We start from the raw sequence: 144,179 nt of genomic DNA, 5'->3' as shown, positions 1-144,179 counted from the left end.
AAGGGTATGCTTTTTCTTACATTTGGTTCTTTCACCAGGTATCCCTAGGGTAGCAGTATAATTTTTTTTTCCCTATGTCTTAGCTCAAAGATATTAGTTACCACAGGGAAAAATAATTTTATTGGATAAACAACAAACAACTAAAGTGATTTTCTGTGTCTGGACCTGCCTACTTGCCTTCCTTAAATTAACAGCTTCTCAACTGAAATCCCAATACTTCCTAGTGTAAAAACCATCTATCCTGTTTATTTACATCTAGCAGGGTGAATAGTTCACTTAGTAGGCTCAAAAGGAAACAACTGTAAGTATCATCCGCAGCTGGAGAAAGGTTGCCCCAGGGCTCCCTGAAAGTCTTTCCTGTCTCTGTCCTTCTGAGTCACACAACGTGCCCGAGGCAGCTGGAAGGTGTCTGGCAGTGGCAGAGCAGACAGGGCAGTGTTCCCTGAGCCAGGAGAGTCAGGCTGCAATTCACTTGTTGTGTGGCCCTGGTCAAAGCACCTCTCACCCTACCTTATCCGTGGGTTGTCTACTGGTGGGACACAATGTTTGTGGGTAGGGGCTGGATGCAGCAGAATGAGAAAGGATGCTTCCTGAAACCAGGTCTGCCTTACCTGTCAGAGCTAGAGGTGGCTTCTCCATATCTTGGAGGTGTTCACTAACCAAACACTGGTTCATGAAGTGAGACTGGGGAGAGCTTTCAATGTGCTCTAGTCATTAAAGAGCACTGATCCCAAAACTGAGTAAAAAAATTAAAATAGTTTCTCAGAACTGCACAGAACACAGACAATTAACTAATTCTTTTCTGGCAATCTTGACACTACTCACTTTAAGGCAGTCTTTCTAAGCTCTGTACTAAGCTACCTTATGGTAAAGGTCTGGAAATGAATGCTAACAGAAGATTCAACTTTCATGTTCTTCACTGTAAGCTCAGTTGATAAAATAGACCTGCTCTGGTATGCACAAGTAGTCAGTTCCATTTTGGCTGGATTTGTTAATGTTTTTACTGCATCTCATCTAGGCTGTCCTGTTTACATGTAAGTAGGAAAGTCTGGGATAATACCCTGTTCAGAGAAAATAACACTTATCCTTGGTGTAACCTGCAATTATTTCTATTAGGCAACCTGTGAGAAACTTGGACAAGAGAACATACCTTTGTCCAGATATTCTTCTAATTTTTTTGAGATAAATAACAAAAAAATCACAGAAGGGGCATTACATTGTAAATCCCCATTTTTTGTGCTTTGGAGTATCTTTTAAAAGAGAATGTCTGATGCAAATTTCATTTTAAAATGCGTAACTGAATACCTACTGGAGCTGATAAGCTAAGCACAGAACTGTTAGAAATTCTAGGGTCTCTGATCATGATTTTTCTCTCCTTAATCAGGTGCATTAGGTTACAATTTTTTATTTTATATGAGTATTGGGAGAGTTCAATAGCCCCAACCAGAGTCCTTTCTTTGCAAATAAAAATCCAAACTTTCCATAAATATTGAAAGAAAATTTTTATAAAAACAAGCAAAGAGCAGGCCTACTTCTCAACTCCAAGTAGATGAAGCATATCTGCATGGGTATGATAGCCACAAATTGTGGCAAAGCAATGTAATTCCTTTCTTCAAGAGGGGCCCTTCTATCTAAGGGAGAAGAGGTAGAAACCATACATCTTTGCAAAGCTCTGATGCCAACTTTCCACAATATTTCCGTAAGTAATCTAAGAAAATGTGGCCCAAATTAGACGGCTTGAAGGTGAATCAGAACTCACTGAAAACTGTTAGAGACATGGTTCACCATCAAAATGCAGTAAAAGACACTTGGTATAATTCCATATTTTCACCAGCAAAGAGGTCAGAGTTAATACACTGTGAAGTGTTCTGCACACTCTTGATATTACATGCACAGTCCTTGTGCAGTATTAACTTGGCAATCCAAAACCGTACTAGGATACTGTTATATAATCTCCTCTAATTTAAAGATATTTGAGTAGGTTCCAAACCCCTAAGTTTAGGGAATCCAGTTACATAAAATATTAGCTGTTTTTGAAGCCACAGGGAGAAAAGTTAGGTTAATTTTTTTTTCCATTTTATCAGTAAGCTACTTGTGAGGCTTTGCAATCATTGACCTGACCTAATCATCTAATTGCTCTAATCACTCCTGACATCTGATACACACATTTTCTTGTATTGAAAGAAAAGTATAAAATAATGGCCTTAGAATTATTTCTGAAATACAAGTCTGTCCTGTTTGAGCAACTGCTACCTTTACTCTCTGCAAGACAGAAAGCCTCATGATGCTCTTTCCAGAGAACTTGGGGTGAGGGAACCACAGCTCGATCCCTCCCAATGCTTCTGGCCTCAGGTCATGTCTGCTTCTGCCACACACTCCGCAGAAATATCCTGTGACACCTGTAGCACTCCTCCCAGAGCTTGCCCTACACTGCAGAGCTCCTGATTGTGACTGGCACACAGCAAAGACAGTTTGGGAACCCCTGGTGTAAAATTAAGAAGTCCAGAGTAACAGCCTGTAACACTGATGATGCTCAATAACACTTCTCACTTATGATTTTGCCTACAGTAAACTATGACACACTGCGAACATGGGACTAAGTTTTAATGAACAAGTGCCAAAAACTCCCCCGTCCCACGTGTTAAAACTGGAAAGCTGAAGCGATCAGCAATGACTATACAGTTGCTGGGGCTCAGGGAAACAACATTGAATGTCTTTCCCAAGGACTGTCACAGGAGCTTGAATCCTTCTTGTTTGACTTAACATTCGTCATCTGCTGATTTCATTACCCATGAACAAAACCTGGAACTGTGTCTTGTTGGAGTAGTTATATAAGGGGACTTTATAGCACAGAACAAATAATGCTGAACTGCAAGTATTTTTACAAAGAACTTTTTAGACCAAGAGCCAAAGCTGAGAAAACTTGCTTGAAACCAGGTACTGATGGCAGATTGACCCAGCACACCAGTGTTGTGAGTGTCTGTGCCTGACACAATTTCCAAAGCTGTGGTACCTTGGAGTGTCTCACACTACAGTGTCAGCCTTTCAGCCCCTAAATTACCCACACAGTGTGTATGTGTGCACACACTTCTGTACTTCTTGACAATGCTCAAAAGCTACCTATTTTGGTTTTTTATTACTCCAGGGTAACACCAAAGACAACAAAATTACCTTAGCTCTTGTTCTGCAGCAGGTTACATACAGGTTGCTCCAGGAGCAATACCTTCACATCCCTCTAAGTGGGTCACCTGCACCCTTTTTCTGTATGTGGAAGAATGTCCCTACTGTTACTCAATGTATGGCTGTGCCATACAGCTTTGTGATGAAAATTTTTTTTAAAACTTTCAGGCTGAAGGTTTTGCAGGTTCAAGTCCCGTTATCCCCAGATTGCATGTGACCCTCGCTGCTAATCAGTGCACTGTAGGCACTGTTCCCAGCCAGAAAGGAGGATCCTTCTTTCTCTTCTCAAATACTGTGGTGGCATTTGTCATCAGGAAACCTGACATGAGGAAGTGTATAAACATCAAAATCAAGTTCCAGCTTTCCTTAGCCACTTGCAAGATTACATCAATAAGTATATTGATGATTGATGTACACATGAATCTAATGGTTTCATGCCCACCAAGCTATTAATTTTAGGCCTAAGCTGGGACAGAATGGAAACATGCAGGAAAGACTGTTTCAAAGCAGTAAATCTGTCTTTTGGATGAAGGGTATGCATCTATTACACTATGAGAAGTCAGAAAGCAGTCACTGAAATACACAGTAGTGTCAGATACCTTAAAATGAAACTATTAATAATTGAGTCAGAGTTCATAAAACTTAGGTAGCTTTTTTAAAATGAAGGATGCCTTAGAAGAAGACAATGAAATATTTTTGTTCTTTTCACTACTGCTGCTATCAATTATTAAGTAGTATCCATATGCCATCTTGCCTTACTTTGTTACCAGCTTGGGAAGGTGTTTAGCTGAAAGGGATATAGGTGTTTACATAGGTGTAATAGAAAGCCATTTATTAGAAATGAAAAATGTCTTTTCCCTGTAAAATTGGAAGAATGAGTAAACGGGAAAATCAGTAAGGCTTTCCTGGCTCAGTGAAAACATGATATTATGTGAGTGAAGATGGGTGAAGATGGTTTAGTGCTTAAGGTCTTGGAGAGCTTTGATCAGGAACCTTTTTCACAGAAACATCCCAGCTTTAGGAGCACAGGCCTTATTCTGCACTGTACTTTGTGTAGGTGTTAAAATGTTCCACTCAACCCATGAAACTCTGATACAAGGTTTACACAGAACAAAGTAAGATAGTAACATCCATCTGAACATGAAAATTTGATATTAGATGGGACAATACTCTAAGCAATATATGCTGTACTGTTCCTGGACATAAGAAACATCCTAAGTGAAACACATTAAAGAGATGGTTCCCAGATAAGCAAATTATTTCATAATTATCAATTAATAGAATTCAGTCACTCTTCTCTAAGGCACCTTGCACTGGTTACTACCAGACACAGATCTGATACACCATTTATCTGTATTCCAGTATTGTATTCTTCTCTCCCCATAAAGATAAAATAAAGTCCTAGCTGTTTATTCTGGATTTTTTTTTTTTAGGGGGGTGAGTATATAAAATGAGACAAGGAGTTGGAGAATTTATGGTTTTGAAGTTTTTGTTTCAAGAACTTCCTACCACCTGTTAACTTCAAATGCCTTACAATTATAATAGAAATAGTTTAACTACACTTCAGGGAATTAAAAAAAATTATCACCACATGCAAAAAATTTCCACCATTAAAGGCGTTGGAAACTGGATTTTAAGTAGAGCAGAAGAAAATGGTGGTAACATTTTCCTGTGCAAGTCTTGACATTCTTCAAAATACAGAAAGGCATTATTTTAAGAGAGACTGACATGACAACAGATTTTGAAGCCAGACATGCGTCTGTTGGAGCTGGATGGGATCATCATGCCCAGGATGCCTTTATACAGCTTAATTGAGTAACAACAGAAGCAAAGCTATGACAGGCACCAGCACTAACTGCACAAGCCTGCCAGAAAACTTTAATATTAACTCTTGCATCTAGGGCATGCCGCAATATTTATACTGAAATTGTCATTCAGTCTCACTTGGCTGAGTGGGAAGGGGGCTGCTACAGTGACCATAGTCACAGAACTGATAGCAGACCTAGGAATCAGTGAACTGCAGCCCTTTAAGCATGATTCCATCATGTCCAGTAGTGAATGAAAGAAAAAACAAAGCACAGACAAAATGTAAATCAGCTTTTTTTCACCTTTCAATAACTAGCTGAAGAACAATTCACAAAGAAGTGGTGGTTCTGGAAGATCAGAGGCCTGAGATGTCCCGTCTGTTGGAGCATCACCTAATTTCCAGAAGCCAGGCTACTCTAGGGTCAACATTTTTCTCCCTTTCTTTTATTGCAACTGTATTAAATCTTAATATTTGTATAGAATATTTGAACAGTCACAGTGCAATAGCCTGGCCTTTTAGGCAACCTAGCAGGTGAAATACCAGGTTTTCATGCCCCATTCATGGGGAAGTAAGTTGTCTGTATATGAAAAATGGGTCATCAGCAATATACTCCCTGAGAGAACAAAGAAATAAATTTGAACACTTGGGGTACAGGTGCAACGTGAAGCTAGACCTCTTTCAAGAACCATAAATTACAACCATAGGAACTATAAACCACTATCAAGGCTAGCAGTAAGAAGTTTGGTATTTTTTATTACTTACTTGTGACCATTTGGTCAACATCTGATTTTTATAACTAAGACAATTTAAATTTTTTTTTTTTTTCCTTGTCAGTGTACTGTTCTGTTAAGCTTGCATTATCTGAGAAGATAATTAAGGGAAAAAGTAAGTATCAAGCCCTAGATCACTGTGACACCAGGAGTTGGCTCTGAGCAGGGGCAGGATCAGGAAGAGCATTCCCACTCAGAAGGAGGCGTGTGGGCGGAGCATAAACACAGCAGCGGAAGTCCCCAAGTGGGGCATGAAGCTGGTGGGGCTGAAGGCTACGAATGACAAATGCGGGCAGCAGAACACAAATTAGAGGCGGGAATATGACATTTCAGTCTGGCATAGCAGCCTCCTAGTTCATACAGGGAGAGATATAGAAAGCATTGGGACCATGTTGAGAATAGAGCTGGACTAGAGGGCTGCTGCAGACATGGTCTGTAGTTGGTAAGGCCAGGAAAGGTTTGAAATGTTGGCACAAGTATGTTGGCACAAGTTGAAGAAGAGATGGCACACCTACCGATTGGAACAAACTGGAATTGAAGCAGTCAGCTGCTGCTGTTTCATCACAGCAGAAAAAAGGTGTCTCCGGCTGACATCACAGAAAAAATATTATTGATCAGTAAATGAGACCTTCAAACTTGTAGTTCCAAGTTGCCTGGGTTAACCATAGACAATCTAGCACTCACCACCACAACTCAGCTGCCTCTATATGAATGCATATTTGAAGATCCAGTTACTTAATGGAATATCCGTAAGGAAGAGAGAAGCAGCAGTTTCCTTCTGAAGTGTTTATCTGAGGAGCGGAGAACACAAATGAGTAACTAAGAGATGAAATTACCACTCTCCCCTTGTGAGTTCCATTTTGTATTTATCAGAGCCAAGCTGCTCTCTGAAGGGTGAAAGTACCCTTGTATGTTTTTCTCTAGACTCGGATAATTTTCCCCATGAAAATACTCAGTTGAGCCACTTGAGATTGATGAGATGTCTGAGTCTTGTCAGGAAGAGATGTAGCTGCTGTAATTGGTGAACAGAAATTGCAGGGTCTTACTTTGATAAGCAAAGACAGTCCAGGCTGTTGGGGAGAAAAATAATTTCTATAGCTCATTGGCTTTGAATTTTCCTTGTGTCACATTCAGAAGAGGTGTCCTGACAAGGCCTAGGGATGTTTCACCAGTCCCTGTCTTTGCCACAACATTTGCACTAGTATAATGATTAGCACAGGGCCACTTGGCTGTTTCAAATTCTGATCCTTGCAGACATGACCTTTAATTTCAGTGTCTTAGAAGCATTTTCCTCTTCTCTCTCCACAACCCTACACTCACAACCTTTTCTAGCATTCCTACCCACATCCCATATTCAGTATGTCTGCTAGAAGTGGAGTTTGATTTAATTTCTCTCAGGTGGATCAGTTTGTTGGCTTGAATGATTCCCTACCAAAGAGGACCACAAGTCACTCCAGAGAAACACCATTATGATGCAAATGCAAAGCACTTAAAACACTTTATCCAAGTGTGGATGTAACTCATTACTGCCCATGGTTAAATTCAATTCCTCACTCCCTGAGAGGAGTGAGGTAAAGTGGTAAAGACCCAATATTCTCAGAATTCTGAGATTCATTTATCAAGATAATACCTAGTGGCAACAAAAGAGAAATGTCTTAAAAGCCCCAGAGAACCAGCTGCACTGTGGTGCTTTTTAAAGCAGGTGCTAGTCTAAACACACTTGCAAGAAGCAGAATATCTGCAAATAAACTTAAAGCTTTGTGACATATTCTCAGAATATTAGAACTATTATAAATCAAAGCTGTTTTTAAAAAATGTGTAGTTGAAGTCATGCTGCATTAGGGATAATTGTGTACAAAAAGTGTGTGATTATACACTTAATGGCCAGATGCCATTCTTTTAATACTCTTTCGGTATTGGAAACCGTATTTGAACTTGCTATTATATTTTTGCTGCAAGTGGAATTGTTCGACTTCGTGCTATATTGCTAGAGCTGGAGCAAAGTTACCTCCAATTGCTCGAGCAAAAGGTGAGTGCCAGATGACTGTGACATGCATAGTGATGAGCACAAAGTTCTGGGTGCACACGGATTTGTAAAACAGCTAAGTGACACTGTCATCACTTTTCCTACTACAGATACTTCTGTTACTTCTACCTTCAGGAGTTGAAATTATAAAGTAATTTTAAGTAGTTTTGCCATCAAACTTGTCTGCTACCAAATCATTAAGAGGTAAAGAATTCTCAAAGTTGGGAAGAGAGATACATAGCAGTAAAACCAGTGGATGAGTGAAAAAAAAGATTATGCACAGTGAACATATTAAAATTTGTTTATAGCTGATATAAAGTACACATATACATGCAAGAGACATAATCATGCAATTTTCAAATGCAGTTTAGCTGAATATGTCTCTGAGACGTATCTCAATTATTCCTCTTGCACAGTCTGGTGTATGAGCTTATACTGGAGACTTCAGTTCAGCCTCATTTCCTACAATATGAGAAACCTTACATAGTGCTGCTGTTTAATCTATTTAGTATTATTCTCTTAAGATTTGGCTACCATCCCAGGAAAAGCACATAGATAAGGGGAAAATTTGCAAAATAAGGGTGAAGCCTTGGAGGAGTTAGTTCAAATAAGCTAAACGGGATTGTTTTCTGCAGAAATCTTAGAAAATCCAGTTGCATAAATCCAAGGAATTTTAACATATAGAAATTGTTTTTACTGTAGGTATGATAGTACCACTTGTAAATAAATCCACTGCTAGTTGTTAAATTAGCTGTCTGGATAATAATAGCAATGAAAACACAACCCATAAACACATTATCAGATTGCCTGTATATAGGGCAGTTGCATAGACAGAATCCCTAGGCAATTTGTGTTCTGGTTCTTGGCTCACAATAAAACCCAGACTGACAGACCTTTACTCTGATGTTTTCCCTACTGCAGTCATTCCTGAAGCTTCTTACCCAAACATACTCCAGATCTCCTCAGTGTTGTTCCTTTTACAGTGACTTTCATCTGGAGGGCAAGGAAAGAAAATCCATATTTTTGAACTTTGTGCATATAGACTTGAAAAGATGTGCACTCCAAAATGGCACAGACATTAAATGGCAACTCCAAAGAAAAGTGCTAAACTTCTGTCTAAGGCAAAAGACTTGAGGTAAAATCCCATAACAACAAAACAACTTTTTCTTGTAGCTGTTCCCAGAGAAGACAGAATGAAGTATTCTGTATTTTCTGCAAATAAAGAATGGAAAGGAGAAACATGTTTCCTTGTTCTTTTTGAGGTCATATGTCCCATCAGAAATTCCATTTAAACAGGCTACAAGAACCCTGGTGTAATAATCAGGGTAAAATGGAACCTTCAATCATCTTCTTTTCAATCAAACATTTTAATTTGGAAGCAGAAGACTGAAGTATAGGAATATATGGAAACTCATTCTGCTCCTGGATATCAGATAACTAATTCATAAGGGTGCCACATCTGCTATATGCAGGGGGAAGAGGGAGTGTCATAAAGGCAGAGGAAATTAAGTAGCAAATTTCCATAAGTGTCCTCAGATTTCTATCAATCTACATATGTAGTCTTCCTCTGAGCACAGCTTCTGACGTTCAGATCAAAAATAATGGTCAAGAAATGTAAATGAGACTACTTGCATTTATTTTCATCAGCAACAAGTGGTTTTAAATTATCATAGTGTCACTGATGTGCTATGAAAACCTCTGAGACAATCAGGAAGTAACAGGAAGTAATCAGTAAAATGTGGGAGTCTAAAAAGTAAAAAAGAGGACAATTCTAGCAGGGAGTGTGTGAAAATTGACATGAAGCACAATTCTCCCCTCAGATGCTCTCAGTATTGGTATTAAAAATATCTTATCAAAAGTTTGTTTAATCTACTTGACTACCCCTCAGAGTAGGAATAAGGCTTTCAGGCATGATTAGAGTAACCATACCAACTAGAAAACATACAAACCAAACAAAAAAAATCCAAAATCTGCCTCACTATTTCATTTGGACTTTGTTAATAAGCAGTGAGAGAAATCAGTCACCCAATAAATGTCAGAAGTAACACTTTGAATAGAAAAAAAATGGCAGAACTTGGGATTATTGCATTGGAAGACTTAGATTCTTAGAACCCAAAGACTGAAAAAACCTCCAACAAAAGAAGTTGCCGACTAAAGGAATGTAAGTTAGAATGCAAACAAATGAAGAGTACAAAAACCATAGCGTAGCTTCTTCTGTTCTCTTCCATTCTCAGTGCACTGGCCTGTCCGCGGATCTAATCTTTTGGACAGACTTTCAATTCTGACTCTTCAGTTGACTGGAATTTATGAAGACCCAGCATCTGGAAGGCTGGATACTAAACCTGAGGTCTGAACATACCAAAAGGAGTAAAAAGGCAGAGCATGAATCTTCAAACCTATAGCTTCCCAGAAGCTCCTCTAGTCTCCTTGGCACCGACATGAAGGAAGGGCAATATCAGGCATTGAGAAGCCAGTGTCATGTACTCAAAGCTTTTAACATCAAACGAGCCTGATGCTCAGGGTAAAGCACAACACATTCCTAGCAGAGCCCTTGGTGGTTCGTATTGATTGCACTGGAAATGAGGAACAGGGAGAGAAAAATGAAAATCAAATATTAAGTTCGAGGGTACTGACAGCCAATGAGTAAAGAACAAGATTCACACTGACATTTTCATGCGTTTGTCCTGTTTCAGCTTGGTAAGTGCTTACCAGGCCTGCTATATTATCAGTCCATCATGCCACAGTGTGCTACAGTCAGGATTAAAATGGTGCTTTTTTTTTTTCAGCTAACACAGCAGAGTTCTTCACCACCCCAGCTATTTAGTAAAATAGGTCACATGGAATTTTAGGCCCTTGAACAAACTCTCTTTTGGTTAAAAAAAAGCCCAAAAAAGCAGCTGGAAGCATCCTTAACAGACCTTTCCCCCACCAGTTTGTTTAATTTCCCTTTCAAATAATTTGAATTTTTTGCCACTCACGAATTGGTAAACTTTTCAGGACCATACTATCATTTTTGTAAGATATAACCTAAAGAAAGCAGATCATGACCCTGTGACTGAGACACTAACCTGGGGTGTAGGAGCCTACTCTTTAGAAGAACAAAAACTAGGTCTGATCATTTGTTTCCAACAGGAATTTCAATCTGAATACTTGTCTGTTTACACAAAGCCAATGCCAGCATTTTCCTGCAGGATTTATCTGATACTAAGCAAAGCAGGAGGAGAGTAAATCCAGTTACAAAAAAGCTGTAAAACATAACCCCCAGGTTATGCTCTGAGAACATTATCATTTACTTCCCATGTGGGACACGAGTTCTCCCCTCACTCACCACTGACAGTGTTTGTCAGGAGCACAAACTCAGACACAAGAATAGCTTCGGAAAAAATAGAACTGAAGACATAAAAATCATCTTACTTACAGCAATGGAGTTTCAGTGAACAGAAGCATCTGCCTTTGGGCAGACAGCACACATGGAGCTTGTGCGTGGGTGCGATGCCTCACATCAGAAGGGATGAGTGTCTCGATCAGCTGTTTGCTGAGACCATGGGAGCACTTAGACCAGCTTCTTACACACCCCAAAAAGGTGTTGGGAAGAAGCCCCAGCGTGTTTCCTAAAGTCGGCTGGATTGTAGTGTTAAGCAGGTGGTCAGTTTGGTCAGTGTTACCTGAAAAAAGACTTAATCCACACACGGTAACATCACTGCCTTTTACTGAACAGAAAAATATCAGTATCTTAATTTTTAAATAACTTACAAACCATCTCTGGGCAAGAAAATAAATGGATTGCCTGCTATTAATATTCTCATAGCTTCTTGTTTGCGGGAGACAAATTTGGTGATGATAATGCTTCTATAGCATCAGATTTTATACTTATGGCTTTCAGTATGCTGCACCAATCTTTCTAAAAGCTGCTTGATAACTTAACATTTCTCAATGAGAAGATTTTATCAAAGGAATAGGTAATTCAAGAAATAGTGGAAAAATCACTTTGAAATATTTGTATCTCATAAAATGTGAGTTTTGAGTGATACATTATCGCACTTGCCTATCTTTGTGAAATGTTGGCCTAATCTCTGATACTAAGCTTATGTACCAATTCCCAGTCTCTGCATAAAACAAATAGCTGTTAAAGCAGAGTAAGATGATGGAATACAACATGTAAAATTCAGTCTAAAAGATTCATAGAGCTGCATATATTAGTCATACTGGTATTCATTTCCTCACAGGTCTTTTTAATGTAAATGTTCTTCTGCATTGTTCTCCTACTACTATTCTAAATTCTGCAAGAATCAGAAATGTGGGCGCTCCAGAAAGCTTTGGAGAGAGCAGGACATTATTTTAATGGGAAAGGGCTGGCCTAATATTTAGGCCCCACAGTGGCAAAGGCCAAATAATTCTTTGGTGTAAATCTGCTAGTTTACCCACACCTCAGAAGTCTGTCTGCTTCACCCTTAAACAGTTCACACCATTTACTAAAGCTGGAAAGGAACGTGGTAGTTTGCATCTGATTGCAACAAACCTGTTGCCTTTCTGGGCATTCATCAGAAGAGTAGAAAACTTTTAAAGGTATGATATGGTTGTAATGTATAAACATATATTTTGCTTTTACAACAAATATTCTGTTATGGGATCCATATTGCTTTTAGCACAGATACATTGCTAAAGTAAATTTACTTCACTTGTGTATTTGAGCTTGTGTACCTGAGCACTTTAGTAACATGGGAAAAGTGTTTGGGATAACTGTAGAGGCTTATTGGTTTGGTTACAAATCCTTAATGTCAAGTGCTAAAGAGAAAAGCTTCACACACACTTTTTAGTGAAAATTATGTTTTTCAGGAGAGGCCAATTGCTTTTAACACTATCTGCCTGAAGAATGAAATTCAGCAGCATTATTTTATATCAGATAGCACAGTTACTCATGTAGACATCAATTTTAAAAAGTCTACTTCATTTTTACATTATTATTGTACTGCTCTAACTAAACACAGTCTTAAAAGTGCATTTTTTTCCTTTTATTTGCCTTTATTTGTCATTCTTTTCCCCACTTCAATCTTTTTTAATGCTTTCAGTGGAGATAAATGGGTTTCAATATTTATCTGTTCTGTTCCTTTTTTTCTACACAAGGTAATTTGGTCATTCTGCTGGACACCGTGGCACTTGAGTGAGACATGTGAGTCTTACTTCTGTTGTACCTGCACAGGAGGGAATAGCTGCCTTCCTGAGCACCCAGTGGAGCTCATGCTGAAGGACTGGCTTTTCTCAGTCGTGCCCTCTGCTCCTTGCTTTTCCTCTTCTTTCCAGTCATGGTATAAGCAAGACTCACACTTATTTTCATGTTTCAGACCTGCAAATAGTCCTGACTTTTTATTTTCCTGTGTTACGTGCCTTGGAAGCATTTAGGGATCTCAGATTTGAAATTTTTTAATGGCTTTTCCTTGGATTTTTTTTTTTTTTTAACCTTTGTAATCAACCTTTTGTCAAACTATTACAATAACAACCAGGATGAGGACATGTATTTGATCTGTACAGCATAATAGCATATCTTTATACAGTCTAACTTCTTTTTTTTTTTTCACCTGCTTTACACCTTGTGCAATGTCATCATTCAGCTGCTTTTGGAGATACAGGCAATAGTTTCTTTACTTGCCTCTATAAATATCATTCATCTCATGCAATTTAATGTTTTTCCATTTAAAACAATATACTCAAGTGGTTTGTGGTGTTACCTTTTTTAATACCAGTGTTTCTGGAGTGCCTCAGAGTTTTCTCCTGTTCTATGAATGTGAAACCCTTGCAGCCCTCATGGGATGGGCTGGCCATGCCTTGGAACCCTCCAGGTGTGAAAGGGCCCCAGCTCTGTGTGCAGAGAGGGAAGCATGTGGTGGCTGTGTTCCTGTCAAAGGAGGCATTTGGGGTGGCATGGGCACATTCCCCTCTTTCTGTGGAGCTGTGGTGTAAGGGGCTGGTTGAAATGGGCTGGTGTTGGAAACATAGCTGCTGTTTTAGGGTGACCAATGGAACTTGGCTGAAAATAACGCTATTTTCAAGTTCAAGCACCTAAATTATCTTGATATTTTGGAAATTTTGAGCAGAACCTAGTCTGTTTAAGATATTCAAGTCCTTTTCTTCCCTTCAGAAGAATACTCTGTTCCTGTAATAATACCTCAAACACTTTAATTATCATGCATTCTACTGCTGCAGTTTACCATGACAATAGGATTACCATGCATTTGCTTACGCATTTCTTAAAACCCAGCCCTAAAAATTCCCACTTCAGCATGCCATCAGAAAGGAGCATGCCATCAGTGCTTCTCTTTTTAAAGTCCCAATGTGCATCCAGTCTTTGACATCCAGTGTCACTTCCCAGTGGTAGTAAGAAGATGGGGAGTATGTTAAGTCAAATCTTATCACTTTCCTTTCTGTGGTCCTGTTCTACATTGTCTCTGGTGTTTGCTATTATTATTAACTGATATTTGCTTCCAGAGGCCCCATTTAGCTCTGTGCTGGAAATTGCTTGCTGCAGTTATTGCTGTTGCCAAACAGTTGTGATACAACTCCTCTCATGAGCCCATTCAAAGTTTATCAAAATCAAGAGATTGATGGCTTTACTGTACTGACCTATTTCATACAAAGCTGATTTTGTATATTTAATGTGTAATTCTCCAGGGTTCAGAGAGGGAGCAGCATAACTTCCTTCCTGCAAGCCTTAGCTCAGGCCAGCTTTCCTGCAAGAAGGATTTGCTTAGACCATAAGCCAAGATGCCTTAAACTGGTGAATAATTAACTCCCTCACATTCAGCACAATCATTATAAATCCACAAGGTTTGTTTTAGGGATTGAAGCAAGGAAGCTTCTATCATCTGCTGGTCATACGGCTCTATTCCTGCTGTCCTTAAGGAGATCAGTGTTTGAAAAAGATAATCAACAGCCTGACACATCAAGGCAAGAATGTTCTTGAAAAACCTTTTTGTCACACACATAAAAATACTTGTTCTGTGTTTCAGTACTTGTAGCCAGTCAGGTTAAATATGTCTAGCATCATTCTGCTTCAAATAGGATTTGATGTATGAACTTCAATTAAAATAATATTTATGGAAAAATATTCCATGCTGATGTTTGACTTTTTCTTTTAATGGATTTTAACCAGTAGAACAGAAATACATGCTGTGTTTTACATATGTGTGTTGGGGGCTAGGATTTTTCCTTTTGTTTCTTTCTCTCATGGAATTTTGTCCCATCTGTTGCTAAGAAACAATAACTAACTACATGTAAGAGAACAAAAGATGTGGCTGGAAGGAGGAGGGGGAAAGGTGCAGCTGGATACTCTCTTACCTTGGGGGGTTTTCTCTTTGGAAGGGCAAAGATACCTCGAAAGTTTGGCCGGGTGGTGAGGGGCTTGGCTCAGCTCCTCTCCCTCTCTTGCTCTTGGCATTGGAGCAGGCACAGCCAGTCTGCGGTCACTGCCTGGAGGATTCGCTGCTGCTACAGAGCTTTTGTCCTCCCATTGCTTCTCCTACTGTGGGTGAGCCTTTGCTCGTTAGCGCAGCTGTTGCACTGGGACCTTAGTAACACCTGATCCGATGGGAAGGGACCCTCACCATCTATTCAGGTGCCTCAGGGGAAAAACTTGGGACCTCAACCCTCTCCCTCTTCCTGGAGGGCGCCTCTGCCTGGCTGCGTGCAGCAGCTGCTACGGAGGAGCCCGGCTACCGCTGCCAAGCACCGCTGCTTTCTGCCACTGACTCAGGCTTCTTTGCTACACTCTAACCCACAACCCCGGCCTGCCCGGCACCCTGAGCTCCTGCTACAGCTGCGGAGTTTCTGATACGTTTCCTCTGCTACTCTGGGGTCGGCTCGTTCCTGCTCCCCCAGCTGCCGGCTGCAGCCCGTCCCGCCACCCACTCGCCTGCCCCTGCCACCTGAGGGAGACGCGGCCGAGCTCGCGCCACAGCGCCCCCTGCAGGCGCGGGGGAATCATCGCCCCCTGCCCAGCCGGGAGCCAGCAGCGCCCCTGCCGGCTGTGAGCGGAACTGCACCGACGGGGGAGGGGCCCGCGGCCGAGAGGGGCTGGTGCTGGGTTCTGGTTCTGTTTGCTGCTGCTGCCGTTGTTGTTGTTTGTTTGCCTTGTTGTACATACTAGTAAAGAACTGTTATTCCTTTTCCTATATCTTTGCCTGAAAGCTCCTTAATTTCAAAGTTATAATAATTCGGAGGGAAGGGGGTCATATTTTTTCCATTCCAAGGGAGGTTCCTGCCTTCCTTGGCAGACACCTGTCTTTCAAACCAAGGCAATGTGTAAAAATCAACCCAAGTCCTTCCATGTATTGCCAAAGTACTTTTGTATTTTTCAGACTGAATTCTTCCAGGTGATCTTTCTAATAGTTTCATCTATTTCTGTTGCTCTGGGAACACAACTATTTTATAATACGCAATTGTAAAAGGACAGAGTGGAGTTTTATGTTGGAGACTTGACAAATAAAGATTTTCTTTTGTTTATTTTAAATTCTAACCACTTTTCCATCAACTAATCAATTGTGCAAATTCCCTTGGGATCTAAAAGCTAAATCTTTTTTGGCTCATATCTGACAGCCTGGAATAAAAGTATTGCAATTGCAGCTTACTGTCAGTTACACTTGATGAAACTAACACGAAATGAGTGTAAAATTGATTGGGAATCAGCATCCAGACAACAGTATGTACAGACCAATAGTTTAGTTTCAAACAGGAAGAAGGTATCGACTGGGTTTTACAAAGCTTGCCCTGGGCCAGTATTTTTATTACTAACTTGGATGATGGAATACAGAAGATTATTTTAGGTCTGAAGATGATCCCAGGCAGTCAGGTGTGGCAAAGATGCTGAAGGACTAGGATTCAAACCAATAGGGATATGGGAAAGAGATCTGAAAAAACCAGAAGCAATTCAATAACAAACCATGAAAGATGGTACATCGGAATAATCACCTGCATAACTGGAGGCACTTAACAGTTTTGAAAAAAAGAATCTGGCATTGATATCATATGAAAAACTGAAGATGAATCAACAGTGTTTTAAAACAGCAAGCACCAGCCCAGAAACAGGAACAGGATAGGTTGGTAAGATGAGGAAAATAATTGTGCTGCTCCATGCTCTATTAACAATATATTTTCTGTGTCACTGTATCTCATTCTGAGCACCTTACTTGAAAGGAACAGAAAAGTGGACCAAGGGATGAAGCACAATCTTGAGCATGGTAGAGCAATGGTAGAAAATGTCACATAAGGAAGGGGACATTTCTAGCCTGAGATAGCAAAGACTAAGATGAGATATTGTAAAAAATACCTTCCTTTCAAAAAGGAAGGGAATATTCTGTTCTCTGTATTCAGCAGGGCTCAAATGCAAAGAATGTGCCTCAGCTGTAGCAAGGGAGAGTTAAATTAAGCATCTGGGAAAATGCTTAAAATTAAGATGCTCTGCAATAGGTTGCCTGGGACAACTGTGAAATCTCTAGTGCTGGAAATTCATTAGACGCACTACAAAGTTCTCCATTTTCTTATCATCATGGGTTTGTGGATTCTAACTCTGGTATTGCACAGACCTATTACATGGTGCCAAACAAGGATGAAATCTTCTGCACATAGGGTCAAACATTTCTGTCGTTTTGGTGGTTCATACACAGGGCCTTAAAGCCTCAGGCATTCAAAGAAGGTAAAAGAGTGAAGGGCAGGGATAGAGCTGTGAATAAGGAAGTTAAAATCCTGGCAGATTAAAGGGATTGTTTTTTTAGAGATGCTAAAATATCACAACACTTGCTGTTTACCCTTTGGATCTATGCTGCAATCTGAGGAGGTGTAAGCTCTGTTTGACACCTTCTCAGCTGATGGGGCATTCAGAACTCTCTGTGTGCTTCACTTGCTTTTCCTCCTGACTTGCTCTGTGTGGTATATATACCATGGTATATTTGGCTAACAGAAGAATTTGATGAACTAAGAAAAAAATAAATGGAAAGAAATAAAGAGAGAGAAGGGTCTTACAGGTGTGGACTGAGAGCAGAAAGCTGAGGGAAAGAACAAGCTGGCACAAGCAATCAGCACAGAGCAAAATCTACCCTTGCAAAACTGAAGGAAGTTTCATGGAAAATGTGTTAGACTTTTTTCAGCTCAGGAAATGAATGACTATGAAACAATTCTTACCGATAATAATCTGGGTACCTTCAATTTTAAATTGGTCTTCCTTAGAAGTAGATATTATTTTGTAGACCAAAAAATGGTTCCTGGGCAATAACTTAGTGCAGAGCACAGCACTGCATGAATAGAATTAGCATTTGCACAGTTGGTGGTAAAGGCAAAGCAAAAAGCTAGTCATATTTCTATGGATTATTTTGTAAAGTGAAATTAATTCTTGTGGAAAAATGTTAGATAAAGAATCCAGAAGCAAAGTCTCCATTGATTTCAGTAGAGCAGAATCCATTCCTGAGCGAGAACCCAGCCAAATCCAATGTGTAGAGCCAAAGTGCAATGGGTTGCCTGCCGAAAGAGTAATACCCCTGCCTAGGAGCCTAGGGCAGACAGACTGACTGACCTTTTCAGTCCTTGCCATCTCAAATAAGACTGCCAACAATAATGATACCCAGAGATCAAAATACTCATCTGCTTTGTATGAGGGTGAGAAAAGCAGCTGTCTGCATGCTATTTACAAAGAAATGTGTTTAACTTAGAGCTAAGTATTTGCCCAAATGCAGTAGTTCAGAGGAAGGGCTGTCACTTTCTCTCGGTAGAGGTGTTGAATTCATTATTTCATGCAAGAAGGGCACTGTCAGTGTACTGTGAACAGAGAGCTGAAGAACCTTCACCCAGCAAATTACAGATATATTCACTGAGATGGGCCAGAAACTAGTAAGGCCTGATTTGGAATGGCATCCAGAGGCATCTTCCATAGAAAATTATTCTTTGAATCTCTGAACAGCATTCTCTCTGTCTACTTCTGGCCCTGGGCACTAAATGCAGACCACAGGACACCCAGAGGTTAATGGCCAGCAATTGCTGCTACTGCAGGACTAAGGACTCTTCTGGGCACTACTCAGTGTCTCCCTGACCATTGCAGAAACGAGACAATGGTGATTGCAGCCTTTTGAATGCTAACAAACTTAGCACAGCACCCACTGCTCAGACCTCAGCTCATTGCTGCATTTAAACAGATGAACAACTACAGCTTTAGAGTTCTTTATTTGAACTGTGGCTACTCACTAATAAGACCAAACCTCTTTGATGAGCTGGAGAAATTAGTCGATGTAAACTTGAGTTAGGGTAAAGAGGAGAATTTCAGCAGCTCCAAGCAGTACATGTCAAGGTTATGTAAGGTCATTTTCATTTTTTCTCATATGCATCTTTTTTTTTAAAGACATCAAAAAGCAAGGTTAAGTTTTCTCAGATAAGACAATCAGAAAACACTGACAGTGTTCTATGGCCTTAAAAGAGGGAATAGCTTTGAAAAACATTTCAAAAGATAACATGTGAAAACTAAGCCATCTTGTCTCTTTGGGAGCTTCTGCATGTACCTAACAGGAAACCCATTTGAGTCCAGAAACTGCACCCTTGCTTGGAAACAGTCGATTCTGCCTTTCATCATACTCCCCCTTTATAGAAAGCTAGGCAGCCTGTGGAAAATAATATTTAATTTAAAATGTATCTCATTATTATGCCTCTCAAAATCTTTGCAAATTTATATTTATTCTATTATCACAAATAATTTCAAACAATGAAAATGGAAGGCACATATTAGAGTTAAACTATAGAAAAACAAAATATAACATAGTGTATCTATTCCACAAGGTTGTTCTTAGACTAACTTATGCTCTTAAAAGTCTGCAGTGATGTGGTTTTTGTCTGGTTTGACATAAAACAGGTCTATAAACACAGGCTATATCAAAAAGCTTCTGCCTACTTGGACCTGAAGTGTCATTCTTTGTGTTTAAAGTTTCTCTTTAATCTAATAAAAAAATAAAAGACTGTGTTGGTCCACCTTGATGAGCAATGGCTTTAATTTTCCTGGTGAAACGTGACCTTTTAAGCAATAAGTAGAGTATTTTGTAGAGATTGTTGCCAACAGATGTTTGGAAGATAAGGAGTAGGGAAGGGATTGTATTCTTATTTCCTGGATTAAGCAAAAAACTACTGTGAACATTCTCAACCAGACACATTGTACTTGTGTATTTGGCAGTATTTTCTGCCCAGGGGAAATAAAACACTCGGTGATTCTCCACAGCTTGTACATGAAATTGGACGAAATAACTACTACTTCTTGAAGAATCTAGGAAATGACTGTATAAGCACAGTGTTAGTAACCTAGATCAAAACAACAGAAGATGCCAACTGTATTGCTTGGAAATGCTGACCCTTCTCTCAGCTAAGGCTCTCTGAGCTTCTGTTCCCAGCGTGGGGACATCGGCGGGTCACACAAACAGTTCCACTTCCACAGCTGTTGGAGAGGACTCATCCAAAAATTTAATACCCTTCACCTCCAGAGAAACTTTATTCAAATATAATGTTAATCAAGAAGCTCTTTTCCCAAGCTGGCCTTTTTCTCTAGATTAATTCAGTCAGAGAAATGGAGCTGGTTTGTCTTTCATGCCTAGTCCAACCTTCCCTTTGTTCTTCAATTTGTAAATGTGTCAAATATAATTAAAACTGACAGAGTCCAAGGTTAAATCAAACAAAATCTAAACATTGTTTGTGTTATTTGGTTGATGCAAAGCTTTTACCATAAAAGGCTTTTAGATAAATGAATTTGGCTATTAGAGTGCTGCAGCACTGAAACTTTGCTCCAACTGTTTGAACTTTTCAGGGACACTGTCAGGTCAGCTTAGATTCAAAACTTAATACATGGCTGGGGTTCTGAAATTGCCTAAGGGAATTAGGTACCTGACTTCTATCATAAGTCATTCTGTGGTGGAAGTTAATTGACTTACAGCAGGAATTAAATGCCTTTGAAGAATCTGTTCATGTCCTTGCAAAAAGATGCCCATGTCCTTCATGGAGATAAATGAGTGTAACTGCTTTCACACCTACATACCAGCAAAGCATCTGGTGGACACATTTTACAAAACCTAAACTATCAATAAAACCCTAAGACTTACCTCTACTTATTTGATTGTATTTTGATTAGCACCAGATATTTTCTTTCAATGTGCAATGATTATACTGTCCAATAATGATATTATTAAGTTGTGGCATAACTATAAGACTAAATTTCAGCAGATTACTCCATTAAGGGCTTTCAGTTTCAGCCTACCAGGCTGCAACCTGCAGTTTTACCCACTAATTTTAAAGTGACCTTTTAAAGTGCAGATTCAGAATCTCAATGCATCCAAGGTTTTCCCCCAAGCATTTTTGCCTTAAAAACCCCATCCCCATATCTCAACAGCCACCATGAAAATTCATGGCAGGCAATAGAGAAGCTCAGTACTTTTGAAAAGAGGTTTCTGTCTTGTTGACTGAGATTATAGTGTTAAGCAATATAACATAAAAATTTACACAGCTTTGAAAATAGATCTTTGACTATCTTATTTAATTCTTCATTGCTGCTTAAAAAAGCAATGCAAGAAATGTGATATCATCTGTACTTTTATTGCAACTTACTTTTCACACAGGGTGGGCATTTGTCACTCCTATGTTAAATTCTCCTCTTTTTTTGGTACGTGTAAGTTTGTATCTCCACTTGTTTTGAGAATTTAATAACTTGATACTACATTATGAACAGAGCTTTTGGGGATTTCTCTCTTCAATGCCTTTAGAAAAAACAACTGTAGTAGTACTATGGGACTGTAGTCAGAAATTTCTCTCTGATCTTAAAAGTCTTATTTATTTATCCACAGATATTCTCTAACTATTCTACTGGTCTCCTTGGCAAAGCTACCTCATTCAGTGTTGAGCATGGCTGCCATAAGGGGAACTCAGTGACAAAGTCAGAGGTCTCTTAGGGACAGGATGACATCATGGTACAAGATGGCACAGGGACAGAATATGCCCGTCCTTCATCTCTGGCAATTGACATCTGAATAGAGATGATTAGTGCAGCTATTTCCTCATTATCTTCAGTGGACATGAAATCCAACCACAAGTGCAGAGATCTTGCACCTGGCAGGCTTGGCTCATGAGGAAGGCAGTGCTTGAGCGAGCAGAAGGTCAGGGCCGATCAGTGAAAACAGAGCTAATGTGCACCGAAGATCCCTCGCAGCCTTGTCAAGTCTCTTTGAAAAAGACTATTTATTAGTCCCTTGCTTTCATAACCACAGATGTTTTCAGATCTACTGAAAATAGCTGACAAAGATTCCTCCGTGGTGATGAGAAACCAAGGCTGGTTACCAGAAAGAATGGAACAGAGCAACACCACTGTATCATGTCTTCAAATCGTCTGAAAACCCTCCTAATGATTGCTGAAGCAATGGGTTAAGTCCTATAGTATTTCTGCTAGTGGGCAGAGGAATGCATTGGTAACAATGAGATCTTAGGGGATCTTAATGAGGTCTTACAGGCAGTGAACTGAGGTGTTTCTGAATGAATTTGGAAAGAAGGCTTCAGAGCAGTACTTTTCTCTTTTTATAGCCAAGTATTTTAATTCAGTGAGATTGAGACAAAGAAGGCCTTGGGATAAAAAAAAAAAGAAGAATATAAAAAAAATATAAAAAGAGAATATAAAAAAGAATATAAAAAGAATATATATAAAAAAAGAAAATAACAATGTAATGGATCTTGGGTATTATAATTTCATCTAAAATAACTCAGTGGCAATTTTTGCTAATACACAACCCCCCCAAAAAACCAAATAAGACCACTTTTCTCTCGGACGCTGGGGTTTGGAAGCTGATTCAGATTTTACATGGATGCAAATATGAAGGGATGCTGTTAAGACTATTCCATTTCTGCACAGCTGAGTTGATGGATATCAAAATTTGGACTAATGACTTCAGCTTGAAACTTTTCTTGTAAGTAAGGGCAGCAGGATTTGACTTTAAATCAGGATTTTTACCCCTAATAATGTCAAAAGAGATTGCAATTTTTTCTCTAGTTAAGTACATTTGTTGAATATCTGGGGTTAGCTTATTATATGAAAAGATTCCAAGCTTGTGTTTTCAAATTCAAATATTGATAAAATGAGTATCAAAGTATTATTCTACAGTATTATAAACCTAGGTAAAAGAATTTTTGGCCAGAATGAAGAAAATGGCTATGATATTAATTCCTAATACAAATTAAACTGAAGAGGCTATCTGCCTTGTTCTGTATGAGAGAACTCCATAATGGTGTTCTAAATTCCTTAAAATTGCAGTATTCTGAAAGGCTTTCCGACTGTGAGAAAACATTTAGTCCTGATGCATACACTATTCTTTTCAGGGGATCAGGTCCTTGGTGACCAATTTTGCTTATTTACACTCTTATATATTGTTTAGCTTTAATGCATTGCATATTTAAAGAAGAATCAGGAATTCAGTCCCGTCTTCCTTAAATTCTTGCTAGACTTTATATTAATTTAATCCTTTATTTCTCCAGCTACCTAATACAAAGGATGATGTCGCTGTTATTAAAGAGCACTTCTTTTCCTGTTTTCATATTCTTCTAACTTGTTGTTATTCTTCTCATTGAAATTTCCTTTCTAGTCATAATGAACACTCAGAGCATTTCATTGAGAAAAACGGGCAGTTAAAGCATTCTCTCTTTCCCTAATCAAGACTCTGTCATTATTATCACTGAAAGCCAGAGAAACAAGTGAAGAATGACAGAGTGAAAGCCAGAGAAACAAGTGAAGAATGACAGAGTTACATGAAAGAGAAAAAGGACACTGCCAAAGTGATTCGGTGGTCACAGTCATTTACAATAACACTCTCGATGCTGGTATGGCAATCTAATTGCATACTAAAACCTGTTGTGTAAACTCAGTTACTAGTTGCATTTCACAATGCTGATGCTTCAGTCACAATTGAGGCGAATATGAACAGAAATTTTGAAAGTCTTTGATTGCTATTGTGGAAAAACTCATACCACTCATCAGTATGTCAATTTTCAATTTAATTTGACTTTTTTGAAACAGAAAGACACAGTGATTCAATTCTAGAAGAAGAAGTGTCCTTGAAAAAAAATCACGTTTTGCAAATGAAGAAAATAAAACAAAAGTAGGATAAACATTTATTCTATCACTTTTGACAGTATCCTCTTATAGGAAAGACTAAATAAATTCTAAAGGCAAAATTCTCTCCTCATTCACAATATAATAGCTCCAGAATATACCTACCACCTTTCATACTATTTTCTATCAAATTAGATCTGCAATATCACAAAGGCTGATTCATCTTTTGGACTCAGATAAGTTACTTCCAGGAAACAGGCATGATGAGAGTAAGACAGAAAGCTCCAAACACTCTCTGAATTAAGAATATTTTCATTAGACACACTTGGTTTCTTCCCATCCCACAGATTTCTTATCCTGACATCTGTATTTCACATAAATGGAGAAGAAAAGAACAGGACATGGAAATTTTATCTGAAGACTAAATTAAAATCCTCCTGCAGTAACCTGCGTGAGGAGCAGAATGATGGGGAAGAAGGAAGGCTGGGACTGGTGCAATGCAAAAGCATTAAGTGACAGCCCCCAAAAAAGTCAAGAGGTCTTCCATCAGGAGGTATGCTCTTCACATGATCCCACCCTCTGGTGGCACTCTCTCCCTAGCTATTTCACTTGAATCATGTTGTTTCAATATGTGTTGAAATGGTTCATACTGTTTCACTGTTATTACTGTTATTATTTTACCTATCCACACTTGTCTCTGCCAGTCTGTTATTCATAATTGCTAGAGCTCCAACCCCACCAGAGAATCCATTTTGCTTTGAATTAGAGCTCATTTGCCTTGGATACCCATTAGCAGTTTCTGACAGCTGTTTCTGCATGATGGCCAGTGAGACCTTATTGGAGGCCAGGAAGTCTTTCATGGAGATCATCTCTCCTGACAGACGGCGTCCGTCCGTGTCACTCTCATTGACAACGTCAGTCTCAATGGAGATGTTTCTCCGGCTGCGCACATTTCCTGGCATTACTACATTCCTCCGTGAATGAAATAATCTTCTTTGGCATCTGTGGCAGCACTTGCAGGCCAACTTCTTTAATATCCAGTTTATGGACTGCTTGATGACAATAGAGATCACATTAAATAAGGAATAGATGCAGCATACCCCCATGAGTATGAAGACAAAGTTGCCAAAGCGGTAAAGACCTTGGCTCTCATACCTGATGTTCTGGCTACTGACCAGATCACCAAAACCAATGGTGCTGAAGGCCACAAAGCAGAAGTAAAGTGAGTCAAAGTAACTCCACCCTTCAATCGGTGTGTACATTGCAGAGGCACAGCAGGAAATGATGAGGGATGCTACACATAAAATCAGCATAACATAGTACACAGAGGGCTTCCAGCCCGCCAGGCTGTCCACCTCAGAGGTCCCTGAGCCCCTCCGGCCGTTGTGAGGGAGAACCCCTTTCCTCCTCAGCTGTCTTTCATGGCAGGACTTCATGACGTAAGCTATGACAGTGATCAAGCGCTCCAGGAACAGGTTAAAGAACAAAATGGTCCCTGCACATCCTATAAGGCCGTAAAATATCAGAAAAATTTTGCCTCCAACGGTGGCGGGGGTGGTCATACCAAACCCTGGAAGACAAAACAGAACAGTTGAAAAAATAAACCTGTAGGTAACATGTTAGGACTTTCATCACATGCAAGACTGATGAACTGGTAGCAAATCCCTGTGGTACAGCTCAAAAACGTGTTTTTTTGAGAAAAAAACATTCTCCCCAGCTGTTACCCATTTGTGCTTGACTATGTCTGAGCTGTAAGGGGAAGGAAAGCGTGCCAGCATTTCCTCCAGAATCAGAATGAAACAAAAAAGCAAAATAAAACACACGGGAAGGAAAAGAGTTTAGAGGAGGTCTGAAGTTTGGTCTGGTTGCTAGGTTCACACTTTCCCTCTTTGTGCTTTGGATCACTTCCAGGCTTTGGGGTTATCACAGCCGCTTTGTTCTCTCTGATGCTGTTCTGCACCATGGATCTGTCCCAGGGGTGGCTCTTGCCTTCCAGAGATGCATCTGCACCCAGCCTTTGGAACACAAGGTGAAATTTCTCTGAGGCTCACTTGACTCCTGCTGTTAGTGCAGGTTGCATATCACCCAGCACTCAGCCCTCACTGTAGCCTGACAATGGAAACCCAGGCTGGGAGCACACACCAGATGATGTAGCCCCTGACAGGATCAACAGCCCCTCATGAGAGTCCCAGTAGGAGTTAAATATGCCCTGCGTCTGACCCTGCTGTCTGTCACCCACTGTCAACTCCTTTTAAAATCAGCATTGCTTAAGTTTTTCTTTTTCTCTCTGTCCCACTCCACAGTTCAAGTCTGCACATGGATCTTATCAAAAGTCCTCTCTGGTCTGATTCCCTGTTATGGGATTTCTCAGGCCAAAGGTGCTTCAGTCTAGTCTCAAATATTTCCCATCCTAAAGCCTGAAAATAGTAATTTTGTTTTGGTTAAAGCTGTTGATAAGACAATCTTGCTTTAGTAAAATATTACTAAAGAATAAAAAGATGTCCAGAACATCGTTGAGAAAATTGGAGTAACACTCATGACAAAACTTTGCTGTTGTTTTATTAGGATTATTAAATGATTACGTAACTGACCAACTGAACAAAAACAGGGTTTTTTTGAGGAGACAGAAAAATCACAAGAAACACTGGGGTTTTTTTTCTTACACTTTGTAACTATGACATGCCAATTATGAAATAAAAATGTTGGGCTCTGAGAAGTAAAGGAAAATGTAATCAGTATGATACACTTGTACTTCAAAGACAAGACAAGAGCAGTGTGAAAAGACCATGTTTCCAACAGTGCTGAACTGCACCCCTCTTCCCTTCACTGGCAACCTGCTTCCAGCACAGATTCCTCTCTAGCCCTGGTCCTGCCTCACACTGTGAAGTGACAGCCCTCACCCTCACCCTTCCAGCTCGACCCCCACTAACAGCTCCAAGTGTGGGCTCTCCAAGGTCACTGCACTTTTGTCTGCATCCACAATCAGACACCAAGTGGTCCTAGAGGAGGCTCCAGCCTTCTCCTTAAATTTCTGTGCTAGAGAGAGCTGGACTGCGGCTCTGTGGTGTGCCAAACAACACAAGTGAAAACCCACACAGACAAAACCTTCTTTGTGACAAGAACTTTTTCCTGCTGTTGCCTTTGGCACACAAATATTTTCTCTTGCTTTCCACCCTCCTTTTCTGGTACATGACCTGATCCCCCTATAATTCTAGATTTAATGCTTATTTTCTGTGCAGGCTGGCTTATATGCAAGTCATGACCTCCACCCTGTGGACAGACACATAAAAATCAAGGGACAAGAGGAATCTCTCAGCAGCTGGTGAGATCTGCCCAAAGCAGCTGTGGGGATGGAAGTGAGGGGCTGCTGTGTCTCTGGGCTGCTACGTCCCTTGAAGAAGAGAAGCAGCTGCAGGCTAGGCAGAGATGGAAAGGTGGGGAGTCCCTAGCCCAGGGTGAACAGCATTAGGGACTGGCAGGCATCTCCCACAGCATAAAGCAAATTCTATGGGAAGAGAAATGCAGTTAAGGCTCACACTCCCAGGGTGATTTTATGCCTTTGCGTTGCTTCCCACAGATCCCTCTCAGGATCCTACCACTGGCATCATGGCCAGAGCCTGAAGTCCTCAGGCTCATTTTTTTAGTTGACAGGATTTTGTTGCTAGGTCTGTTCTATAACCCACTAGCAAAGGCTTTACAAAGGTGCTCAATAGGCATTCCAGGGAATTATGGTGAACCATGAGTAAATGACTTAGCGATCAATTAGGGCACCAATATGACTCATAGAGCACAACAGCGACAGAGCAAGAAGTTACACTGCAGACTGGGAAACAAATACGGAATGAAATGATGAAATCATATAAAAGAGGAAGTAAAAGCAGTGGCTGACACTTGGAGAGTATTTGAGAATACAAAATTGCTTCTTGTGAAGAAGAAAAAAAACAGGACACAACTGCAGGAAAAAAAAGGCAGATGTTTTTATGGTATGAGAGAATGCTGATTAAGTTCAGTGAAGATTATTTTACAAGTTGGGTGACATTTCTTGAAAGCACTGTTTCAAGTAGCAATTGAGATTATAGTTAATCAAGTGGAAATCAGATCATTCTGAGTTGGGAAAATAGAATGTTTTTAAGGTACTAAAAGGTGTTTCAATCAATTTGTTAGACATGTCTGCAGATACAGCATTGGATTATCACCACTGATACAAATGCATGACAAATCCTAGCTTTACCAGCCCAGCAATGAAGGCAGCATTCTTATTAAAAATTTCAGGATCCTATTTTGAAATCAGTATAATACTGATTTGCCTGTGTCCCATGATCCATTGACTACTATAAACTAGTGTGATCTTTCCTAATATTCAGCTGAACTGGTCAAGAACATTCCTTATAACTTCAATTTTCCTCCAAATATTGTGGGTTTGGGTTTTTTTGGATTAATATTCTTATTAGTTCTGAATTTCTCTGTAGCAGATGTACTTTTTCAGAGGTTGGAGGAAATTTAAACTCCAAGTAGAGTCAGTAAAAGTTTTCTACACACTGCACATCTCCTATGGGGAAAAAAATTTTTAGGCTTTGTTTTGGCAGCAAAATTTCTATTATGAAGTCTGTTACTGCAAAGCACTCTAAAATTCACCTGTGTGTTTCGGTTATATTGTGTAGATATTCCAAAAGGATACAGTTATGTAAAAAAACAACTAAAAAGTGAAATCACATTGACAGCATAATATAATCATGCTTCATTTTTTCTTGAAGTAAGTACTGGGTATTAACGGAAAAAGCAAGCAGCTGCAATTCTTATCAATAGGCAGTTTGATAAGAAGGACTGAGGTCCAACAGGAAGTTCTCCTAAAGCAGAATCATCCAACAGACAGCAAACAGTGAATAACATCAAACAAATATTAATCTCAATCTAACAGTAAAAAGATTATCTTGAAATCTAACAAGAGGAAACAGGCATCAACTGCTTATTCCAGGCCAATATTAGGTCATTTCATCTCTTCTGTTGTGAACTACTCCAGTGCTACCAACTTCTGTAAGTGTTTCTCCTGGATCATTACCCACACTCATCTCCCTCTGCCTGGTGACACATGGTTTGGCATTTTATGTTTTAATTCTGGATGTCCTGACATTCACAGGTTACATGAATTAAGACTTCAGTTTACATTTCCAGGTGCACCTGGTGCCATCAAAAAGAGTGAGAAATAGTTCATCAGTCCTAATGCCTCATGAATGAAGCCTGGGGTGCCCCATATAGCGTGTGTGTAGGGAGACTGGGACAGACGTATTGATTTCACAGTTAATTTTAGATTGGATCTTCCTATTGTTCTGCAAAACATCTCTCTTTTCTGAGAGGTCTCATTTCCTTTTTGAATGTGTGCAGTTCACTCTTCCTGCCCTTCCCACAAAGAGGAAGTAGGTAGAAAGAGGGGGCAACACTATAGCAACAGTGATGAGTCATTGTGATGTTAGAAATATATATATTAACACAAAACAGCGTTCCAGTTTAGCCTACAGTCAGAGCTCTTTGTGATGTTGTGTCTGTATTCCTAATGTATTTTAGGTTTATTTCTTTTTCTCTGTCAGTTCTGTTTAGACACTCACTGGGGAAATGATGAATTTTCAGTGAAATAGACACTGGATAATAATTGAAGTTCATGATAGGTGTGAATCAAGCTAAATAGGACAAACAATTTCAACCGCAATGAAAAAAATCAAGAAAATAGTAATTAGTAAAGAGAAATAGAGGAAGTCTTAGATACCTGCAGACATGACCCTTCTTTTCTCAAACACATTCTGTACTGAACAATCTACATAAGGATGTTTTGTGCTTCTAAAAGAGACAGAAGAAACAACTCTAACAGAAGCTGTATTTCAAAGACTTCATTGAGAAAATGTCCTGTACTTTGCACTTTTCCAACAGTGTGCAGACACCAATAATTTGGCAAAATTCACTTCTGCCCTGATAACCTACTCTGGTGCTCTCTGATCAGGATAAGTAGTCCTAATAAAACTACTTCTGCTGGAGTAATTCTTACCTGTAGGGACTCTTGTAGGAACAGCTAAAGAACTCTCAAATCTTGTAACATCACTGCAAGCTTGTAAAATTGTCCTGTTCCAGAAAGGAAGGAGGACATTAAGTCCTTCTTTCCAGAAAGAAAAGAAAAAGACAAATTTCTTCCACTGTATGAGAGGAGATGTCCATGGAAGCAGGCATGGGGCTGTCACAGCTACCTGACAGCAACAAACCTGCACTTAGGTCCAATTTCTGATATGAAGAAATAGAAACACACACCCACACACACATGCACGCAGACACCTCTGATTTCCCATCAGTGGAAGAGCAGTATCTGAACTGGCTGGTTAGACATACATCCATGCATGTTGTCTAAAACATTAATTTCAACATCTTGATCTTCTCTCTTATGAGGAAGGGAGAATGAGCTAGCCATGAAGCTTTCTTTTAATTAAACAATTCTTTGACAGAAGAATATTTCACCAGGACAGTCTGGGGTGTGGCATCATTTATTTAATTGCCAGTGCTATTTTCTTGTGTGGATGGCTATGTGGTGGGGAAAGGCTCAGCCTGCCCAGGGAGGCAGAGATACATGGCTATAACAACATTCCTGTGTGCTCTATGCTCTTCTGTTTCCAGATTTGTCTGCCCAAGCAACCTCTGCACCTCCTGCACTCCAGAGCCGTAAAACCTGGAAAAATGTCTCCAGGGCTATCTGAGCTGAGTCATAACTGCAGACAGACTGCTACGATGAGTGCTCAGCTGCTTGGTGACCTGGGACCTGCCCTGAGTGCTACTGCTGTACCTGCTATGTCATGCACAGGCAGGCTGAGAGAGATGTAACCTTCTGCAGACCTCCTGGCAGGATTCAGTCCCTTCCAAAGGGACAAACACTGATGCTGGAACTCATGGTGTAAGATGTCTTGATGAAAAAATATATATATGAGATTTTTTCCTTCTCTAACTTGTTTGGAGACTCGTCACACGTGACAGACAGCCCTCTTGACACTGTTTCAATGAGGCTGAAGAGCTGGTTGGAGATAATACTTTGAGGACTACATGGATGCTGTGCTCTGTCTGTGCCACCATGGGGACAGAAGACTTGTGTAAGAGACTGGGCATAACATTTGTTGCCCTCTGAGAAAAGGCTTCTGTAAATGCAACCCTGTAACACAGATGTAGGTTAGTGTCACACCAAGTGTGTGAATGGGACTTCAAGGTTAGAAATGGCAAAACCTTGGGCTTTCACTGATTTGTTCTGGAAGGCATAAGAAAAACTCGTTTTGTGTTAATGTGTGAGGCAGTGTCTCTGTTTAATACAAAAAAGTTCAGCTCACTGAGAGTCACTGTTAAACTCTGTCTGGAGAGCTGGATGCGTGTTACTACCCTTCTCTCATTTCACATATAGAAACTGCATGTTCTGCCTTCAACAGAAACCTACCTTAAGAAAAGCTTCCAATGTTAAGGAATCTAAAAGACATAAGAAGAAGGAATACTAAAGGGACAACATTAAATGAACAATGTCATCAAAAAATCAGTTTTAATAGACACCTTGAGGGGTCTGTTGACACCTCTGTTATCATGTCTATGTAGTCCTTAAAGAATACATGACTGTAATTTTCATTATTGCAAGATTTTCACATCAGATAATTTATGGAAACCTTGCCATTCTGTTTTATATAATTAGGTTATATTTTTAACTTAAGGTTCACTCCAGGTCTTCTGTAAGAAATGTACACAGCCTTGTTACAGCTGCTGTGTGATCATAAATTCAATGTATAAATGCTTTATGCCTACCTTCAGGTTTCTGTTTATAATTTTTATGTAGTTTTTGATGCTGGAGGTGCTGGGTCTAGTGCCTTTCCATCATCCCTAGATAGATTCGTACCTGTGTACAGCTTTTGTGTTACTATAGGGATAGAACAGGGCTCAGTTCTGAAATACCTTATTACTATTTTCAAACTTTGTAACTTGTTGAACAGTCATTTAAAGGTTTTTATTTAGCCTTAAAACATATAAATATTTATCTAATTTAATAACATGTATTTAATTAATATTTGTATTTAATATTCAATCACATTTTTGTTTTAATATGATGTATGAAAAGGCACTTGTGCCTGTATGTGCCTGGCCCCAAGACAACCTGAAATCCTTGCTCAAATGTGCTTAACAGCTTCTGCCTTGGTATGGGTACAGTAATACTGACAAGTGTTAGTTCTGTGGACAAGATTCGCATATATATATATGCAAAATGGAAAAATATACAAAATTACATCTGAGTCAGATATATATACATACATAGAAACCGGTTTTTTTTGTTGAATATAAACATTTCTTTTCTGTTGAATAGTCTGCCTTACTAACAAATAGCAGTAACTTCAAGCCATAATTCACCTTGGCAGGATAATAGTTTATCTGAATCATGAATGTAATGAACACTGTTTCAAGGGTTTGTTTGCAGTCATTCAGTCTGTGTAAACACGATAACCCCAACTACCACGGAATAGGAGCATAATGCTGTGGGTTCATTAAGCTATGGGTACGCCTACTCTAAAATTTTCCTTTTTAAATCACACAAAGCTGCCCATATCTCAAGAATTTTCAAAGGTTAGTTTAAATTTTCTTACTATTACTTTTATTGTTGGCATGTACAGCTTTTCTCTGGAGTAAATCTTTAGCATGTCTTCTCATTTAGGGGTAAAACTACGGGAAATAAGGCAGGCTTTTTGACTCCCCTCAGGGGAAAAAACCAAGTGGTGCCTACTTGAATCCTCTTGGTGACCTGAGCTTGGGGGCATACTGTTAGTGGAGGTGATTTTGTAAAATTAAAGCTCTTCTCTGGCTTTAAATACCAACAATTTTAAGCAACAATGTCACTTGTGATTCAACTAAAGTAAAAATATTTCAGCTGTGAGTATTAAAAAATAAAGAAAATAAAAAAGTCTGCAGTATTACAGGCTGTAAGGAAGCTGGACACAGATAAGAACTTATTTTTGGTAAGCTGAAAAAACAGTGTATGTGCAGGTGTGTTTGTGTGTGATAACCAATTTCAAGCCTTATCTTGATGTCAGAGAGGAAGTTTGGTAGCCACCGCTACCAGAACCACCACGTGCCAAGGACTTCAGCATCGCTACCTCCCAGGAAACAAAAACCTCACCCAGAAAATTAGGTTGGCCTGATGCTTGCATACATCAAACTAAAAGACAAATCAAAGGAGCATAGCATAAAAGACAGTACAGATACTGCTTTAGTTTCTCTGAGACTGACAGAGAGCCCCAAATAACTAAGAATAAAGGAAAAAAAATCATAGTACCCATGCAGGTGCTTCAGGGCCTACAAATATAAAGCAAAGCCCATGAGCTCACACCATATAGGAAAGGCTGTTGGTATTGTGTGTAGTAATGATTTTTAAATATTCCATATAAAAGCAGAAGCAGATATTAATATTGTAATTAAAATTTTAAAAACTGGCAGAGGATGACAGACAACATTATCAGAGATTTCAGTGAATATTCATCACTGGAGAGCTGGTGATGGAGAAATGACAAATCTGAGAGTGGTTGCAATGAGCATATGATGATTAACTTCAACTTTGGTTTTATTAACTCTGAATTCCTTATCCATTAATCTTTGTCTCAAAAGCTAGGAGGTATGAAGGGGGCAAAGGCTATTTCTCACTTTTTTGACACTTTGAAAGCAAAAAACTTATTCTGGGGTGGGGGGTGATAGATGGACACTTGGGGAAAAAATCTGAGTTTGTCAAGTAATCATAGAATTACAGAATGGTCTGGGTTGGAAGGGGCCTTCAAAGATCATCTCATCCAATCTCCCTGTTATGGGCAGGGACATCTTCTGCTAGATCAGGTTGCTCAACCTGAATAATGTCAGGCTTCTCCAAAGACTATACCACCTACAAAAAAAGCATTTTTGGCACCAGGTACAAAAATGTCAAGACAAACTTAAGATACCATAATGAAGAAAAAATCAAAGAAAGGTAACAACAGTAGAAAGCACAGTGAATTTTGGCTCAGAGAAAAGAGTAAGTCATTGCTGAAACCTTGTGCTGGCTTCTATCCACACAACAGCAAGGTGTGTACCTTCGTTTTTGAAATGTCTGGCATTTTCAAAACATAAAAGCACTTGCTAAGTCCCTGGCTCATGGATGTCCTAAATGTAATGCATATATCCCTTCCTGTGAAGCCAGAGACGCTCTTTTAGTGACAGCTCTAGTGGCAAATGTCTGTAAGACAAACATAAATTCAGTGACCAAGTCTACTCACATGATTTTAATGGGTCCAAACATTTATGTAAAATGGGACCTACATGTAAAGTATGACAGGGAGGTTCAACACTGTGCTACTCCAAATCCTCCTAAGCAACTCTGGTTTGCTGTCAAAGTGTTGTGCCATTGCAAATGTAAAAACACCCACAACACAATACCTATTTCAAGGGCTGAATCTCTTCTCACCTATCTGGGTGATGATCAGTCCTGCTCTCTGTGCATCAGACATATTCAAGATCTCAGCATTTCCTTACCCACGCAAACAGTTAAACAAGGACAAGACAGGCATGCAGAGGCAGGGAGAACTGAATGAGATTATAGCAAGATGTTAAGGAGTAGTTAAAAGCTACAGAGCTAGGCATTTTCTGATATAACTGAACAAGTGATGTAGTAAGGGCATTCCAAAATCAGAGAGTGGCTAAGTTGGAAGGGACCTCTGGAGACTGGCCAGTCCAGCCCCCTTGCTCAGCAGGGCCTCCTTTGCACCTGGTAGGTGCCCAGTTGGATGGGAATTCATCTAGAGGATAAAAGGCATCTCTGGCTTTCCAGTCAGATATTTATAGATTTGTGGAAATAAAATCATACTTCAATGATGTCTGGAAACTGAGATGTTCATATATACAAAGATAAAACTGCAGTGAATCCTTTCAGAGGCAAAATTGTGAAACTGTTTCTGAAACACTTACGATTAAAGGTTAAATGGCCCATAGTAGCTTTTGACATCTTTATTTAAAGATCTTTATTAAAATTATTCATTTATTTTAATAAGTCTTTACTTACTTTCTCTCTACTTTATGAGCTTTTTCTCTGCAAGTGGGTTAACTGAATTAACAGCTTTTGTTTGTGAGCAATTACTGCACTGCTGTTGGAAGTGTCAGCCATTCTAGAGGAGCTCTCCTATCCACCCAGAGGTATCTGCACTACCTGACCCAAAAAGGGAGATTTCCAACAGAGCTTTTGAGAAGACTTCATCTTCTCTGATGACAATTCCTGAATGGAAATGATAAGGCTGAAAAATACAAGAGTAAAAACTTTGTGGGTGAAATGCCTGGCTGAACTTTGAAGAGGTTACATGAACTCTGGAGGGCAATGTAGCATGCTACTCATTTTCTTGAAGCCTGAAGGTCATGTCCCGGCCTTCATGCTAAGGAACAGGGATTTCAGAAAGGCCCATCTTTTCAAACATTAGTGTTTAGAGAAGGAAACACATTTTAAAAAGCAGAAAGAGAAATTTATCACAAGATTCATCCTAGAGATTTCAGATTATTTTGGAAGATAGCTTTTCCCAGTCTTGTGGAAGCTGTTAAGCCTGGAAGAAGGAAGGTTCAGCAATTGGCAGCTTATGTACAACACTCAGCTTTGCAAATACCTTTTTCACAGATGTGGCATGTTTTACTTGCTACTGTTAATGATGATCAGTTAAATAACTACATTTAATTAAACTTTTTTTTTCTATCTGCTTATGAAAATGGTGAAGCTGAGAAAGCTTTTACTAAATATGTTTATCCAAAACCACAGTAGTATTGTCTATTTAATTCATTAAATATTCTTCCAGAGGAAGAAAAAATGCCCAATTTACTCCAAATACAATCTACTTGTAAATTTCAAAACCCTTGAAAAAATGACAAAGTAAAGTCCTGGGTCTTTCTAGAAGTTTTGAAGATGCCACCTGTACCAGTAATAGGTTTAAGGTTTAAGGGCTTCTAACCTCATCATTCACAGCACTGAACAGCACATTTTGCTTTGGAAAAGATGCACATAATTAAATAATAGGATTTCTTAGGACTCTAAGTGTTCAGTGGCTAACTGTGTGAAAAGAAATCTGAAAGTTTTGAGGCCATTTATCAAGTCCTATGTGCACTAAAAGGACTCTGTGCCATCTTTTGTCTCTCTATAATGGCTTCCTAGAAGCCAAGTCCAAAACAGTTTGCCGTATATGAAAAGGCAATAGTGCTTTGATACAGCATACCACGTACATGCTGAAAAATAGGTACAAAATCCTGTGCCACAAAGGACTCTTTTCTAAAATAAAAAGCCTGTTAGTGAAGTACTTGAAGAGACTGAGTCTATCAGACTTGTGAAAGAAAGGTTTTTGAACTACACAGAAAAAAATCACCCAGCCAGGAGCTGAACAAATTAATGCTTTCAAAGTCACAGCAACTTCTTTAACAAGTAGAAAAGTAAGTCACATTCTCCAAAGGAGTTTTAAATGAAGAGGAAAAGATTATGCTTTTACGGAGTGTTTTCAAAAAATTCTCAACACGTATGATAAAGAATGATGTAGACAGATAAAAATTAACCCGGTTTCAGCAGCATAGGCAGACCACAGCTGCCAAACTCCCACAAGTGCAAAATATAGAAAAAAGCCCTCAAAACAAAACCACACCAGACTGTGCTGTGTGTTGTCAGGAGTATAATATGACTTAAATATATATTAACATTAGAATGTTGAATGACCATATTAGCTGGTCCAGTGCAAAAATATTTTTTGAAATAACGAAAGGACCAAAGAACTGGCTAGTAATTATTCCAAATAACTCGGCTTCATCAAGGCTATTAGAGCTCCTGGGGTGCTGATACTTTAATGAAAACTGTTGTTGACCTGGTGATGCCACATTTTGCTGTGTGCTAAATGTTGCTGCTTTCCAGGATCTTTGGGAACATGTGAAAATCTGTATCACACATACTGGATTTGACAAAACTCACCACTGTCCTTTCCTTTCTGGCCTCCTATAAAATGAAAATTGGCTAAAGTACTTTTTGTTCAGTATATTTATAAGTGTGTGTATATATATGTGTATATATATACATATTTTTAAATACATATTTAAATATGTGATTTTAAAGTTTGACTTTGAATAACGTTTTGCATTTTAAGTGCCACAATGGATGTTTTCTAAGAAATGGTTAAAGAAAAACTAGCAAAAAAAATAAAACCAGCCACCAGCTGTCTTGCAGTCCCAAGAGTGATGTTTTGCTTACCAACATGACAATAGCATTCTTTACCAGATTATGTCTGGGCTTGCTAAAACATGTTTTTCTATAATCTTGACATGTTTTTGGCTTTATGATTTATCTTTTTCAAAATGCACTGCTAATAGTTCTCCTAACAGAAGAACTGGAATGACAAGCTTTAGGAAATTCAAAAGACCACTTCAGAGGTGGGTCTGTGCAAACCTCATGAAGTTCAGCAAGGCCCAGTGCAAGGTCCTGCACACAGGTCAAGGGGATCCCAAGCACAAATACAGGCTGGGCAGAGAATGGATGGAGATTAGCCTGGGGAGAAAGACCTGGCAGTGTTTGTGGATGAAAAGCTCAACATGGCCTGGCAATGCATGCTTGCAGTCCAGAAAGGCAACCAGATCCTGGGCTGCATCAAAAGATGCGTGACCAGCAGATTGAGGGAGGTGCTTTTGCCTCTCTGCTCTTGTGAGACCCCATATTGAGTGCTGTGTCCAGCATTGTGGCCCCCACACAAGAAAGATGGACCTGATGGAACGAGCCCAGAGGAGAGCTGTTAAGTTGATCACAGGGCTGGAGCACCTCTCCTGGGAAGACAGGCTGAGAATGCTGGGGTGGTTCAGCCTGGAGAAGAGAAGGTTCTGAGGAGACCTTACCTCCCAGTACCTAAAGGGGGCTTACAAGAAAGATGGAAAGAGACTTTTCAAAAGGGAATATAGGGATAGGACATGGGGGAATGGCCTTAAAGTGAAGGAGGGCAGGTGTATATTAGATACTAGGAAGAAATGCTTTACTCTACTAAGAGTGGTGAGACACTGGACAAGTTGCCCAGAGAAGTTGTGGACTCCCCATTCCTGGAAGTGTTCAGGGCCAGTCTGGATGGAGCTTTGAGCAACCTGGTCTAGTGAAAACTGTCCCTGCCCATGTCTGGGGGGTTGGAACTAGATGATCTCTAAGGTCATTTCCAACACAAACCATTCAGTGATTCTATGAAATGATAAATCCTTCTAGTTAAGAAATAAAGCTTCCAGTGCTGTCCATGCTAAAAAGCATTGAAAGTACCTAGTGCAAAATCAAACATAAAATCTATCCTTATTTCAACATTTAATAAATATTCTGGAAGAGCATGCATGGTTCAGGGAAAGAGGAATGAAGATGTCTTGCTGAGTGAATAGCAAATTAAACCCCATTGATCTCTGTGAATGTGCACTTACAGATGAGCCCAAAGACATTAAGACACCCTGCCACCCCAAAAAGTTTTCTTTTGTATAAGATCTGTTATTGCCCATGTAACACTGATGTTAAGGTGTCACAAGACAGAAGATCTGAATACTTGAACAACCTTTGGCTACCAACGGCAGCTGTTTCATATGCATGTTTTAGCCAATTCATGTTCTCTTCCTTCTATCCTCTGAACAGCAGTTTTCAACATCAGGACCTTTTCAACATTCATTTACAAGACCCACAACTGACAACATAATGATTAAAGCGGAAGATATCTTAGCAGACCTTCTACTGAAGACATCACTAACAAATACCCTGACACCTTGCTTCAAGAAGTACCTCAGGAATTGTACTGCCAGTAATTGGTCCAGCTGCGTGACCATCTGTGAGTCATTACCACACACCCCACGCAGTATTTGGCAGTGCAGAAGGCCTAGCAATACCTTCACGTCCTTCCCAAAACCTGGTATGGGTGCAGCCTGTAAATTACCATGTTTGCTTAGATCTTCACTGAGCAGTTGAGCTTATTGAAAGTCATATTAATTTCCATTTCCATGTCTAGTAAACTTGTCTTGAAAAAGATCTGCTGTTGGACAAAGGGTCCACAAGCAGAGAAGATAGCTTCTAACATCCACATCCAATGATTGTGTATGCTGAGGGAGTACAAGGGGAATGGACGGATGACTTTGACGTGGTGTGCATCCCCAAATGGCATCATCTCCTGCTGCTTTTGGAATGACACAGGACTAAGGGGACTATTGATCTGGCTTTGCTGGGAATTTTTCTTGTTTTTATAGGAGCTCTGCTTCCCTGCTTGCTCAGTCAGGATTTGCATGTTATTCCAACTCTGCTGCACATTCTATCCTTCCTGCCTTCCATCTTCTCCTTTCATTTTTGGTTAGATGTTATACTTTTTTTGTGTTTCTTAGCAAAAAAATTAATTCAAGCTCAGAAAATCCTTTTAACATTGCTTCATTACTTAATAAAGCATGTATATTAGAAAATAGCTACTATGAAACATCTTAGAAGCCTCTAATTAATCAGCTTCCAGCATTTCATAGAGATTAAACATGACATACTTACTGACACAATAAAAAACAGAGATGAGGGAGGCTGGGCTAACTGACGTCATGCACATGATTGAATTTTGGATACTTCCTACCAAACAAATTTTGATGTGAGAACCAATGTATTCTCATAAAATCATTAAGGGATATTAGCAAACCAGATTTACTTTACTGGATGTCAATTTAAATTTGAGAACAAGATTCTGTGGCTAAAAATACATAGTTTGAATGGCAAATTACTGTAATGTCTCCATACATTATTAGGGTACATGTTTCCCTTCAACACAGAATAATCATGACTACACGTATTTTAGTTTTTGTTCACAACTCAATTATGAAAACACACAGTGCTCTGTAGATTACCTCCTACATGTCTTGCCACAGCTGAGGCCTTGGAGCTTGTGGGGAAGAGGATGTGCAGTTCTTCCACTCTTGTCTTTCTACAAAACATTCACAATTTCAGTTGAAGACTTTGCCATTTTTACCTTGGAACAATTGTGTCTGAGGAGATCTCTGAAGCTTCAGGCAAAGACACCATTTGCTTTGCAGCCCATTCAGCACATGGGATGGTTTTTTTTCAGGGACGTTGCTCACATCAGATTTACTGAAAACATCAATGCTTATGGAATATTACTTTTGGTACATTTGAAAATGCACCTTCAAAAAACCCCAAACTTCCACCTTTTATATATCACCATTAAAAGCATCCTTTTAAGGAGACTGTACAGTTATGCTTCTTATAGTACAATTTAATATTGCTTTATTTGTTCTACTCGGTTAGTAAATTCTGAGGTTTTATTACGGTATCCTCCAATTAATTTTCTTTTAAATAGGCTGAAGTGACTGTTTTTAAACTCAGCAGTGTGAGGGCAGGCAATTCAGCATACTTACAACTTAGGGATGTGAGCAGGTGTGAGGAAATGACAGATTTATTCCAGTGCTGTACAAGTAAGCACATGTCAACATAGTCTGCCCAAGGATCAGGTCTTCCACAACACAGTGATACCAACTGATAGAGCACAGATTTCTTTAAAAATGAAACATGCTTTACTGCTTTGGCTTGTAAAATGCTAACACATAATTTTAAAACTTCTGCATCCCCCATTTTACACAACCTTTTGTTGCAGCAGTGCTCTCTTTGGAGTGAGCCAAAGCATACAGTGCTGCCTGTACTGATCCCCGAGAGCTGGGTCAGGCACACAAACAATTTGACAGGCTGAAAAAATTTAAAACCTTGGCTTGACTGCTTTGAGTAGGAAGGTATCTGTGAGTAAACTTTTCTACCCACTGCACTGGCTAAGGAAAATCTGGGTTCCCACTACTGTTTCCATAAGCTTCTCTTCCATGATTTACACACCTGCTGTGTATTTTCCAAGTCTCTCTAAACCCCATGTTCTACATGACCAATAGAAATTCACTTTCAGTTTGAGAAGCTATAATGTACTTCTATTTTACCATGTTTATTAGAGATCTGCCAAACACACTTCTTTTCTAATTTGTGTTTGAACTTGAGAACAGCAATAGCTGTAAGAACAGTGATAATATAACTCCCACCTATTAAGATAAATTAAGGGCAATGAACACCAAATAAGAAAATGAAGGCATTATTACCATTGGTGGGGGGCAGGCTTGAGGATTTTGAAGCCTCAATCCCCAGTTTTGAGCTGCACCACTATTGTGAGTAACAACATGCCAACTTCAGCTGTTCTTGATCAGAGACCTCGCCATGTCCAGCCTTGTTAATTGCTGTTGCAGTTCTGCTATTTGGTCAAATGGAATTTGTGTAATCTGGTGGGTCAAAAACTACAGAACTATGGTTTCACAAGAACTGGCATATGCCAGGGATGAAGGAAGAAAAGAAAGAGAATGCAGAAGGAGCTTGGAGTGAGGATAAATGACCTGATGTAGAGTGCAGATCTGAGTCGAAACATCCCAACAGTTGAAAGACACTAGGACTTGAATCTCCAGGAACAGACTTGACAGATGCTGGCTCTGTATCCGCACTGGGCACTTTATATCAAATCCTTTATACTTTCAGGTGATAGCAAATTTGAGTGCAGGACTCCAGTGGATCACTGTAAGTGGATCTCACCTACCAAGTTCTGCTTGAGCCTGGTTGCTGCAGTTATGCCAGCATCGCCACATAAATATAGAATTTTTCAGCTACACTGATTAAAAAATGTAGCTTTCTCAATTTACACTGATATTTGATAAGAATTTATCTCAGTGGTAATGGCAGCAGAGGCAGCTCTTACCCACTTGACCCTGGCACTGTCTTTCTTGTGCCAGTGCAGCTGTCTGTAGCCTCACATTGATCCAAAGGAGAGGTTAAAAATCATAAAATCATAAAATGACTTGGGCTGGAAGGGACCTTAGAGACCATCTCATTCCAATCCCCCTGCCATGGGCAGGGACACCTTTCACTAGACTGGGTTAGTCAGACCCTCATCCAACCTGGCCTTGAGCACTTCCTGGGATGGGCCATCCACAACGTCTGGGCAACCTGTTCCAGTGCCTCACCATCCTCACAGTAAAGGATTTCTCCCTAATACCTAATCTAAACCTACTCTCTTTCAATTTAAAAATGAACCTTTTGTCAGAGTATTTTTAACCAGTTCAGTCTTGATCCAGCTAATTGCACAATCCCACAAGAAGCAGGCAGGTGTGAGAGAGGAGGTGGTTCTGGGAGTGGAAGGGGTTTGGGAAAATGGGGTGCAGCACTGACTCTAAAGAACATCAGGGATGGGGTTTCCACCAGACCAGCTCCTAGTAGGTAAGTGATTCATCAGATGCTTTTGGTGTTGGATATGCTGCCCTCTCATTCCTGGAAACTGCTGTTTTCTGGAGGTATGTTTCCTTCAGTCCTGCTCACTAGGGGAGGCTCAGAGAGCTGAGCTCTGCCAGTGCTGCTGCTGGCACTGGCAGAGCTCCCGTGCACCAGGGGTCTTTTCAAATGGGTGTTGCTACGGGCAACTGTATATAGGAGAACATAGGCAGAGGCTGAGAAACCCAGAGGGATGGAGCAGAGAAGAAACAACAGCCCAGCAGGAATGGCTCTCAGAGCAGGTTGTAAATGCTGATAAAACAAAAAACTACAGCCAATGTGTCAACAGTCTAAAAGTTATTTTATTGCTCCCAGAAGTACATGTGAGTTTTCACCCTTCATAAAATGAAGGTGCTGAGGATGGGGAGCAGACAGAGAGGTACAGAAGCACAGCAAAGCAGTCAGCTCTGCACCTTCCTCTGCTGTCTTCTCTCCTCTCGTGAAAGATAAGGAGGAGCTGGCATCTGCAGAGGGAGATTTCTCCATCATGATCAATTTACTACCTTCCTCACATCTAACAGGGCACCTTTGTTTTTGCTGTTGTTGTTATTTTGTACCCATCAGGGGAATTCACATTTAGGTTCTTTTAGAGAAATTTAGTTTCTCTTGCAGAGCATGTGACAGGCATTTGTACAAGCCAGTTTAACCTGAGCAGTTCAGCTTTCCAGGAAAAGAGCAGGTTACCCTTCTGTGTGATCCTTCATTGAAGAAAAATTTTCATTCTTTCCATTACCACAAAAAGTAGCAGAAATAGCTATTATACATCTGAGTTTAAAAGCTGACTTTTACCTCCCATTCTTTTGCAACTGTACTGAGAAATGTAAGATGGACAGCTCCATGCATGCCACCAAGCCTCAGCTTTGTAACCTTTCCATGACTATAGCAATGAGCCAGAAAGCACTGTAAAAGTAAGATAACAGGCATGTATGCCAATGCTACTGCTGGCAACCTGTAGCAGTGTTCTTCCTGTGTCCTCCAGTTTGCCTTTTCCTGCTGTCCTGGTCTCTCCTGTGGATACTGATGCAGGGGAACCAGGAAGACAATACTGCTGCTTCCCTCTCAAAGGCCACCTGGTAAATCAAATAATTGATTTTTCTTATTTTAATACTCCATCCCCATTGCTGTTTCCTTTCTTTTCCCAGATCCAAGATACCACATTAGCTTGCTTGCCTGTTTTATTTTTCCTTAGGCACTTTGCTGACAGAAGTCCAGGCAGTTCAGGAGGAGGGGGAGGAACTAGGACATTACACAAATAGTCTCCTTTGCAACACACTTGTTCAGATTAGACTCCATCCACCTCTGTTTTATATGACGGCAATTCAGCTAAATCAATCCTTTTTTCAAGTACGGCAAATTACTCACAAATCCAAGTAAGACTAAAGTCTCCTGGGATCTTATTCAGCCAAACATTATTCATGTGCAGCTTTGAGTTTCATGCTTTATTTATTTATTTCTAAGGCAAGAAAATGACTGCAAAAATAAACAAGAATTTGTCCCAAAATTTGCAAGGAGGGCTTTAATAACTTCTCATATCATACCACTTAATTTATTCTTCTATTTGCCAGAGGATAGAAGAAAGCTCTCTGAAGAAGTCATAGTAAACAGTCATTGACAGTTTATATTTCATTTTTTCAGTAAAGGATAACTTTTTCCAAGCCAAACTTCAGTAAGTTGAACTAAATCACCTCAGAACTGTCACATCTTCAGGTCTCCAAATATTTCCCATCATCTTTAAACAGATACAGTAAAAGTCTACTAGCAGCTCATAGAAACCTGAAATGGCTTCTAAGTAGATGTGATTCTACCTAAAGACAACATTCAGCTCTCCTGCTCCTGGTTTTTCTCTTCTCTCAATACAAATCGAAACCAACTCAAGCATTTATTTTTCTTCATTGTTAATTCAGCTCTCCTCCTGTTTTTTCTCTTCTCTCACTTGATACAGGCATAATTTGATAGAAATCAACAATCTTACATTCTTCACATTTTAAGATTCTCCCCCCTACTATTTATGTGCAGGTAAACTAACTGGAACATTGCAAGGGAGAATTACAGCTTTGTACACAAAACACAGAAGAGAACAAGATTTCACTTCAAAGCAGATGCACAGCACACGTGCATCCACAGATGGAACACTGTGTTTTAGCACACTGGATAAAATGCAATATTGACACCAAGAATTAAGAAGTAGTTGCTAACATTTCCCACTGTAGAACAAGCGAACAGTTCCATCAATACAAGCTTGGTCTTGCCAATTTAAAGTAACAAGATGCAGGAAATTGCCACATTTACTCTTCACAGAAAGTTAACTGTCTCTTCATGGGTGATGGATACTTTTGAGTTCTTTTCACACACTCTAAAATTTCTCCTTTTCTGACAAAACTTTCTCCTGCCTTCCAGGATGAATCCCACTGAGTGTCAACAAGCAATATTGTACTGCTATGAAGGGATGCTTCGTTTGAGCTTGACAGATAGAAATTAGAGCCTTTCAAGGGAATATGCACAGATGGTGTGTGGCTTATGCCTTGAAAAAGTGAAGTGAAGACAGGAAACATGAACTTCAACTCTTTTAGAAAGAAATGCAGTTGTTGATGGCATGTGCAGATAAGAAGCGAGTGTGCAATGTGTGCAGTAAGGCTGAGTCTCAAAGACTTCCCCTTGAGCTTCTGACCAAAATGTGAATGACTGAAAATACTGTCACTACTTCCAAAAACTGGCATATTTGCTTAGTTTATCCTATGGTGAGAAATTGTGGGCTTGAAGCTATGACAAATTGCAGTGCATGTCTTTGCTTCGAGAAATGAATAAACGTATGGATGGCCATTCAATCCCACTGATGATTCTTCATTGCACTTTCAATTGCAATGGATGGATCTGAAATTTTCTTTCTGTGATACAGAAGCCTGACCTTCTGTGCTTTTTATTTTTTTAATATATTTTATATATTTTATATTTTTTAATGGTCTAAACTGATCCTGATATAACTGGTTCTCTCAGTCTACAATACAAATCGAAACCAACTCAAGCATTTATTTTTCTTCTTCATTGTTAATTACACAGTCATAGACTACTGAAAGTGAGAAGAACAACAAGAAAGCATTTCAGCAATAGCCATCTGTGGGTCTTCAGAGGGTTTTTTTAGTTAGTTTGCAGTTAGTGAAAACAAATGAGTTCTGCTTTTACATCTGGGCAGATTCCTGGGCAGCAATATACAATGCCATAATATTTTGGCTGCAAACACTACAGAAAAGTGATGATTTAAAAATATTTCCATTAAATAATCACCATGTCTGCTACAATAATGTGTTTATCAGCATATGGAGTGGTAATAAAAGGCTAGAGTAAAACATTAGACTAACATTCTTTCTATTATTTAGAGTTCTATTTTAGAAGCTGGAGACAAATATCTTCCACAGAGCATCTTCTCATGTAGTTTGATGCCTAGAATGCAGAGAAATATGGAAGGAGTCACATTTCCTCTATGTAGCACATGAAGTTCAGAAAACCTGACACATAAAAACAGAAGAAACTGTTCGTGTCCGAAAGGGAGCACATTATGTAAGATAGGAGATTATGTTTAAAGCAACAAAACTGTTTAGATTAAGAAAAGAAATAGTTGTTTACTTGGAATTATATCAATATTCTTGCTGTCAATACTTATTGACATGGGAAAGTAATGAAATTCTCAGCAGGAAAAAAAACCCCTTCTTCCTAAATTCTAAAGGAATGAATCTCTGTCAATGCTGATGGACAAATTCTGCCCTAACTCCAACAGCTAAAATGAAAGAAACACTGAAAGTCCAAGCTGGTCAAATGATACAAACCCAACTGCTAGACTGGCTGTATCTAAAATCACTTTTCTGTTTCTCATGCAGTCACAAAAGCATCACAGACCCCTCCTTTTTCCTAAATTAGAATGATCTCTAGACTTTTCTTAGAAAAAAAAAATCTCATGATACCCTATTATTTTCATGACTTTTTCCTAAAAGCTCTATCTTCTTTCTCTACTCTTTGTATGTAGCTTGAAGCAAGAAAGACAAAGCATAAACTTGACCAAGGGAGAGAAACCTGGTCTTTTTAATATATTTCAGGTGTTCTATTAAAGAAAAAAAAAGACAAAGTGAAAAAAAACAAGCAATGAAGCAGGATATTAAAGACAGACTGTCAGAACAAATGATTCGGTCCCCCCATATTACTTACTTTCAAACCAGGTGAGGCACAAAATTTACAAAATATTTCCTAATAATTTTAAACCTGTATGGGGTAACTAAAAAACCCCATTCCATTGGGTGAAGTATACAAAATCCCGTGCATTTGGAGTAAAATCTTGGCTTGGCTGAACTCAATGGCAAAGAATCACTCTGAAAACTGCAGAAGCTAATGAAATGATGATTCACAAGGCTTTCACACTGGTATTTGCTTGTACTTTTCACAACTCATAAACTCAAATATTATATTCCATTATGTATTCCATTGGAATGGAAATAGAATGTACATTCTACTGTCATTAAACTGAATCTCGCTGCAGTTGTATTAGATAATTAAGCATTTTGCCTAATTTGGCAGATATTTAAAACCAAGACATAGGAGAAGCAAAGTCTATCAGCTAGTGGCAAATCTTTGACTCCCTTTTCTTTTAAGAACTTACAGCACTAATTCCTTGGCTAAGCAGACATACCACGAGTATAAAACAAGTGCTTATCAAGAAAGCATATTAAAGTAGTAAATGCAGCAAAAACACACTGGAACTCATAGCATCTAACAAATTAATCCCATTGGCAAAAGGCATCTGCACGGCTGACCTCTGACTGACTTCCCATGCACAAGTTACTCTACATTTGACTGCACGTACACTTCCACAGCTGAAGCTGCCGTACGCTGTTGCTGCGGGGGCAGAAAGGATGTACTGCAAAAGACCGTGAACAGCAATGGCCTTACATTCCTGGCCTTTCCCACATTTCCAGCCTCCTTAACAAGGCAGCATGTTAACCCTGCAGCCAAGTCTGGGTTTGCTGGCTGGTTTCAGTGGCTGCCCCCACCGTTGTGTGCTGTTGCCCATGTTAGCACCACCTAAGTACTTCAGCACTTCTAAGAGAGCCAGGCACTGACAGTCAGTCACTGCCTGCTACACAGTACAAGGCAATATGCTCAGCATGGGAGCCCCATGTCACAAGGTGGAAAAGATTGTAAATGGCATGAAATAAAGGCAAAAGCATGCTTTTGGAATTACGTTCACTTCACCACTCCTGTGCTACTGTTTGGTTTCCCAGGGAATATAGATACGGCATTATGGTGTTTGCCTGCCCAACATGGTGTTTCCCACCTCTGAAAATAACCAGGTAACTAGTCTTTGTAAAGGGAAGGACTGCTGCCAATTTCCTACAAGAAAATATGTCTATATCAATTAGACAGGACTTTAGTCCCCAAAGCATAATTATTTACACAGCTTATAAAATAATTAACTCTATTAGTGTATATTCTCATCTGCCATGCACGGATGTTCGCAGAGGAAAATTTTACACTAGCCAAAGGGTTTGGTCTATGTTACATCACTTCTTTCTTATGCCTTTGTAACTCCACTACAAAAAATCTGTTTATGCTGGGGAAACACAACGATGAGTCAGACACCAAGATAGAAAATTCAGTGACTTATAAATGTGCTGTCAATGACAGATGTAAAACTTTGCACAAATCTAGAAAAATGCACTATCTAGAAAACAGAATAAATACTAATTCATAAGGTTGAAAAAAATTAGGGGAAAACACCAAAATCTCCAAATCATTTCAATAGCTTAGCTGAGTAATAAGCTACATAATACTTCAGCTACATTACTTTTATATTACACAGAAAAAAATATGAAAATATTCTGAAAGCTACATGTTGGACATAGCTTTTCTGTTAAAATAAAGTTACATGGTATTCCTGAATTTTAAGGAGGATTCTTATTATATCAAGATTTCTAATTCATTGAATAATTATTAAATTGGGTAAAATATATCATGCAGTACGATCTGCGTAACTCCTAGCGAAATATCACTCATTGACTCATAACATAATCAAAAATCTTTTTCTGTGCAAGAACCACATCTTACCAGAAGAGGTGTTACATAGATCCCTCTTCTGCTTATGACTGAGCATGTCAGTTCCCTCAGCATCTCCAACTGTAGTCCATCTCACACTCTGCTTGACACAATTAAAATCTTGGATGGAAGGAAATAATAAGAAAATATTCACAAAAATTTTAATTGACTTAAAGATAACAGACAATCCATGTAGCTAGAACACTTAACAGTAAGCAATTTGTAGACCACTGCTGATTGAAACCCACAATCTGATAGCTAATGATTATAAAATTTCATTTTTTCTCCCTGATATTTATCTTACACTTTTTCTTGCTTAATGTTAGCCCCTTACTATTAATCATGGTTTTTTCATGTTAAGTAAATCCACTCCTCCCATAATGTTACATTTTCAAATACCTGCAGATTGTCACCAGTTTCTCCTACAATATCAAATATTTACAGGCTGTTTCATAACTAACTCTTACCATGCAATTAGTATTTGCCTTTTTTTAATCCTCTGTCATTTATTCACACCTCAACCTGCTGGAAATAAGTGTAGCTCTTCCTTTAGCTCCCTTTATTTGGTAACAGGTTTTTTTACAATAGAAAAAAAATAGTCAAAAATCTCTGTGTGTTTACCCAGATGGAGTCTTGAGAAAGCACTTCAGGGCCCCAAAAGCCTCCTCCACTTTGGCCAGTTGTGTGAGGGACTGATTGGGACTGGTTGAGGTGGGGAGCTGCCCCAGCTCATTGCCCACCCTCTGGTACCATTTGTCACTCCTCTGCCTGGCTGTGGACAGGGATGGTGGCAGATGATCTGTTTGCTCCACTGCCAAACCCTGTGCAGCCCTCTGGGATCCAAATGAGCTTCTAGGAGGCTTCAAGAAGCATCAGCCTGAGGGTTTTCTAGAGAGGCTCTGTGCTACAGAGGCAATACAAGAGCTGGCACTACCCTGCCACCTAAACGAGGGAGGCAGAGCTCCCAACTGCAGACGTCTGCAGAGCAAGGACAAGGACAGCTTTCCTCTAGTTCCTTGTCACCTTTGCAAAACTCAGTGAACTGACTAAGCAATAACTGAGTTTTCTGGTTTCTAGAAGTACAGTGGAAATACATAACCTGACTTGCAAAAGACAATTGTATTTTCCTTGCCCCTAAAGCATTTATTGTGAAGACATGCCATTAGAGCTTTTAGTGTTTGTGACTCAGAGGGGGAAGGAAACTGCTGGGTTCCATTCTAAAGAAAATACTTTCTTAGAAAAGTGTGGGTTTATTTTAAAAAGTCTGTAAAAGTCACTTTGATTCCTCAGAGTTCTTTCAAAATTACTGGAATGTGTGATGTATTCATACCTACAACAATCACATGAAGATATTTGTTAGGGAAACTCATGCTGTCTGCAGCCTAATAATGTTATTTGCTCTAAAACTCAATTTCCATTGACCTTCATGTTCTGAACAATGATCTATTAGAGTTAACTCAGGGCAGCTCTAATGAGGACTTAGGAGAAAAGTCTGTATGTAGGTCCCTGTTAAAGCTTGTGGTGACTCTCCAAAATCCGGAGTTTCAGTGGTAAACAGTTAACAGTAATTTTATCCCTCCAAGTAGCCTGTGTCATAGATTAAATTGATTTTTTTCAGGGTTTTTTTTTCTGATGAAGACAGACTGAATTAAAACTTTATTTCTAAGCATCGATTTCAAACCACCATTCATATTTACGTGCTACGATGACTATCAAGGGCTACTTAGACTGTAGCCTTTCTGATTTCATTATATATTCTGGCCATGGGCAAAATTAAAAGGCATACCAAGTGCTAAAATGGCAATAATACAAAGTATAGAGAGGCTGAGTTAATTTTATCACTAGCAATTTTGCTGTTACTATGGCAAGTGTGAAAGTATTCCCATTATTTAAGGCAGGATTTTGCAGTGCTACAAGTCCTCATCTCAGAGATACTTAAACCCTTTTTTCATATACAAATTACTTCTACTAAACATCCTTGACTTTTGCCTTGTGAAAAAATGTTGTCAGCCCATGGTCTCACACATCAGTTGCAGCTTTCAAGACAGTTTCAACACAGCATTTGGATCTGATTCTGTCTAAAACTGCATAAAAGAACTGGCTCTCCTCCTGATTTTATCCTCGGCCAGGGAGACCACAATTGGACCTTGAATTTTGCCAAGGGAATAGTTCAGTGAAGTCTCCCTAAGAAACAAAAATCATCAGACTGTGGGGGAAAAAAAGGAAAATAAATATGGAAGAAGCAGCATAAACTATAATAAAAAACTACTTTAATGCATTAGTGTATGTATGTCTCTTAACTAGTGAATTCTTCATCAAACCATGCCCAGCTGTTCCCTGAGAATTTAAGTCAAACTCCATGCTTCATCTTCCAGGAGAACAATTACAAAATACTTTCTCCCTAATTTTCTGCTGTGCCTCTAAACTTCTGCCTGCTCTTTTTCAATGGATAACTTCACACTTTTTGTCTTTCTACTGCCTTTAGTTTCCAAGTGAATAAGTGGTTAATCCCTACAAAGCAAGCAGCAAAGCTGTCACAACAGGTAAGGAGCAAACCTCCGAATGCTCCAATTTGTCTTCCTACCTGTTGTTTAAGGGCATACTTGAAACAAAATGGTTCATCCTTGCATGGGAAGATGTGGGACGACAACCTCATGAGGGCTAGCACTTTTCTCCCGATTTCTTTTTACCTTGGCAGAATATCACAAATGATTTCTATTTGGTTAGAGAGCTTCTTAGGAAAGCAGGGAAAGGTAACACCAGCAGACCATTAATCCTACCACGGTAAAGGCCGGGGGCCCAAATCAACAGCGTTTATGCATGTTGCAAAACATGAAGAATGTGTGTATAACACCTACGTGTTCACCCCTCACAAATACATCATAAACACTGTATACACAGACATATGTATACTATCTCATGTATCTCTCATATACTATTCCTTAAAATCATACAAGCATTTTACTCCTGGTACATTTCTATAAGGCCAGAAGGCAGTAAGTGCTTCTCCTCATGCTGAGACATTAAGCCAGTGTTTCTTCCATTCATGCATGGTTGTGGTGGAGGTGGGATGTAAAGATCCCACAGCATTTAAAAGGTGTGGGGAAGTCCTGCAGTCCTACCCATATCCCCACCTTCCTGTCTGCCAAGGCACTCATCGCTTTCACTCTGAGAAGGGCCCCAGATAGTGCTGTAGCATGAGATCAAATTTGGAAATACAGGAAGATCTGCAGGAAAACATCACTTCAGAGATAACTAAACACTAATTTTCAGTAGCTGGCAAATCATCCCTGACTTATATAAATGGGAATTCTAAGGTGACTGAAACTCAGATGATAGCATAGTCCACTTAAATTTTCATGTTCAAAACCATCTGCAACAAATTGACAGAAAATCTTGGCTGGCTTAAGTGTGAGAATTAATTTTAGGGTCTAGTCTCTTGCACTAAGATAATCAAGCCCATATAGTCCAAAAGAGCAATTTTATTCTGACTTTCTACTTAAAATACCTAGTTAAGGGAGGCATCTTTGCAAGATGACACTGTTTGCAGTATCGTAAAGACCTCAATCAAGTCACACCTTTGAGCAATATCTGGCTAGTGTAGCTTGCTGATTTCTTGGCATACTTCCCATTCCAAAGCACTGAGCCAATCTTAAAGATATTTCAAGACTAAATACAAATCACCACAACTAACATAACTGGATGCATCAGCATGAAAATATTAAATTACCCATTCCTTAAATACATTCCTTACCTTCCAGATACATGTTTATTTTTAAGAACAAAGCATCACTTCTCAAGGAATATATCCAGTAATACAGAGTTTGGAATAAAGAAAAAAATACATAATCCAAACTCATGTAGGCAAGAAACTGAGATATTTCCTTTTTTTCTTCCCTATTATAAACTGACTACCAAGAAATAAGTGTTGCTGAGTTCTCAAATTCAGGACTTTCTAGGTTTAGGTAATTACCATCAGGCTCTAATCTAAGAAAATAGAATTGTGACTAGAAAGACACTCAGTTGCCAGCAGCAATCACTGGCACTGCCTCTATAACAGAGGAACTAAAATCACCATTAACAGCAAATTTCATATCCCAATGTGCTAAGCAAAAACATTACCATTGTAAAAGGTGAAATCACCATTTTTTCCCTAATCGCAGAGCAACTAATTTCATTGCAATATGGCTCCTGAAGTGGACAGAAGTCTTAGGATGATTTGCATTTCAACATGGAAACAAGAACCTGAGAGCTGCAAACTCAGCTTCATACAGTCATATTATTAGCACTGCATTAGCAGTGATCTTTTCCTAGCAACTGACAAAATTACAAGGACAGCAGGCCTTTTTGCCTGTGCCTGTGACACTGTTCTTTCTAGCTGATATTTTTTGTTGGTTCTAAATGGTGGTTCCATATGGTGAATCGGTGTACTTTTTTCATTCTTTACATTTCAGGGTTTATTATTTGTCCTGGATTTTTCCTACTAGGTACTGAAAGCTCTGATAATTTATGAGCCCCAGGTTTATACTGGGGGATGGAAGAGTGAAAAATCTCCCCCACAGAATTTCTTTTAACTGACTCAAAGGCTGCTTTCTCCAGTAACTTTTTTCTTACAACTGCTGAGGAAGTTCCATTGTGGTCTTGATTTTCATTATATGTGATCATGAGCAATGTGTAAGAGTGAAAGATGATTCCATGACAGATTTTATGGGGGAGAGAAACACAGCTGTTCCATTTTTACACAGCAAGTTTTTTCATAGTCCCATAACAATGAGGAGAAATGGATTATTTCAGCAGAAAAAACAATGAAGGTAACAAGGATGCCATATACTAGTTTCTAAAAATAAAAGAAAAGTTTCATCTCAATCATTTTCATAAAAGATTTCAGTTTTATCTTATCCATTTTCATTTCCAGCTCAGAAGTTGCTCAAGTTTTAATCCAAATATGTGTGAATACCCAGTCTATATCCTTGCTTCTTATCCTTCATATTCTAGTGTATTTAGATGAATATTATTTACAAAGCAAAAACATTTTTAGACAAAGATCATGGTTTCCCTGCCTAATTCTGTCATGAGAAGTCCTCTACAATTCTGTTGAACCTATGTGTGTATATTTACATACAACATGTGAATGCAAAACTATTCTTTTCATGCCTAGCTTGGTATTAGCACCAAGTAATTACACCCACAAATATGTTGTGAAGCTCAAAGCTTTCAGAAATCTAAAGAAATTTTTGGCATAGCAAAATCCAGTACTGATGGCATTTAAAAAAAAAAAAAAAAAAAGAGGCATATCTGTAGTATTAATTGAGCTTTACAATAAAATGGAGCTTAGATGCCCACTTGCCCCCATCTCTCTGATTATCTGTCAGTCATACTCTGCTTCAGTAATTTTTGGAGTTGTTGATCAGTCTCTGTCAAATCTGAAAAGGGGCTAGAAATCTCCAAGATAATTATGCTCCTACACATTTTCTGACAATATGAGTTTGGGTGACAGACAGAGATGCTAATTCGTGTCATTCTAAAACAAGAGCAGTCTGATTAAACTTCTATATATTATGTTTGACAGAGATCAGCATATTCCCATTGCCCAGCATTTAGCAATGTAACTTCATAAGACACAGTATGTGCTGACTTTTGTGAAATGAAGGGTATCAGAAGATACTTAACAGTTTCTGTAGAGGGGGTTGGCTGAAGAAATGAAAGGAATAAATTAAAGGAAACCCAGTTCAAGTAAAAATTAAATGTAAAAAGAAATCTGATCAAATGGATACAATCTTAATCAAGTTTCAGTAGATCCTCACAAACAACAGGACGTTTGGGACGTTAACACATTCGCAGTCCAGTTGAAACCTAAGTTATAACCCTGCTTTCTTGAGGTTATTACCAGATGTGTGAGTGCATCAGGTACAGATAGGACCAAAATCACCCCTAAATTCAATTCCTCTACATGGACTTGACAGTCATCACTAGTCTCCCTGTGACTTTGATCAAGTACACACCTTTTGATGTTCAATACAGAGGTATTACTCCTGCATTTCGATTGCCTAACAAACACAGAAGTCAGCTACATGATAGATACGGTTTCTACATGAAAACATCCTATCTGAAACCAGGAAAACCCCATATAAAATACTGATAAATTTGAGGGGAATTTTGCAGGTTTGGTTCATTTTTATGTTCATTTCACTTTTTTGTGTAGGTGTGTAAATGAATACAGGTCTTCTACAGCATGGCATGTATCAAATACGCATTCACAGCGAGGTGTCATAAGAGCCTGGGCAGCCCCTCTCTGTAACTTCAGCAAGGAAGCTATCTGTGAGATTAGAAATCTTCATTTCTAAATGCTGATGCACTGAAAAAAGTGCTTTCTACCCAAGACTAAGCCAATATCACAGCCCTGCACCTGCAGAGAGGCACAGTCTGCAGGCATGGTGGCTCTGTCACTTTGGCTCCTGGTGACATGTCCAGGCCACCCTTGGCAGTGTGGCACCTTGTGACATAAGGGCAGAAAGGCCCCCAGTTTAGGCTTCACGCTTCAGGCACAGAGTTTGACTAATGACCATGAAACTGATATTGCCATGATTCATTATGTTGTGTCAAAGGGGACAATGATGGTTTTTCCAACAAAATGCTCTTAATTTAATGAAACTAAACTGGTATCAGTTGCAGTACAGAAAGGTTCAAAGGAGATAATAATCTCTACAATGCTGCAGGGTTGTTGTTTTAATTGCTAATTTGTGCATATTCTGACAGTAATCACAGAACCCTGTGATGGTCCCAGAGGTTCCCATGGTGCTGCTATGAGAAGGTTTGGCAGATTCTGCAGTCCTCAGATCAACAGTAGGAGGATTTACTCAAGAGCACATATTGGGTTTATTCCTTTCAGAACTTCAAGCCTATATATTTTTGTCACAATACTTTGAAAATTTTATATGTAAAATTGAATGGACACTAAAGACTTGAAATCTAATAAATCTAAATAGTAGCTACTTTTTTCTCCTGAGATTGAGGTTTTACAGAGCACTTCACTTTGTCTTTTGCTTCCCCTCACTGTAAGAAATGCCAGGATGAAGAAAACAAACTATACTTCATTGTCCTGTGAAGAAATTAATGGAGAAAAAAGGGCAAAAAAGAAATTTTGACTACATTTACATTTTGTGTGTAATTTCAGAAGGAAAAATTACAACTAATTTCTGCAGATACCTGTTTATATGTTTTACTTGCCCCAAGGAAGAAAACAAGTAGTTCTGATACTTCAGGGTTATTAGGTTCTCCACATGAATCTGCTTCTGGAAAAACCACTCCTGTCAGCCCCCTAGCTTGTCCCACAAGACAGCTGGCTCAGGTAAAAGCCTGAAGGAGATTCTCCAGACCTCTGTCCTAGAAAAGCACTCTTCAGAGAAGCCAAGATCCAGTCCAACACAGCCTGAAACCCTCAGTCATGCCTGCATTGTCATCAGCGGCAAGGTAATGGTCACGAAAAAATGAACAAGTAAATAATGAGGGACAAAAAAGGAAGATTGGGTACAAAGTCTGTGGTTGTTGAAAGCAATTTTATATAAAGTAGAAAAACCATTCATAGCAGTGTCTGTTGAACCTCTCCTGACTTGAGACCCCACAGCTTCACTGAGTCCTGAAACAAAAAACAAGACCCAGGAAGGCTCTGAGAGGGATATGTTTCTTTGACCAAACTAATGGCAAACATGACATTCTCCATTTTAGAAACAAACTTCTGAAATTAAAAACCCTACTGTTATTGCTTCTATTTGACACAGAACTGAATTAATGATTTTAGAAAACAAAACCTAACCAGTTCATGTTATTTCTTAGCCTGATCCAGTGTTTGATTATGCATCTACTCTGCTGAGTATCTTTTTGTTCTACATTGCTTAGTTTTGTGGTATCTTGCACAGATTTACCTTTTTGGATTTCCTCTGAAAGGGCAAGTGCTAAAGACAGTACATGGATATAAAATCAGTAGTGATATGCTTCAAAAGTATTTGTCATTCTTTTGATAAGACTGTTATTCCAAGTACTTAAAAGTTGCCTTTGATGCAATTGAGGCTTTTGCTTCTCTCTATCTATAGGTCTTTTGATCAGCTCCTAATTAATGAAGTAATGACAACCAATTACATTTACATCTAACACAAAACATATTGTTAAAGTTTGTCATTACCACTTTCCTTTCTTGCATGCTAACACCATGTTGTAACCTTAAAATTTTCTGCCTCACTGCTGCTGGGAGCATTAATCAGTAAAGTTATTTATTCCATTTTAACATTTTTATTAACTGGCAATTATATATGAAGAGATGGAATGTCTGCATAACTTATGACTCTCAAGATGCTTCTTTCAAGACAAGTTTACAAAATACTTAAAATGCATTGGGATCCTATTGTTTTGCTCTGGACAAAGCTTCATTAAAGCCATAAAAGGGAGCTACACACCTCTCTGCAGGTCTACATCCATGTTTTATCACTGGTTTGAATTATCTAGTCTCTGAGTTAGAGCTCTGCAAGAGCACAAGCCTCAGAAACTGTGGTGAAAGCTGACTTCACTTTCTTATATTTATGTTGATCAGCACTGTTGGGTTTTTTGCCAAGGAGAATTTGAATTTGGTTCTGTATTTAAGGCATAGGTTTCTGACATCCTCTATGGAACAAAAAAGTTTGTTTTCTCTCTCTGGATTTAAGTAGGATTCTGTTGGCCACCACAGATGAACTTCACCAGGCAGAATAAACTGACTTCTTACCAAGTCCCATAATAGTCACTTGATGTGAAGAAAATACCATGTTGCCAGTGGCTTGATTCATTTCTAATTTTAAAAATAGAGCATCTTTGAAAGATGAAAAACAGTAAGGGAACAAAGAAAGAAAATTACTTATATGCTAATTGTTTCTGTGTAGTAGAATTAACTAGGAATTTCTAACAAAACATTTTTTCATGGGATATAACAAAGTATCAAACCCAAGCAATTCAAAGAAACATTTTGGTTTTGACATATTTTTCCCAAAACAGAAACGGGATTCTGACAACTGAGCAGCCATCGTCCTTAGTGGTCTGCTAAAGAGCTCTGGTTTCCTTGTGTGTGGCTCAGGGACAGCCCCCTCTGTGGCTTGTGCAGTCACAAGTAACTCATTACCCCAACACGAGTTTGTCACAGAACCAAAGGTTCATGACAGCCCAGCTGTGCTGGCAGTTCTCAGACACACAGCACTTCTCAGGCTCCCTTTGGCATGGGGAGAAACTATCCTTATTCCAGTAAAAGGTCCCCAACTGTCCCAATACCAGAAAGATTCTAGAAACCACTCTCTTTTTTAGATTCAGCAAGTGGAGTCCTTGGAGCACTTGGCAGTGTGCAGAACCCCTGGCATTACGTATCTCCCTGCTCCATGCTGCTCTGAGAAATGAGAAGAAAACAAATATTCCTGCAGGTAACTTTTTGTGTGTGATCTGTAGAGACTTTTGGAGTCTCTGTGTAAATGGTATCTTGAGCCTGAACTAGCTCCATGAGGTCACCTGCTTCCTGTAACTCTTTGATGACAGTGCTATTGCAAACTCTCCTCTTGCACTCTGAGCACCAAAACTGTGCCCTGGAACAGTTGCAGAGTTGAGGGCTTTACTGGGCTGGTTACCAACTACCAGCCAGCTTCTTCCTCAGAAAACTCAGTGTCTGCTTTGTAAACAGCTCTGCTAAGAAACACATCTCCATTTGGTACCTTGGTCTGTATTATGCAGTAGCCCTTCAGAAATGGAGACACAGATATTCTGCAGCCTAATTTACCACTAAAGGATAAACAAAATTATGACAAAATGTTTGGATTTACAAGAGAGAAATTTTTTCTCTCTTTATTCGAGGTCAGAACATTAAATTCAGCTGGTGTCAGGAGGAAATTACCCCATAACACCCACATCTTTGTAATTGGTTACCTGCATCCGTGATTTTTGCATTATAGTGGAATACAGGGCCAGGGCCCACTAGGCATTACATGGAAAATAACACTTGCAAAACAGAACTGAAGAATGAGGAAGAAAATATTTTTGCCAAAACCAAGTCCTTCTTCAGCTACAGGAGGCATAATCCCGAGGCAGTGGGGGAATAGGGGGCTGGATACTGAGAGCCAGTAAGACAGATTCCATATCCCTGGTTACAGAAGACTCTTACAGAGACAGTATTAGATAAATGCTTGTACATACTGCTTTGCTGAGAGCAGCTTCCCTCTCACAAATCCCAGGCATCAATCAAGGCACATGGGTTCAGTTTTTCCAGCTATACAGTTTGGGCACAGCTCCAGACAGTAGATAGGACAAAACAGCAGAGGGTGAGGAGAGAGAAAGGTGACTGTATTTGCAATCTGCTATTTAACATGAAAGGTAAATAAATGATGTGATTTTAATACTTCAGACCAATCAGAGAAGACCAATCCCTGCTGTGGATACTCATTGTTTTCCTGTAAATTCATAGCCCTTTACATTTATTCCTTTCTTCCACAGCTATTTTAACTTACAGCTTTGTCACTCAACCTTTCTAATATCATAGCCAGGCAAAATCTGGCTTCTGACTCTCAGAGCCTCCTCACTGCAGAGAGCTGCACCTCAGACCAGTGGCCTGCACTTGGAGCACATCCCGAGAAGTGCTTATGGAAGTCAGAGCAGCACTTCTGCTCACCCGTATTTCTTGCTTTCATTTATCTTTTTGCTGATAAGGTGCTAATTCTCTGTCAACTTAAAAATATCTCAAACTAATACTTAAATGTGTTTCACACTTTTTTTTTTTATTATTACTCATTATGTCAGGAGTTGACATGATTTTGTCAGGATTGCAAACACTTGCCAATGCTCCCCTTTTAATCTGCTGGGGAGGTAATTCTAGGTATGAGACTGTTGTAGCTCACAGCTCGAGAAGCAAATAAACACATAGAAAAATGAGCTGGTGTTTTTGTATGTTTTTAAGATGGTCATTTTCATGCTAGATTTGGACTGCTCCCTATTACTTTGTTCTTGTGAAATATGTTCTGTGATGGAAAAAATTATCTGTTTGCAAGTGAAAGTGCTGCTGATAATAGCTCCAGGAAAAGAAAAAAAAATATGAAAAAACCACTACTTGAAGTCACATATTCTAACCAGCACTTTACGTACCCTAGTATGGACAGTTACACCTCAGATGGTCAGAGAGATTGCTCTACTGCAAGGGAATTTTCTCCTGAGCAGCTGAGTGGCGTGTGAGGATGTGTGTGTATGGATGTGTGTGGGTGTGTGTCAATGACAGCAGGATCACCCCAGGCACCCCACTGAATCAGAGCAGTTTTGAAATCCAGCTAGGATTGCACAAGAGACTGACAAAGGATGCCCCAAAAGTATGCAGAATCAGTGACAGTTAACACACTTGTGCCCTTTCTTCATCAGCTTTGGTGACTGCTTAAATACCAATCTGGCTGTCTCGGAGCAAAGTGACTCCTTAGCCTGGAAGAGAATTTTCTGCCATCCAGATACGTCCTGTCAATGGCACTCATGGTGTAGCTGTAGCAATGTGAGCTGTATCTCTGCAACAAGGATTGTGCAGAAATCTGCATAATTTTCTACATCCTTAGGAAGGTTCTCAGCATGTTTAGGACAGCACAGGAGATGCCAGGCTGAAGCTGAGACAAGAGGGAAGCTATATATAGAGAGAGATTATTTTTATCCCAAATACGTTCCTGGATCACATTAGTTCCTTGTTAAAGAAACTCTTACAACAGCTATAGGATGGGTCCCTCCCCTATCCATACACATAGGTGAAGTTTTAAATTCAGAACTCTTGTTTATGATGAGATTATGCCAATTTTAAGCCTTTGCCACAGTCAAAGAAAACACGAACTGCACCCACTCCAAGTGATGATATTTTCTGCAAACGCTCTAAGGGATTAAAACACTTCCCACTGAAATGGTGAGAAGAAAAACAGGCATTTTCGATGTGAAATAAATGGACAGACATCATTAATGAATGGATCCCTTCATTATGTTAAAGGTGTTTTCCTCTTTAGGAAGTTATCAACAAAGCTTCAAGCTCGAAGTCATTAATAAAGAAATTAAATGTTGTAGGAGCAAGCACCTGTGCGATGCCCTAATTGTCATGTATAAAGAACAAAATCTTAGGATGGATTATAGACTCACAGAATCATTTTGGTTGGAAAAGACCTTTAAGATCATTGAGACTAATTGTTAATCAAACACTGCCAAGTGCACCACTAAACCATTAAAGCAAGTAGTCCAGGAATACACAAGGCAAAATGTTTTGGAGCATAGCTTCTTTGTCGAAAGGCAAATGCCTACATTGAACATGCTCTTCATCCAGGCCTATGCCTGCAAAGCACCCATGAATGAGGCACAAAGACATTTAGCCTGGATAATATTCAGTGACACTAAAAGAAAGCTAGATTGCTTTAGTTTGAGCAAGGGGTAGTGAGTACCTGTGCTGTTGCTGTAGTTCAGCAGGTGACTCTAAGCTTGTGATCCTCATCCTTAACACCCACTGCCCATTACAGGGAGGTCCTTTTTGTCTGCAGTTGCCTTGATCACTTCTACTGGCCCTTCCCTCCTCACTTCTGCCAGCTTGCTGCCCAGGCATCTGCTTAAAAAGAGTGGTGATATTCAGGTGAATGAAGCTCTGCCTTTAACAGAGACAGAAGATTCAAAGTAGGATTTACACATTCTTTTTCAATGGGGTATTTAGGTTGATGAGCCTCAGCAATAGCAGGAAAGAACTTTAGGAAGAGCAAATACACAAACTGATACTAATGGATGATATTGGATGTTTTTTATTTAATGGGAACAAAATTAAAAGTTCAAGTTTGTTATAAAACATGACTGTAAAATCACCTAGTAAACAAAGCAGATCTGTGTGTATTTTGAGTCATACTAATGCTTTCTTTAGGGTGAGAAGGCTCTGCAGACAGGTTGTATGAAACACTTTATTTATCCCTTTGAATGCTGGTGAGATTTTTTTTAAGTCTTAAAATTATATGCAATAACTTTAGTGCAACAGTGTTCCAAGATAAGACATAGACTTGAAGACTAAATAAAACCATACTTCCAAACTCATTATTTTGTCTTGAGTTGAATAGTGAAAAACTTTACAATCTGTATAGAAGTACAGTGCAAAAGATGGCTTTTAAAGTGATTGAAAATTCACTCACCTTGTTATTCACATGCTCAATTTTAAACACATCAGGAAAACAGTTCAAAAGTTTCTACAATAAAACCTCATCCAGTTAATTTCTTTTTCCCATACTCTCCTGAATCAGTTCTTGAGGTAGGAAATAACTCATTGTAGAGGAGCAAGTGCAGTAGCAACATTTCTCCTTATAAAAGGACAATTTGCAAAGCTTTTTCTAATGCAGCTTTAGCTGTATAAATTACAAAATATTTAGTACTTTGACAAGCCTGTTACCTGCTACCTTCTATTGCTCTGCTCTTTTGGATTCCAGACAAAGAAATTAGAAGGAAAAAATGTAGGAATGTTGAAACCGTCACTGATGGTCCTCAAGAAAGTTATAACTAAGGACATCTGTGAGTATTTTATTATTTATTTACGTTTTATTTCTTTTTGCAATACTTCAATACTATAACTTCTGAAACTTATATCCCTGTGGGGTGTCAGAGAACAGCCAGAATATAGTGTCCAACTGAAAACATGGTGAAAATTCCTTTTATGTACCTTTACCAGGAGCATCAAAATTAAAATATGGGCAAGGCTAAAGTTTTACAGAGGGTGCCAGGACCATTCTAATGCCGCAGGGTTTTGGTTTACAGCTTGTCTGAAAGGCAGCATCTCCTTCAGCAGAGGACGTTTAGATTTGTGGCAAAAGAGGAAGGAATGGCCAGAACTGCTCCCTGGAGAACGCAGACAGTCTTAAGAACTTTCTCATTAAACCACAGTCCAAACATGGACCTGCTGACTTGATGAACTACGAATACTGCAGCATGAGAGGGACAAGGCAGACTCTAGCTCTTTGAGCAGATGAGAATTACTATTTAAAGCATTATACATGAAAAATGAAAGGAAGAAGAGCAGCCTGTATAACAAAATTAACTCCTACTTAGAAAAATAATAGAAATTGGCCATTACAAAATATTTTTCTTAGAACAAACAGCAAAACACTGCCAGTGCATAGCATACAGGGAATGGAAAAGAGATGTGATGTAAGAAGACTACAAAAGGAAGATCTATTATGAAAAGGAATTATTCTGCAATATGAAAGAAAAGTTACATATATAGAGAAGATTTTACTCTAACAGCACTATCCTATTTATATCTTTATGGAAATAACTTCAGAAAAATATTTCTGCCTCTAACTGGACTATATTTCCTTATTTTCCATGCCATTCATGGAACATGCTGGTTTTGCTCTAACTAAGTTTTTCAAGATTTTTGAGCTTGACGATATAAATAACTTCATGTGTGCGCATAAGAACACGGAACTCAGTATCATGCCTATTTGGTAAGCATTATCCTCTACCAGAGAGAATCAACAAAGCTCAGCTGTCCCTACAGGCAGGTATGAATGAGAGAATCACTAGCACAGATGTACATGAGGAACAGTCTATTTTAGCAAGAAGGCTGGACAGCTGTTGCTGTAAGCTCTGACTAATTACCGCAAAGAGTCTTGTGGAAAAGTACAAAATGGATGCAAATACATGCTTAAAAGAGGAAACTGGGTTTTTTTTTAGTCTGCACCTACCTTTAGTACTTTAAAATTCAATGTTTTGCTTCTTGGTTTGGGTTTTTTTTACAATGTTATATATTTACACTGAAGGAATATATACTTTCCACTTCTTTAGTTTTCCAGTAACTGAAACTATCAGATTTTCAGCAGAACTGCTTTCTATTAAAACCAGTTACACTTAAAATAGGCATGATTAGTTCTGTGTGCATAAAATCACATTTAGAGTCTTATTAATATTCTCACTGTGAGAACATAACCACCTCAAACTCAAAACTGGTTAAGGTTGCAAAAAGCCTGGGCTATATTTGCCATCAACAGCACCTACTGATATATTGAATTTTCACTTGTCAAGAAGTCTGAAACACTTCCATGAGCCATATTCTGCCTTCAGGGATGGCAGTGTGAAATCAATGGAACACTGAAGACTCATGAATGCTATAAAATTTTCCATGTTATAGTACTAAGTATTTTTCCTGGCAATTTAAATTACAGAATAATATTTCACTATTTAGCTAAAAAAATTCTTTTTTTTCATTTTTAATATTGAAACAATTCTGGTTTTAAGTAGTTTTAATGTGCTGAAAAAACTTTAATATATTAACTGTTGGTAAAACAGTCATCTGAAACTAACAGCAGAAATAATTCCACAGGACAAACATTACTATCCATGAGTAAACATAAATAGTAACAAAGCCTTTCAGTATTTTATATCTTGACCAAACTATTCTAAAACTCATTTAAGACAGTCAGCTAATATTGGGATTTAAGTTTGCAAGCGTTCCCCCAGCATTTATGATATAATTAAGAAAAAAATTTTCCCTCTCTGTATATGTGGGTTAATCCAAGTCAAAATAATTATTTTATATTAATAACTATAATATACATCATTATTTAAACTGACTAGTTATTAATCACTTAAGTCAATACAGTCTCTTTTTTTTCTTTAACAGCCTCACCATTCAGCATACCCAGACCCTCTTTATCCTAGAATTCATCCACGGGACAAATTAAGGCTGCTCCTGTAACCAGCAAGTAATTTGTTTAAATAAGTGTTTTTCTTTTCTCCATCCAACTTATTCCACTTCATGGCATGTCTAATCTTCTCAGCCCTGATTAGGCTTCTGCTTTCAATTTAAAAAGTAATTTTTCCTCTAGGAAATAGGAAAAAAAGGAATTTTTCCTCCAGGAAATAGGAAAACTTTTGTTACCCCTCTAGTCCAAAAACAGAAAACGTGGTGAGTGCTACAGTCCATAGAACTGATCTCCTGTTCAGCCTGCAGCAGGCTCCTCGGGAAATTTCTGGCTTGGAAAATTAGAGACGCCTTAGAAGTAAGTATTAGGCAGAAGTATCGGGATAATAGCAGGGCTATCAGTTCACAAGGTGAGTAGGCTGGACTCGCCTGGGGAATGGATGCATTCTCCAGCTGGCCCATCCGGAGGAAGGCAATACCTCCTGGAGCTTTCCTCGGCCCTGTGTTTGTATGCCCAGTCTCCCAAGGAGCTGCAAAGGCCCTGATCTCCTCACAGTTCTGCAAAGGGCTGCAGTGCAATAGCCTGGGAATGGAGGCTCCTTCCCATGTCCACCCAGAGAACCGGCAACATTTCATTCAGACACACAGGGCTCCTACGTGGTCCCTTCTGCATGTCACCTGAAGGACCACATTCCATTTTCAGCAGTGTTTTGTGCAAAACATGGACAGTAACAGTACTTTCCTCGTGCTCTTTGTCTCCAAGTCATACCAGTATGTCAAACACAAGCAGAAGGAGGTACAGCTGCCAAAACAGAGACTTCCAGCAAAGTACTTAACTCCATGCAGGACCAAGATCTTCAAAAGAATGTTCTGTTTATTTTTAGCTGGTTTTCTTGATGACTATTTTTCCATCCAGCTTTGTTTTTTTCATTGCAGCAGCAAAGATATTGTTATATCTGATTCCACTGCTTTAATTAAGTAAGTGCTTCTCAGTCCATGATCAGTTCTATTTTGGGCTGGTTTAAAGTTTATTTAATTTGAGATGTATACCAAACAGGGTAGCATAATTGCACATCTCAAAGCCTGCTTAATCTTAATATTAAAATGTTGGTTTTTTCCTGAAGGTTTAAAAAAAAAAAATCTAAGAAGTTTGGCGTAAATTTGTCAAAAAATTCTTTTTATTTGCAACCTAAAAATACAAGTTAAAAATTACCAAAGAACAAGACTCTATATGCAGCATGATTAACACCTTGCCTTTTTTTTTTTTTCTCCAGGATAACAGGAATAATAAATACATACTATCACAGAATCTGGGGAAAAAAAGCCCTGGCAGAGGCAGAAAAAGGTAATCTCATCCATTTACTGCAAAATGAGGGAATTAAGGATTCTGACATAATTCTTGTGGGGTATCTGGATAACTTCAGTGTAAAGGACTCTGGTGATGAAGTCTCAATGTCATTCCTAGGGAGACTGCACAATTTTTTTCTAATTTCATTTAGAAAACTTTTTCTCCTATAGAACCTGAAACTTCTTTGTTGCAATTTAAACACATTCTTTTTTAATTTCTTCCTGTCATCACTCCTTTTTTAAAGACTGGCAAAATGTTTGTCATTTTAAGTTGCCTGGAATTTCAAATCCTTCTATGAGTTGCCAGAGTGCTCCTTATTGCTTTAGCAATTTCTTTGAATATTCTAGAATGCAGCTGAGTTAGCTTAAATTATTTAAAAATATCTGACAGATTTAGGGATTCTAGCCCATTCTTTTACTTTCCCCTTTCTTACAAGTGTTAATTGCACCACACATCAGTTCAGAGTTGACCTTTTCAGAAGACTGATACAGAAAAAGCCATTACACATTTCAGCCTTCTTGGAATCAATTTTTGAGAGCTCTTCCTCTTTTCTATACAGCAGACCAATGTTGTTCTTAGTCTTTCTCATCAGTATTGTGCTGATGAAGCACTTCATATCACCCTTGACACTCCTTGCTAATAGCATAGTTTTGTATCTGATCCCATATTTCCATTTTATTCCTTTTATTTGTCTTCATGGATCTAATTTTCTATCCATTTTCTATATGCGTCCTTCTTGTAACAGACATTAACTTAAAATTTAACTTTACAGTTCCTGTCCTCCTTCCACACTTCACATTTGGATCCCTTGAGCCAGGATCATTCATATCCTCTGTCCAGGAAACTGATAGCCTGCCTTAAATAATTTTTCTTTAGTTTTAGTTCCTCTGAGATTCCAAACTGCACATCTGTATTTAAAGTTCTGCTCTCAAAATCCCCTGATTTTCTGTACTTCTTCCTTTCCCTCTAAAGAATAATGAACTCTGCCACTCTGGGGTAATAGAAGTTGCCTTCTACACTTATTAGGTTAAAATCAAATCCAGAAAGGTTTTTTCTCACATTGCTTATACGTTTCAAAAACTTACTAGGGAACTTGTGCTCAGGTCCCAGCATATTCGCTTGCAAATAAAGAAATCCCCATATGATAAAGTCATGCCCTGGAAAATGCTAACTCCTCACACAAAACCTAATCCCAATCTTCTTGAGAGAGGGTAACTGATAACATGATTTCCTTTACAGAGTTCAGAGCGCTTTTAACTACTTACTGGTCTCATTTAAGAGAGAGAGAGAGAACTTGTGGCAGAGAAGTTACAGTCAGTATTGCCAACAGCGGTGTGCTGATCTGGTTCAGCCACTGCCTGGGTGTCCATCTGTAGATTGCTAGAGTGGGATTTTATTTCACCAAAATTTCAACATTAATAGTAGAAGTATCAACCTTTGCACTTGGCACATCAGCTATTTTATTCCAGTCAGAGAACAGGCACATTAGGACATATTAATTCATGCAATTTATTTTAGATATCTTCTGTAAAATTGGATGACTGGCACTAACAGAAGGAAGAAAATTTACTTGTGAGAATGAACTTGGCCTTTCCCCTAACCTCGTGGGTTATAACTATGTGGCTTAACTTTTATTTTAACCAGTGTCCAAGAGAGAACATGCTAGACTATCACACCTGTACCTTTTTTAGACCTTGCTTATAAAAGTAAGATTTCCAGGTTGATTTAATTTTATACTTCCCTTCTATTACATGGTTTGCTTTAAGATTTCTACATTGTTCTGCATATAGCAGAGACTGGTGACAAACCTATCATTATATTTTCACATTTTTCCTATGTCTTTGCTTTATACAGATCTATCATATATTATAGAAAGCTTTTGGTACAGTTAGAGTAACCGTTCACTTGAGCGTGTCTTTCGAAGGTGGGCAATGTTCTAGTTTATTAACAGATGCAGTCCAAGGCTGGTGGCAATTAGAACTTCAGTGAGTTGACAACTACATGCCTCTGTAAGGCAAGTAATTGGCCTCAGTTAGCCTGCAACTTCCCTAAAAAGCCTTTTGTTCTAGAGATGCCTTTCCTGCTCTGCTTATGGCTCAATGGCTAAAGCAGGTTATTTTGAATTGTTAGAGCTGTTTGCAGCTTGTGTGCAGTTTTGCGCACCACAATATAAAAAAGACATTAAACTGTTATAGAGCATCTAAAGGAGGACCATGAATATCATCAAGGGCCTCAAGGGGAACTATGTGAGGAGCAGCTGAGGTCACTTGGTCCATTCAGCCTGAAGGAGACTGAGAGGAGACCACACTGAAGTCTACAACTTCCTCGATAAGGGAAGGGGAGGGTAAGAATGAAGAGGATCTCTTCATTCTCATGACCGGTGGCAGGACCCAAGGGAATGGCCTGAAGTTGTGTCAGGGGAGATTTAGGCTGGATATTAGAAAAAGGTTCTTTACCCAGAGCATGGCTGGGCACTGGAACAGGCTCCCCAGGGAAGTCATCACAGCCCCAAGCCTGACAGAGTTCAAGAAGTGTTTGGACAATGCTCTCAGGGACATGGTGTGACTCTTGGGGTGTCCTGTGCAGCGTCACGAGTTGGACTCAATGATCCTTGTGGATCCCTTTCAACTCAGGACGTTCCACAATTCTATGATTCTGAATACTTCAGACATGGTACTGTTAGGTAATGGCAGATCATTTGGTCTCTGTGACACCATGGCCAAGCTTGGCATGATACAAGCTTGGCCATGGTCCCAGGTGGAGAATTTTCTGCAGCTGCCACTCTTTGCTCAGTCTGTATACAGGAAAGAGAGGGTGGTCTCAAGGCTATGAACAGCTCTCTGGGTTTAACAACCTTGGTGGTTTGCTGGGCATTATCACACACTTTTCTTTTGCACAGCTGTAACTCCAATTAGCAGGAACTGCACTGACAGGTGAAAATGAGGAAACAGGCACTTTCTGACACTTTCTAGAACTCCTTCCTTCACTCCGTGACATGGCTGCAATATGAGCAGTGCAGTTGTTTCACCCCATGCAGACTTTCCCATTAGCAAACACCACTTCCATGAGGAACCCTTTCTAAGATGCTGCTTAAAGAAGATGCTGTGACTCCTTCTATCCCTTCTGTACAATACACCATGTGGTTGCTCATCGCTCTCTATGGTAAAAATCTCAGCCTTCACTCCAGGCAATATTACCTTTTGGGCCTCAGGTAATGCATCAGTTAACATATCTCTTTTCTCACCTTGTACCAAGACTTTACACTTCCAGCTCAATTTGCTGCCGCTTTTTGCAGACAGGAAGGATGCAAATTTTGACAATTTCTTCAGAAAATGTATCTCATTTTGTGAAGATGATATAATTTCCTCCTTTCCCTCACTGCTCACACAGTTCACACAGAGAAGACAAGAAGCAACAGGTGCAAATTGAAATACAGGAAATTCCATTTGAATGGGAGAAAAAGACACTCTTTTAACGTGAGCTTGGTCAAACACTGGCACAGGTTGTCCTGAGAGACTGTGGAGTCTCCACCAACAGAGATACCCAAACTCCAACAGGATGCAGCCCTGAGCAGCTGGCTGTCACTGATCCTGCTTGGAGTGTGGGGGTTGGACCAGACAACCTCCAGAGATCCCCTCCAAATTCCAGCAGCCTGTGAAAAGGGCAGGAATGTCATAAGTCAGGTTGAGAAGTTGCTTCAGGTTATGCCTTTTTAACAGGATACATTCAATTCCACTTAAGTTAAAATGAACAGGTTCTAACCAAGATCATAATATGGGCTGGGCTGGACACAGGTGTTTTGTGGTGTTTGTTTGGGTTTTTTTTTTGTTGTTTTAGGTTTTTTGTTTGTTTTCTTTTAATAAAAAGGAAATAAAGTTCTTTCAGTTTTCTAAAGTTACAGAAAGAAAAACAGCTGTACATGAGATGAGGGTGTCTTGATGCACTGATAAATTCCTCACTTGATGCAATTGAAGTCAATACCAGTGTATTTCCAATGGTTTCAAGGAACAGAGGAGGAACTAGTTGCTGCAAATACCCCAGTGCGCCAGGTCTCTGTATTACTCAGGGATAGTAATGTCCACCTATTTCTATTGGAATTCCAGTGGAACTGAGGATGCCCAGGTGTCTGTCACAAAAGATAAGCATGAAGATTCAATGCATAGATGTTCAAACACCTGGGCAGTAGCTCCCTACTTCTTGGAGGCACTACTGTGCCAGAGGTCCTTAGACATCAGAGCATCTGATGATGATTGTGACCCTACAGTCTAATGCTGCTGAACACCCAGAGCCTACTTAATGCTGTATGTCTCTGTATAAAACACATAAACATTCACTGAAGTGCAAATTGGGACTTAGATCTTCTTTTATTTTCTGGTCTGCAGGTATTTTATTAGGCTATGCAAAGCGGAACAGTTTCAGCAGAAAACACTGAGAGTCCCAATTTAAAATTATTCCCCAGGCCAGTGGGCAGGGCACTTGGATGAGACACAGGAATTGCTTGAAGTCCTGATTTAGAGAGAAGTTGCTTTGATCTCTCACATCCTGAGACATTACTACTACTACTTGATTTCTAGGCAAAAGGGACACTACATTATGTGACAAAGGGCTGATCGAAAGCAAAGTGGGCTTTTGGAGGAGGCCACTGCCCATGTATGGATTAGTTAGGCACCTGCCTTGAGAGGCTTTGACACCATATAATTCCTTGAGATCACTTCCTGGATAGTCTAGGTAGCCTCCTATTTGGGCAGGTATTTGTGGTTATGTTCTTTCATTCCTAATGTTTCCACTTACTGCAAAGGAAACCTCAGTACTGGGTCACACTGGACACATCACTGCGCAAAAGGCATAAACACTTTTATGGAACAAACTCTTAAATTACTAAAGTGAGAACTTAATTATTTTTTACTACTTCAGCTCTGTTTAGCTTTGTATTTTCTTGACAAATGAAAAAAGGCTGTTTATATTTAACTTTGACCTCTTGACTTGATGCACTGATACCATGTTCCAAAATCCATGTGACAAACATTTTATGCAAATCTTAATTAAAAAGACAGGATTATTCCCTTAGTTACCGCAAAACTCTCTACTTTCCTCTGAAATATGTGATGGTATTTCTTTCTAGCTAAAGTACAGGAAGCAGTTGATGCTACAAGTAATGTTTGAGTGATGCTTTAGCAGTATATCAAAATGGCTAGGTTCACCTTATTTACTGAGGAAGAAATAAATTTATTCTGATGGAGTAACAAAATAATTCCTGTTATGTAAAAGAGAAAAAAAAAATCATATAAAGTTTACAAAAACCAGCAACTTACCTGCTAAATATAAAGCTTCTACACCAGCACGTAGTACTGAGTGTAGAAGGTGAGCTGATATTAAAAATATGTCATAAGCACCTATTCCTAAAAAACCACTTTTAACTGAAGGCACCAGATTTTGTTTAGCTGTAGGAATGTATACAACCACCAGAAGTATAGACTGAGAAACACATGAAAGAAGCCTTCTACTTTGCTCAGAACTAGCAAGGCTGCAGCTAGAGTAATACATTAATTTTGGGGCACTGTACAGGGGCATGAAAGAAGATGTGGACCATTTGGAAAGGGCTGAGAAGAGAGACAAAATATTGATTTTAGATGCGTAAAACAAAATCCATTGTTAGGATGCCAATATGGTTGATACAAATGAGCATGTGGTTGCAGAGCCTGCAGGAGAACACTTCTGAGTGGCACATCTCAGGAGACCTGGCTGAAGCACAGTCCTGAGAATGCCCGGAGGGCCCAGCCTGAAGCACAAGCTAAGTTAAAGCACTGAAATGCACAGTCAGTCCCACAAAGCAGAAATTCTACTGAGAAGATTAAAAAAGAGATATGCCATTGATATGATTAAAGAGTGCAATGCCACTGACTAGATAAAGAAAGAATGATGCAATTCATAAAACACACTGAGAAAGTGCCATCATTCATAAGACTGAGAAAAACAATGTCAGGTCAAAAGAAGGGACAGGATGTAAACTGCCAAAGTCTACAGACCATACACAGTCTGAAGGAAAAGGGAGTCTTGAGGATATTTCTGCAGAAACATTGAGGGAGCTGTAAAATGTGGGGAACGGAAATCAGCAAGTTACAGAAATTACCAAAAAGTGTGAGTGGATAAGTGGGTATTTGTGTTTGTGAGCATCTACAGTTCACAGGATGACAGATACGCTTCTCTCCTTAACAATCTTATTTATATAAGGTGTATGTTAATGTAGAACTACTGGCATCAGCTAATACCTGTGAGAAGTAACTGTATCACTGCAAAAAGGGTTACAACACGGTGGTTTTTGAGAGAAGACTGAAGGGACACATTGCCAATGGTCTTTGAGTACCTAAGAGGCCATTCTCTGAGTACAAAGGATGGCAAGACAAAAATAATGCAAGTCACTGAACTGCAGTAAGGCAGACACCAGGAAAACCTCAGGGTAATAATTCACAAGGCTGGATTCCTTGTGGAAGCTGTGGAATCTCCAACAGTGCAGATTTGAAATGGCAGCCTGGGCAAACATTTATCATGAAAAGAAGTCACATATAACTGACCTCCTCTAGGAATAAAGGCAAAGCAGCTGGACTTTTGAGATCTGGTGTGGTCTGGTCTGATATTTTTACTACAATTTCATGGCTGTAGCAAATGTTAGCATAAACAATGTTTATTTATTTTGATCATACAAGAAGGACACTTCAAGGGAGATGTTACAATGGCAAACAAACTACAGCAATCCACAAAAATGGGCTTAACAATGTTATAAATTACTTCAAATTACCAGTTCAGAAGAACACTGAAGCACAGTTCTTGGCTCTTACAGACTTTAGGTCTAAGGACACAAACCACCCAAATCTTGAAGCCCTGAGGAAATACAAAACCAGCCCAATGACACCTTTAACAACAGAATAACCACAGACCTAAAAAAACTCAGTTGTAGGGAAGGGGTGTGCTGCAGGACAGGGCAAACTCTTATACATCCCACATAAACCAAGGCATCTCTAATCTCCTCTTCAGGAAAAAACTGTTAATGGAGATTTCCTGAAAAATTAACAATCATACATCAATGTACATTTCATTTGTGAAGGCAGACTGATGTGAATTGGATATACCATTACTAAGATTTAGTGATCCCATTTGTCACAGTGATAATTGCACACAGATTGCCTGTCTTTAACTAAAGCAAGCTCCCTTCCCCTGAGGCTTTTAGCTGTCTGCAGATGCCTGAATGAAGACTTTCTGCTGACACCCATGGGCTCCCTCGGGTGCTTATGTCAGTTCCTGGTGCTATCCCTTTTCATCTTAATGTACATCTGTCAGACTGCTCGGAATTTCTATTCAGTATCACCTTCCCCGAAGGCTCCTTCAGCCGGAATAAACTTAGGTTTATTCAGAAGTGAAATAAGCTGCGCCCACCGATTTGACGGTTCTGCCCTGAAAAGCCTGAAGAGCAAAAAGCCGAGTGGTTTGAAACCCAGTCTTTCCAAGTTGTACACTTTGCAGCTGGCCACCACAAAATCTATTAAATGGTTCTTGTTAAGACCAGACGATCCTCAGAAAAGAGCCCTTCTGAGCGTATAGCCTATGAAACCTCCAGATCTAAGATTTGCTATAAGATTTCCCAGAACTTAAAGACGCACAGCGACTGTTTAAAGCTTTTGGCTTTGGATGAGACTGGTGTCTCACAAAGTCTGCCACCGTATACTGAGGACAATGACACCCGCGAAGAGCATCCTTGTGTCCGCTGCCCTGCCCGCCCGGAGCTCGGCCCGGCTGCCCGGTGCTTCTGGGGCGCTCCCAGAGCTGAGCGCTTCCCGCGAGTGGTGCGCCCGCGGCAGCGCCTCTTTGGCAGAAAGAAGGGAAAAAAAGGAGCAGCGAAGAGACAGGACCATGCCCGGCACCGGCACAAGCCCGCTATGAGCCCGGGAGCCAGCGAGGAGAGGAACAGCGCATCCCCGGCCCCCCAGCAGCCCTGGCACCGCCGCCGCCCCGGGCCCCGCCGCCGCCCCGGTCCCCGCCCGTCCCGCCGCTCACCGATAGTAGAAACGACGGTGCCCACGAAGTAGAAAGCGCCGGTGAAATCCCATCGGGGCCGGATGTCATCGACGCGGATGCCGGCTACGCTCGCCTCCTCGTATTCCCGAAGGAAGTGCCGGAGCTCGGCACGGCTGAGGTTGTGGCGCCGGGTGAAGTTCTCGAGCCGTTCCTCCCAGCGCTCCTTAGCCTCCCGCTCCGTGGGCAGCTCGATGGCCGAGAAGACGGCGGCGCCGCACAGCATATACAGCACGATCAGCACCGCCAGCAGGAGGAACCGCGCGTTGTCCGCGTTCAGGCGACCCGCGCTGGAGCAGCAGCAGCCGCCGCGACACGCCATCCTCCGCCCGCGGGACCGGGCTGCCGCGCCGCCACGCTACGTCGGGGCCCTGCTACCGCCGCCGGGCATCACGGCGCCTCCCGCCAGCCGTACGCGGGGCCGCGGGGCTCAGGGCGCCGCGGAGCCCGGCGGCGGCGAGCGGCGCTCCCGGGAGCCGGCCGGCACCTTCGCCCCGGGGGCAGGGCGCGGCCCCGCCGTGCCCTGCACGGCCCCGCAGCGGACGCGCTTCGGGCTGCGGAGCATCCTGCGGGCGAGGGAACCGCCCGTCCCGTCCCGGCTCGCAGAGCCCCTCAGCCCCACCGCCCGCCGCGCGGGGCTCCCGTCCCCGCCAGTTTCATATCCCCTTCCTGCCCCCGCCCCGAGCACGTCGGAGCGGGGCGCAGGGACAGGCACCGCCAGGCGCCTCCTGCCTGCCGGGGGGGGCGAGGCGGGACCGGCGGCAGCTCGCCCCCGGCCCTCCCCCGCCGCCCGGTGCCCCGGGCCGCCCGCACCATGGCCTCCGGGGAGCCGCGGGCCGGGCCGGGCCGGGCCGCGCCCCCGAGGGCAGCTCCCCCCAGCAGAGGCGCGGCCGCCGCCACCAAAGCTCAGTGCCAGCAGCGGGCAGAGCGGGCTGGCGGGGGACGGCTGCCCCGGCGCCTCCAGCCCTCAGAGGGACGGGGGCTGTCCCCCCTTCCCGCCCTCAGGTACCCGGCCCCGGGCTGTGGGGCCGAGGAGCGCCCGAGGCAACGGGGCCTCGTAGAGTCACCGGGCGTGAAACCCGTCAGTCGATGATATGCCCCCACTATCAAAGCCATAAAAATTACCGCCCTTTGCCAAAAGAGGGCACCTCCTTCTCCACAGGTCTGGTTATCCACTGCCTTCCCGACAAGGTGTTACATCTCTGTCCTCCAGCGCTTTGGCAATTGGGAAAAGGGAAATTGTGTAGGGAAGACAGAAGCAGCTCTCCAGCTGCAATGTGGTTTTAAAATGCGTTATTTGCAGGTTCAAAGAGCAGAGCTCTCGATCCAAATCTTCTGGAAATACCACTCTAAGAAGGAAAAGCTAAACTCAGCAATATCTGGTCATTGCTACAGTGTTGAATTCTACTTTTAAATAACTGGGGGCTGGAATTCAGCTCTGCTAAACATAATAGTGTACAAGCACATTCTTTCCAGTGAAAAACAACCTACATGTATGTTTCTAGAAAGCAGGTTAATGAGCTATAACATCTACTTCCCCTCCCCCCCAGTTTTCTAATAACTGTGTTGCAGTCAAAATGAAATGGGAATGAACATTAACATCTTAGAAATCTCCCTTAATGGTAGATAATTGTACAGTCAGTGTAATAGCCATTGATTGTCTCGCAAGCCTGAGGTATATTTAGGTATTGGTCTGAGCCCCAAGGGTGCATTGTGGGCAGGGCCAGTTTTTGAGAGAGGATCACCACCTGTGTGGCAACAGGCACAGGGAAAAGATAAGTCTTTTTTCCATGTTGCACAGTAAAGCAGCAGCCAGGGATGGATGGGAGTCATGTTTCATTTTTTCCTATTTGTTATTATTCATAGGTGATACATCACGTTGCAGGTTTTTATTCCCTCTTAATTAGTCTTTAGCACAGACTTCAGCAAGGAAATTAAAATTAGCAGCAATACTGGAAGACGTTAAACAGCCAAAAATAAGAAGATGAGATGCCAGCCAAACTAAGCAGACTCTGTGCCAAGTGCTAAAGGTAACCCACATGCTTCCATAAAAAAATGCTGGTGTATCTTTAAAATTATTGGCAGTTCCTATCAGAGGAAAAAAAAAACAAACCAACCTATACTTCCCTGCTTTGCCAGTCAGAAAGAAGACAGAACTCAATTAGTGCACTCTGAGCCAGCAAAGGCAGCAGAATTAAGTGAGCCTCCATTGTCCACACCAATGGCTCCATCCACCAAACCTGTTCAAGAGTGGCTTGGATTAGCACAGCAGGAAAAAGAGCCTTTAGCTGCTTGCACCCATGACATCAATGTGATTGTCCAAAGGAACATGAATAACAATAACACTACCCGAAGGACTATCCAAGGCAAATTATTCAAGGTTATCGAGTTCCTCTTTATTTACATATTGTTTTGTTAGTGTGGAATAGTCATTTTTGTGTTTGTCTTGGGCATAGAGATAGTTATTGCATTAATGCAGGTTAAGATCATCTGGCAGTTTTGAAAGACGTGTACTACTGTCACTGATCATCAAAAACTGCAAATTCCCTTATTTGTCAGCTTTGATCTTGGCAGTGATTTAACTGTCTCTTGAGAAAGCGGCTTTTTAAGGGTGTGCTCCCTAGTAAAGGATAGAACAAGAGCAAGTTGATATTGACTGGAATCTTGAAAAAGAAAATGAAAATATGGCTTATTCTAAAGAATACTTTCGTGTAAAACAGGCGACCATTCCCACTGCTCTTGGGTGGATAGCTAGAACAACTGAAGTGTGCAGAGAGCACGAACAGTGTAATCAGTCACACACCCAGAACATTTAAACAAGGTGGAATAAAGAAACGCAATGTGTTCACTGGCATAAGCAAAAGAAAAGGAAAAAAAAAAAGGTTAAACACGTTGCTGACATTTAAATCAACCACAGACCAAAGTTAACATCTTGTGAGCTTGAGCCCCAAATGCAATGCCATTAGCCTCAGTACAGTCACTTGTGCATAATTATCAGGAAACACACTGTTTTCCCTACCCTGCAGCACCATGAGCACATAGCTCCCTAATGTCTGTGTGTGCAGGCATTTAGGGACAACAAATTGGTGGTGGTGAGGCTTAGCACAATCGTAAAATAATAGGAAAGAAACAAATCAATGTATTTACCAGTTCTGTTGATAATATTGATTGACAAACCTGTAATTAAGAAAACTACATCACTGAGTACCCCAATAATGATTACTAGTAAGTGTCTGGTCAGAGTGGAATTATTATTAATGCATTATCAAATTACTTGGAAGACTCATGCAGAGGTTTAGTTACTCTCATTGACAGTGTCAGTACTTTTTAATTAGAGATCTCATTTGGACATGATTAGCTGGTACACTTAAACAAAATTCCCTGTTTTTCTTTGGTGAAGCTACAGAATGGCTGCAATGTACTCCTGAGCCAACTTTATACATAATGAAACATCCTGATAGAGAACCAAATAAAACAGCCTTCCATTACTTTTCATACTGAACAAAAATTCTTCTGGAACATAATAACCTTGACGCTATCAAACTAATCTGAAAAAAAAAAAAATACAAAACCTCAGGAACATGAGAAACTGGGCATCTAGAGTAGGCTAAACTTTTCAACATTCCAATTGCTTTGCTAGGAGTTTCAAAGAAATTGCATCTTTGGAAGATTCCTTCTGAATGTGAAGTAGGGAATCATACAAGTATTTAACATCATTTAGTCCAAACATTAACATAATAGTACCAAATCTACCGCTAACCCCTATCACTAAGTGTTACATCCACACACATCTTTTAATGCCTACAGGGATGGTGACTGCACCACTTCCCTGCGCAGTCTGTTCCAATGCCTGACAATCCTCAGTGAAGAATTTTTCCCTAATATCCCATTTAAACCTTCCCTGGCAAAACTTAAGGCTCCTCTTGTCCCCCTTGCTTGTTACCTGGGGGAAGAGGCTGATCCGCACCTGGCTATGACCTCCTTGCAGGTAGTTGTAGAGAGCAGTAAGATCTCCACTGAGACTCCTTTTCTCCAGGCTAAACATTCCTAGCTCCTTCAGTTACTCCTCAGAAGACTTGTGCTCCAGACCCTTCACCAGGTCCACTGCCTTTCTCTGGACATGTTCCAGCTCCTCAATGTCTTTCTTGTCATGAGGAGCCCAAAACTGGACACAGCACTAGAGGTGTGGCCTCACCGGTGCCAAGCATGCAGGGACAATCACTGCCCTGGTCCTGCTGGCCACACTATTTTTGATATAAGCAATGTGTTCCATTAATGGAATGCTGTTGATTTTATAAAACACTTGGTAGAACATTTGCAAGATACAAGTTCCAACCCAATCTGAAATGCACACATTTAGAAGACAGAACAAAAGGTATTAACAAGATTGCCTTTATTTTTACTTAAATTTTACATATAACAACTTTTATTCCAGCTACTGGGGTCAACTGACAGTCTCAAAAACCAGTAATTTTTAAATTAATTACAGCTAAAAATGCAGAGAGACACTCTGAGAACAGCTCTCATCTTGAAAACCGTATTACAAACCATAGTAAAGAAAAAGCATATAAAAAGGTATTCAAAAATGCAGGTTCACGTGTAATAATACAGTTATAGATTCTCCAAGAATCTCTCCCTTATGAACATTTTAATGTTTCTTTCAACTATAAATCAGCCATTATAGAAGACATTATAGCTTACAGAACAGAAATTAGTTTTTCAAGTAGCATGGCAGGCTCAGTGTCAGCAAGTGGAATGTCACAGAGTACTAGAAACATTTATGATGGAACCCACATATTTCCATGTGTATCAGGGGCATCTGTGTAAGGAATATTCCAAATCCATGGTTGATCTGTAAACCAAAACAAAAACATAGTCATGACAAAATCATTTATCAAATGCAAAATTTGGTTCTCTTCCTCTTTTCCCTTTGGAGGAAGAGGAAGGTCAAAATTCCCACTGGTTTTCATATAAAATCATGTGCAATTTCAGTTTTGTGGAAATTTTTGTTCAGTTTTTTTTTTTTAAACTGTAAGATACAGAGTGTTCAGAAGGCTTTGCTTTCCCCCCAAATATTATTTTAAATATAGTTATAACCCAACATGCTCCTCTCTAGCTGTATAAGAGTTGTACTTCAGACAATATGCAAGTACAGTAATGCAGACAAATTTGGTCTGGCCTAGTGCCAGCAAGTTTTGTGCTGCATCTCTCTTAATCCAATGGAATTATAAATAAGCACTGTAACATATTAATATTTTTCACAGGGACAGTAAGAATTCAGTACCTAAGAATGACACTGCCTGACCTCTGAAAAGTTCAAATTTATCCCTCACTTCTTCAAACATTAAATCTTCAGATGAGCAACAGGTTTGCACCACACAGTTCCCTCCCTCCCACTTCTGAGAATACAGAAGCTCTTCCCACTCTTGGAAAAAAAAGGCAACACACCAGGAGTTAACTGCTAGCTCTGCAACCTGCTCTATGCTCTTCCTCCTACCATACATGTGGCAGAAATGCAGCTGTTCTAGGAATCCAAGTTATTATTCTACTTCTCTCAGGCTACTCTTACTGCAATAGAGAAAAAACCCTTCAAACCTTTTTTCATTGAGTTTTCTCAATTAAGAAATTTATATAAATCCAGCCTGCTTCTTCTCTCCATGTACAAAATGAGCGCTGAAGGAATACAGTGACATTAATCTGTACAATGCAGGGACTGTAGGTTCCATATGTTGCAGTGAAACATATCCCACCTATGCAAATGTTTTAAGAAGTGTCTGTTTACAGCAGGAAGCAGGCAATAGGGTAGTTGGTTGTTTTTTTGTTGCAGTGGACAGGTGATTTCAAAGCATATAAAAAATAAAAGGCATCAGAAACCAGAAGAAACTATAGCACTTAACTCAGTGCACTGCCAAGAAAGCTCTCTAGTTTTCTGGCTCAACTGCAGGATATCTAGACTTTGAGTGATCTCTTAAAAAGAAAAAACATACAGCACCATTACTTCCCTAAGCTTCTTTTACCAGTCTCCTGCTGGAAAGTCATGTGTACCTTTCGTATTTTAGGTGAATACCTTACCAGACAGTAAACATTAACAGTTAAAAAAATGGGTACAGAATAAAGCAAATGTTGGGGAAAGCACTGAGGATTTCAAACGTACATTCAGATACTGACCTCTATCTATGACATCAGAATAAATCCAGTCCCACTCAAGCACTGGAATCTGTCACTCAAGAGTACATTATGCAAATTAGACCTATTCATCTTCCCTACTTCCCTACCATCTGGCAGTTACTCTGCTTAATTCAGCAAACCGTGCCGGCAGAGGAAAACTCAAGATGTACAGAAATAACTTCAGTCATCTCCTTAAAGCATACTGAGAGGCCTCAATACCTAATTTAGTTTTTTCTAATTGTGGCTATCTAAATAAAGGTGTCTCAAGGTAGCTATTAATGTACTTGGAACTTTGTTCCGTTAATGGGATGCTGTTGATTTTATAAAACACCTGATAGTATTTTAATAAGTCATGTGTAGAACTGTTGCTGATATAAATTATAACTCAATTTTTTTTTAAATGTCAGGTCCAATTTAAGGTTATTCATCACTACCAGCAAGAGAAAGACAATGGCTCTGTACAAATACTGTATGACAGCAGCTGCTTACTGTTGCACACAAAAGTGACTGCCAAACTTCTCAAAGTTAATTCCTTTGATCTTCTTGGGAGGAGGAAATAAAAGCCCCATTAAATAATTTTTGTAAGTGTCCTTAACATGCTTACCTTCCACACATTTCAAGATTAGTGCTTCATTTCTGATACCCCAACTTTGTCTTGCCTGCACCTCACTGGAGTTAGTGTTATCTACTAAGCTGGCACCACAGCTTTGCTCTTGCCTCATGTACAAGCAGCAAAACTCCAGCACTAGAGTCAGGACTCAGTAAAAAAAACGGGGCCATTCCAGTACCACTGCTACTTAAACATTATCTGAAAACTCAGGTGGGGCACTATTTCTGTTACACTCAGATTTTGAACATTCTCTCACAAATGAATAGACTACCACATTTTACTTAAAGGCAGAGAGGCTCTGGAGAACAAGACAAGTTCTTTTTAAGTAACACCTGATAATCATTTAAAGAATCCATGCTGACAGGCCACCCCAAACCTTCATGTTCTCAAATATGACAGACGACAGTAGAGTCAAAACCAGGAACATGCAATTGAATAGTAAAGTATAAAACACAATGAAAGCATCTTTGTGATCCACTTCCTACAGTGTCTTTTGCACTGTAAGTGGAGATCTGGATGAGAGCATTCCTGGTTGATTTCTAAATCCAGAGACTGGATTCTTACCTCAAACTTAATTGAAAAAGGTAGTTTCAAAGCAACAAGTATTCACATATATAGAAAGGTTACCAGTAACCAGCATTCTTCAAGTCATTCTACATACACATTCTAACATGGCAAACTCACTCCCCGCTGCACCAATCTGGAAAGCTCTTCCTTAAGCATTTGCAAAAGGTGCACACTACACTTCAGTCTCTCTTGTCCCCTCCCTCTGGATGAGCACGGCATTTGAAAAGGAACTAATCTTGCTCCTCTAAATGCAAAAATCTTAAAGATTTTACTTAAAGATCTCAAGAAGGAGGAAAGGCAGATGGGGAATAGATGTGGGATCTATATTAATATTCACAAACAAGGCAATGATTTCTGAAGGCCAGGACAACGACCACTTATTTGGGAAATAAAAGAGAAGAAAAGCACAACCCAGTACTGCAGTCTTAAACACAGGATTTGCTTGTTTCTGAAAGTGCTGGTGTGATGAGGGGGGGAAAAAAAAAAAAAAAAAAAAAAGGAAGTATTTTGCACTTGGGATACTTGAGGCCTCCCCCAAACTGTTATAAAAAAACCCTTGATATACTTATGAACTGAGTTTCAAGTTCCCTCCACAGAACAGATGATTTCCTCAGTCAGTGAACTGTGTAATATCTAAATCACAAATTAAGTCAAATTCCTCAACTACAGCAAACAACCTGTATTGGTAAGAGAGGTAATAGCAATATTTCAACTGAGATGTGATGATGGGAGCTCAATGAGAAGATAATGTTATACAACAAAAATGTTATACAACAAAATCACAGTACTCATCTAAAAGATTCTACAAGGAGATAAAAATTTGAGTACTATCAAAGGCACAAAGCAATTTTATTTATAAAGATATGTTGCTAAGTAAGATAGGCTGTTGTGTGCATGTTTCCCATACACCAGAGTGGGTAATTTTCAGCTTCCCTTCCAAGGAACTCTCAAATTATATTGCTGGTCTGATGCCTGAAGTGGCCACCTAAAAACAGAGGCTAGATAAGAATAAGGGAATGAAGGTAGGTATTTATTTGAAAGGTCTTCAGAGGTACCCCCCTGGGGAGTCCAGAGGCTACTGCCAAAATGGACCCCAAGAGGGAAGACAAGTCATGAGTTCTCCACACTTTTGTAAGTCTGGTTAATTTGCATATCAGGGTTAATTCTCCAATTAAAGCATCAGTTAATGATGTAATTTCCCCAAGCTTGCCCCGCTCTCAAAGGCTTTTGGTTTATACTTTTTGGGCCTAGGATGGTCTGAGTATCCTTGGAGAGCAGGCCTGGGGAGGCTTTGTTATGTCTACCTAGCATGAGAGTGCAGAAATTAACAGGCTACAAGAAGCTTCAGAGTTAGACACTAAGCAGTACAGAATTTGAAAAATATAGAAGTTAAAACCTAAGGCATTGGGATTGCAGGTTTCATTTACCTTAGTATCTTAGCTTTGTGATAGTCTTTTCTGTTACGACAGCCTGAATCTGTTGGTTAACTACAGAGGCCTTCAGGAGACTGATGTATCTATACAGTTTATTTATCTAGATATTAAGTAGTACTGTTGGCTACCAGATAATTTTTTTTATTCTTTAAATGTTTTGCCCTAAAGATACATCTCTGTCCACAAATGGCCTTCTGCTGTTCAGCTATCGGAGGTGATCAACTGCAATTGCTCAAAACAGCAATATGAAAGGAGTTAGTAATGTACATGTTGCACACAACAAATGTTATCTGCTAAAAATTAATGAGGGCCTTTGTCATGTCAGAATAGGAGTGATCTTATTCTTTATTTTAAAACTGCCAGATGTAAAATATGCATGTTCTTCCCCACAGCAAGGAAACTTGCAAGATATGTATATATTGCACAATACAACTCTTTTGTGCTGGTAATTTAAAGCATTTGGGAAGAAATAGTCTAAAGGAAAAATGCCCAGGTAAAAGTCCTCTACACAACCTTAACTCTGACCTGTCAGGATGTCATACTGTTACATTTCCTCAGACTTCAACTACAAATCTCTGCACAAGATGGCTCAAATCACATATAAGTTCCAAAACCAGACTGGGCATCATATATCTACCCTGAAAAAGAATACCCAAACTAAACCACATTTTAAAATTCTTGACCTGACCAACTATTGAAGCAAAATACTGACCATCTGGTGAATTTGCCATGTCATGAGAGTGCTCTTACCTAATAATCTGAAGCACATCTCCCTGAGCCAACCATAAGCTTTGAGCTCAAATAAGTTGGCTAGCAACATGTGGCAAATCAGATCAGACAGTCAAGTGGCTCCTTCTGGTCTTCAAATCTGCAACCTGATCATAACACTACATAGAAGTGGCCAAACTAAATAGTGACTCTATAACTCAAGTTTCTTCTTATGCGAAGTGTTCACTTCTTCACAATCATTATAAACAGCTGGGAGAACAAGTGTACTCAAGTGTTACACTTGGACTCTGGGAGGCCCTCTGAGGACATGTCTGATGTCAAGCTGCATTATGAGAGCTTCAAACTCAAACTGCAGGTTTACCAGTCAATAATAATGCTTTTGGTTCGGCTGAGGAAGGAAACTGATACCAACACAGATGAAATTGGTTCCAACCCCAGCTTCCACATCCTGGGATATGAATTACAGTGACAATATACACTTGCTGCTTGAAAAATTGCAAACTAAACTTCTAAACATACTCAGATTTGTATTTACCATTGCTCTGAATGTTAAGTGAAATATTTTCTGTTCAATCTATTAGAATCATTATAAACAGGACTAGCTTCTAGTTGTCATCTACTAAGAAGAAAGGATATTCTCGAAGACTTTGTACCATATTAAGCACACTGAAAGTACTTAAATTGCTCTAAAAATTCATAGAGGATGCTGCTAGTCTAGTTCTTTCAAACCCTACAAAGTACACAGGTTTCATGCAGCTCTGCAACATTAAGTAGAAAAAAAAAAGGTGGTCATTGAAAAATATTAATTACTTTCCCAGAAGTCATCTTTCTTAATTTCCTAAAAAATATTTTAACTACTTGACAGAGAAAGTGGAGCATTCTAGAACTTAGAACAAGAAACAAACGTCAGAGAATGGTAGAGACCACACACAGTGACATTTTCCCAGAACTTATATGACCTCCTAAGGTACAGCAGGTCCCTGTGAGGGAGCCCAGAGTAATAAGGAATTCCTATAGCTTTTCTGGACAAAACACCAATCTCTTCTTTTAAGCACTGTGCCACTAGCACAAAGCAGGATAAATGAAAATTCTTTCAACTCTTTAGGTAACAGTTTAAACACAAATACCTAAACCTACCAGATCTGGAAGCAAATATGCCAGGAAGTCTTTCTTCCTTTTATCCAGCACAATAATTTATATGTAATAAATGAGATGCAGTGTTACTATAGTTTCCTGAAATCACTATAAATATTTACCAAATGTAATTTCACCATACTCCCAATTCCCACTCATTGAAAACCAGACAAAATATCAAGCACTGAATATCTGAAGTTACAAGAAAAAGGTCAATTTGCTCTTCCATGCAAGTGTGGCAATGGAACACTGAACAGTGAGCAAGGCCCTTCACAAGGGAGAGAGCTGATCTTGTGATATATGTTAAAGAACCTTAACAAAATCACAGCTGTCAGAGGTTGAAAACTTCAGCTAGAGAACTAATGAATTGTTAAGTGGACTGTCAATTCCTGCACAATGCTTGAACTTGTATTAAAGATAATTTTCATCTCATTTCCCCACCATTTTTCCAGCATGAGATTTGACAGCTTTAGCCCCCAGTTACCCAGGGTAAAACAGATCTTCCCACTGGAACAGAATGAAATACATCTTAATACATTTTTACAAGTTGTGAGAATCATTCAGGAAAAATCTTCAACAAAGGGCAAAACAACCAAGGCAATTCACAGAACTGGCATGTAGACAGACTAATATGTAGCTTCACTCTAACTTTAGATTCATCCCAACTGAGTTGGAACCTGTCTTATTTTCTTGCATACATATTCATCTTCTATATACTACTAATCAACTAATAGTTTCTTTCTTTGATCTAAATATATACACTTAAGAGAAAATTAAATGAGAAACAACATTTTTATTAAAATGCATTTACCCCCCTATTTTATAGGGCTCTCTTCCAGAGGGTTTAAAAGGTTTCAGAGCATTTTGAACTAAGAGCTCAGAAAAAGCTTTCATAAATTCCTGCTTGTAACCCAGTCATAACTCAAGAGCTGCTGATAGATTTATTTTTAGTTCATCCCCTTTTCAATAGTGCTTAAGAATACTAAGTACACAAGATACCTAAATCTAAAATCTGGCAGAATAATACTGCAGAGAAATGTTTCACCTGCTGAGGTCTCCCTAGAAAGGCAGAAAACAGAGCCAATTAAACAGAAATCTCATCACACTTACCTGTAACTAAAAAGTTTAAGTGCAACTCACTAGGAAAAACACCAAATGAAGTAGCCCAAAATAGTGTACTATAATACAACAACAGTATATTTTTACAATACATGTAAAACATAGATTCTCTATTCATTGAGCTAATTGATTATATAATCCATTATTTTCTAGCTATTTTTAGATCCAAACATATTTTTCAAGCATTATTGTGTTTGCTGGTAGCTTTGATTGGGTGGTTGGGTTGTTTTTTGGAGTTTTTTTTAATCATCCTGTGTAGTCAAAATAAGGTACTTAAAAATATTGCTGGCATGATTCGTTTCAGAAGAAACCTTACACACTCCCCATTGCAACTTCAAGTGACTATGCTGCTACCAGCTATGGTTTGAGACTCAGTTAAATTTTACTCTTTGTTCACTTCAGGGAGATCAAATGACTCTGGCTAACAGAAGCAGGTAGAGTTTATCTGTTCATATATTGTACAACATATCACCGTGCAACCCTGAAATACAGCTGAAAACTAAACAAAACCCATGGCAAAATTTTAAATATGTGCCACACAGATAATACATTATAATTTCCCTACAGGTGACATCTTAAAACACACCAATGAATCCTTCAGTGAATACAGCTTAGCCTATGACTACTTTCAGTGAGGGACAATCCATCTCTCAAGGAGAGAAAACCAGTACAAATCCAAGAAGTTATCTGTCTCACAATGATCTCAACTTACACTCCTTAGAAATCTTTGGAAGAACAACCAGAAGAAAAATCTTCTTGACTGTGTCTCCAAGAGATCCAATTTTTCTGTTTTGCCTAAAACTTCAGTTTTAGAATGAAACCTACTGACTAATGAGGCAAACGAGGCAAAGTAGGACAAGACTATCTTTTTCCTCCCTGTTATATTGGTGCAAGAAAAGTAGGGCAGAGGCCAAATTATTTCATTACTGTTGAACTTAATGGACTTTAAAAGATTGTGGATCAACCTCATGAATTATTGTGGCTGAAACCAGACAAATTATTTACATAATTTGCTGGTAAATTTATCATTGTATGTCCCAAGATATATTTTGTTACTTTTCAAGATGCATTTATTTCACTGTAACTGTTTCCATGCTGAATTTCTGTCCAATATGATAAACACCAATTAGTATGACAAAGTCTTTGTGACAGAATAACAAAGAATCTCTGCAATTAAATTATTTCCACAAACTAGGAAACTTTTCTTTCATTTTGTTACATTATATAATAATAACGTTCCCTAAGCATATCTGATCTATAATTAGAATTTGTACAAGTACAGGAAAAAACAATTTATTTTTTTGAATTTTGTAATCTTCTAAGTAGAACTCTACATGGCAAATGCATGGCCCTGCTCAGGACCATCTCTTCACTATTCTACCCACTTCTCCTTCCTCCTGCCCCTAGCAGGATTTTTCTGATTTTATGAAAGTGACATGTACTTTGTTTTCCCATGGTTAGAGAATCTAAGTTCATGGAAAAATCCCCCAGAGCCTTTTCTCCTTCAATTATAAGGATCAGTCAATATGGTTTCTTTGGGGAAAGGCTAATTACTTGCATTTTTGCTTCTCAAGACTATTAAAATACATCTATTTATATCACTCTCCAGAGAGTTGGGAGTTGACAACTGTATTGTTAAGGACAGATTACTTTATGAGCCCATCCCTCAACATGGGATTTCTTTAAACATCTTTTCCACCAGGAGGCTGCTGAACTGAAACAGAATATTCAGGAAAGAGACATGAAACAGCACAAGCAGCTGACTTCACTTCCACTGCCAAAGCCTAGACAAACCTGAATTCTGACATCTGTGCATATCCCAGCAGAAAGCTAGGACCCAAAACCAGAACTACAGTCAAACCAGTTCTCTAGAGAAGTAAGTTTTCCATGCAGAAAGTGAAAAAAGTTATTTGGAAAAGAATCTTTACAGTTTGTTGAAATATGCATAAAACTCACTAACGCAATAGGTTACATGTTGGAATTACAGCAAGGACAACATTAACTACACCAGTACATTTTTGCACATGGAAGATATGAAACTTTTGAGAGTAAACATACATGGATTCTGCTAATCCGTGCTTTAAAATTTCCAAAAATTTAAGTATGACCTCTCAGAAAAACCTTCCTAAACCCATCAGTTTGAGCAGTAGTTAACAAGCAGAGAGTGCATACATATCCCAGAACACAACAGTTAGTTGATCCAGTTGTAGTATATTCTTACCCTGTAGTTAGCTCAAAAGCCCAGCACAGTCCCTTCACGTCAGCTCCCCACAGCTCCCTGACATGACAGTAACAGTACTCAAACAGCGTGTTTTATACTGAATAAAACAACATAACAGTTCGCATTATCATTTCTACACTGGACAACTATTTTTTCTCTGGGAAAACTGAAACCACTTAAGAAGTCTTCTAGGTAAGTAGTAAGCTCTTAGTGCAGAACAATCATCTTTCCAAGTTACAGAAGCTACAGAACACACATCATATTGAGGAGGTGAATGCCTGACAGTGTAGCTGTTGCTGTATTTAAGGTTTGGATTTGTATGACCATGGGTCTACTGATGAGAAGCCAGGCTTGTTGGAAGCTGAAGGGATTCACCTAAGTGGGGCATGAGCCTCTTTGCCAACAAGCTGGCCAGAACTTTAAGCAAAGGCTTCAGTCTAGACTTAGTAGTGGAAGAGGATGGAGTTTTGAGCAACATGTAAGAGCCAAGGGCTGCTGCTGCATTAGGAACGAACAGGAAAATACCTGTAAAATGCTGCAAAGCAATTAGGGCTTGCTCCTCTAAAAAAGTGACATGGTCAATGGCTCAGCTGATGTGGCTCTACAGGAATGCACAAAGCATGGATAACACACAGGTGCTAGGCAGAAAGATCTAATCAGTATCACTGAAACTTTGTGGCCTGAATCACATGACACTACAGACAATGGCCATAAGCTGTCCAGAAGGAAAGAAGATGGAGAGCTTTCCTCTCTCCAGAGAAAAGTGGATTGACTACACAGAGCTGCGATAAGTGAATTAGTGAAAGTGTACAGGTGAAAAACAGAGGTCAAGCCAACAGAGGAAACCTCATGGTTGGTATTTACTACAGATCACGTAATGAAGAATATGCTGGTGAAGCCATCTTATTTCAACTACAGGAAGAAGCATCAAGCTCATAGTCCGATCCTGCAGCAGAGCTTCAATCACCCTGTGCCTTCACTTTTATTTACTGTGTAAGATGCTATTATAAAGTCTGTTGACTCCTTAGCTTTTAAATGTTCTTTCTCTCCACATCATTTGTTAGTTCAAAGATTCACTCAAACATCTGAGTTTCTATAAACTGTGTTCCCACATCAAGCTCTGCTCTAGATGCTGTCTTTCTTAGACCAAGGCTTCTCAAAAAGGAAGCTAGTTACAATCTTCTGACATTAGTTTTAATAACAAAAATATAAAACTTTTCTCTTCCCAAATACTGCAGACTGCATACCAATATTATCCTCAATATATTTTTATATTTTTCAGCCATCATCACCACCCCACAGCCACACTTACTTATCACTTTCCTTATTTGCATGTTCTAGAGATAATCTCAGAAACCGAGACAGTTGAGATTTTGTACACCTCTTCAAGTGTTATGAAATACAGAATGGATCAAAAGCAACCCTTCTTTCTTCTCATTTACAGCAATTCTTTCACATTTGCATGATAATATTTCTTTCACATTCCACTTCCAGAGGATTGTTTTTAGCTCATGCCTACTGTCTTCCAAACATTCCCTTTTCAACACTCCTTCCCCTATTAGTTCTGCAAAAAACCATTTTGATTCAATAACAAGTATTTATTTTCCTAATGCATATAAGAATCACAGAAGAGGAATAAAAACTAGCATTGAAGTTATTGATCCAAAACTTAAACAATAAAGAAAAAAATGAAAATAAAGAACCTTACAGTTGCTTTCTTTGAAGTCACAAGCAGAATGTGCAACTGGTATCACATTGCATATAATCACACCACAAAAAAAGTTAAAATAAATCCTTGGAACACAGCAGTATTCAACTGACTCAGAGTTACTCAACTGGCTTGCTTTATGTAGAATACAAGCCTACTTTTCTTCTGAAGTCACACCTTACCTTTGCTTCCATACTGTTCTGGTGGCAGGTCGTAAGGTACAGGAAAATGTGTTGCTGAATGTTTCCCTTCTGGAAGCTTTTTCCTTCCTACATGAAAGTAACCTCTGTCCAATCCCTATGAAAGAAGGGAAACAGACAGAAGAAAAGACTTACTAGTTTTTCGGGAAAAAGACAAACTTAATCTACAATAGATGTTTTCTCAGTGAGTTATTTTAATGAACAAAACCTTTTGCCTCCTTTACTGAGATTAGATGCTTCCTGAAGCCACCTTTGTCTTAAAAACTCAGCTTCTCTTACTTCTGCTATTTCAGCTCTTCTCTCTTTATTACATCCATTGGCTTGGCCCCACATGTGGGTCCATATTGGTTATGTTCTGCCTTCTCAGGCCCTTGCACATATGCCAACTTATTTGCATGTTCACTAGGTGAACACCTTTGGTGTTTAATATTTAACTAAAGTGAAAAGCTTTCTCTTTGCTGCTTAGTTTCATCCTGACCACATTAATTGGATACTCAGTATGTTTCATGAACTAAACTAGAAATCCTTTTGTGTTATAGAAGCAAGTCTTCAAACCTGTGCTTCCCAGACATCTTGGGTAACATTATCCACAGACACAAAAAAATTTAACGAAGATTTGAAACTGCTTGCACAAAAGCTTCAAAGACTACACTTATATTAGAATGACAGTATTACTGTCAAACAAGGTTAAGGACTATAAAAAGAAAAAATGCAATACAGCACAAAGTCAGAGAGATTTGAAGTAGTTCAAGTAACTTGGGCAGACGGTATTGCTTAGCCACTTCTCCAGAGAAATTGGATCCCAACTGTAGCGAGTTACACAAAAGCAAAATCTTAGTTCTGCGATTTCAAATAGCTTACTGTTAATCAATCACAGTTTGATTAGAACAGACTAGAAATTTAAAGGCTATCAAGGTTTTTTTATTTATTTATAAGACATTACTGACAACTATATCTCCTTTTAAAATCATATAATAGTATGGGTTGGAAGGAACCTTCAAAAGTCATCTAGTTCAACCCCTGTGCACTGGGCAGGGACATCTTTCACTAGCAGCAGGCTGCTCAGAGCCCCATCCAACCTGACCCTGAATGTTCCCAGGGATGGGGCATCTACCATCTCTCAGGGCAACCTATGCCAATGTTTCACTATCCTCACAGTAAAGAACTTCTTCCTTAGATTGAGTCTAAATCTACCCTCTTCTAGTTTAGAACCATTGCCCCTCATCCTGTCCCTGCAGTTCCTATTAAAAAGTCTGTCCCCATCTTTCTTATAAGCCCCCTTTAGGTACTGAAAGGCTGCAATAAAATTTCCTTGGAGCCTTCTCTTCTCCAGGCTGAGCAACCCCAGCTCTTTCTGTCTTTCCTCATAGGAGAGGTGCTCCAGCTGTGACCATTTCTGTGTCTCTTCTCTGGACTCAGTCCAACAGGTCCTTCCTGTGCTGAGGACCCTAGAGCTGGGGTCCTCAGCACAGAGCTGGATGCAGCACTGCAGGTGGGGTTTCACCAGAGCAGAGGGGCAGAATCCCCTCCCTCATCCTGCTGCCCACACTGCTTAGGATGCAGCCCAGGACACAATTGGCTTCCTGGGCTGTGAGTGCACACTGCCAGCTCATGTCCAAATATTAACTTATACTTTGTTCAAGCTCTATGGTCCACCAGTCTGAGTTTTACTGCATTACTGTTTTGTGATAGTACAAGCAAGCATCTTAATTACCACTAAAAATCCTGTGGTATTCAAACACACATACTGTCTGAATTGAGAGTCCCATCTATATACAATACTTCAAGTCTTTCTTCACTGAAGTTTTACACCATCAAATGTTATCATTTTAAGTTGGAGATAGCAACATCCACATGACCACACAAAGCATGGGAATCAATGCAGCCTTGTACCTTTTTATTTAACAGTCAAGAAGAATAGTAACCTAGAAAAAGGAGAGCTGCCAAAGAATGTCAGACAGCAGTTCTAGCAAGTTAGCTCAAGAATCTCCTTTAGAATATAGATGCTTCTTTTGTCTGATGACCCAAAGTATGAGCAAACTACAGGTTATAATGTAAGAAACACTATTATTTCAAGGACTAGGCAAAAGCCACTGCCTTTTAAATGAAAGAACAGAGGAAACAAACAAACAAGGTCCATGCTGAAGGATTGCATGAATGAAAATCCAGTTTGAACTTCCCTTTCTTACACCATTTAAGTCAGATATTTTGATAGGTCTTCATTAAAACCAGGCTACAGCATTTTGTGGAGCTTAGCCTTGAGGTGAAAAGTAATACATTCAAAACAAATCACTGTAAATATACAAGATTATTTTTAAAAGCTCATAAACATCTAAGGGTTTGAAGATGACTGAAAAAAATTCATAATTACTTAGACAAAACACAACAATCAAGTCGTATAGCCTTACTTCCAACAAATTTGAATCACTCAGGGATTGGTAGAAATTTCATTTAAAATGCAAATAACCATACTTCTGTTTGCAGCAGAAAGAACGTGAAATATGCCACGGATTCTATAGCTCACAAACAACAAGAACTGTATAAGTGGTGGTGGTGCCAAGAGATTTTTTTTCATAACTCACAATAGTCAGGCTGCAGTTGGTGGGAGGGTCTGGGTGGTATGTATTCCTAGATACTACTCACAAGATGACATTTAAATTGTCAGTATGCATGTGACATGTATGAGGCTTGATTGCCCTGACATCCCGTGAGCTTCTTTTGTCTTCTACATAAACCTATGGGAAGAAATGTGGAAGGGGCAGAGAAGGTTTCTCTGCTGTATTGTGAGATGGTTCTTATTCTTACAACAAACTTCATCTGCCTGATCAACAGCACCAAATTACAAAGCTGCTGCCTGGCACCATCTGAGTTGGACAGTTGTGAAACCCTTGCTATCAAAAAGCACAGTGCAGAACATAACCTACTTCAGCTAGTAATATTTTTGTTTCTGCTTAATTTCTTCTACACTCCGTGCCCTGGTATTACTTCAGCATCTTTCTTTTCAGGTATTTTGCTTCCTTCTCTCATTCTACAACTTTGCTTTTCTCTGTCTTGTTCTTCCTCAGTACTTATCAATTTTCCTCTCCTCTGAGAGCCTTATTTCCACTCTGATGCTGTCCTCCAATGCTGCTTGACTCCACCAGTTCATCCCAAAATTGTTTTATTTGTCTGTCAGAATTTAACCTATAGAGATCTTCCATTCAGGAAATATTCATCTAAGACAAGACATTTAGTTTTCCTCAAAACACCCTGGAGTAAGAGTCTAGTTTGTGGAACGCATTCTTTAACAAGGCTCTCTGAGGAGATTCACATGCTTTTAAAAATAACTCATGTGTCTATCTTCACACAGAAATTGAAGTAAGTCACACACTTTGTTTTGAGCATTTCCTGAATGTTGACAGCTTTCATTGCTGTTTCCAAAAAAAACAAACCAGCAGGATCTTGCCTAAAATAATTGTCTGACTTGTAAATTTTCCTCAGCCATATTCTATTCTTGCAGAATTTTTCCCTCTGCAGTTTTATTTGCTCTTTGACTGCTGCTTACAGCAATACATTTTGAAATGTTAATAGATACATGTCTCAACGGGGAAAGAATTTTCTTTTTGTATTTATAAAACTTTAGGTGCCAATAGGGGTTCTATTAGTGCCTTAGTATCATACATTGAAAAAGCAGTCATTGAGACGTAAAATAGGAAAACGAAGTTTAACAGCTTTTAAAATACTGCCTTCCAGTTTTTGAGGGTTTTTTGCCCCCAACACAAAGCAGATCACAGGCTATAAAAAAAGAGATCACATAACATAAAGGTAAGAATTGCTAGCCCTACTGAAGTGGAAATTAAGACTAATATCATTAGAGCATTTTAATCCTACTGAAGTAACTTCTAACATGAGACAACTGATTGTTCCACTGGATGCTAGAGGACTATTGTTTCCAATGCCAGTAAACAGAAAAATAGTCCACTCTTAGGCAAAACTATTTAAAAACCTGCTAGTTTGCACAGCAAAGAATTAAGGATGCACACAAACTTTACAGCAGCCATGCTCATCCGGCCAGCAGAATACACAGCAAAATCCTTCCTCAACACTGGGCACAATTACTCAAAAGAGAGCTTTATTCAACTGTACCAGAGGATTTTATTTTTTTTTTTTTTTTCTAAGAAGCCCACAGTGATAAATTCAGGTATCTAAACCCAAAGTTTCTTGGTTTGGGAAGTATGTGTCTGGCTGTCTTAACACTGGAATTTGAAAACCTTGTGGCAGTTCTGTGCACACTTAAAGCAAGGCTTAACATCCTGAAGTCTACATATAAAATCTTAGTTTACTTACATTGTATCAGCTTTCCCTCTCCCATTCTATTTCTATGGGATGAAAGACTTCATCCAGAACTAGAGAAGCCAAAGAAAAATGTGGTACTACATTGCCTTGGAGTTAATGTTACAGTGAAAGAGCTTAACTGACTTGATTTTGGTTTTGCTCAAAGTTGAGCTATAACTGAAGATGCCTGGTTCAGTTATTTGAACGCAGCAAAAATTTAAGCAGTCCAGTTCTGAAAATCACATATATAATGCCTGGTTGCTCTCTAATCCAGATTCAGTTCATTCACCCAGCCCCACAGTCAACTACAAAACAGTACTTCACTGCAGTGAGTATTCACCATCAAATACCGCACTTCAGAATCTGAAATACTGTTGTTAGTTGTCTGGGTTTGATTATCTAGTTATAATTGTAGGATTTGACAGCACTAGGTAGGACATTATGGGTAAGTTCTTAGTTTAATAGTATCTGTTATATTCCTCTGAGCTTGTATTTCTGAAAGCTGACTGGGCTAGAACCATATTCAACAAACCTTTAAGAAGCTTTAAGTATTCCACAAATTTTTGTACTATTTTACAGGTCAAGCTCAATTTATCTTAGCATCTTATCAGACACAGAAGCAGTGAGGAAGAACTATTTACTTAAAAGGCTTTCCATTAGTCACTTCCAAGATTTTTCAAACAAACTAATTACTGGAACATGCATCCCAGAACTCCATGCTTTTTGGTCATTGTGTTCTCATTACATGTTTTATCTGCTAAAGATGTAGTTTATTTCAGCCTTTGGAAAGGAATCCCCAGCAGCTGAAAGAGCAAGTTGAAAAAGAGATAGTGTAGATGTAGGAGGTGAGAAACAGAGATGGAGATGGAAAGGGAAATGTAGTTCAAACACAGGACAATCTTCCCTATAAACATTATTTTTTACTCAATAGAAGCTTATGATCTAATGCCGGCATCAGCTGATTTTTCCCTAAACACTAAAACTGTAAATGATAACAGCTGCTGCTATGTTGAGAACAACGATTCAACATATTTCTGAGAGTCTGTATTAGCACACCAGGCCAAGACCCAACCTCAAAGAATAATTTTGGAAGCATTTTTTTTTAAAAAGACAAAAACTGGCAGTCAGCTGATAGCAAGTGAGGAACGATCCACTTCCAAATTTGTATTCAGCAGAAAATAGAAGGCACAAACTGCAGAGCTAGAGGAGTTCTTAAGATAAGTGACATTAAGTGTGTGCTATGCAAGTACACCAGGGTAGTGTGGCCAAGTAGTCCAAGATGCTGGATTAAGGCTCCAATCTCTTCTGGGACATGGGTTCAACTCCCATCGCTGCTAGGGATATTTTAATGGTTGGACTATATGATCTTAAAGGTCTTTTTCCAGCCTAAATAATTCTGTGATTCTCTGATGCTAAGTCTTAACTTCTACCACGATAAGTGTCATGAACTTTGTGATAAAACTGCATGAAATAATCTACGGAAACAGAACTACCAGGAAATGGCACTATTAAATCAGCATTCTGATAGCTAGAGCATAGTTCCTCGAGGCCTAGGAAAGCTCAGTTACGTTTCAAAGCACTTCATCTAGTTTATACTTTGCGTAACTTTAGCTGTAAACCAACTTTTCTGTTTCTAAAAATTTTAGTCTGTTCCCAGTTCTCTGTTATCTTCACTTAAAACTACTTTGCCACATAGCATTCTAAAACCACAATGAACCAATGTGACAAGCACACTGAGTTATCAAAGAAGCGCTTTTTATGCAGAGTTAACTGCAGGGCATATGCGTAAGAAATTCATAAACTCAGCAGTGCAACTTGAATATCAGATGAGTGCATGTACATAAACCCAGTATCGGTATTAGATTTATCTGACTACCTCCTTGTTACCAAAAGAAAAGCAGCTGTAGTGTCTCTCCCTGCTTTGCTCCCACCTTCACCATATCATGTGACTAATCAGGTGACTTGTTTTCTTCCGGTTGCCAGTCTTCACAATTAATTATCAATATGCAGGAAATTGGGAGAAAAAGAGCTAAGTATTCTCTTCCAAAATACATACTGTCACATATTCTTGAAAGTTTTAAATGAGTTTCAATTAAGTTGTGTTCTGAGAGGTCTGAAACTCAAACATAAGACTATCTTGTGCACACTGACAGGTTTTAGTACAGCCATCTGCATAGGAGCTTTCTATAATTCACAAAAATAAGAGTGGTGCAGGCTGTAGAGAGAAAGCATTGTATTTACACAATGGTTAACTAACCTGTTACACACCACTTTGTAAAAAATACAGCAGACCAAACAGACTCAGTGAGGAGAACCTTGAGAATATCATTGTGAAAAAAGTTTTATACCTGGATCTCTTTCTCCAGAATCATCTTTGCATTTTAAGTACAACCTTTGTCCCTCCACTCACCACCGTCCCAACCCAAATGATACAGAGGAAAAAAAATTGAGAAAAGAAGTAAAAGTGATCAAATAATCTCCACCCTAGGAAGAACTGAGCAGGATAACAACTCTTAAATCTAGAAACAGATAAAAGTCTCTGGGAAGAGAGGTATGAAAAGGATGATTAGAGATCACATGGTTATTGCATCTTTCAGTGCAAGAAGAGAAAACTTTCAAATGAGTAACTTTCAGAACACTGCTTCATGTGACATTATTAAGTTGTGGAACTCAGCCAGAGCAGACTGTGACTGCCAAAAGCTTACAGACATTTAAGAGAAGACAAGAGATGCTCACATAATAAGCCTGTAAGTCATGAAATATGCAGGGATAAACTACTACATAAATGTCTGGCCATCACACTTTTCCATGAGCATCTGCTTTTGACCACTGAGTTTTGAGATGTTCCTTTGATATGATAAAGCCTTCTACTCTGCCAACAACAGCTACTTTAAAGTAACTAGTGTGACAAAAAGGGAAAGATCAGGAAGCTCGGCTCTACTTCATACTGCACAATATGTTTTTCTTACCCAGATCTGAGCCGTTTATTCCTATTTTCCATCCAAAACTTCACAGACCAGCATTCTCCATAAACTCTGGTTTCAAAACCAGGCCAAAAGAAGGCTACCTCAATATGATTTCCCCAAACTGGAGCCATATGGATTTCAAGAGTGGACTGTTAGGAAGATAACAACTGTCTGGATGGACACAGCTAGGAAGCTGTGGTCAATGGTTCTATATCCAGGTGGAGGCTGGTGACAAGTGATGTCCCTCAGTGCTCTGTCTTGGGACTGGCGCTCTTCAGCACCTTCATCAATGACACAGACAGCAGGACTGAGGGCTCCCTCAGCAAGCTCATCAACGACACCAAGCAGAGTGGTGCAGTTGACACACCTGAAGGACGCAATGCCATCCACAAGAAGCTGGACAAGAAACAGGCCCAGAAGGACCTCATAAGCTTCTACAAAATAAGAGGAAGGTGCTGTACCCAGGTCAGAGCAATCCCAGACATGAGCACAGACTGCAAGAAATCATTGAGAGCAGCCCCTGTGGAGGAGGACTTGGGGGTACAGACGTGACCTGGCAATGTGCACCTGCAGCCCAGAAAGCCAATTGTGTCCTGGGCTGCATCCAAAGCAGTGTGGACAGTGGGGTGAGGGAGGGGATTCTGCCCCTCTGCTCTGCTGAGACCTCACCTGCAGTGCTGCATCCAGCTCTGGGGTCCTCACCATGGACCTGTTAGAGCAAGCCCACAGAAGGGCCACAAAGGTCACAGAGCTGGAGCACCTCTCCTACAAAGACATGCTGAGAGAGTTGGGATTGTTCAGCCTGGAAAAGAAAAAGCTCCTCATTTCAGCCTTCCAGGGAGTTTAGAAAAAAAGTGCATAGAGAAAATCCTGTGTAGAATGCAAGATTCAGGACAGAATGCAAGCCAAATGTTTCTCCCTGGGATTTGGAGGAGGGGGTAGTAGTGGGAGGTGGGAAGAGATTTTGTTTCGATGGGGTTTTTTAAGTGAAAAGTTTGCAGATTGGCAAGATCTAAAACAGGTATGGTCCTTCTTGGCAAAAAAACTAACTCAAATATTCCTGATTTTCTACCCATTTGAAGAATGTTTCCCAAAATTAATAATGCACAGAAAAGCCAGAGTTAGAACAAGAAAATACAAATTACACTACATGACCGTGTAATTTGGTGATCGGCTATATTTATACAAAACCCATCATTTACTAGGTACAAATACACCAGTAGCATAAATTCTTTGCTTGGCAACACCTGGAGATAACCAACTGGAAGTTGGAGTAGCCAACTTCCAAGAATATTAATTTATCCCTTTGAGGTCAGTTGCTGTTAAAAGTCAAATTTTTGCACAATTTTGTTTGCCCAATGCTTCATTACTCTGTTTTTAATAGTTGTTTACACAAAATGGTGTTTCTTTGTTTTAGAGCTCATTGATATAAAAAACAATGCTTCCTACTACAAGAAGCTGTAGAATTTTTCTTGTTTCACTCTCAGATAAACATGTTTTCTTCCACATAAACCATGCTGGAGAATAACATCTCTAAGGTTCACAATACCAGAGACCTCACTACTATGCAAACTCATAAATGTCAAGAGTGAGATACAGGAGTTCTTTAGCTGCAGTCAGAAACCATCAGTCTTAATATGCAATCTCAGGAGACTACAATTATCCAGTTACGGTAGGCAAATATTTTTACAATGCTATTTTTACAATGTCATAATATTAGTAAATATTCATTTGGGACTACATTACTAATCAGCAGAAATGACAACATTATGTGATCATCTGTGAACGTTGTCTAGGAAATAAGTATTCTTCATCAGCAAAATATTTCTAAGGACTTTTAGCATACAAATACTTTTTCAGAGAAACTTGCAATTTCTTCCTTGGAAAGAAGAAATTTCACACAGGAAGAAGATTGAATGGTTTGTGATCATGGACTAACTGCTGTTGAGAATATTTTGGTACTATCAGGCTCACCAGAAAGAAGGAGGAATCAGCCATGTAACAAAAACCTCACATCTCCTCCCATCAGGTGATAGATATAAGTATGACAAAACCCTACCTAAACAAAGAAGGCAAGTTTTTTTCTTAAATACAATGTACAATTAAGGACTTTCTACCACAGGATTTTGTAGAGGGCTAAAAAGCAGCCAGTGTAGTTCAATAGGGAACTTGATGTGTTGAGACAGTCACATGACTGCAAATGCATTTCAGAGAATGAGCAAGAACAGCAATTGGTGCAGCATTGCTTACAAATTGTTTCTCAAGTTACAACACATACACCTTACTTCAATGTGAATATACGCTCACAGCCTAGTTTTAAAAAGCACAAAAGAAGAGATTTGATCAGCCTTTCCAGTAACATGTAGAGTATACATTACAATTTTAAAATATTATTGCCTGACAAGAGTCACAGCAATACCAAATCCATACCTCCTGTGTAGGAAAACAAGACTACAAATACTTCACATGCACTCCATTTCCTGTTAACTTTCCAATCTCAAAATACAGAACCTACCGATTGGATTATTAGTCATGCATGTATTCGTAAGTATTGGCAGATTTTCATCATATCCCAGGATTTGTGCTTGAACTATGAACTTACAAATGCTGAAGGCAAGAAAAGAACTCCAAGTTCATAGGAACGGATCATCAGTTGGCTGCCATTTTTCTCCAGAGCTCCCCAAGCTGCTTTAGATAGATTGGCACTGAGAAGAGAAACAAAGCATACTAGCAAGGCACAATCTTCAGGACAGAAAATGTTTAAATTCAATCAGAATAGCTTTCCACAAAAAGTGACATGGGTGTTATTCCTTATTGCTATTTTAACAGCACAGTGGGAGCAACAGAGACAATATGCAGAAAGGCATTCATACAACACATGTGGATAATTAAACAAGCCTATTTCTGTCATACAGATCTACAAGACAAATTCAGCCTTTTGAATCTTCTCTGCACATTTCAGAAAGGAATTTGGTGCTGGTAAATAGCTTCAATTTGATGACTTAAGAAGATTAAAGGCTAGCTCAATTATGACTAGTTACAATACATTTAGTACAGAGTGGGTTTGCATTTTACATTTTAGTACAGAGTGTTAAATGGTATCTTTTGCTCTTGGCATTTTGCTCTTTGATCTATTTATGAAAACAAATACTTATCAAAGAGGTATTTTTGTTTCAATTTGCTATTCAGCACCATGCTGTAGGTAGTCTTTCATCAGTATCTGCTACAAAGTAGATGAATTTGGGAGTCAAAAAATACGCAATTATGTTGTCAAAACCTACTTCTACAGCACAATACAAAACTTACACATTATGTTTTAATTGATGGACATAGCAGATGCTGTTTGGTAACAGCAAATGGTAGAACAGAAGAAACATGAGAAGAAAATAAAGCAACCATGAATTTCTGTGTTAGGTGGAGTGACCACCACATTAAAATGACTTAAAACCCTTTAAAAGCACTTTAATCACTACCACTATTGCAGGCAACAGTATCAATGAGTGATGAAATTTAAAGAGACCAAATATAAAGAAAAAAAAAATTAAAGTAACTGAGCATTTAAGAGTAAGGACACAAAGACCATAATCTATAGAATATACGATTGCATAAAAATCAGTTTTATCAAAACTGAAACATATCTGTATTTTTCATTCACAACAAGGCATTCTCCCTTAAAGTCAAGAAATTTCTCGCTTCGTCTTTTGGCTTCTTTAACAACTAAACAATAGAAATATAAAGCTTATACTTCAAGGCAGACTGCTAAACAACTCAATCTGCCAAAAGAGGAGATTCCGAATTCTAGGTATCTGTAAGTTTTGTAACAGTAGGGCAGCCCAAGGATAACTTCGGCTTAACCCATACCTATTTTGTAGAAACCAGCACATTCATACCATACCAAGCATGTCTTAAAGAAACTTAACCCAGGATTTAAAAATATTTATCACCTTAGTTGGTGTTGAACTCCAAAACTGGCAGTCACAACTCAGACAAGATTTTAGAGCGTTTACCAGCAATTCCTGACATAACCATTTCAATCTGCAGCCTCAAAAGGCAATGCAAAGGAGAAATATTAAATATGGACAAAAAGTCATATAGCTAATTGAAGTATTATGAGGGTTAGGGCAGTAACTCACCTGTTACTGCAGCTGACAAAAACCCCACATATATAAAGTTCTTAAGTGAGAGCTGTATTGGTTAGATGTTTACCTTGTTACTAAGAACCATGCAATCTTCTGGAAGTCAGGAGAGAGTCTCATGTATGTCTTAATGTGAGGTATAGCATGAGTTCGACCCGTGACTTCTGCTGACCATTTGCTAGAAAAACAAAAGGAATTATTTTCATATATGGTTTTACTTTGAGGTCTGAAAAATACTCTTCATACTACGCTGCCATAATTTCAGTAACACTACTTATTATACAGTCACACTCAATACTTATTTCTCCTAGAGAAGATCTTAAAATACCACATTTAACTGAACTGTTAATCCCAAATTTCAATTCTACTAGTAGTCAGAAGAGCAGGGGGTTTTTTTCTGTACAATCAATCCAGAGAGATATTCTCCTCAGTGTGTCATGCTCTCCTAACAAGTTTTTTCCATTCCTCCATTCCAGATAGCACTCAAGAAACTAAGTCTAAACTTCTGGCCAATATATCTTCTTTGAAGACTATTAATGGTTATGACTAAGAAGCTGAATTTGGCACCAAACTAAACCTCACTGAATTCCCCAAGTTTATTACAATTTATTATCCATGACAGAGAGGCAGGGAGATTGTTAGATTGGTAGATTTTTGCTGCTACTCTTCCTCTTCCCCTTTCTGTGCCCCTAAGCCACTGAGAAACTTGAGAGCTTAAGAGAATAGAGGTCATTCTATGCGTATATAAAAAACTTGTTTAAAATAACAAGCCATTGCTGGATTAATTCAGCATCAATGTTACAGAACTAAACTGTAAACAAGCAGTAAATATATGGATGTAACTGAAGGTATGCAGTCATGGCATTAAAAAGCACTTCTTGTTCAAACACAATACTTTATCTACTATGAAAGCTGATCAAATATTCTGAAAGTAGCAATTAACGGAAATTATTAAGCATTGCAAACCTGTCCTCGTCAATTAGTAATACTTGAAGGAAAAACCAGAGAGAAAACTCTGCAAATTACACTGTTTACACAGTAGCTAATCTAACATAGCAGTGTAGTAATCATTTGCTACAGTCAGAAAAGTAAAATCAATATTAAGTTTAGTCACATTATTCTTTTGAGAAATTACAGTTCAGAGCTGCATTATAGGTTAAATACACTCAACTGGCATAAGAGAGAAACACAGCCCACAGACACTATGAAAATTACATACCTGGGGCAAACATCCTGCCTCTTCATGGGCAAGGCTACAGGACACCATTTTTCAACTCCATTAATCTCTCCCTACTTGCAAAAAGGAATTATTCCTTCTCCTTTATTGTAGACATAAAAGCTTTGTGGTTCCTTGTTTTTTCCTTTCAGCTCTGGTAGAATCTCTAGTTTCCTTATGGTTTCATACTATTTTCCAGTATGAAGAGGAATTTTCTAAATTCCTCTAATCCCTCCACTGCCCAAAGATTTGCATTATAGCAAGTCTTTAAAACAGCTCATCATGTATTTACATCTATTGAAACCTGCTGTTTTCTGTGTGTCCCAGGTTCCATGGGTAAGAAGCTGCTGTCTGGCTGCTGCCCTATGGTAAGAGTTTGCATGCAGGCTCTCCTCAAGGGCTACTGCCCTGCATTATTGCAGGGTAAGGACCTGCATCTGGGTAGTTACTACAGCGCAATTGTGCAGGGCCACTGCCATCTGCAGCCAATTTAACAGATGAACTTGAAACAGCCCTTTTGCTGCCAGAGCAGGACCCTGTATGCCCAATGAGACAGGTACATGGGCATTTTCTCATTGAAAAGGAATAAATCAATGAATTGTATCATTCTTAAGTAACATTCTGTGTACTAAGTAAGAGACTAACTGAAAAAAGGTTACATCTTTTTTCTAGTAAGATTCTCACAAGGCATATGACTACAGAAACTGAATTAAGACTGCACAAGCACTCCCAGATTTATGATTTTCTTGCTTTTTGCATCATGACTGAACAATCCTGAAAGCTTCAAGTTGATTGCAGCCTTCTTCCTTTGCTGAATATGCTTAGAGGACACAGTTTAAAGGCAGGAGACAAAGTCTCACATGCTTTCTGCCTGAGCTCCATTCCTTAGACATTGACCAGCAAGGCTCACAACAGCCATCGCCTTCACTCCAGAATGGAGACGATCTCTGCAACTAGCAATTCTATTTCAGTCCCCTGAATACATACCCACCTGAACACAAGCTTACGTAGTAAATATTCTTACCAGAGCAACCTCTGCCTGGAAGAGTTAAAAGTTTCTCATGAAAGGAATGGGAAGTTGTGGTCTTGTAAGAGGTTACAAGTTTTATAATTTTTTTTTGATCTTCACAAAACAACTTTTCCCATTGTTCTCCAAACACATCTAAGTTTCTGAAGATTCAGCCTGAGGGAAACATCTGGCATGGAATGTGTCAGACTGTTAGAATTTGGCACAACCAGTAGCATGCGGAAATAGAAGTTCTTAATAGAAAATGTCAGGCATCTTTAACAAAAGATATTGCCATAAGGGACCAAGAATTTTTGCAGCTGGACTGCTGCACTTAGAAGAAAAAAATAAAGCAACCACCAAAAAAAGCCTTCCTAATCCTGTTGTGGTTCAGCTGAAATCCTATTAATAAAGAGGCACAAGTAGGGAAAGTGAAATACAACTCTAAGTTAAAAAAAAGGAGTAACATTATTCCAGTTCAGAGAAAGAAACCTTAAATAAAAGTTTACAGAAACCTAAATCCAGTAGCAACATTATCCCATATAATTTTTATAGGTAAACAGCATGTTTTCTACTGTTGGACATAAGACGCAGCAGATAAGGAACTAAAGGCCTTTATTTTAAGGAGTTTAAGAATATCATACTTGTAACCACTTCAACTTATTTGCTGTTAACACTCAAACATTACAGCACTGTAACTTTAAACATACAGTCTGAAAAAAAACCCAAAGAATTGAGTTCTACTTACTGAAAATAGGAATGCAACCACAGCTGTTTCTGTGCTGTCTGTATACTGTAGGGAAGTGAGCCACCAGCTTAAGAAAAAAAACAGAACATGTACATTTATTTTTTGAAAGACATTCTAAAAGCAGCAGGCATCTTGAGGAATAAGCTATGTGGGCTACCTTCATGAGTTACTTTCAGGAAATTGTGAAATGCTCCAGTAGTATAAAATGGTATATACTTGCTGGAGTTTTTTCCATTCTTATAATTTAGCAAGTTCCTAAACACTACACAGCATATTTACACTAGGAAAAAGAGGAACTATACAGGGAGAATTATGGGTAGTTTTTTTTATATGATACTATTTGACATCAACAGATTGGAATCATTACCCATACAAACTATAAAGAGGAAATAAAACAAGCAGGTTTCAGGAGTAAGAACAAACATACCAAACCCCAAACAACGTTATTTTAAAAAGCAAGTACTTCTATAATGAAATTGTATTTGTATTGATTTGGCCTTTGGCTAATGCACCTTGTGATTTCTTGAAATAGATTTAACAAAGAAGAATCAGCCAGGCATACTGAATTATATTAGTGTTGTGTAGTAAAAGCATGATGCAAAGCCTACTCTATTCAACATGTCCTAGAAGATGCCATAAGAACCCATTACAAAAGCTTTACTGCTCTCAGGAATGCACTAACTGCTGTTCATTTGCACAAACACAGAATTGTGTAATTCACCAAGTTATTTCACAACGTGAAAGAAATTACAGTAAGAAGTCACTGGGCTGTAAATAACCAGAAGTATTTAAAGACATGCTAACTTAATTCTGTGAACCACAGATACCTATAAATTCTCTAGCTGCAATTTCTATGTATGTCCAACCACTAATCAGAAGAAAGACAAAGACTGCTGAAAACATTCATGTTAGCTCCATGTTCAAAATCCACCAGCGTTAGAATTCAAAAACTACTCTCCTGCATAATAGGAGCATAGGCATCCAGCTTGGAATAGGAACACTTTTAATGATTCAGCAAAGCCAAAGAATCACTGAAGTTTCTTGAAAGCACCCTCTGGAAATCATCTAGAACAATTTCGTGCTCAAAGCAGGGCTGAACAGAGCACACAGTACAACACTCTTCAGTACAGTATCCTGTCAGGTTTTGAGTATGTTCAAAAACAGAGACTCTACACCCTATGAGCAACCTATTCCATTTAAACATCAGAAAACAATTTTGCTTTAAGGGTAAGTTGAGATACAGGAGATTCCCATGTATATCCAATGCCTTTTGTTCTTTCCCTGGTCACCACACAAAGCATCTGCCTCTACTTCGCCTCTTCCTATAATTTACATTTATACACACTGGTAAGATTTCCCAGGAAAGCATTCTTCTCCAAGTTCCAAGAATTATGCAGCTCTCTCAGCCTCTCCTTGTATGACACATGGTCCAATCCCTTATTCATCTTTGTGGCTTTTTGCAGTACTTGGTTCAGTATGTCCATATCTGTATTGTACTGTGAAGTCAACAACTAGACACTGCACTCCAGAAGCAGTCTTACCAGTGCTAAACAGAGAGGATAGGTCACTTCCTGGCAATGTACTTCCTAACACAGCCCAGGATTCAGCTGGCCTGCTTGCTACAAGGGTGCATTGCTGGCTCATCTTCAGCTAAGTGACCATCAGCACTACCTGGTCTTTTTCTGCAAAGCTGCTCACCCCTGGTTAGCCCCCAGCATGTGCTCATGCCTGGGGCTGCTCTTGCCCCAGCACAGTACTTTGCACTGCCCTCTGTCGCACTGCATGAGGTTGCTGTCTGCCCATTTCTCCAGCCTGCACAGTCCCTCTGACTGGCTGCACAACCACCCAATAGATCAACTACTCCTCCTCAGCTTGCATTATCTGGGAACTCCCTACAGGTGTACTCTGCCCTACCACCAGGTCACTGATGAAGACATTAATGCATGACCCCAGTACCAGTGCTTGGCACACGCCACCACTAGTGGCTGACCTCCTGCAGGCCTTTGTGCCAATGCTCACAGCCCCTGAGGCCTGGCAGCTCAGCCAGTTTCCAATCTACCCCACTTTCCACTCAATCCAGCCTGGACTTTATCACATCATTGTAATGATGTTAGAGAAGACAGAGCTGAAAGACTAAGTTAAGCTAAACGACATCTAGGGGCACTCCTCATGCATCAAGCCACTTATCATAGAAGGACATCAGGTTAATGAGGCATAATTTCTTCTTTAAAAATCTATGCTGACTACTCCGAGTCATCTTCTTTGTCTGCCACATGTTTGAAAATTGTTTCCAGGATTCCTTGTTCCATCACCTTCCCAGGGATCAAAGTGAGGCTGGCAGGCCTATAGGGCCCCAGATCCACCTATAGGGCCCAGATCCACCTTCTTACCCTTCCTAAAGATAGAAAAGAATTCTCTTCTTTCAATACTCCTGGAATCTCTTCCAATTGCCTTGACCTTTTGAAGACTTGCTTTTGAGTAACAGAAGCTTCCTTGTATGAGAATACTACAGTACCAATTCCTGTTTCAGGCAGGTTGAGGCTATGCTTTTACAGATATAATAACTTCATGAAAAGAAACATGTGAATACTGAACAAACAGTCGTATATTATAATATTAAAAAAAAAAAAAACCAATAAAACCTTAGCCTCCATTGCCTCTGATGTGCAGAATGACACTGAAATCAAAACAGAAGAACTTGACACATTCAAACCTGAGTTTTCTGCCAAAATGAAATGATGACTGGAGTAAGAGCAGTGGGCAAAAACTGTTGCTTTTCTATACAGTGACATATGAACATGGCTAGGACACACAAACGTTACATACCAATGCCCACAAAGCCCTTTCTATTCAATTACAATAGGACAGCTGGGGTCAGAGCTCTAGTGGAAGTAATAGGATTGTACTGGCACCCATTCTATCACATTCTCAGAAAGATGACAACTTCATGTTAAATGAACATCAACTACTAAAGTGATTTTGCAGGACATTATGACCACAAAAAGCAAATAAATGGGAATTCATCTGCTTACCGGGATAGCCTTCTAGACTTTGCCTCACATTGTTCACAGTAGGATAAACCTTCATGGAGGTAGAACGAAAAATAACTTTAGTAACACTGCTCTAAATAGACAGGCTGTCAATTTTCAAACAAACACCTTTAAAGAAAACTTGAGAAAAAAAATAAGTATTAAAGGCTTCATTTTCCAAAATTAATAAAATTACACTGCAGCTTACAACTACATTTGTGCCAGTATCAAAGAAAGTCTAGTATTTTTACCACTCTTACAGAGCTAACCAAAACTAGCTAGCAAGTCTCAAGTAAAACTTCCAAGTAGCCAAAGCTAGTTCTTAACCTTACTTTATGAGATTTTAGTCTCACACCTCAACTATGAGATATGAGTATGCAGGGGCAATTAGCACATGGTAAAAGCATAGTTTGACCATCATTTTTCCCTGATTTAACAAGCTCCTGCCACAAACTTTTCTGCTCCTTCCCTTAATTGTGCTAATAACCAAAGGTATTAATGACTAAGGATTCAGTTACATCTTAGAAGAAAAAACAGCTGCATCTACAAAACCTGATGGAACACAAGCTATAGAATGAGAAGATAAATTTTGATGAGATGATACATAATCTACTGTCATGAAGATGGAAATTATGGTATATTTTTATAGCAAATCATACACAAGTGTCATATATATGGTATCATGATAAAAACTCCATTACTGTCTTCCAAAAGTTAAAAGCAAACCAATGACTAAGATTTCCAAAACAAATGAGTAAGTGTTAAATGAAGGTCACTACCATCTAAAAGACATACCAAATGAATTGGGACATCACATTTACGGAAAGTTGTCACACTGCTGCCTGCAGCCACCAGGCTCTCCTGGAACTCAGAGCACAGCCATTTGGACCCATCAGCTCCCATTGAACCGATGCTTGAGAACTGTCCAACAAGCGGCCAGGATTCCTGTGCTGGTATTGACAAAGCATGCTCCTTCAAAAGCTAGCGAGAGGAATTAAAGCACTGTTAAACTTCAACAGGCAAGGAATACCTTAATTAGTTTGATATCACTTTTGATATAATAAATCCTCTATAATTCACTTTTGATAATGAAAGATCAACATTCATACTACATATTTAACTTTGTCATTAAAAAAAAAAAAAAAAAAAAAAAAAATCAGGCTTTCCAAATAAACTCACTTCAAGAAAAGATTAAACATCAAGTTTTATCCAAAAGCACCAAAGCCCACCATTAAATAATGGGTGAAAAGAATGTTAGCAGCTCTAAAAACATGAAACATTAGCTTCAGAAGTCACAATAAATTAAACAACCACATATTTTTTATATTTGGTGGTTTTTGGACATAAAATTCCTCTTGTATCCTAAAGCCACGACACCCAGCTACAATTTATGCCTACAATAAGAGGGGAAAAAAGAACAATTGAAGAGGAAACTGAAATGATCCTTTTAGAGGAATTCTTCAGCTGTGAATGGAATTTAAAGCCACATTAAAAACAGATGGATATAGACAGATATTAAATTGCATGTAGTTGCCACCTTTATGCCACTCTAGATCAAACACACAATCTAATGGCTTCAGTCATCAATATAGCATCATCAGGTCTATCTGCATTGTCACTAAAAACCTTTCAAAATCACAGGAATATCTGCCACAAGACTATCTTTCTCCCTTACAGGCTTTTTCTGTTTTATTTTTTTTTTATTCTGTGTCTAACTATGCAAAAAACATCAGACAACATGTACCAGAAAGGACAAGCCCTTAATGAGCAAAGGGATATCTGTAAGAGTAACCTAATGTTGAAAAGCAATGTGATACATAAATATTCTGTATGTCACAGAAGTTTGCCACAGACAGCAGAACTCCATGTAAAATTCATGACAGTATATGAAATAATGCCACTTCACCAGGAGATGCAGGTCAAAAATTCTCCAATTATGAGAAGCATTTAATAGAGGACATGAAATACCTCATCAAATTCTGAAAAAAAAAACCCCAACCAAAAAACCAGACCCAAACAAGAAGGGTCCCTAAAAACTTAATATATGCAATCTTGAAGATTTACCATTATGGCTTACCTAAATAAACCTAAGACCTCTAGAGGCAATAGAGCTCAACCATTAACGTAACACTTCATATTCACCCCTAAACCATGTCCCTAAGTCCTACATCTACATATCTTCAAGGAAGGTGACTCTACCACTTCCCTGGGCAGCTTGTTCCACTGCTTCATAGACTTTGAAGGAATTTTTCTTAATATCCAAACTATACCTCCCCAGGCACAACCTGAGGCCATTTCCTCTTGTCCTATCACTTGTTACCTGGGAGAAGAGACCAATCCCCACTCAGCTACAACCTCCTTTCAAGTAGCTGTAGAGAGCAGTAAAAGGTGTTCCTGAGCCTTTTTTTCCTCCAGGATTAACACCTCCAACTCCCTGAGCTGTTCCTCATCAGAATCATGCTTCAGACCCTTCCCCAGGTCTGCTGCCCTTCTGGACACAACACCTGAGGTGTGGCCTCACCGGTGCTGAGTACAGGGAGAAAATCACTGCCCTTATCCTGCTGGCCACATTACTGCTGACACAGAATGCCAGGATGCTACTGGCCTTCTTGGCCACACACTGGCTCATGTCCAGCTGTTGTCAACCAGCACCTCCAGGTCCTTTTCCACTGGGTAGCTTTCCAGCCACTCTGCCCCCAGGCTGTAGCGCTGCATGGGGTTGCTGTGACTCAAGTGCAGCACCCAGCACATGGTCTTGTTGAACCTCATACTTCACTCATTCAGTCTTCACTCACTGATCCAGCCTGTCCAGATCCCTCTGTAGAGCCTTCCAACCCCCCAGCAGATCGATACTCCCCCCCAGCTTGGTGGGCTCAATAAGGAGCCCTGGGGAACCCACTTGTAACTGTCTGCCAGCAGGATGTAACTCCATTCACCACCACTCTCTGAGATCAGCCATCCAGCTGATTTTCTACCCATCAATGAGTGCACCCATCTAGGCCAGGAAGAGAATTCTATATGAAACAGTGTCCAAGCTTTTACTAAAGTTCAGGTAGACAATATCCACAGCCTCTCCCTCACCCACTAGGCTGTCACAGAAGGAGATCAGGTTAGCCAAACAGGACCTCCCTTTCATACTCATGCTGACTGGGCCTAATGACCTGGTTATCCTGTACATTCAAGATGATCTGCTTCGTAACATTCCCTGGCACCAAGGTCAGACTTACAGGCATGTAGCTCCCTGTATCTTCCTTCCAACCCTTCTCATAAATGGGTGTCAGATTTGCCAACCTCCAGACAACTGGGACCTTCCAGCTCCCTCAGTGGATCCCATTTGGTCCCATGGACTTGTGTACACTTCAGTGTTGCAGCAGGTCGTTGCCCAGTTCCCCTCGGGTTATGGGGCTTTCATTCGACTCCCTGTCCCTGTCTTCCAGCTTGGGGAGCTGGACACATGGAGAAGAGGTCCTGCTATTAAAGACAGAGGCAAAGAAGGCATCAAGCACCTCAGCCTTTGCCTCAAGCTTTCTCACTATGTCTCCCCCTGCAACCAATAAATGATGGAACTTCTCATTAGTCTCCTTTTGTTGCTAAAGTACTTATAGAAACATTTTAAACTGTCTTTTTAATCAGTAGACAGAGTAAGTTCTAAGTTGCAAGCTTATATATGTTATTGATAACTTTAACCATAACAATGTATTAAAAGACTGATGACAGCTGGAAAAATCAGAAGGAACTGAAGAATGCTCTCCAAAATTCTATTTACATTTCAAAGGCTATTAACAAAAAAGGTTATAGTTTTGATACCTTTCTGAGCCTAAGATGACCCCACTTTTCTTTATCACTGCCTTGATATCGTCCAGGGGTAGAACCAAGCAGATACACTCTAAAAAAAAGAAAAAACAACAGAATTTTGTAGATCTGGAGTGCTCTGCTTTGTAAAGTAGCAAGGTATTTAAGTAAAACTTAGCAGCAAGATTGAACACGCAAGTGCAACCAGAAATATTTAATCTCTCTCATGGGTTTACAATACAAAGAAAACTAGATTTTCAGCTGTAAAATTTATTAACAGCATCCTATATGGCTGTCATGCACCATCAGGCTGTTCTACAGCCAAGACAAGAACTACATCTTTTTCAGTGTACAAAAATGCAGAAGACAGATGACGTTAGCAATACACACAAATAGTTCGTTTGGCACATAACTGGGCATGTAATTTGGAGTAAAGCCAATCTATTGCTACAACCAAATCAGCTGATTCAGGTATGAGTTTCCATTTGGGCACCTAATAGTTCAGATGCAAAGTACAGCTTTTTCAACAGTCCTCCTAATAATGGGTTTAGTAATGTATTTGATTTTGCCCTGAAAACAGGAAAGAGACCTGCTCAAAGTCACAACAAACAGACACTTTAAGAAGCTGTTCCCTACTGCATGCATCTCATGGCTAACTTTATACACGACTGAACATCCCCTACAGTACATCGAATGGCCAGGAACCGATCCTTATGCTAACAAGTGACTCTTTCCTAGCCCATGCATAAACGCCTATCAGCTAGGGCTCAACTCATCTGTTAAGGCTCATGTTGATGATCAATGCAATCACAGCAGCAGCTCAGGCTGTTAGCTCACCTGATTATAAAGTACATACCTTTTTTACCCCCTCCAATCTTTTAGGACTCCATGTAAAGCTAAAAGCACTTTTTTATGTATAAACTAGACAACATTTCAGTCTCTATTTTCCACCACAGTGTATGACCATTTCCAGCTTTTCTTTTCAACAACTTTTGGTCAGATCATGAAACAGCAATTAAGTTGTCAGGGAGAATTACAATTTCTGAGGTAAATGCTCATATTTAAGTGGAACTACTTATTAGAAGTAAAAAATAATTCAGGATGCTTAATTAAGTAGTATCAGCAATGTGATAGTAGAGAAGACTATTCCAAGACCAGTTAGACACAACACTGCCTACCAAAACCAATCCATGCCTGTTATACGCAAAAATAATATAGATATGTGGATTCAACTTTGCCTTATGAATACAAGAGCCTATTTTGAATAAAATCCCCATTCCAGTAAGCTTTGTTTATATGATCACTCTTACATGACAAACCCAATACAACACAGTTTTTTCCACTGGTAATTTTACTGGAGTAAATACTTGAGCCAGACCGAAATGAAATCAATGAAATCAAGTCCTTATTACTTTACAGCTACTTTCTGAAAAGTTACTGCTGGTGCACCCTTCTTTCTTCTTCTAAAATGCATGCTTGTAGGACTAGAAGTTGGCCAACTTGACAATCTACATAAGATAGATTTTTAAAAACCGCAAAAAGTTTGTCATGTTTGAACACTTAAGTCTGAAACAAGATTAGCCTACAAAACAAGCACAAGGTCTAACAGATCCTAACACAGATACTTAATTTTTAGAAAAAATTAAAAACAACCCACACATGCAAGTTACAAAAACCACAAGATTATATATACCTTGTCTCTGATAAATCATGTTCTTGAATCAGATTTATCCATTCCTTTAGTGCAGGAGAACTGTAAGCTGTCAAGTAACTTATTAAGTCAGATTTAAAATTAGTTGCAGATTCACCAGCAGAACCAGATGTTCCCTTAGGTAGCCTCGGATATAAAGGGCTTAGCCATATTCTTAAAAGAAGAAAAAGAAAAAAAAAATCAGCCATATAAACAAGGACACCACACATTAATAACACATGGATTTAGTACGTGAGTAAAGCAATCTGAAGGTCATTCTGATACTAACTATAGATGCCTTGTCTTTACATCTACAGACTTGGCTCATACTTGAAATCATAAAACTAACACTTTCAAATGAAAATAACATTCTCATCATTTATCCACACATACACTTACAGCTTTCACCACTGCTAAACTGGTCAGGCTCAGACTTACCAACCACCAGTCCTTTCATCAACATTTTCTATAGCAACAGAACACTGCAATGTGTTCTGCTGAACTACTGCTTTGTGCAACTGCATAGAAAACCACCAATTAACACATCTGAAAGGTTTATGTAGTTTGAAGAGCAGTGCACAATGATATGTCACCTCTCAAGAACCTCCATCAGAGTAAAATGGGATGGGCACTATGCAGGGAAAACATTAGGCATTTCTTTTCAGTCACACATTATTGTAGCCATGGGGGCCAAAGATTCTGCATTATCAACTTTACAATGTGTTGATACTATCCTTTGAAATTCAGAAGCACCATACTGTGATACTGCATAACACTGCAGTACGCAAAAGCTAAAAAAAAGAAAAATATTTCTCAGGTTTGACAAGTAGGGGAACTTGTTAAGTATCCCACTAGGTATTTTCATGCCTTCTTAGCTTTCTAAAAAGCTAACTGCCATAAAATACTAAAGCTCATAAGATCTAAAGGCAAAAAAAAAAATCAGTGACTATTTCTGCCACTCAAAGAGCTTGTCTCAGACAAGCAAAGTCTCAAAATTCTGCCATATTTAATTGCAGCAAAATGGATGTCAAAGTGACAGTAACTTCTGAGAAGCAGCTTTCCATTAGTTTGAAGAAATTTTATACCCTGATGTATTGTGGTCATCTAACTAAAAAATTGCTCTCATAAAAATAGCCAAAACACTGAAGAGGTTGAGGACCCTTATATTAACACGCCACTTAATCCTGTTTTTCGTGCTCCCAACAAAATTATGTCTCAAGGTGGTCATTAAGTTTAAAAACTTCTTCCAAGAAATAAAACAGAAAAAAATTCCTTCTCAGGAAAGGATACTGGGCAAATACTAGGTCATCTACTGTATTACAGAACCAACAGTGCCCAACACTTATCAGACTACAGTCTAGATACAGTCACAACAAAACCAGATCATTTGCACATCCACATTATTCTTGCAGTATTTAAGATAATTTTTAAATAGCTGTTTCAGATTTATATATATGGTACTTAATAGCTAAGAAGTTTTTTCATAAAGAGACAGCACAGCACAATAAAATTTTGTATCAGTCAGACTGATTTTAAGCTATCAGCCAGCTGGGAACACAGTTTTGTTTACAGGAGAAAGCAAGTAGAGCTCAGACTTAGCTACCAGCATTCTAAGCTCAATTCTTAAAAAAATTTTTTTTTTTTTTTGCAAAGCTCTATTTTAGGAGCATAAGGCTTGCAATACTAGATCACCTGACCTAGTATCCCATCTCCAGCAGTAGCAAACACCTATGGAAAGTATTAAACATACACCTGCTAGAGACCGTTGCTTACCCCTGAGTTTTCTGGTGCCAATCTTCAGCAATAAGATTGGATGTATGTATCACAACTCGAAGACCTTCTTCATATAACAACAACATCATTTTCCTTTAAAAAAAAGATACGTAAGTCTGCATCTATTTCAAGTGCAATGAGAGCAGGAGATAAATAAGCGATTCATTAAAAAGCCCTAAGGTAATTATTTTCAAAATCTGTTGTGTATCATGCAAGCATTTATACTTCAATTCATGTGCATGCCAAACTCACATGGCAGTCATTACACTATTCCCATTTATTTAATTCCAGAGTACAGCTTAACATCTTATGCAACTAATTACCCACAGCAAAATGAATGCATGCATTCCTGTATCTGCACAGTTCTTCATATAAACTTATCTCTTTGCAGGTAGTTAGAAAAAGAATTAAGGAACACTGAAAGGCCTTTACTTATAGCTGAATTTATTAAAACCTAGTTACCTCCCCTTAAACTGACTTTCACTTTAAAAGAAGGTATGTATGTAGCTAACCATTGAGACGGCAAAAAAGCTATTTATTCATAACTCTTAACTCAAGCTACAGCACAAAAGAATTTTAGAACTAGTAACTGAGATAAACATGCATATTTGTATTTTTTGTAACAAAACTGCTCAAATTCCCCAATCCAAGTTTTCATTAGCTGTGTAAAGACAGCATATCCATGTGATCCCAAAGGATGAGATCTGACGCCCAAACTGAACCCAAAAGATCTCTGCTAAAATATAAGATTAAATCTGTTCTTATCTGTAGCTTTCTACCTACAAAATTCGCTCTGTGACACTTCTATAATATCCAATTCAAGCTTTTTCTTTGAGATGACCCCCAAATTTGCTAATTTCCAGATCCTCCACAGAAACTGAAAACCACAACCAGTAAATCAGTGTTGTGTCTGCCCTGCCTATGTCTGATCAAGTCTGCATTACAGTTTTGGTATTAAGGCATGAGTTAAGAGCCAGGATCTGCAGTGCACCTGTCTTAGACCAGTTCAACTGTTTAACTTGCACAGCTTGTATCTACTCAATAGCTAATTTGTCTCATTAAAATAGAACAATCCTGTCATCCCTAAATATAAGATGTTTACGGAAACTTTAAGACTCAACAATTTCTGTGAAATCCAGTTTTGCTGCAGACCTTTCTGCTTCATAGTGTTACTTACGTATGGTGAGTTCCAAATGCAATATCCAGTTTAGCCTACAAAATTCAGAAGTTGATCATTAAAAATTGCTGTTGTGCATTGCTTCTTAATTTTGTTTCATTTCACTGCTCTCTAGTGGACAGACCACAAAAATACATTATCTTCTTTCTCAATACTTCTAATGCACTCCACTTTCTACCAGCTAGTCTTTAAATGGTAATGCAACTCTTGCTGGAACTGTTCCACAATTTGTATCTCTTACTAGCAGCATTTTCAGAAATAATCAGCAGAAAATAACTCAAGGCTCCTGCTGGACACCAAGCTGAACAGAAGCCAGCAATGTGCCCTTGCATGAAAGACAACTACCAGGGTCCTGGCCTGCATTAGAAGGAGTGCTGCCAGCAGGTCAAGGGAGGTGAACCTTCCCCACTGCTGAACACCAGCGAGATCACACCTGCAGTACTGGGTCCACCAATTCAACAGGAAACTCAGGATTACCAGACTGCTTCAGAGAGAACAAAATTCCAAGATCATTCTCCTCCTAACAAAGAGCACAAAGTCCCCATGATCATTTATATACTTCACCTGCCAAAATCTTGATATACTGGCAAGTTGCCAGAGCCACATACCTCCCCCAGGATGAAGCCAATTACTTCACTACTTAGGGACAGCAAAACAATGAACATAACATCAGAGATAAAATGGCACATGCCAGGAAGAGTGCTCACAGCAATTTTAATAGTATTACTGAGATTATTTGTATCAGCGTTTTCTTGTATAAAACATATTTGGAAAATAATAATTCTTTGATGAGACTTAAGATTGTAGTGACACTATGAGTAAGTTCTGTGCTTTACACAAAAATAATGTTTCCTTTTCAGCCACTGTAAGAACTTGAGTGCAACATGTTAGTGGAGAAGGTGAGCAGCTCTTCCATGAGCCCTGTGACATTTTCAAGGGCAGCTGTTCTGTACAAACTTTTGTGGGTGAAGCCTGCCATAATCATATCCAACCAGGATCACTGTTACCATGTTCCTATGGCCCTGGCATGGATATTCCTCAAAGTATAACAAAAAACTTCCCACATAAGGTGTTTCTTTTCATCAGTACGAAGACTTTGATGGCTTAACTTCAACCAGAAGATGATACAAATGTTAATTACCTGACAAAAGCTAATATTCTCATAAGGCCGTGCTTGTGCCATTAGTTCAGCTTTAGATTCTCTCTTCTCACCATGAACTATCAGCAATGGCTTCTTCCTTAAACAAAAGGAGATTACTATTAAAACATCAAGTAAATCAGCAACCAGTCTAAACCATTCCTTCACATAGCTATGACACTGGCCCCTAAATCTCACAGCCCAGCAGAAAGATGGCACTGAAATCAATATGCCTTATTAACTAACTCAAAATAGCAGTAACTACAATAGAACCTCTAAAGTAAAGACACTGGAAAACAGGAAGTGTGTAGTAAAGCAGACACCAAAATAGAAACTCCTAATACAAGATCATGAATGAAACTTGTCCCTATGGCTGGAAACAGACAAATGTAAGCTCTCAAAAGCATTGATATACACAATGTGGATCTAAGACAATTTAGTAATTATTACCTTACAGAGATGTGATAGGGAAAAGGGGAGAGCTAGGTCTATTCTGGCAGTAATTTGGTGTTCACTTCCTAGAACTAAACTTCTGGTCCTGCCTACCAGATCTAATCCGTAGGAAGGTGTGTTGCCTCCCTGGTGTCCAGGTAAGAGACGCCACCAAGAAAATTCCCACCTGGCTCAGCACACTGATTATTATGGGTTTTTCAAGCAAGTAGCAACAAAATCCCGTAAGACTGCAGACAAAGAAGAGGGACGTCAGGGCCTTGGAACAACTGGTCAAGACATCTGGAGCACAAGTTATATTCTCTCCTGCCAGTTAAAGGGAACGATGGCAGAAGATTGGGATAAACGCAACAAGTACAAGCAGCTAAAGACATAACCACAAGACAGGACTATGAGGCATCCCTTTGCACCCTCAAAGGCATATTGGCACACTCAAATACTTCTATAAAGCAGCTGTATACCATAGAACAGGGAACGAACAGGAGGAACTGGAGATCTGTGAGCAGTCACAGGGTTTTGATCTCGTTGCAATTACAGAGACATGGCGGGATAGCTCACACAACTGGAATATTGTCATGAAGGGCTACATGCGGTTTAGGAAAGACAGGAGGGTGCAGTAGTGGAGTTGCCCTCTACATGAGGCAACATTTGGAACATAACAATCAGGACATTATGAGTTAAGGATAAATGAGCAGACAAGTAAGGGTGACACTGTTGTGGATGCTTGCTGCAGGCCATCTGATCAGGAGGACTAAGTGGATGAGGACTTCTACAAGCAGCAGTTCAAGCAGCCTCAGAGCCACAGGTCCCAGTTCTTGTCGGGGACTAACTACCCTGACATGTTGGAGAAGCAACACAGCAAAGCATGAACAGTCCAAGAAGTTCCTCGAGAGCATTGATGACAGCTTTCTGACATATGTAGTGGAGGATCCCACAAGGAATGGTGTGCTGCTCAACCCAAAGTGGTCCCTTCCAGCTTTATCCACTGTAATTCTGTGAACTCTGGTTCTACTGCACTTCCAGCAAAATGAAAGGGAAAAAAAAAAAAAAAAAAAAGGCAGCACAGTATACGCTCACTTAATCTGCAGGAGTTTGCAATTGTCAGAAAAGAATTTCAAGCAAACAAGAACTGCTTTTATGACAATACACATTAACTTACTACATCCTATCAATGAAATCATCCCAATCCTTTTCATACAGTTTTCTTGTGCCCTTCCTTTCTCTTGCAATATCTGGCTCTCGATTCAGTAAAATCTATAGCAAAAAGCTTCTTGTTTCATCTTTACAGGTCATCTACTGCCCTGTCATTGTGGCCCACAATGGGACCTCCTCAGTGTTAACTAATAAAAATCAGAAACCAGCTATCCTGAACTCTGACCATTTAATAGTCTTGAAGAGTCAAGAAATCAGAGAACTACAACTGTGGAATAAGAGTAGAAAGAAAACTAAGAGTCTATGCATATCCAATTAGTAACAATCATCTGCTACTGCAAGCAAGTGTTTATCATTCACTTATAACAGGACCTTGTATGAACAGAAATGATCTGAAAATTGCATAATTTCACCTTTGTAAAATAAACATACCTGAATTCCTGCGGGTACTGTCTTACAAGCCATCCCACATCAATACAGTAATTAAACTTGCATAGAAAAGAAAACAGACTCATTAAAAAGCAAAAAAATTTGCTAGATCAATGAACTACATCAAGTAAAGTCATCACACCTTACTGCTTCAATCATATACAGCATATTCTAAAAACAGGTGTATTTTTGACTTTTACATCCTTCCTTTCTTTTCTCTTAGCAATTCGGGAATGAATTTAAGTTTCTTAAAAGTATGCATTAGTGCTCATAAAATTTACCATCCAGGAAAAAAAAAAAAAAAAGAATCACACGCACATAATGTAAAAGCTTAGGTTCAAGGATCATCTCTTTGCCACATGTTTATACTAAGAATGGTAGCAAAAGCTTCTAGGCAATAACAAAGATATCATTCCTAGATTGCAAGGTGTTTTTCCTTTAAAAAAACCATAATTTATAGAAGCATAAATACACACTCTTCAGTTGCACATTCCTCAAAACCAAGAGAAAGTAGTCTTATAATTGCCTGAATTCTACAGCAGAACACAGGATGATTTTTGTATTTCAGTAAATTGTTCAACACTTGAAAACATTCAAGGTTCCCTGCTAATATCAGCTATGTGGCAAAAGCATGGATTATCAAGTTTAAGGTTAATAAAGTGAAACAAGCAAGTGAAATCAGTTCGGCAAATAGGAAACTCACCTGGGCAGAAGATACGAGAGTTCCAAAAAGAGGAGACAAAATATCTATTAAAAATATTAAAGCATAAATAAATAAAAAAAGTTCAAGTAAACATTTTGCATCTCGAACAGTTTGATAGCTGCCACAGCACAACGGCCAGATTGTTCATAGACTTGGTGTAACAGAGGCTTTCACAAGTTTACTGTTCCAGGTATTCAAGTCACTGATTCTCCTGTGAATCACTTAGGATCCCATGCTTATAAAAAGTATTAATTTCTCAAAGCAAAAACAGGTTTCAAAAGCTGATTAGGAAAAAGTCCAACATCATATTGAGAAAGGGACATTGAACTACTCTCTCCCCTAGCAACTGGACTTGAAGAACAGTGGCAGGGTAGCAGCAATAAGGGCATAGTTATGCTTATCTATCTGTTGCAGACTGATTGTAGGATATGTGAATCCATAGTTCAATCATAGTGACACAGGAAACTAAGCCAACTGGGAATTTATAACCTCAATAACTGAAGCACAGCACCGACTTGAAAACATGCCCAACAAGTAACTTCTAGGATGCGCAAAGTATCTAATACCTTAGCTCTACAGAAATCTGGTTTAGCAGGTAAACAAACAAAAAATACTGCTTGTCCACCAGCTCAACTAATTACCTAGCAGGACTTCCAAGAGAGGGCAGGCCAAAAGCCACAACTTCACAAAGCATGTAAAAACATACTGCAGTAAAGCAACTGAAGTCTCTGACACCAGCTGTGCTCATAGGCATGAGGTGGAGGAAAAGTTACAACTTAATTGTATAGCTCTTGAGTAATTTGTTCTCCCTCAAAGAACTACAATTTTTTTCTGCCTGATTTTATTGTATTTCTATACACAATTCTCTTATTAATACTTGTTTCTGATTCTGTCTTTTGATGTGTAGGATTTTATTTCTAACCACAGGAAGTTTACAGCTGCACAAAGCTCTTCCCCCTTACATCAAACAACAGCTACAGAGCATTCCTGAAGCATCGGTATTGCACACCGAAGACTTCACTCCATCTTGACTGATGGGCAGCTCTCTCCCAGCTGAATTTAAACGGACCCATGAATCCCAGACACAGAACTTCAGAAGTACTGCATCAAGTAATAGTGAACTACTAGATGCAAACCACTCAGCAGCACGAAGGCAAGTGCAAATAACTACTCAGGCAGTTATGCACCCAAGAATAGCACCCTTTTAAGTGCCACAAAGACAAGCAGTTTTCTCCAGATTAGCTCACAGGGAAAGCAGCAATAAGAAGCAGCATGACTTGCCTTGGCTAAACACACATTAGATTTCTGCAGTCTAACTCAAGTTACAATAAAATATTAGCAAATAATGCTTTATACACTATACTTCTGAAAGAGAAAGGTCCAGGTAACAGAACCAATTTCTACAAACCTGTATATTTAGAATATGAAACCTCAGCGAAACCAAGAAATACATGCATTTAAAAATACCCACAAACTAAAAAAAAAAAAAATTCTCTTGCTTTCTCCCAAAAGCCTACTTCTGTAGAAGCCACTTGTTCACCTTTTATGTGCAGGGCTCCAGAATTATGGCTTTGTTCGATTCCACTGACTTTAGTGAGAAAAAACCTGAAAGGATTCCCTCCATTCACCAAATCCCAGATATCTTGGGCTTCACTGGATGTTTCATTATACTCCTCTTCTTTCAGATTCTCTGAGAGTTTGTCATCTTTGCAAAGATTCAAAGGATGCTCTTTGGGTGCATCGTATTTTTCTTCTTTCACTGTTTCTCTGTGGGCATGCTTTTGCTCATCTTCAGGCTCTTCATCACTACTAGAAAGACACCAACCTGAGCCTTCTTGGCTTAGTCTCTGTTTTACTGCTGGAGGTGTTTCTGTAGAAAGACTTCTATCAGTGAGCTTCAGGGGAGAAGCTTTTCTCTTGTGAGCAGCTTTCCTAGCTTCAGAGCACGGGTACTGTGGTCCACTTGTCGTACCACATGCAGCATCCGATACTGAAGATGTACATGGTTTTTCACTGTCAGAATTTTCCTCGGCGCTTTCATCACTGCTAGATACTGTCCATTTACCGTGTGCACCCTCCTGAAGCATGTTCCTAGGGATGAAAAAACAAAACACCAAACAAAAATTGTATGCTTTTGCTATGCTCAAGTCCATCTCCCTTCCCAGATCCCATTTCTTTATTACTAAGGAACTATGCTTTGGTATTTGGCAGAATCTCCAGGAAAATTCCATAGTATACAAGGCTCGTTTCTGAGCCCAGGAAACAAAGAAACACGTGCAATGGGGGCAACCATCAAATGGGAAGCAGCTAATGTGAAAACCTGCGCATGGAAAACGGGCTAGGCTAGGGGCACCGATGGGAAAGCATTCTAAAAACCAGAGGTGTGATTTGCGCGATACAGGTATTTCCCTACGACTGAGCGATCCAGCGCGCTCTACTGAGAGGATTCAGGAGCTCAGGGCCGAGCCGGGGCGGCGCTTCCTGGCAGCCTCGGCGGGAACACTCCGGGACCGCGGCCTCCCTCCGTCACCCCCATGCCCCTCCGCCGCGCCTCCCCCTAAATCGCGGCGGCAGAACCCGGCCACCGCCGCCGCCCCCGCCGCCGCCGCCGAGGGCCGTGCGGCCGCGACCGCGGCTCCCGCCGCCGCCCCACACATCACCCACGGCCGGGGGAGGCGCCGCGCGGGCCACGGCACCAGAGAGCCCCGGCGGCCGCTCCCGGCCCTGCAGCCCGGCGGGCCGCACGCCGCTCTGCCCCCCCGCCCGCCCTGCGCGCCGCGCTCCGCGGCCAGCACCGCTCACTCATTCAGTGACTCGCAGTCGGTCCAGCGCCGCAGCAGCGCCCGCGATGGGGAGCGAGAGCAGGCCCAGGCCCCGGCCCAGGCCCGCCTTCCTCCCGCGCGGCCCCTCCCCTCGAGCGGGTGGCGCGCGGCCGCCGTGAGGCGGTCAGGCGGCTCCAGGGGCTGCGGCCGCCAAGGAGGCGCTCCGTGAGCGGAGTTTTGCTAACGGGCCTTTGTTTGACCTTAATATTTATCATGGGTAGGTGCGGTATTTGCGTAATGGCTCGTTCGGCGCGGTGTTAATTGCTGTGCCTGAAGTGCCCCGCTAATGAGATAACTGCGTGAGGACTTCGGGAAGGAGTGGGAGGAAAGAAGGTGTAAAAGTAATCAAAGGAGGAGCGCGGCCCGTATCAAAGTACACTTTGGCTTCTGCAGTGAACTGAGCGCTCGGTTCTCGTTACTCTAAATTTATTGTAAGCTTATGGCTGCAGTTAATAAATTCTGTAAGTGCCAGCACGCAATAAAATTGGCAGGCAGTAAAATTGGAAAAGCATTACTGAAAATTTAGCTGGTTTGTGTAGTTTTCTTAGTGCTTGTCCACAGAGTTGTGTATAATGCTTTTTCCTGAAATGCTCTGTGGATATACCGTTCACTAAGATGCTGTGTTATCAACTCTTGTTGAAGGTCTTCTGTGGGAAAAGCTCTTAGAAAGGTTGGATGGTTTTGTATGTTATGTGCATAGCTTCCTTCTCTAAGTATAGGCTCTGGAAGCACTTCTTTTCTAGAAGTACTTCAGAAAATTTGATGGTTTCTGACTACACTGGCATTGCACTCTAGCCTCATAGTTCCTGCCAATGTACTGACTTAACTGAAAATTAAAGCTACCTGGTGTTTTGCAGGAAAATATTTACAGTCTTGTAGAAGCAAATTTAATGTGATTTGTTTTCTAGAAGTTTGTACTGTGTATTCTAAGTTTGCAAAAAATTTTTTCATCATAAGCACATAAAATGTAGAAGTATGAAAAAATTTTACTTTAACCTAAAAATCCGGAACTGAATGGACTCGGCCCATTTTCAATTTTACTGGAAGAGAGTAGATGAATAGAGTTTATTCAACAAGTGCCTATTTTGTTTTTCCTGTAACAGTTAAGCAAAGTAAAAAATCCTAGGTTAGGTTTATTGGTTTTTAACGCATATCACTTTCTTTCTGTAGGTTTTTGAAGCATGCAGTGAAGATAGCAAAGGCTATTTAAGCAGAGAAGACTCTACAGTTGGTCTAGTAATGTTTTTTTGCTAGAAACTCTTAAAAGCATATACTTCTTCATTTATGTTCTGAGGATCCGGCTTATAGATGTCTCATTATTGAGAACACTGTGTAGTGACTGGTCTACACTAATTGGAGTGAATTGCTGTAGGTGTGGTAAACAGAAATACCTGCAGATCCTGAAAGTAATTTTCTAATCTGCAGGTATTTATTAAAAAAAAATCAAACTCCTGCCTTTTCTGCTGAAGACTATGATGAGCAGAAGAATGTATTGTATTTCATATGTGTACAAGACATATGAAGTACATGACTTACTGAGCTTGTTACTGGTTTTTATTAGTGGTAAGTTCAATTTCTTTATTTCAGTGGTTTCAGTAAATGTGAAACTGCTGCATGTCCCAATAGTAAACATGTATTATCAAAAATATATCTGGTTTTAGTTTCAAGTAGTAATTAGACATTTTTAGCCATGACTTCTCAAATGTAGATCTACAGCTTCACAAAAATCTTAAGAAAGATGAAGAGAAATACTGTGTTCCCACACTCACAGGAAAATACAGAATAAATTGTATAGCTTGATGTAGTTTTGGAAGTCATATTTTTACTCGAGTAAGTACAAGTGAATTTAAAAAGAGTGTGAAGAACACAGAAGATTTCAGAATAAACACAGTGTGTCTGTGAGTCCTTCTCATGGCATTTCAATAAATGAGACCAATCTACTATAAAGTGTATATATAAAGTATAGAAGTGATGAATCATATTTCTTCTCCAGCTTGTGCAATCTTCTTCCCAAGGACCACTTGGGACTAATTATTATTATTTTTTTTATTAAGTACATATTTTACAAAAATTGTCTCGACAACGTCGTAAACAAAATTGTGTCTATGATAATTTAGAGTAAAACCCACAAAAGTATTTTAGTAAACTATGAAAGTGGTAATTTCTGATACATTTCAGCTGTGGGTAAACATTTTCTCAATGAACTATGGCCAGATCTAAAAATCCTTAAGGCTTCTAACATGAGTCCTAAGTGCTGAATTATGAATCTGAAAATGCTTAGCTTCTTCCTTATTTATCTTCTCCTAGCTATTTTTACCATTTAAAAATTAAGTGTTCTCTCAAATTCTCTGGATGTTTCTTCCAGCAGGAGTACTCAAAACATGCTTAAGGCATTTAAACAAGAGCAGGTTCTGTGCGTGAGTCACTGATGGCATCTCCTTGGAAAGAGGGTAGAAGTAGAGGACTCCTGGGAAGACAGGCAGTGCAGGTTTAGTTATTTCTTCTTGAAAAGGTGCCAAGTCACACCTGCTGTGGCTTTAGGCAGTACCGTGACCACCTGTTAGACCATTTTGTCTGTGCAGCTGCACAAAAATTAATTAAGAAACCTTTGTTCTAGGGCTGATTCTGTCATCTACTGGTTTTGCTAGCTCCTTAAGTGAGCCTAGTTCCAGCAACTGTTGCCCCTTAGCCAATTACTGCTCATTGTGAAGACCCCTACAAGGTCCCTGGGGAGACAGATACTTTTTTTGGTGGCTTTTGCTAGCGTGCATTAGGTAAGCTTTGTGGCACAGCCACGTGTTTTGCTTTTGCTGATGACTAGGTCCTGTGTATGTTCATTTCAACGTGTGTGTGGTTTTTAATCTCGTTCTGAGAAACACGCTTTCTCTGTGCACCAGAGAAGAACCAAATGCAGATGTTGCAATTCTAAGAGTTGATTGTTAGGATCCCGTTCTTGAGCATGTTATTGTGTATATTCATTGAAAATTCTCAAAATCCTAGGCTATAGGAACAGCCCTTGTATTTTTTTGGAAACTACTAAGAGCAGCCCTGGCAAGGAGAGTCCTTTCAATTGCTTTTGCAAGATGTAGGGAATAGTGTGCACACATTACTTCTTAAGGTGAAACTGTTTCTTCAACTGCACTACGTACTAACCGATTTTTCAGTAGAAATGGCAATTGCTCAGCGTCATCAACTGCAATCAAGCAACTGAATTTTTAGTAAATTGTTGCTGCTTTTTTTTTTTTTTTTTGGTCATGTTTGCATTTATTCTGTAAATTAGAAGTAATGCTAATTTCACCCACTAGATGTCACGAAGGAACACTTCCTTGGAAAGGGTGAACCCTGAGAATTTGAATCACGTTCCTAGTCCACTTGATTTTTCAAAATAATTTGTTATAACAATGCTATGTTATTTTAAAAATATTATTTTAGTGTGGTTAGTCATAGAAATTTTGAACTTTACTGAATGTTAATGTTTAAAATTAAGCCTTCTGAGGCAAATAACTGGAAAAAATGAAAACAGAGATTAACCTCATTGTTGAACTGATACTGTATGTATATTTGCATATAAATACTGTCTTTTCTGGGAACTAGCAACGTTGTAGGAATCATGTCTATGTGACTTTTTTTTTCTTTCTTTGACAGTTTGGTTCAGTGATCCTCTTTTCCCTGAAATTGTTTGAAGTGATCTAAAATGCCCTTACATTTCAGCAACCGTTCAGCTAACTAGCTGCTAGCATTTAATGTTTCAAATGAAAAGGGGACTGCAGGAATTGTAGTCATGAAAATATGTCATTTCCCAAGCTGAAGTTTCCTTCCTGGTACTGTTACATTTAGATCTAACCAAAAGCACTCTCTGCACTGTTCCTGGGAGGCCAGGCCCCCAATGTCCAGCATTTTCCTTGACCCAATGCTGTACCTTCACAGGAAAGCAACAGTAGGTCGACAGCTGCTGCTGAACAAGATGCCAACAGCAGGACACCCTGGCATCCAGAGTAGAGGAGTGCAGTCTGAGCTCAAGGCTTCTTCCAGCTGCTCTCCTGGCACATCTTATCAAAGCTTTCTAAACAGGACTCCCTAGTCTGTTTATATACCTGACATGATCATGGGGAAAGTGCTGCAGGCCAGGTGGAACATTAAAGCCTTAGCTTAACTTCTTGCACCATGTTTGGCTTGTCCTTTCTCCAGAATGGAATAAACTTAGGTTGCTCTGGAATCTGCTTATGTGTGTCTCCTCTCAGGTGGTTGTCTCAGTGCTGCAGTTATGTGCAGTCTTGTACTCTGATAACACAAATGTAAGAATTTAGACACATAAGCACTCAGTCATGTCAAAAAACTATGTAAATATAGCTCAAAGTGGACCTCTCTGCTTTACTTCACTATATACTCCCACACTCTTCCTTATATTGTTCCAAGATGTTTTGCAGGGATCTCTTGGTCACCTCCTAAATCAGTTCTGAGAAATCTTTTTTTTAATTGCTTTCATCATGTAATTTAGCTTATTGCTTTTGTATTACTAATGAATCTTGGTAATACACTAATATTAGTGAATCTTGGAAATCTGCTAATCAACATGTGTCACTCCAGTGTTCCTGTCTGATAAAGTTGTGAGGTAAGAACCTGTTGAAAGACACTAAAGGAAATATATTGTACATAAAATAAGACGGGCTTCAGAAAAACTGTAGAAGCATAAACGATGCAAATATTTTTTGCATTTCCTCCGAATTTTTTATTCTCTTTTTATTGAAGTTTTTATTTTAAACAGATTTACCAAATTAATTTTGATCCAGCTAGTCTTCAGTAAATATGGTTTCCAATCGGAATATTAAAACAGAAATTTCTTTCACTGTTTAGAGGAAATAACAGATGTGGGTGCTGATGCTCCAGAATTTAGATTTGAATATTACAGTTCCTTTGTGCATAAAGAACTCAAATTTGTATAAAGTTAAGCATATTTGTTTAAACATACTGATTTTGAGATTTGGATATTGATTAGGACTCTGTTAGGACTACATATATACATCTTTTTTTGGATAAAAAAGGTGGGTTTATTTCAATTAGAATAAAATATTTTCTTACTTAAATACCGAAGATGCTACTGTTGTATAGTATGTACAAATCATGAAGCTGGTGAAGGGTCTGGGGAGTCAGTCATATGAGGAACATCTGAGGGAATTGGGGTTGTTTAGCCTGGAGAAGAGGAAGCTCAGGAAAGACCTTATCACTCTCTACAACCACCTGAAAGGAGGTTGTAGCCAGGTGAGTCTCTTCTCCCAACAACAAGCAAGAGTCCAAGAGGAAATGGCCTCAAGTTGCACCAGAGGAGGTTTAAATGGGATATTAGGAAAAATTCCTTCACCAGAAGGTCTGTCAAGCATTGGCACAGGCTGCCTAGGGAGGTGATGATGATCCTGGAGGTATTTAACATACAGGTAGATGTGGTACTTAGGGCCATGGTTTAGTGGTGAACATGGCAGTGCTGGGTTAATGGTTGGACTAAATGATCTTAGTCTTTTCCAACCTAAATGATGCTTTGATTCTGTAAATGAGCTGATCATGGCTATTAAAGAGATTTCATTTCGTTTTGTAATACTTTTAGTGCTTCCATGTTACATTTAGCTTGAACTTATTCTTGCCACTCAAAGTGGTTTTTCTTAATAGCAACATTATACTGATTAATGACAGAGAAAAGTATTTAGTAATTTTTAGTGTTCAAGTTGGTAAGCGATGAAAGTTTCTATGAGTTTTGTGGTAATGATACACTATTAACTTGGGAAAATACTGGAGTCTTACACCATAATTCAACAAATAAGCTTCTCATTTATATAGTTCTGCTTGGGTTTTGTTGTCCTTGACCTTACCAACTACACCCAAACTTCTGTTTGTGGGGTCATGTGGCAAGTCTTATTGGATAAATTATTCTTACAAAAAATGAAGTTGCAAAAAGCTGAGGTTGCTTTTATCGATAAATTCCCTCTTCCCTTTTGCTACATGGCTCCACAGGTATTTGTATCAATATATTTGGAAGGCGTTATGGAAGCTGATTCTGTTTATTCTAGTGTTGATGCTAGAACACATGCTTGTTAAGCCACACCCTTACTTGTAAATCTTTAATTTTGGCAACAGATACAATATAAAGATTGTTTGGTTTGGTTTTTTTTTCTAAGAGAAAAACCACATGAATGTCTGAACCAAAAATAGTGAACTAAGATACAAAGATAGATGATGAATTTGTTAATGCCTAATGGCTTTTATAATTTTTAAGATGTCCTTTTTGTGTGTTGGCATAGCTTTACAGCCTGTTCTAGTAGCGCATGAGTCGGCAGCTCTCAAGATCAATGAATAGGTGGGACTGTATTATAGGAGTCATTCTATAAAAGGAAAATTGTGTACTATAATTTTCTGGGCTCTTATGTTACTCTGAAAGAGAAGGAATAAATGGATGGAAAGCTTATACTGCTTTTTATCATTTCACTTCCATAGTTATCCAATTGAATGGAAAGCTGCTCATGCAGGCAAGTTCAGCATGTTTGAGCAACCTCTGTTATTACAGAAATGGTGCATGCACAGAACCTAGCAGTTGAAAGCAGCAAGATTGTGTAATCCTGGAAACTGAGAGGGTAATAGTTCTTAATATAGGATTTTCCAAGAAGAATAAGCAAAGAGGCACTGGAAATCTGTACACTTGTACACAGATTTTAATTGAGACAGCAGGTGGAGCTGAAGGAGTTGTGCTTTTGAACCACTGCAGAAAGAAGAGGGTATGAATGAATCAAAAGAAAAAGAAGTGCAGAGCATTTGTTATTTTAGTAGATGGAGGAAAGATTCCTGTAAGATACAGTCATCTTGCCTTCTCAAGAAAACTAATTTGTTTAAAATGAAAATAAGTCATATATCAGAAATTATGGAAAAAGAGTATTCATCTGTGTTTAAATATTGAGCTGAAGTGGGATCCCTTTTCCAAAAAAACATGCATCTGCAGAAATTTTGTATCAAGAATTTTTCATGATTTATGAAGTGGCCTCAACTTTTGGGGGTCAGATTTTTGTTTCTTAATTTTTATGTTTTACTTTGATTTTAGAAAAAATGGTCAATTAAGAACTTACAAACAAGATTTACATTTTAATTTCTTCCATTTTCTCTTTATTAGAGGGTACAATAAATGTACAAGTAAAGACTTTTGTATAGCGTACAGAAGGAATAGCCAATTCAGTTTTACACTCAATTTTATTATGAGTTTCACAGGAATCTACAGCTGAGGTTATACATTATTTCAGACTTTGCTTCTGGGAATGATGCCAGATAGATTGTTTATGCAGTATGGATCTTTATCCATGGCATGCAAATGCTATTGACTTAGAAAAGTCCAGGTTTCTCTCCAGTGTAAAGAAACATAAGATGGCAGGTAACAAGAAAAAAATAGAGGTAAACAGAAGCATTATGCCCAAGTATAGAAAATCTGTGAGAAAAATTAAACCATATTGAAATGTTTTCATGATTATGCTCTAACTTTGAAGATTAATATTTCAGTTTTCTTTTTATTTATATAATTAGAACTATTCATAATTAGTAGACCTTAGTCATACATATTTTTAAGGAGAAAAATGAAACTGGCTTTTTTTCCCAGGGAGATTTATTTATATTTTACATTTTTCTAGATCCATTATTTGAAAAGTTTTTAAATTTCATGAGTGCAAAGGAGGTTGCACAGTTAAACAGTAATGGAACAAGTAAATATTTACAGCTCTTGATGCGCAACGTAAGGATTTTTTCTTCTTAATACTTGGAATATTAAATTCTGAAACAATTAGGCAAAACAGAACACCTGAAGGAAATAAAAAGATGAGGTATCCTGGATGCAGCAAAGTCAAATAAAGCCATACTAGACTAATAAAGACAGTGATGATGTTATTATAAATAAAGTCAGGGTCAGTGGACTGCAGCGTTCTAGACTGTAGCTCTGTCTGCAGTAGTAGGAGCTCCTCCAGCTGTTAAAGGAAATCTCTGGCCATACACCCCACTTATTTGCTGTTACTGCCTCTCATCATGTCTCTATGACTCATATTTCTCCACTCATTTATGCCACAGCTTTTACCAATTTCCTTGGTTGGGGCTATAGATCTTTTTTACTTCTCATGACAGACCAAGGAAAGGAAACCAAAGCAAAAACGGGGTTTTTTTCTCATTCTTGTTGGGAAATAGGTGTGGAGATTGTTTCTCATTCATGTTAAACAGCAGAGGATGTCCCATTACCAAACTGAAAAAAGGAAAACTTTGTCAGGAACTTCTGAGCTGATGGACTTTCAGATCCTCTGCCTTTTTCTTCCTCATCTCAGACAGGTCTATGGTCCTTGAAAAGAGGGAAAGTGAAACATATGGCAGATCAGATGTTGGGATGATCTGATAAGCATGCATTCAGCTTTTGCCATGAACTAAAAGTAGCTTTTGAAGTGTTATTTTTAGTGAGTTATTTCAAAGGACTTAACTGTTTCAAGCACTGTGCTTTTGTTTGTCTTGCTGTCTGCTGCACACAATCTGCAGTAGCCCTGTTTGAGATGCTTTATTTTCCAGATGAATCTGGAAGTGAATTCATAATGTAAGTGATTGATCAGCTGGTACTGCTCTGATATAATGCGTTCAGCAGGATTAAACTGAGCTAATAATTTGAATAAGTGGATTGTAACATTCATGAAAAAAAAATTTGAAACACAATGTTCAAAGTACCTAAGTTGTCAATGAAAAGGGTAGATTTGAAAAGTAATTTTGCATATCTTATAGTCTATATTTTCAAAGCTTTGCAAATTTGAAATTTTCAATTTGTTTGTTCAGTTTTTCAAAATACCTACTTTTAAAATGAAAAATGAGAGAGTCGTAGATGTTGTAGGTGCATTACTTTTGAACAGTGTTCACAGTGGCAAAAAGGAATAGTCAGTATAAAATCTTTTTTAGACTGTTCATCTTTTTATTGTACCCTTTCTAAAACATTTTGCAAAAGCAGTAACTTAGAGTGTATCATCATTTCAGAACGGGGAATTGATTGGCTTACATGCAAACATTGTATTAAGTAGTTTTTAAAAATACCGTAATTTATATTATTTTTCTCTTGCCTAATCTTGATCTAAGAGAGAGAGGATTTTTGGCTTTTGAAGACTTCAAGAGAGCTTTCAATTCTGTTTCTCCTAAGTTATCTGAAAAAATCGTGTTTGAAGCCATCAGGTAAGATTAACAAATTGATCCATATTCCTGGATAGCAGTCTTTTTGTTGTTTCAGTTAATTGAAATTATTAGATTTTATCATGCAGCTGAAGATAAAAGCTTCAGCACCATTACAGTTTCAGTGCCTTTATTAATAAAGATTGTACACAAATTAATGTGTAAATAATGTAATAATTAATATAAATTCTATAAATAGGATTTATAAAAATAATAACTAAATAATACATATTAACAGGTACAGAAACTAATTTTTTGCCTGTACTGTTTCTTAAGAAGATTAAAACTATTTGTTTTCACATTTTCCTCCTCTGATCAGGAAATCCATATTCAAGAGCTGTCTTGAAAAAATTTAGTTAAACGGTAGTGCATATTACAAGGTAGTCGTGGTGAGATTTCTTGCAAGGTGAGATTGGCTCAGAAGTATGGATGTTGAGCTTTTTTAGGGAAACAGAGCTAAGAGTTTTGTCCTAAATTGATCTGTACAATTGGATTAAGACTGTATGAAAAGAAAGCCATAAGAAATATTTTGGACATAGATATTTGTCAGAAGCTTCGTGTATTTGTGACACAGAATCTGTATTACGATAGATTTCTGTAAGAAACGAAGCATATTTATTTTTCATATTTGTATATGTGTTTCTTGTTCTTCCCTGTTTTTACCACAGAGATCAAAATTAAATTTTGGGACTGAACGTAATTTTAAAATACTTCTTTTATGTTAGGTAAAATAATGTACAATACATATAAGATCTTTAGAATTCTTAAATGTGAAGACTAATTAAATGTGAGTTCTAAAATTATGTGTGTATTAACAATCAATACAGCACACAGAGATCAGGTCTGTAGAGCAAGAAGTTTATGATGGGGACCCAGTATTTGTTTTGAGGGGGTTACTTGGTCTAATTCTAGTCTGGCCAAAAGACTGAATGATCCCTAGAAGTTGGAGTCCTTTGTGTGCATGCCGGGAGCATGTCCTTCAGTTTAATTTCATCTGGAAGAAGTGCAGTTTGTATACTGTGAGCACTGTGATGTTCCCCATAGTACAGTCAGTGATGAAGACTGGGGAATTCCACTGAAAAAAGCATTCCAAGTCTAAAGTAAAAGATATGTATATATTGAGACAAGGGTGGAAAAGCTTAATTTGTATATTTCAGAGGTCCCTGATATTGTTAAATGAAAAGGGATTTCTATGTTTATTTATAAAATTTTCTCTTTGGTGGAAATGCTGTCTTCAAACCTTGTCAGCTACTGGTTCCTTTAATTTGGAATGCATTATTGCATGCATTATTTTCTTACACTTTAAGTAAAATGTTGCAGAATAAGCAAAGTCTGTGTCTAGTGTCACAAAGGCAGGAACGGAAGGGAAGTAGGAAGAAAGTTCAAGGCACATTCATAGTACTTCTCTGCTTACCACACGGAGCAGGGAATTTTCTGCTATGGAGTGTAATTCTCAACATATTTTGAGATGTAAAATTGAAAACAAGTGTATTTAAGCTGTGCAGAACACAAGGAAGGAATGAAGAATGAAGGGCCCCACCAGAGTCATTTAGTTTTCAGAGAAAGTAGACTTGATTTTTAGGTATGCAAAATGCTCCTAATAAAGGGCATCCATACATGTTGAACTAATTTTAACAAACTTGAGGCTTGAAAATGGAATTCTTTTATTTATCATTCATATATATGCATTATTAATATAAAAATAACTTTAAAACGTGCAAGATAATATAGCAAGAAGGAATAATGGATTATTCTAGATTTTTCTTTTAACCTACCTGTAAACAGCTGTTATGCTCAAAATCTTTATATGGCTACAAAGGAGACCCACCTGATACTTAAAAGCCAATATTTGTCTTTACTATATACTAAAATATTATTAATTTAATAAGAGAATTATTTTTAGTACAGATTTAATAATTAAAAAAAAAGAAAAAAAACCCACTATGCAGCAAAATGTCTCAATGCAGCTAATTATGTTATGCATCTCCTAATAATATACCCCTTTCTGTGTAGTTACTCTCAGTCTTCCTCTGTCCCTCTCAGTCCTGAGGCTGATAGGTTCAGGACAGGCGTGGTGGAGTGAATTACCGTTATCCAAACTTCTTCACTAGAAGGAGTGTAATATTAATGCTTTCTTCTCTCTCTAGCATCTACTTTGGGTCATTTAAATATGTTTGCCCACCCAGTTTACACCTTCTTTCTTCTTAGGTCTGCAAGCCCACATTGCATCCTAATAACTGGATATGGCACATATTTCAGGTATTTGTTCCTTGCTCTGTCACCTATAAAAATACTTTTGTCCAGCTCCTGTGTCTTTATATCTTTAACTGATCATAAGTGAGTTTTTAGTCTTGGTCCTTCAGTGTTAGCCTGTGCCCTGTATCTTAACATCCCATGCCTTTTCTACTCCATGCCATGTCTTTACATCTGCTGTCATGCCAGGCCTGTATTTCTCTACATAAATGTATCATTTTACACAGAAGAAATTCCTGTTACTACTGTCTGTGTAAAGCTATGTTTATCCTGTATAAAGTTAAGGAGAACAAATAGCCACCTGGTCCTTGAAAGAACAATTAAAGCACGTAAAATCTCCAGGGCAGGTCAAACAAATTCAGACAAAGCCTGATAAGCCTCAGTCCTTGCAAACTCACTACAGAGTTTGTGGCCTGTTATTAGCAGTGGCTGTGCTGAAATTACTGAAATCTCTTGAGCACCGTATCTAATATAATCTCATACTGATAATATAATATTTAATGTAGATGTTCTTTCTCCTCAGGGGTTGTTTCCTTACAAATGTCAGTATTGTACTGCACACAGCTATTGTTAAAGTTCGGAGAATGTGGGCAAGTTTTCAGTTTATGTTTGATTGTATTAGTTGACTGTAATCTTGCCTTAACAGTAGAGTAATATTTATTGTTTCTGATCTAATATTGCAGTCATATTGAACAAAATGATCAAGGGTTTATTATGCACCTGGTGTGCATCTAATTAGAATGCCATTGTACCATAAAAACTCAACATTCTTGACACAGGAGTAGCAGAAGTGCCTGCTAAGGTAAATGATGTGATGATATGTTCTTTCATGGTGAGGTTCTCTGTAATGGGTAGCACACAGAAGAATTGCTTTATACTAGTGCTGCTGATCTTCACGTAGCTGCATGTATATGAAGTGTGTCAAGTCCTTTGCAATAATAATTTGTGATAAATGGCCGTCTGTAAGTGAACATGTTGTCTTTTAAAATGGGATTCAGATTCTTGAAAAACTATTTTAGAAAACTGTTCTCCTTTTTCGTTATGAATATGAATGACATATTTGAATTACACAATATTATTAGTTACAGATGCTGAAAAAATATTTGTCCTAGCTGTAACATTTGCTCAGAAAAATAGTTTATTTTTATGCTAAAGCCTCAGAGCATGATAATGGAAGTAGTGACAGAAGTAAGCAGAAAACCAACCACATGTATGTGGATGAATCTATAAATGATGAAAAATGTCTTAAAAACCAAAAGTGGACAGAAAAGTCTCATACAGTTTTTAAAGCTAGCAAGCATAACTCAGATCTTAAGGAAGAAAAGGAGGCACTCATGATCTGCTTTTTATGCTACTGTGCCTTTAGATTGATAGTATCACACAGTAGAGGTATATTAGTATTTTTGTATGTATTGGTACTTTCCATACGAAAAATGACCTAATTGTCTCATATTTCTTTCATGTAATTATCTAGTAATGAGAAAATAACCTGTTCTTTAGAGCCACCCCATGGAAGAAATCTTATGCTCTTTTATGCAAGTTTGATTTATGGACGTGTACTGCAGAGCACAGTGAATATGAGACATTCATCTTCCTATGGCTAGTTGCTATGGAAACGTAGTACACAGTACAATGTCATTCCAGCTCTGGTGATGCCTGCAGTAGTTTATCCCTTTGTTGTTCTTGTTTCTTAAGCAACTGTCTTGCAGCCTTTCGTATTATCACACTTCATCACCTATACTAGTCTTTTTTCTTATCTCTTGTGGACCATATCTAATAGAAAAGATCCATTTTTTGTCTACCTGTGCATGTCAGAGTGTTTATTTTTTTTTTCAGTCACGGGTTAAAAGCTTGTCCCATGCCCACAAATAATATACCATTGCCCTAACATTGGTAAAAGAAGATGCAAACCAGATTGCACATCAGAATGTAAGGGGCCCGTTTCAGCATCTTTATTTACCGTTTCCTGTCAGGGACTAGAGTTAAGAATGATTTTCTCTAACCAGTATCCCACCCAAGGAAGACAGAAAGGAAAATTAATCAGACTTTCCTATCTGTCCTTAGCTGGTATTTGTGAAGTGGACAAAAATCCAACAGCTGTCTTAAAATACCCACTCTGTCTCACCCTTGTGAGGGAGGAATTGGGGAAGAAAAAGGAGATCCTCATACTTTATCTAAAAAAATACTAAGGGTGTTATGGGGAACAAGAGTCAAGTTGAATGTTTTTTATATTGAGAGGCTGTACCCTAACACAAGTTCTTTTTCAAGGCAGTACCTGTTTTGTGATTCATTGCACCGGGAACCAACACATTGATTAAGGGTGCATGTGTCCCAGGTTCTGCGTAAGTGGGTTGATACTTTGCCAGAAAACATTATGAGCTAACACCTAAAGATAGGTATATCTTTTGGGTGGTAGTAGTAGTACTAATGAGTTTTGTTTTGCTTTTCCTATCTCTATCTCTGTTGCCAATTCTGTCATCCAGTTACTTAACAGCATACTTTGCTGTTTGTGGTGGGTTGACCCCAGCCAGTGACTCACTGACTGCCCCCACAATGGGGCGGGGGAGAGAATCAGAAGAGCCAGAGCAGGAAAACTCGTGGGTTGTGATGAGGATACTTTAACAAGTGAAGCAAAGCTGGGCATGCAAGCAAAGCAGAATACAGAATTTATTCACTCCTTCTCATCAGCAGACAGATGTTAGCTGCTTCCTGGAAAGCAGCACAGCTAATAGTCACTTGGGAAGATAAACTCCTTAACCACAAACTTCCCTTCCTTCCTTGTCCGTTCCCCAGACTTTTAGTGCTAAGTACGATGTCAAAGAATCATAGAATTGTTTAGGATGGAAGGACCCTTAAAGGATCATCTAGTCCATCTCCCCTGCCATGGGCAGGGACACCTTCTACTAGACCAGGCTGATCAGAGCCTTCAGCATTTCCAGGTGTGGGACATCCACAACTTCTCTGAGCAACCTGTTCCAGTGCCTCACAACCCTCACTGTAAAAATTCTTCCTTGCAGCAGATCTAAATCTACCCTCTCTTATTTTAAAACTATCGCCCCTATCCTGTCACTACAGGCCTTGGTGAAAATATCTCTCTGTCTTTCTTGTAAGGCCTCTTTATATATTGCAGGGCTGCAAAATGTTCTCCCTGGAGCCTTTTCTGGGCTGAATGGCCCCAACTCTTTCAGCCTTTTTTTATATTGCAACAATAGTGATACTATAAGTGACTTTACAGCCTGAGCAATGAATTTCATATGGTAGGGAACATCCCTTTGGTCAGTTTGAGTAAGCTCTCCCAGCCGTATCCATACCCACCTCCATCCTACTCACTAGGGGGTCAGAGTGGGAAAACTGAAAACCTGGAGGATGTGCTAGCAACTGCTCAGCAGTATCCAAAACACATGTATGTTATCAATACTGTTCTAGTCACGGATCCAAAAGACAGAACCACTTATGCAACTATGAAGAAAATTCAGTCCATCCCAGCCAGGCCTGTACATTAGTGCAAATTCAAATTATTCATTAGTTCTAACATTTTTCTAGTAAAAAACATTGCTAGCTAAATCCTGCAGGAACTGGGCATACTGTTCCTATGGAGCAGCAAGCTTTTATAAACCTATGTCACACCCAGTGAAAGCATGGATCTTTTACTATAGATAAATCTGACACCAAATCATCCTAACAAAAATTTAAAATAGAATTTTTAGTGTTTATAACTCAAGTCTATCTGTTATCCCAACCATACAGAAAATTAATTTAAAAATCTGAACTTTTTTGCTTGTCGCTTTTTCTGAAGATGATTTTGCATAAGCACAGGTATGGTTTTTCTTAGGTTTGAAAGCAAAATGTAGCAGGCGAGTGTTATACAATGTGCCACGCACATTTATTCCTTCTAAATAGTTCAACATACATTTTATAATTTGGGCAAAATTACTACATGAAATAAATATTTCAGTATTTTGAGTTAGTAATTTAAGTTCATATTTAAATTAAAAAATTGTGCTTTTTCTGTTTTTGAGGGTAGGTCCAAACAAGTATTTAAAATTATGTTAGCAAATTTAAATGAGTCACTGGTTCCTACCTCTTAGTTATCACTCCTGCCTTTCACACTGACCTTCTTTCATTGGTCCTTGAGGTTCAGAGTAAATTGTTTTAGCAGAGACCATTCGTATTTAACATGAATCCTTTAAATTTTGTATTGCTGCAAGTAGGGATATGCATGTGGTCAGTTGCCATAATACATTCATGGTAAAAAAACTTACTAAAATATGCTAATGCCATGGTAAGTGCTTAGCTGGTCATATCCTTAGGATACTTCTTTCAACCTATTTTTTTTCAGATGCGATAAAACTGTGACATATAATAAAACTATTAGGATGTGGCAGCTATAAAATAGACATCAAAGATGAGGGGTTTTTTGTTATGGTTAACATCTGTGGTAATAGCAGTACACCTGCCAACAGGCCTCAAAGGTGAATCAGTTCTTTTAGCAATAGCTTGTATTTGTTCAGTTAGATGATGTCTTTAGGGGACTACCCACACAGATGTTGATGATTTTTTTAATTGCATGGGATGATAGAAACTGGAAAAAAAGACTGACCCAACCAAATTTATTTCAAATAAACCGTTAGATGCCATTAGATGACAAAAATTCATGTTCATTTTCATCCAAAGCTGAACCTTTACCCTGAAGGGAAAATTATTACTTATGCTCTTTCAGAGCATACATTTTGTTAAAAGCAGATTTTTCTCCAGAATTAAGAACAGAAGATTTATTTTCAAAATAAACAGCATCTTCTTTCTATTTGTGATGTATGCTGATAGACTAAAAGTCTGATGTGTTTGGATTTGTTTTGCTGTAATCAATAGAATAGGATAGAGTAATTCAGTTGAAAGGGACTGGCAGTTTTCTTATCGTCAGACTGCCTGACCTGTTCAGGGCTGGCCAAAACTTAAAGCATTGTTGTTAAGAGCTTTGGCCAAATGTTTCTTAGACACTGACATGCTTAATGCATTGATCGCCTCTCTAGGAAGCCCATTGCAGGGTTTGACCACCCTCTTGGTAAAGAATGCCCAGTCTAATTGTCCCCTGATGGAGCTTTGAACCATTCAAATGTCCTGTCACTGCATCACAAGGAGAAGAGGTCAGCACCTTCCTCTCCATTTCCCTTCCTCAGAGAGCAGTGAGGTCATCCCTTAGCCTCCTTTTCTCCAAATCAGATAAGCCCAAAGTCTTTAGCTGCTCCTTACAGGACATTCCTTCCAGCTTTTTTGTCCTCCTCTGGACACATTCAAGAATCTTCACATCATTCTAAATTGTGAGGCCCAGAGCTGCACCCAGTTCTTGAGGTGAGGCCACACCACAGCTGAGTACAGTGTGATAACCATCTCTACTGACCAGCTGCTTGTGCGGGGTTTGATGCACCCCAGGACCGAGTTCACCCTCCTGGCTGCCTGGGCACACAGCTGACTCACACTGAGCTGCTGCCAGCCAGCACCCCCAGATCCCTCTCTGTGGGGCAGATCTCCTGCCACTCCTCTCCCAGGCTGTACTAGTGCCTGGCTCTACTCTGTCCTAGTGCAGAATTCGGTATTTTGATGTATCAAATTTCCACCCATTAGTCATTGTCCAAAGCCCCAATCTATCTAGATCCCTCTGCACTGTCTTCCTCAAGCGAGTCAACAGTACCTCCCAGTTTGGTATAATCAGTAAACCTGCTAATGGTGCATTCAACTCCTGCATCCAGATCATTGATGAATATGTTGAACAGACCTGGTCCTAGAATTGAACCTGGGGCACACCACTGGTCACCAGGCACCAGCCAGATGCAGCCCCATCCACTACAACCTTTCAAGCTCAGCCCTTCAGCTGCTTCTTCACCCAGTACACCATGAAACTTTTCATCCCATAGCTGGACAACTCACCTGGAAGGAAGCTGTGAGGGACAGTGTAAAAGGCCATAATAAAATCCAGGAAAAACTACATTTATTACCTCGCCTTCATCCACTAGGTGGGTGACCATATCGTAGAGGCACATCAAATTGTTTGAACAAGACTGTCCCTCTGTGGACTTGCACTGACTGTGCCTGATGTTTGTGGTATTCTTTACATACTTTTCAGTATCACCCAGTATAATGATCTCAATAATTTTTCCAGGAACTGAGGTTAGACTAACTGCAGTTTCCTGCATCTTTCCTCACAGCCTTTTTATAGATTGGCATAACATTGGTTAGCATTCAGTCAGCAGGAATCTCCCCAGACTACCAAGACCCTTAGCAAATGACAGAGTGGGATCCTGCCATAACATCTGCTCGTTCTTTTAGAACTCTGGGATCAGGCCCCATGTACTGGTGAACGTTGAGCTGGTACAGCTCATCCCTTACAATTTTCGTGTCCGCAGGTGGAAAGTCACTGTTCCCACACTCATGGTCGTCCGACTCAAGGGCCTGAGCAGCCCAAGGTCTACCTGTGTTATTAATGACTGAGGCAAAAACCCACACAGAACACAGTTGAATAATATAGTATAAATAGTATGAATAATAGAAATAGAAGTAACTTCTTTGCAAAGTCTAGGGTCCCTTTATAGTAGGAAAAAAACATGACAAAAATAAAAATGAGCCAGTCTGTGGCATGATAAAAGAACTGTCATGTCAAATAGTTAAGCAATTTTCTTTGGATTTAGATTTTTTCTCTTCTCTTGCAGTCTGTGCTGCATTTTGAGAAAACGAATCAGCATCAGAAATACAACCCAATTAAAAGGGGATATTGTAACACTACATCCTAACAAAACTTAAACTAAGAAGTAGTTTAAAAAATACCTGATGACAGCACTTTTTTTAACAAGACAAACTATGTTATTATTTAATTTAATAAATTTAAGTGGCAACATGTACTCTTTATAGTACAGCTGCAGTGTCCCTTCTTTAGTATTTTGTTTAAATTAAGGATGTTATTAATGCATTTAAATATGTATGTTCTCTTAGCAATCCGCATATTTGTGAATTGAACAAAGTTTATTAAAACATTACTGTTTCAACTTTACGAGAATTTCTTGTGAGAAATCTTGTGAGAAAAGAATCTTGTGGGATTTTTAAGTGTCTTCTTACAAGGATTATAGAATATTAGGTGTCCACTTCCTGATACCTGTGGAGCTTACAGGCTGGTTCCAATGAGATCAAAGAAATAATTTGACTTCTGCAAGTTTTATTAAAGTAGGTGAACAAAGAAGGAGAGAGATGCTGCAAGTGCCTCAACAGAGGAAAGGGATGTTATATAAGTTAATAAGTAAGGCAGCACAGAGTCTGCACGGAAGCAAGACCTCATGAAGACTGACTGTGGAGAAGCTTCTGACAAAGATTTTATCAGACTCTAAAGTTAGTGAGTCATAACATACAAATATACAAGAAATCAAGAATTGTTAGTTCAACTATTCCCAGAATTGTTTGGTATGATCTGTAACTTTATATTCTTTTCTTGTAATATTTTCCTCAGAAGTTTGAAAAGCATAATGCCATAAATTCTGAAAGTGTAGGACAATATCTGAATTTTAAAAATGTATCCACTGATTTTTTGTTCCAAATCTCTTATACCTTATGCAAATTCTCTTAAAATAAAATTATTGTCCAGAGAAGATTCCCTTTTAATTATGGATTCCTAGAAAAAACGAGATTACATTTACTCTTGAGCAAATACTGCATCTTGTGTTTTGGTACATTGATGATACTACAGAAGAGGAGTCAGTACACCATGATGCACCATGACAAGAGGCAATGTGTACACATTGTGTTGGGGAAAATTCTGGCTTAATGTGAGAAGAAAAATCTTCTTTGTTGAGAATAGCCCCACTCTAGATTTCCTTCTCTCAGATGGGGCCAGAAATTGTGTCTTCAGATTTCTTCAGTGTGTTTGTACACTGCAGTCATTGTAGGAAAGGTACAAATTCACACTAAATTCTCTATTCCTTTGCAAAAAAGATCTTTCATGGCAATTTCTCACCCTATTGGTCTTTTGTTTCTAATATCTTAAAATTTTTAAATTCTTCATCCCATCCCACCCCCTCCCTATGAATTCACAACTATTTTTTACCATATTTATTTATTTGTCCATTTTTGGCTATTAACTAGGAATAGGGAAAAAACTTGTTAGAGAGTAAAGTGCTCCATAATTATTCTTTATTTGGAACATCTGATGATGCCCACTGTGATAGGTGGGTAATAGGGGAGGAAATCACTTACTCATCAGATACCCTGTTGTTATTGCTGTGTTGCTGTTGAAAAACATTCTTTTTCCCTAGTTTTTCAAAATTCCATTTCAATCAGGAACTGTCCCTGTTCAGGTTCTGTATCCTAGATTTGAGCAACAGCTGAAATGGTATTCTCTGCATAGACCCTTCTAAATCAATTATTTTTATTTATTTTCAGACCCTGCCAATGCTGTTGAAAGTTGACATTTCCAATTCTATTGTCACATGATATGGCATGGGAATAACCTGATGTGGTCTCATTACTTACATTTGGATCCAGATACATATTAACAAGACAAAATGAGCCTTTTGTAAAAATCTGATGTACCACCAATGCTGTAGGTCCTCTGTCAGGACTACTAGGCCTGACATAATCTTTCTAATCTTGATATGGCATATGCTGTGTGTATACTGTATGAGTATTGTACGTGTATTCCTGCATTCTATACCTGTGTTTAACAAGCTCTGAATGTTGCAAATTCATTCAACAGTTTGGATCTGGTTTTTTTCTCTTTCAGGATGTTTTCCCGTAAGATAATTATCCAGTACTAATAGGCTTAGACCTTTAAGGCACATTGCTGATATCCAAACTGTTGGTTAGCTTAGACGCAGAGATCTCCCTCTTTTTTTCCTTCTCCAGTTCCAACTTGCTGCTACCTAGAATTCACCAAGACTTCCTTGATACATAGGGTTATGGGTTTTATCCATTGTGGAGTCTCTTACATCAGTTGAAGTGTTTTCTTTACAGAATTTGGTTATAAGAATTACAGAGTAATTGGTTTGGGAAATTTAAACCAATTTCAAGAAAACCAAGGTTTTACTTGTCATGTTTCAATCGATTATTTGGTTGACTGCCTGTTGAAAGCCTTGCCAGAATTATGTAAGTAAAAGGCATTAGAATAAGTGTGCACTGTTCAAGCAGTAGAGAACAATCCTGGGGTTGCTCAGACACATGCAGAGGTCATATTTCTTACACTCAAAAATGCATACGGAGACAAATTCAGCTCTTACTATCAAGACAACCCAACATTTCATATTGCCAAATGGCCTGCAGAAACAGGTAAAGAAATTACTTCAAGTTCTTCATGATTTGAAGTCTTATTCTCCAAGCTATTTATGAGTCTTGCTGAAAGCAAGCCAATTCCCATGCTCAGAATGCAGTTTTGCTGTTGAGAAAGCAATCAATGATCTCTGTAATTTAACTAGTAAGTACATTTACCAAAGCAAAATAATGATTTTTTTGTAACTACCTTGTATTAAGGATTTTTATTTTTTTATTTTTAGTATATTCTTAGTCAGTCTGTCTACTGTGTTTTATGTGTGTGTCTTTTTCCCCTGATTATAAACTCCTAGTACTGTTAATCTCTTTTGGAATCAAATAATTCTAGGAAATGAGCAAATTAACAGCCCTTGTTTTCTTGTCAGATAGCTTTGATTTGTCTTGTCTACTGCAACTAACTGTGTGTCTTGCTTAATCTAATAAATACTAAGCTGTTTGTCTTACACATCTAAATCACAAACTTGGCAGCAAATCTCTTCTTCTTTCTATTGGTTTTTATCTGCTGGGTTTTTCTCCCCTGAGTAACATCAATATGGTATATGCACTACAATGCCAAATGCAATATTAATTCTTTACCTAAGTTAGGGAATGTAATTACATAGTGTCATTGTCTTCTGCTTAAGCATAAATATATGTAGTACACTGTGACTAGAATTTTCGATCATGAGTGTTATTCCCATTTAAGGACCTAATAGATTTTTTAATATTAATTTTATAGTGAAAAACAATAATTCTGAAAAAAAAAGTAGCATTTTAGTGTAATTTTAAAGGGCATGTTATGTTTTATTTGAAAGAAAGGGAACATCTACTCTTTGTTCTTTTCCTCCTGGCTTCTTATGTTGGAAGGTTATTACATTCTTCAGACAAACATTTTCATGCCGACAAACTGTGCTTCATAAACACTTCAAATGGAGTCATGTCTGGAGTCATCTAGTAAAATGGTCCGTAAGGAGTCAAAGATGCATTTCAATAGCAAGACTGTAATTAACTCATTTCTTCTCTGGCCCTCACCTTAGCATTCTTTTTTCGAAAGATTTATCTTAGTAAATGTGTGTTATGCTTGTTTCAAATACGTACATAGCGCAGTCATACTGTTTTACGGACTCACTCCTCTGTTTCTTGTGTTTAAAATCCTGTTTGGGACTGCAGGATTTTCACCATCAGCCGTTTCTCATAGTGAATTTCCTTCTGCTTTTGCTCGTGTCCGTCATTTAGAAGAGAGTAAACAATAGTCATACTTCACATCATATATGCATACAGTTAACTCGGGGGGGTATGGATTTTAGTGACTAGTTTCTGAAGTCAAGTGACTAATATTATCAGTGCTCAAAGATCGTTGATTTCCCCTGAGCAGTGTCCGTAGTTAGACTTTAATGGGTTTGGAAAACGCCGTTCTTACATGTTAACTGCTCTTCATAGTAATGGCTTGTAATAGTGGACATTTTTGTATTTTATCTTGCTTTATACTTTCACTTTTAGGAGTGGAATACCTATACAGAAGCTGAAAATCACTTCCTTCTATTTTGTTAATATAGTTTTTGGTAATGACAAAT

The 144,179-nt window shown here is 39.1% G+C and overlaps 2 protein-coding genes across 2 annotated transcripts; both read right to left on the bottom strand.

Annotated features, from left to right (window-relative positions):
- Nucleotides 1-24,559: 24,559 nt before the first annotated feature.
- Nucleotides 24,560-73,749, bottom strand: KCNK13 (potassium two pore domain channel subfamily K member 13; the record flags this gene model as incomplete). Its single annotated transcript, XM_082283644.1, has 2 exons — nucleotides 24,560-25,452; nucleotides 73,410-73,749. The coding sequence occupies 2 exons, from the start codon at nucleotides 73,747-73,749 to the stop codon at nucleotides 24,560-24,562; spliced, it is 1,233 nt and encodes a 410-aa protein (XP_082139770.1).
- Nucleotides 73,750-78,153: 4,404 nt separating this feature from the next.
- TDP1 (tyrosyl-DNA phosphodiesterase 1) lies at nucleotides 78,154-121,122 on the bottom strand (the record flags this gene model as incomplete). The annotated part of the gene is made up of 15 exons (XM_082282848.1): nucleotides 78,154-78,279; nucleotides 89,299-89,413; nucleotides 99,199-99,301; nucleotides 100,803-100,910; nucleotides 103,703-103,769; nucleotides 106,735-106,783; nucleotides 107,527-107,712; nucleotides 110,539-110,617; nucleotides 112,217-112,387; nucleotides 113,987-114,079; nucleotides 115,164-115,198; nucleotides 116,305-116,401; nucleotides 118,336-118,391; nucleotides 119,036-119,079; nucleotides 120,576-121,122. The coding sequence occupies 15 exons, from the start codon at nucleotides 121,120-121,122 to the stop codon at nucleotides 78,206-78,208; spliced, it is 1,824 nt and encodes a 607-aa protein (XP_082138974.1). The 3' UTR covers nucleotides 78,154-78,205.
- Between the last annotated feature and the right edge of the window lie 23,057 nt (nucleotides 121,123-144,179).

The sequence above is a fragment of the Coloeus monedula genome (assembly GCF_965178545.1).
Source record: "Coloeus monedula genome assembly, chromosome: 6".
Taxonomy (NCBI): Eukaryota; Metazoa; Chordata; class Aves; order Passeriformes; family Corvidae; genus Coloeus; species Coloeus monedula.
The sequence above is the reverse complement of the archived record's forward strand: the minus strand, read 5'-3'. Positions and strand labels throughout refer to the sequence as shown.